Source organism: Helianthus annuus, chromosome 16 (assembly GCF_002127325.2).
Source record: "Helianthus annuus cultivar XRQ/B chromosome 16, HanXRQr2.0-SUNRISE, whole genome shotgun sequence".
Classification (NCBI taxonomy): Eukaryota; Viridiplantae; Streptophyta; class Magnoliopsida; order Asterales; family Asteraceae; genus Helianthus; species Helianthus annuus.
This window is the reverse complement of record NC_035448.2, coordinates 146,542,959-146,687,137: the sequence shown is the minus strand read 5'-3', so window position 1 is coordinate 146,687,137 and position 144,179 is coordinate 146,542,959. Positions and strand designations below refer to the sequence as shown.

Sequence of the window (144,179 nt, the reverse complement as noted above, 5' to 3'; positions counted from 1 at the left end):
GAAATGACTTATTTTAATCAAATTAAAGAAATATTGTTTTATTAAATAAAATTTATCTTTATTAAAGTTACCATTTTAAAATAGGGAGTTATCCCATCTATTTAAATCAAATCCGGTGTTTTCTAAACTCTGATATTTTTCCTAACTCACGGTCCTGATGAAAATTCCGCTGCAATGTTTTTTAAAAAAAAATAATCACCGGTACCACGGGACTGCTCACGGCACCCGATTCCGTCCAGGGTGGGTCGGGGGTCGTGACAGGTGTATCCATGAAGAAAATGGTAGATGGACCTTTCTCACTCTGAGCAGTCTTTTGTATGCTAGCTTTTATAGCCTTGATGTCTGCTTGAGTGTCTTTGAACCAAGATTCCACCATGTTGGTCAGCATTTGTACTTGATTAGCATGCTTTTTAGCAGCCATTTGTTGCTGTTGTTCAAGCATGGGCTGGAAGATATTCCAAAGCTCATTTGCAGCAAATGCTTGTGGAGCTGGTGCTTGAGCAGGAGGAACAGTTGATTGGGCTTTTTGAGCTTCTAACAGCTGCTGCACCATATCTTTTATTTCGGCAACAGAAGATTCTAAATTTTCAACTCTGGCCGTCAATTCATTGTATTTTGAATCATCACCTGAATTAACAGGATCATCTGAATCCCCACCAGTAGTGGTTGTATCAATGTGTGACTTAGGAGCTGTAGCCCAAAAGTCATCCATTGATGCCTCTTTTTCTTGGTACTGGGGACTTCTTTCTTCAGCACTCGATAATCCTTTGATGTTACCAGTGGTTAAAGATAACTCACTGGTGGTTACCGATGTTGCCATGGAAGAAATTGCCTTCAAGGGAGTCTTAGTTATGTAACAACTGTCCAATTGAAGATCTGTTGATCCATCAGTTGTAGTTGCTGCTCCACTTGAACTACCACCGAGAGTTACTTGTAACTCAGGGGGTGTAACCTCCTCAGCTGTTGCTGGGTTAGCAGAGGCATGAACATCAGACCCAGTCACTTGTGGAGGTATGCTCTCAGTAATAGGTGACAGAGAGGAACTGGTTTGTGTCTGTGCCATATCAACTGCATGCAACAGGGGTATTATTGATTGTGGTAATATGATTGGTGAGGGTATGGGTGTTGAAAGAGACATGTACTTGGGATCAGGACTGTGGAAGATGGATCCGAGTGGATACAGAGCTTCATAATTTGGTGTCCCTGTGCTTACAACCTGATCCTTTTGTGAGGATGCAGGAGGAGTTTTAGGTTGGGGTTGAGATCTTTCTTCCATCTGCTGTGAGGAAGTAGCAGCAGTGGTTTCTTGTGAATTTTGTGTTGTCACTGGCAATGACTCTAGGATCTCATCTTCCAGAGTTGCCTTTGGTGTGGGTTTGGTGGGTTTTCTGGATGTTTTTCTTTTGGTCTTTTTGGTGGCAGGTGTTGGTTTCAAAGCAGCGGGTGTGCTACTTTGATCACCTGGAGCAGTGGGCTCAGCAGTGGTTGCTTGAGGATCAGTAGCAGTTTCTAAAACCTGCTCAGCCTCCTTTGTTTTTAATTTTATTGGTGCCATCATTGTCGAAAAGGTTTCTATTGTTAAACAGTTTATTTTGAATGAGACACCTTGTTTGGGCAATTCTGCATCTTTCTCAACAAATTTTTGTTCAAAATAGTAGCTTAGAAATCTTGGAAAGAGCAGAAATGCTTTATTATCAACGTTCTTTACCAAGTCATCAAATATTACCTGGGAGTAGTTATAGTTTTTATCATTTAAAATTGCATACCCCAGGCATTGGATTTTCGTTGATATCTCATTAAAAGACGTTGTTTTATTAGAAACACACATGAGCAGTGTGTGGAATAAAAATCTGGGTGCAGAAGGGAAGTAACCCTTTTGTAGGGTATCCCTATTTGGTTGTTCTGCATAGCCCCTGTTCATGAAATCCTTTACCAACTCGTCTTTTGTAAATGAGATTTTTCCATTTAAATCATCGAGTTTAAAGGTTTCAGAGATGGATTTTGGTGAGATGTTTACCTTCTTACCCTGTATCGAGGAGTTGATGGCGGCGATGATGTCTCCTTGTTTTTCAAGGGTGGCATTTTTCCAGAACTCTCTCTGGGTATCAAGGTAAATAGGAGCGTCTGCTGTTATCAAAGTTTTGTACTTTGATGCAGAAAGGATGTCAAGGATGGAGTCGAAAGTGTGGTTATCGGTAGGTTTTGTGAGTATACCTACATAGTTGTGTGGAGCTTTGTAGCGAATCTCCGGTGTTTCAGCGGCCATTTGAGTGGCATCTGCTGTTGTGGAGGAAGATGATGGTTTTGATTTTGATTTAGATTTTGGTTTCGTCATTTTGGATGAAGAAGATCGAAGAGGTTTTTGGAGTTATGAGAGGGAAACTGCTATGAGAAGAGAACTTTTGGAATTCAATTCGACAGTAAAACCCTGTTTGGATTTAATCAGGGTTTTATTTAGGGAAAAGTGATTGCTGATGTGGCAGCGGTTATTTTTGATCTGAAGGCTAAAAACTGACCACGTGTCAAACATCTGAAGGAATGGTAAATAATGGAGGACAGTTGTTTTGACAACTACTGATGGATCAAGTATCAGTAGTTACAACGGTAATAAAATGAAACGGTGGATGTAACAAAGATTTTAAACATCAGTGTTTTGGAAAACAGAGGTTGACACTTTAGCAGTGGACAGACTTTAGTGAGCAGATGTTAAGGCATAACAGCACTTTAGAAACAACAGTGGTAGAAGATAAATTGGTTCAAACAACTGATAGTGCAGCAGTATCTCAACTTTTGACAAACAATGTTAGCATCTACTTGTTCAGATGTAGAAAATGATTTGTTCTTGTAAAAGCACAATCTCTTGTCTATCATTTGTTGAGTACCAGAGATGCTATTCTTAACAAAATACATTTTAGATGTATAATATCAAGATTAAATTGTCAGCTGTTATCTTCAAAAATTTTGTTCAAGGTTTTGCTATCTGTCTATTTTCTAGACAGTGGTTTAGCATTCCAGATGATGAAGACATTTCTACATGAGCTGCTCATTTTGTGTCTAATTACATGAACTAGATCATGAGTATCTCAGTAGTCTAAATCAATTTGCAATCAATTTATGATCTGTGAAAATCAAACTTGATCTTAACATGACCTTGATATGTGTGTCATTTCCTTTTGACCAGATTTAAGAATAGTAATTTCACACAAAAAAATAAGGAAATTACATCCTGACCAGAGATGAACTTTTACTATCAAAAAATGAGTAAAAGTACACAATATATCATATAAAAATGAAATATATCTGGCTTTATTTAGAGAAAAACACCTTAAGAAAAAGGATCTGACGATTTTCCAGTAAATTCATGATCATATTATTCTCAAGTTATTTTGACCATTGTTTTGGGGTCATTTACTTGTCAATTGATTGAAAATTTCTTTTAAGCATAATCACTGGAGATGCCATTGTTACCAGAACAATTTCTGCATTGATGAATGCACACAGTTGCGTGATGATGACCACTGATGATCTAACTTTTAAATCTCAAAATTGTTTTATGCTTATACTCTTTTGCTTTTGATTTCAAAAGTTTTTGAGATAGCTACACTTTGATATTTGTTCATTTTTCTTTTCCCTTTTTACCCTTTTTATTCATATGTTCAGAAATGCTCATTAGGAGATCATATTTTGAACATACTTTGTCCATAATCAGTTAATCACTTTGAAGCAATGTTTTGAGAGATCTGACCATTATTTGATCATGCTTAGATCTCACATTTACCTATGATTAGGACAGTTTTGACACCTTATTTTCTCAATGTGTTTTGAACAAAGTTGATTTGGTCCTTTTGAAGGATACTCAACTTGCCTTTGAGCACATGAGAGATTTTGCCTAAAGTTTTATTTCCCCTTTTTCTATGTCAGCAGTATTCTAGTGTTTCGGATGAACACAAGTTTTGCTGAACAGAGGTACATACTTTAGTGTTTATTGAAAACATCACAAATATCGAAACAACAATTGAAATCAATTTTAAAAACATCGAACAATCCCACAATTTATCAGATATTTTACGGATCTGAAAACTATGAGTGACATATGCATGAAAACACTTGTTGTGTGAGATTTGTGTGTCATATGACATCTTGGTTGATTTACAGAGTTTCTAAATAACCACTTTGACCGTGATTTACTCGTTACTCTGTTTTTTTCAACTGAATGCAACCAACCTATAGTATCAATAACTTTTGAGCTGAACTGTTATGTCAAATTGATTGTTAGATCGAATTTGACTGTCCAAGCTCTGATACCAATTGTTGGGATCTAGGGGCCATCATGATTGTGTTTGTTTGCATAAAACGAATAAGCGCAGCGGAAATGAGTAGCAAACTTTGTAAACATAATCAAAGGAAAATATAGATTGATAGACAATTGCTATTTCATTGAGTCAAAATATTTACAATAGAAGGCAAATGATTACAGCAAGCTTACAATCTAAACTCCCCCTCAGCCTGATACACCAGAGTTGGTTGCACAAGATGAAAGGATGAATTGAGGAGAGGAACTCACTCAAAACGATCAAGTATAACAGTACAGAATACTGTCATATTTATAGGCAAACCAAACTACTGATCTACCTCAGCTGACGTCACCATGATAGTGACATCTAACGACCTAACAAACTACAAATACTGTTCTATACAAACTACTGACATGTACCATCTGATAAGTAATAAAATGTAAAGCTAAGGAAACTACTGCTTCACGTTCCACTGTTGTAGCCTTAGCACAGATGTTGAGTCTTCAGTGCTTTCCTCAAAGGTGATCAGTCTTTGGGAGGGCAGTGCTTAAGTCTTCAGCAGTACTTAAGAAACAGCAGTAGATAGAGCAGCAGAGTTTGTCTTCAGCAGTTGTTAAGTAACCATCAGAGTTTGGTTTGTCAGTTGTTGTAGTTGAGCAGCACTTTAAGATCCATCAGCTGTTAGATAACCACTGTCAAGGGGAGAGCATAGGATAAACTGCTGCTTATTGATGGTCCACTGATGAGATCCGGTTTTGGCTTTTCATTATCTGTTCCTCTGTTAGGGTTCAATCCCAACATACTTTCATAAAACTATGTTTTCTTGATTTTATCTTGTGCCTACTTGTTCTTGAACCTATCTAAGGATATGAGACTTGTTAGGAGTAGATTCTTATGAGTTTAAGAGGTGCAAACACCTCTAAACTTTCAGGTTTTTGCTCAATGTTCATGTACTTTTGCTTCTTTGCTAAAACTTGGTAGAATCTTGTATCCACCAAGCTCACAATTTAGTCTATAGTAGTGGGTTTGTGTTGAGGTGATTTCATTATGAGTTCAAAACTCTTACTTTAAAAGTTCATACATGTTATAACCCAAGTGTTTAAAGACAATCACGATTCATCATCTTTCATATGTTGAACTTATAACTTGTAAAGGTGTGAACCGTGGGAGCTTTGGCTTTCCAATCTAGTGCCACTACCTCACTTGTAAAAACTTATGTATGAACACTCAAGTGGCTTCATAGTATCAAAGTAATATAACCCCACCTAGCCTCTGACACTTAGTTAACTTTTTCCATGTCGTGGTGGTTCACCCGGGTTAGGATTTACTTGGCCACTTGAGCATGTATTAGTTAGTTATTTGTTCCTTGTTATTCATGACCCTCCGAATCATCCTTGTGATGATTTGTGTAGTGGTGAATCATACAAAGAGGTTAATCCTCCATGCTTGACTTACATGATAATATATGACAATCTATGATGGACTTAGCTTAGATTATTAATATAACTATATAAATATATAAGAACTTGGCCAAGTTTATGATAATAATCGGTTTATGCTTATTCATCATAAACTAGGGCTAACTTATCTACGATTCTAAGTCACTCGTTGTCGATTCTAATGGGCAAATTAGGACCCATGAAATCACATGCAACTTAGTGTCATTACGAGTACTTAGACTAGGTAATACTTTTATGAATACATACTTTTTGTACTTAAATTCTAAATCCCGAATCCAACCACTCCATAAACATCATGTAATCTTACCATTTACTCCTTATTCATAAACAACTCGTCACTCACGGATAATCGGAAGACTTTGCAATATTGTGAGTATACTCGACGCCCTTTCTACCGTTTTTACACTTTTTGGGTGCAACATGTTTACATATACAAAACACACTCAATATACATACTCTTATGCAATCATACAAACAATATGTTATGCTTGATTCGTGTTTCTGGGTGATTCTTATGTGATGAACTTGTCATTAACTTCGTACGAGCCTCCCCTTAACATGTATAGCGCTATAGGAGTAACGCACCGCTCGTGAACGAGAGGTCATGTTATGTTTCTTTATACTTGCGGTAATCAGAGGGTTGACTTGTTAATCGCATGCCACAGCCAGTTTATACGTTAATCTTGATAACTAGGTTTGCCATGTGGATTGTTCATTTTTATACTTATATGCTAGTACTCTAAAACTTGTATACTCGCCAATACTTTTGTATTGAACTATACTTTAAAACATGTTGCAGGATTATGATGATGATGATGATGATGCACGGAACTTAGTAGGATGCTTACAAACGTATTTTAAACTTTAAATACTTGTTGTAATGTAATTCATTTTGTTTCAACCTGTTGTATTCGATTTCAAACAATGTAATTGATTCTTTTAGTAATGAAATGAAATTTACTATTAAAAACTTGTCACAATTTAGTGTTATGAAGTCTCAAGCAATCTCGTTCGTCTCACTCCGATGTTTCCGCCATCAGTTGGGGTGTGACAATAAAGGTAGTCGAAAATGGACTTGTATTCACACATGTATTCGTTTTATCTATTTTGATTGCCATATAGAGTGTCCGTATTAGTAGTAGTAAAGCTGTTGTCGGTTGTTACTATTCATAACCGATATAAATTTAGTCGAAAAGAGAGTTGTATTCGCATATGTATTTATTTTTACCATTTTGGTTGCTATATTGAGGCCCGTATTATACCGGTACCGTAATAAATCTAAATGATACCCACCAAAAACCAGTAGTGAGCGTGAAAAAAACCCACTAGTTAAATATAGAAATTAAAGAGTAAAATGCCCGAGTAGTCCCTATGGTTTGTCAAAATAACATATATAGTCCCCAACTTTTGGAAATTACACTCATGCTCCCGATGGTTTTACACTTTGTTGCTCGGATAGTCCCTGACATGATGGAGGTTAAATTTTCCAATTAAGTCTAAGTAAAATGACAAAAATACCCTTACCATCAATAAATAATAATTAAAAGAAATATAAATTATAAACGCATTTCCTATTAAATGAAAAACAAAACAAAACTAAATAAATGAATAACAAAAACTAATTTAAATACTAACCCCATCCCACCCCTCACCTCCTGCTTCATACCACCTGCACCACCACCACCGTATTACCACCCACCTCCACCATAACCACCATCTGCAACCACCTTTACTTAATCCATCCATCAAAACCCTAAAACTAATGATCCTCTTTCACTCATCTTCACCTTTTTTTCTCAAGCCACAATCAACAACCAACCAACCTTCCATATTTTTCTCGTCTCAAACTCGTCAGAGCTCCACCACCGGCGGAAACCGCCACTAACCCCACACCATATATCCGTCAATTCTCCCCACACAACAACCGTCCTCTCACCCCACACTTCTCCTGAATCCATTTCTAAACCCTAACCCTAACCCTAACCAAACCCTAACAAAATTAATCGTCATCATCACTAGCAAAACAGTAATTGTAACAGATACAGATATGGTATATATGCATGCATATAACTGGAAGATTGAAGATGTTACAGTTATAATTTAGATGTTTTGTACAGGTGCTTCGAAAGAATAGAATTGGAAAAGATGTCGATGAGTGAAAATTGTTTTATATAACACTTTTTTATCTCTTTCTTGCCACTTTTGTTATGGTCATTATTAGCATCTGGTCTCATTCTCAACTGAATATGGGATTTGCATGTGAATAGGGCTGCAAACGAACCAAACGTTCGACGAACAGTTCGTGAACCCTTTGGCGGAAAGTTCGTTTGTGTTCGTTCGTTTATTAAACAAACGAACACAAGCAAGAAATTTTGTTCGTTTAGTTAAATGAACAAACATGAACAGAGGGAGCGTTCGTTCATTTATGTTCGTGAACGTTCGGTAACGTGTCCGATTGTGTTCGATAGTTCATTAGTGTTTTTAAATTTTATATTTTATTTAAATACTTCAAAATTCCGACAAATAAAATATTTAATATGTGTCAATGTATTATATATTTTGTTCATGAACGTTTGTTAGTGTTCGTTTGTTACTATTTGTGTTCATGAACATTAGTTTGTGTTCATCATCGTTCATTTTCATTCGTTGCCTAAAATTAACAAACACAACGAACACGAATAAGTTCATTTCCTTAACAAACAAACACGAACACAAAATCTCATTCGGTAAGTGTTCATGAACAGTTCGTGAACACATATATTTCTTAACAAACGAACATGAACAAGGACTTGTTCGTGTTCGTTCGGTTCATTTGCAGTCCTACATGTGAAATTGGGGAAATTTGAGAAGACAAAAATATTTGTGAAATTGCGTAAATAAGGCTTGGATTTTGTTGATTTTTATAATTTGAGAAGAAGATGAATGGTGGTGACATGGTGGTTGCAGGTGGTGGTTATGGTGGGTGATGTTATGATGGTTGGAGGTGGGTGATGTTATGATGGTTGGAGGAGAGTTTTATTTAAATTTATCTTTTAGTGTTTCAATTTTTAATAGTAAGGGCACTTTAGCCAAATGACATCTACTTAATGTAAAAAAATAACTTGCATCCACGTCAAGGACTATCCGAGTAACAAAGTGTAAAACCATAGGGAGCATGAGTGTAATTTTCAAAAGTTGTGGACTATATGTGTTATTTTACCAAACCACAGAGACTATCCGGGTATTTTACTCAATTAAAAAATGCAATATTTGGACATTCCTTTTAGAAACGCATGAATTTTTTTTTTTATCATTTTAGTAAATCTTTTAATCATATATATATAAAAGAATCAGTTCATATACATGTCACGAGACAAAAAGCGTGACGCATCCTCTGCCCATAGTCATGATTCATGATCCATAATGTTCCTATAGGCATGATCCATCCCGATCCTTGAAAATTATGCTTCTTCTTCTCCTTATATAATAAGGGGCGGACCTATCTTATTAATAGGATAGCACTCGTAGTCGTTACCTTTTAACGTTTTAGTTATAGTGTAAATTTTAGAAAAATTTAATAATTTTTTGATTTCTTACCTCTTCTTTTCTGAAACGTTGCCCCTATAAAGATTTTCTAGATCCGCCACTGTTAATATAACTTTATTGAAAGTTTAAGAGCTAAAATACAAACTAAAGCATTATAAAAAAAATAACAATAAAAATAGAAGTTTAAAAAAACTGAAAGGTTCATAAACTTTTCCATCATAATAACTTAGTTAAAAAAAGTTACAGAATGATACAAAAAGGTTACTAAAAATTCAATAACAGCTCTTATTACCGTTCAAAAAAAAATAGGGTTATTGGATTTTAACAATCCTAAGCTTCACTTGTTGGCTGATAATAATCCTAATTTTAAAAATTCTCTCTAATGATCCCAACTTGTAAGAATTTGGTCTCCATTGATCGTATTCTAACATAGGTGCACTTAAATCAATTAAGTAGTCTACATGTGCACTTGAATCTATTGAGTATGTCAAATTCTTATATGTTAGAAAATGATCTATTGGGGCCAATCTTTTACAAGTTGAGATCGTTACAGGGAATTTTTATAGTTGGATTATTATCGGCCAATAGCTGAAACTTAGAATTATCAAAATCCAGTAACCCTTATTTTTTATTTTATTTTTTTGAAAGGACTATTTACATTTCAATCTATGAATAAATTTAAAACCCAAATAGAATAACGTCAAAGAAAGTATCTTAATTTCTGTACACTTAAATTTATTTGAATTATTAAACAAATCAAACGTCCATAGTTTTCAGTAATGATGCCAATCGAATAGGGTGATAATATTTTTTATGGTCTTATTCCATTTTATTCTTACTAAATTAACTAATATATATGGTTACTAGCTTAAGACCCCGTGTGTTACACGGGTGGCCTAAAAAACTATATTATTTAACGGTGTTTTCATAAATCTTTTAATGAAAGATTTGTTTCGGTATCTATACTATAATTTTAGACCGAAACTTACTTTAAAAACTTCTACAAAAACAAAGGACCAATTGAGAATCAAGCATACCCTTCATTGGCCATTTGGTCATCTCTTGAGCCACTGAGGACCATAAGACGGTCATGGCATTGGGTCTGCTGACATCACCATAGGTGATTGGTGGCTTGACACAACGGGACCCATATGATTGCACCCATCTGTTAGCAGTGGAGGCAAAACTGTACAATTGGTCACCAAAGTACTCAACTATGCCATTCTCTGAAATATTATACTTAATTTTAGAAAATCATTGCAACCAATCATTATTAATTATTAAATGTAATATAAATATACCTTTGGCTTTCCGTGGATAAACACGTCAATATCACGTTTATTCCTGGAGCTGGACAACCTTGTAGATATCCTCTTGATGGCTTTAACATACTCTTCCTCAAAAATCCTATTAAGACATGGTTTTGTGAGAAAATATATTAAATATTATTTTTATGGCATCATCATCAACAACCATAATTAATTACTCACATTTTGCCTTGTACTCAGGACGAACTCTCCTGAGCTCAATGGTTTGAGGAAATGGACCAATAGTGGTGGTTGGGAGAATAGGACGATACATCATGGCAAGTACAAAACCAGAAATTGTAAAATTTGTAATATTGACTCGTACATATCCATCTGAAGTTGTGTAATTAGGCATATCGCGCTACTGAAGCTCCATGTCATCGAGTATCAACTAAAACAAACAAAAAAAAAAGCAATGTAGATGCGTACAATCAATCTGTGTCAAATATGATTAAAGAAGATGCAGTTTCAACAATAATCTATTCTTCTTTATAAAACAACTATAAAAGGTTTTGTAACTTAATTATACAATTTGGACCAGCTTCCTTTTAAGCCCTTCTTTTTCACTTTGACCGCTTGACCCGTCATATATATAAAACAAAACCTAGATCAATCCATTTTAAAGTTAAAAGTGTAAGCTACAATTACCTCTTTAAACCCTTTGCTGAGAAGGAAACTTGAGGCTTTTTCACAAAGAATACCACCTGTAGAATACAATACACTGCAACATGAGGTGGAGATTTTTGTCCCTGATTTTGTTTGCCAGCTCAATCTTTAAATTCCGATTGGGTATCTGATGGCAAAAGTTGAAATTCATCATCCACCCATGATGGATAGAAAAACTCATGAAATAATGAAAAAAACTAAAAAAGGCCATTGTGTGAACCAAAAACAACCTTCATTGATGTCGCGTGGATATAATCATATTAATTATGGCAGATTTGCTTACGAACAACACATTACAGGGCGTTTGGAAGGGTATTTTGAAAGCAAGTCAGTGATATTAAATACTCATAATTAAAATACTCAACCATAAGAAAGCAGGTTGTAGAAGATAATGTGCTTCTTTCATTTGAAAACGTAATATTGTCCGGGGTGTTGGGCAAATTGCGACTATTCAAGGAATTAATAATAGATAAGATGGCTGAAAATGACATTCTTTGTGAAAACGATAGACGTTATGTGAAGTCAGGTCATAAAGTCTCCATCAAATTTTTATATACATTTTCATTTAAGATTAAGAGCATAGAACTTGATACAAACTCACTGTGGCACCACAACCCACTTTTTGTTCTCCACCAATCTCACCATCTTCATAGAAAGATTCGGACATAGTTAAGTACAACACTATCATCCTAATTACTTTTCTATAGTCCATGTTTGTAGTTGTTGTCATTTAGCAACCTGGTTGTTCCTATTTCATGCACATACACATAAAACATTATATTTGATCTACATATAGTTTGAACGATAATGATGAATCAATTTTACCTAATTAATAGAAACCATACCTTGAATCCGAGAAGGCTTGAATGACAAATCGATTTCTACCTAATCAACACAAATAAGAAAAATTAGAAATATAGCAACAATAAATGAAAAAAATGAAATGAACAAATTTTCAACATTAAAAGCAAAATCATTAAAAAATTACAAACTAACTGGTTTATAGCTTGCGTTAACAAAACAAACCTTGAACTCTTAAAGAAAGTTACAAAACTAATTGGTTCTTAGTTTGCCTAAGCATAATAAACTGACACAAAATTTACTGTTTCCTGCAGTCAAAAGTAAGTAAACCATAAAAGTTTTGTCATTATAACAGTTGGATTATGTAGACCGGGAAAAGTTACACGAGTGGCGAAACCATTAAAGCTCCTTATCCAAAGACCAAATAAAATTCCACCCGCCGGATTTAAATGAGGAGCTTCAGTTATTACTTTGTTGTTTAGCAGAGATTCTGCCAACTTCAGATTCTCATCCATCTTCGACAATTCTTTACTTAGCTAAGGTATACAAAAAAGAGATCACTATTTTGTAGATTTAACTAAATAGAGAAATCACTTCCAGCTATGGTCAAGACTATTAAATAAAGGAACATCTTTAAAAAAAATCTGGAATCATAAAATTTAATTGGATACAATAGGTTACTTTGTCATCTCTATGCAGGATAATAGCTGCAACTTTGCCCCTAAACCCAGTATTTTAGTAATGTAAAATGCTATTCACTTTTGAAATTACTGTTTGGAAACTTTCTAAAACTAATACAGATTAACCCATGCCTATCTTTGTTAACTATATCTCAAGGATGCAAGCAAACTTTCAATTTATAAACTTCTTCATGTGCAATGTTACTGTGATAAATTAACAATAGAAAAAAAAAAGGTCAACCATACTTGCAAATCTTAATTTCTATGTAGTTCTATGTACTACAAAGTACAAATCCATAAGAAAGTTATAATCAAAGAACTATATAATCGAGAATAAGAGATGGATATTAGATATTTACTATGAAAGGAGCTTGATTTAAAATGGCACAATCTTAGAGCCAACATCAACCATCACCGCCTCACTTTGTCTTTCCTTTATCTGTTGGACGTTGAAAATTGTAGAATGATGAAGTTATAAAATGAACCAATAACAACATTCACTTTAAGATTCAGATTTTTGGTGTCTAATCAAGATTTATTGCATCATAGTGTAGCAAGATGCCCCACTTTACTTTATTTCTTATTATACCGTGCACAGCCACAAACAACCAAGCATTAGCAGCCGACGCCCCATAACAGAGTATACCAACATTGCTATTCGAAGACATGAAATCTCATCCGTATGCAAGTAAAATAAGCTGTTGAAAACTCTATTTGCTACTTTATAAAATCTTGTATGTAACCCCAAACCTTAAATCTAAGATACATATATAACTAATATGTATAGGCATTTCGAATTATGAATGAAAATACTATATTTTCGTCCCAAAGTATACTGTTATATTATAATCTAACCTTCACCAGAAGCTATTACTTAACTCCATAGATTCTCTTGCTGATTAGAATAGATTATTGCTGAGCTCATCTTGCCTTAATCTAATTTGAGTATCACAAGGTTACACAAAAAAAGCACATTATCCAATGAACTATTGCAATATTATAAAAAATGAAAATTATGAGAAACAACTTTACTCATTAACAAATGCCTTCACGTAGTAGTTCGGAATACTTGACGAATTAAACGCATTCATAAATCACAATACCAATGCAACACAATGGTAAATTTAAAAAAAAAATCTTTAGGCATTTCATCGAACACCACATGTGCACTTTCCTAGTCAGAAGTCTCTTAGCCCCTTCGCATTCCCATTAATCTAATTTCAACAGCATTGTTCTAGTTAAAGAAGCACTTGCTAAAATATTCACGAGCACTACAACCATCATATCAAGAATCGGTCCCACATATCCTAAACGTACAATTAATCAAGTTAAGTACAACAATATCATCCTAGTAATTACCATCCATTAAAAGCGAAAGTACCTGAATATGTATGAAGCTGACAAAAGTCTGGCAACTAAGAAGCTTGTAATGTGGCATGTGGGAATGACAGTGTTCATCTTCAAGAATGCATTCAAGTCCACTTATGGTTAGTATTTGAGCAATATAACATCTACAAAAATTCACAAAATCATTTTTTCACTAACTGAATTTCCAAATTGATCTGGTCATTTTGTCACTATGTAAGCTTAAACTAAAATATTTAACAGTTCATTCAAACACTTAAAAACTGATTATTATGACATCAAATCACAATAATTGAAACATGAGATGATTTTAAGTGTGTCCAACACGACACATAAATATGTGTCGGGTTCGGGTTATCATTAAAAATGTCAACCCGAATCCTTCAATCCACCAACCACAAATCAAGTACTATTATTACTTATAATATAGACAACAATACAGTTATACCTTTTGGTTTAGTGTAGCAAGATCATATGTTTTGCTGTTTGAATTAAAAGTCATACTTAAAAAGAGGTTTAATGTGTGTAAGATGCATAAAGCTTGAGAATTTGATCATTCACCTACTTTTTGATTCAGATGGAATGAAGCTTGTGATGTGGCATGTGGGAATGACAGTGTTCATCTTCAAGAATGCATTCAAGTCCACTTATGGTTAGTATTTGAGCAATATAACATCTACAAAAATTCACAAAATCATTTTTTCACTAACTGAATTTCCAAATTGATCTGGTCATTTTGTCACTATGTAAGCTTAAACAAAAATATTTAACAGTTCATTCAAACACTCAAAATCTGATTATTATGACATCAAATCACAATAATTTAAACATGAGATGATTTTAAGTGTGTCAAACACGACACATAAATATGTGTCGGGTTCGGGTTATCATTAAAAATGTCAACCCGGATCCTTCAATCCACCAACCACAAATCAAGTACTATTATTACTTATAATATAGACAACAATACAGTTATACCTTTTGGTTTTAGCGCCTAAAGTAAAAAACGTGGTGTAAGAAAAGGACACACCTTTTCGTTTTAGCGGCTAATGCAAAAAAAAATGTGGTGTAAGATGTTGAGACCTAGTAAATAAGAAGTTAATTTTCTAGTTAACCTGGTAAATTAGTAATTATTAACTTCTTGACAACATGAAAAATTTGGATCCGGTGACTTTTGGAAACATTATTCAGAAATTGTTGTTGAGACCTGGTAAATAGTAGGTTGATTTTGTAGTTAACATGTTTACGTGGCTTGCTATGTCTACATAGGTTGGATTAATTTCAACTGCTATTTCAAGAATTGTTTCTAGTTGTGGTGATCCTTCATTAAAAAGTATTTTGTGAGCTTTAGTGAAATTTGTATATAGATTAATCAAGTTGAATGCATTCTTCCTAGTCAGAAGTCTCTTAGCCACTTCGCATTCCCATTAATCTAATTTCAACAGAATTATTCTAGCTAAAGAAGCACTTGCTAAAATATTCACGAGCACTACAACCATCATATCAAGAATCGGTCCCACATATCCTAAACGTACAATTAATCAAGTTAAGTACAACAATATCATCCTAATTATTACCATCCATTAAAAGCGAAAGTACCTGAATATGTATGAAGCTGACAAAAGTCTGGCAACTAAAAATGTCAACTCGAATCCTTCAATCCACCAACCACAAATCAAGTACTATTATTACTTATAATATAGACAACAATACAATTATACCTTTTGGTTTAGTGTAGCAAGATCATATGTTTTGCTGTTTGAATTGAAAGTCATACTTAAAAAGAGGTTTAATGTGTGTAAGATGCATCAAGCTTGAGAATTTGATCATTCACCTACTTTTTGATTCAGATGGAATGAAGCTTGTGATGTGGCATGTGGGAATGACAGTGTTCATCTTCAAGAATGCATTCAAGTCCACTTATGGTTAGTATTTGAGCAATATAACATCTACAAAAATTCACAAAATCATTTTTTCACTAACTGAATTTCCAAATTGATCTGGTCATTTTGTCACTATGTAAGCTTAAACTAAAATATTTAACAGTTCATTCAAACACTCAAAAACTGATTATTATGACATCAAATCACAATAATTTAAACATGAGATGATTTTAAGTGTGTCAAACACGACACATAAATATGTGTCGGGTTCGGGTTATCATTAAAAATGTCAACCCGAATCCTTCAATCCACCAACCACAAATCAAGTACTATTATTACTTATAATATAGACAACAATACAGTTATACCTTTTGGTTTTAGCGCCTAAAGTAAAAAACGTGGTGTAAGAAAAGGACACACCTTTTCGTTTTAGCGGCTAATGCAAAAAAAATGTGGTGTAAGATGTTGAGACCTAGTAAATAAGAAGTTAATTTTCTAGTTAACCTGGTAAATTAGTAATTATTAACTTCTTGACAACATGAAAAATTTGGATCCGGTGACTTTTGGAAACATTATTAAGAAATTGTTGAGACCTGGTAAATAGTAGGTTGCTTTTGTAGTTAACATGTTTACGTGGCTTGCTATGTCTACATAGGTTGGATTAATTTCAACTGCTATTTCACGAGTTGTTTCTAGTTGTGGTGATCCTTCATTAAAAAGTATTTTGTGAGCTTTAGTGAAATTTGTATATAGATTAGTAAGTAGCTCACCATATTTAAATCGATTAAGTTGGTAAAATTACCTACCGAATAATGTTAGCCGAACATTTGTGTGCCATAAATAGTTTTACTGTTACCAAATTGATCAATCTCCAAGTTAAATAAAGTGAACACCATTAACTAATTTAATATTGAAATTGAAAAATGATTTATATTGAAAATAAACCAACCTTTGGAATGCTAGGGGAGTCATTTTTCTCAGCAATTGACGGTTGTTTGCTGGTCTCATATTCAGTAACAAAGGATACATATCATCAGCCAAGATCTAAACAAAGCAAACGACATAAACCCAAAATCAAGACCTTTTGATACTGAATGACAATAATGGAACATATGAGCTGCAAATAAAAGATACTACATAAGATTAGTAGGATTCTCCATCACCTGTTGTCATAATTTAAAATATATATATCGTTTAAAGACAATTTGAGACATGTGCATGTGTTATGAACTTAAAACATATATCTTATGCTTTATGTTAAGTCACAAATGAGGCTAGTCATATACAAAATAAATACGACCATTATACTTTAGCATCAAGTATAAACAAATGTCAATAAACATGTACACTATTTCACCCAAAGAAAAAAAAAACTCCAAAGCTTACCAAAAAAGCTTCGATAGTGCCCACCATAAGTGTCTCATAATTGCATAATTGCAATCTGTTGATTGTATATTTGTTACTTACTTCTTGCCTCAAGCGCCTTGTTGTTTGGGTTTTTTTTTATAAAATTTGGCACTTCAAAAAAAAAACTACAACTTTACTTTATTTCTCATTATATCGTGCACAGCCACAAACAACCAAGCATTAGCAGCCGACGCCCCATAACAGAGTATACCAACATTGCTATTCGAAGACATGAAATCTCATCCGTATGCAAGTAAACCAAGCTGTTGAAAACTCTATTTGCTACTTTATAAAATCTTGTATGTAACCCCAAACCTTAAATCTAAGATACATATATAACTAATCTGTATGGGCATTTCGAATTATGAATGAAAATACTATATTTTCATCCCAAAGTCTACTGTTTTATTATAATCTAACCTTCACCAGAAGCTATTACTTAACTCCATAGATTCTGTTGCTGATTAGAATAGATTATTGCTGAGCTCATCTTGCCTTAATCTAATTTGAGAATCACAAGGTTACACAAAAAAAGCACATTATCCAATGAACTATTGCAATATTATAAAAAATTAAAATTATGAGAAACAACTTTACTCATTAACAAATGCCTTCACGTAGTAGTTCGGAATACTTGACGAATTAAACGCATTCATAAATCACAATACCAATGCAACACAATGGTAAATCTAAAAAAATTTCTTTAGGCATTTCATCGAACACCACATGTGCACTTTCCTAGTCAGAAGTCTCTTAGCCCCTTCGCATTCCCATTAATTTAATTTCAACAGAATTGTTCTAGCTAAAGAAGCACATGCTAAAATATTCACGAGCACTACAACCATCATATCAAGAATCGGTCCCACATATCCTAAACGTACAATTAATCAAGTTAATTACAACAATATCATCCTAATTATTACCATCCATTAAAAGCGAAAGTACCTGAATATGTATGAAGCTGACAAAAGTCTGGCAACTAAGAAGCTTGTGATGTGGCATGTGGGAATGACAGTGTTCATCTTCAAGAATGCATTCAAGTCCACTTATGGTCAGTATTTGAGCAATATAACATCTACAAAAATTCACAAAATCATTTTTTCACTAACTGAATTTCCAAATTGATCTGGTCATTTTGTCACTATGTAAGCTTAAACTAAAATATTTTAACAGTTCACTCAAACACTCAAAAACTGATTATTATGACATCAAATCACAATAATTGAAACATGAGATGATTTTAAGTGTGTCCAACACGACACATAAATATGTATCGGGTTCGGGTTATCATTAAAAATGTCAACCCGGATCCTTCAATCCACCAACCACAAATCAAGTACTGTTATTACTTATAATATAGACAACAATACAGTTATACCTTTTAGTTTTAGCGCCTAAAGTAAAAAACGTGGTGTAAGAAAATGACACACCTTTTCGTTTTAGCGGCTAATGCAAAAAAAATGTGGTGTAAGATGTTGAGATCTAGTAAATAAGAAGTTAATTTTCTAGTTAACCTGGTAAATTAGTAATTATTAACTTCTTGACAACATGAAAAATTTGGATCCGGTGACTTTTGGAAACATTATTAAGAAATTGTTGAGACCTGGTAAATAGTAGGTTGCTTTTGTAGTTAACATGTTTACGTGGCTTGCTATGTCTACATAGGTTGGATTAATTTCAACTGCTATTCCACGAGTTGTTTCTAGTTGTGGTGATCCTTTATTAAAAAGTATTTTGTGAGCTTTAGTGAAATTTGTATATAGATTAGTAAGTAGCTCACCATATTTAAATCGATTAAGTTGGTAAAATTACCTACCGAATAATGTTAGCCGAACAATTTGTGTGCCATAAATAGTTTTACTGTTACCAAATTGATCAATCTCCAAGTTAAATAAAGTGAACACCATTAACTAATTTAATATTGAAATTGAAAAATGATTTATATTGAAAATAAACCAACCTTTGGAATGCTAGGGGAGTCATTTTTCTCAGCAATTGATGGTTGTTTGCTGGTCTCATATTCAGTAACAAAGGATACATATTATCAGCCAAGATCTAAACAAAGCAAACGACATAAACCCAAAATCAAGACCTTTTGATACTGAATGACAATAATGGAACATATGAGCTGCAAATAAAAGATACTACATAAGATTAGTAGGATTCTCCATCACCTGTTGTCATAATTTAAAATATATATATCGTTTAAAGACAATTTGAGACATGTGCATGTGTTATGAACTTAAAACATATATCTTATGCTTTATGTTAAGTCACAAATGAGGCTAGTCATATACAAAATAAATACGACCATTATACTTTAGCATCAAGTATAAACAAATGTCAATAAACATGTACACTATTTCACCCAAAGAAAAAAAAACTCCAAAGCTTACCAAAAAAGCTTCGATAGTGCCCACCATAAGTGTCTCATAATTGCATAATTGCAATCTGTTGATTGTATATTTGTTACTTACTTCTTGCCTCAAGCGCCTTGTTGTTTGGTTTTTTTTTTATAAAATTTGGCACTTCAAAAAAAAAAACTACAACTTTACTTTATTTCTCATTATATCGTGCACAGCCACAAACAACCAAGCATTAGCAGCCGACGCCCCATAACAGAGTATACCAACATTGCTATTCGAAGACATGAAATCTCATCCGTATGCAAGTAAACCAAGCTGTTGAAAACTCTATTTGCTACTTTATAAAATCTTGTATGTAACCCCAAACCTTAAATCTAAGATACATATATAACTAATCTGTATAGGCATTTCGAATTATGAATGAAAATACTATATTTTCGTCCCAAAGTCTACTGTTTTATTATAATCTAACCTTCACTAGAAGCTATTACTTAACTCCATAGATTCTGTTGCTGATTAGAATAGATTATTGCTGAGCTCATCTTGCCTTAATCTAATTTGAGAATCACAAGGTTACACAAAAAAAGCACATTATCCAATGAACTATTGCAATATTATAAAAAATTAAAATTATGAGAAACAACTTTACTCATTAACAAATGCCTTCACGTAGTAGTTCGGAATACTTGACGAATTAAACGCATTCATAAATCACAATACCAATGCAACACAATGGTAAATCTAAAAAAATTTCTTTAGGCATTTCATCGAACACCACATGTGCACTTTCCTAGTCAGAAGTCTCTTAGCCCCTTCGCATTCCCATTAATTTAATTTCAACAGAATTGTTCTAGCTAAAGAAGCACTTGCTAAAATATTCACGAGCACTACAACCATCATATCAAGAATCGGTCCCACATATCCTAAACGTACAATTAATCAAGTTAATTACAACAATATCATCCTAATTATTACCATCCATTAAAAGCGAAAGTACCTGAATATGTATGAAGCTGACAAAAGTCTGGCAACTAAGAAGCTTGTGATGTGGCATGTGGGAATGACAGTGTTCATCTTCAAGAATGCATTCAAGTCCACTTATGGTCAGTATTTGAGCAATATAACATCTACAAAAATTCACAAAATCATTTTTTCACTAACTGAATTTCCAAATTGATCTGGTCATTTTGTCACTATGTAAGCTTAAACTAAAATATTTTAACAGTTCACTCAAACACTCAAAAACTGATTATTATGACATCAAATCACAATAATTGAAACATGAGATGATTTTAAGTGTGTCCAACACGACACATAAATATGTGTCGGGTTCGGGTTATCATTAAAAATGTCAACCCGGATCCTTCAATCCACCAACCACAAATCAAGTACTGTTATTACTTATAATATAGACAACAATACAGTTATACCTTTTGGTTTTAGCGCCTAAAGTAAAAAACGTGGTGTAAGAAAATGACACACCTTTTCGTTTTAGCGGCTAATGCAAAAAAAATGTGGTGTAAGATGTTGAGATCTAGTAAATAAGAAGTTAATTTTCTAGTTAACCTGGTAAATTAGTAATTATTAACTTCTTGACAACATGAAAAATTTGGATCCGGTGACTTTTGGAAACATTATTAAGAAATTGTTGAGACCTGGTAAATAGTAGGTTGCTTTTGTAGTTAACATGTTTACGTGGCTTGCTATGTCTACATAGGTTGGATTAATTTCAACTGCTATTCCACGAGTTGTTTCTAGTTGTGGTGATCCTTCATTAAAAAGTATTTTGTGAGCTTTAGTGAAATTTGTATATAGATTAGTAAGTAGCTCACCATATTTAAATCGATTAAGTTGGTAAAATTACCTACCGAATAATGTTAGCCGAACAATTTGTGTGCCATAAATAGTTTTACTGTTACCAAATTGATCAATCTCCAAGTTAAATAAAGTGAACACCATTAACTAATTTAATATTGAAATTGAAAAATGATTTATATTGAAAATAAACCAACCTTTGGAATGCTAGGGGAGTCATTTTTCTCAGCAATTGACGGTTGTTTGCTGGTCTCATATTCAGTAACAAAGGATACATATTATCAGCCAAGATCTAAACAAAGCAAACGACATAAACCCAAAATCAAGACCTTTTGATACTAAATGACAATAATGGAACATATGAGCTGCAAATAAAAGATACTACATAAGATTAGTAGGATTCTCCATCACCTGTTGTCATAATTTAAAATATATATATCGTTTAAAGACAATTTGAGACATGTGCATGTGTTATGAACTTAAAACATATATCTTATGCTTTATGTTAAGTCACAAATGAGGCTAGTCATATACAAAATAAATACGACCATTATACTTTAGCATCAAGTATAAACAAATGTCAATAAACATGTACACTATTTCACCCAAAGAAAAAAAAACTCCAAAGCTTACCAAAAAAGCTTCGATAGTGCCCACCATAAGTGTCTCATAATTGCATAATTGCAATCTGTTGATTGTATATTTGTTACTTCCTTCTTGCCTCAAGCGCCTTGTTGTTTGGTTTTTTTTTATAAAATTTGGCACTTCAAAAAAAAAACTACAACTTTACTTTATTTCTCATTATATCGTGCACAGCCACAAACAACCAAGCATTAGCAGCCGACGCCCCATAACAGAGTATACCAACATTGCTATTCGAAGACATGAAATCTCATCCGTATGCAAGTAAACCAAGCTGTTGAAAACTCTATTTGCTACTTTATAAAATCTTGTATGTAACCCCAAACCTTAAATCTAAGATACATATATAACTAATCTGTATAGGCATTTCGAATTATGAATGAAAATACTATATTTTCGTCCCAAAGTCTACTGTTTTATTATAATCTAACCTTCACTAGAAGCTATTACTTAACTCCATAGATTCTGTTGCTGATTAGAATAGATTATTGCTGAGCTCATCTTGCCTTAATCTAATTTGAGAATCACAAGGTTACACAAAAAAAGCACATTATCCAATGAACTATTGCAATATTATAAAAAATTAAAATTATGAGAAACAACTTTACTCATTAACAAATGCCTTCACGTAGTAGTTCGGAATACTTGACGAATTAAACGCATTCATAAATCACAATACCAATGCAACACAATGGTAAATCTAAAAAAATTTCTTTAGGCATTTCATCGAACACCACATGTGCACTTTCCTAGTCAGAAGTCTCTTAGCCCCTTCGCATTCCCATTAATTTAATTTCAACAGAATTGTTCTAGCTAAAGAAGCACTTGCTAAAATATTCACGAGCACTACAACCATCATATCAAGAATCGGTCCCACATATCCTAAACGTACAATTAATCAAGTTAATTACAGCAATATCATCCTAATTATTACCATCCATTAAAAGCGAAAGTACCTGAATATGTATGAAGCTGACAAAAGTCTGGCAACTAAGAAGCTTGTGATGTGACATGTGGGAATGACAGTGTTCATCTTCACGAATGCATTCAAGTCCACTTATGGTCAGTATTTGAGCAATATAACATCTACAAAAATTCACAAAATCATTTTTTCACTAACTGAATTTCCAAATTGATCTGGTCATTTTGTCATTATGTAAGCTTAAACTAAAATATTTTAACAGTTCACTCAAACACTCAAAAACTGATTATTATGACATCAAATCACAATAATTGAAACATGAGATGATTTTAAGTGTGTCCAACACGACACATAAATATGTGCCGGTTCGGGTTATCATTAAAAATGTCAACCCGAATCCTTCAATCCACCAACCACAAATCAAGTACTGTTATTACTTATAATATAGACAACAATACAGTTATACCTTTTGGTTTTAGCGCCTAAAGTAAAAAACGTGGTGTAAGAAAATGACACACCTTTTCGTTTTAGCGGCTAATGCAAAAAAAATGTGGTGTAAGATGTTGAGATCTAGTAAATAAGAAGTTAATTTTCTAGTTAACCTGGTAAATTAGTAATTATTAACTTCTTGACAACATGAAAAATTTGGATCTGGTGACTTTTGGAAACATTATTCAGAAATTGCTGAGACCTTGTAAATAGTAGGTTGATTTTGTAGTTAACATGTTTACGTGGCTTGCTATGTCTACATAGGTTGGATTAATTTCAACTGCTATCTCACGAGTTGTTTCTAGTTGTGGTGATCCTTCATTAAAAAGTATTTTGTGAGCTTTAGTGAAATTTGTATATAGATTAGTAAGTAGCTCACCATATTTAAATCGATTAAGTTGGTAAAATTACCTATCGAATAATGTTAGTCGAACAATTTGTGTGCCATAAATAGTTTTACTGTTACCAAATTGATCAATCTCCAAGTTAAATAAAGTGAACACCATTAACTAATTTAATATTGAAATTGAAAAATGATTTATTTTGAAAATAAACTAACCTTTGGAATGCTAGGGGAGTCATTTTTCTCAGCAATTGACGGTTGTTTGCTGGTCTCATATTCAGTAACAAAGGATACATATCATCAGCCAAGATCTAAACAAAGCAAACGACATAAACCCAAAATCAAGATCTTTTGATACTGAATGACAATAATGGAACATATGAGCTGCAAATAAAAGATACTACATAAGATTAGTAGGATTCTCCATCACCTGTTGTCATAATTTAAAATATACATATCGTTTAAAGACAATTTGAGACATGTGCATGTGTTATGAACTTAAAACATATATCTTATTCTTTATGTTAAGTCACAAATGAGGCTAGTCATATACAAAATAAATACGACCATTATACTTTAGCATCAAGTATAAACAAATGTCAATAAACATGTACACTATTTCACCCAAAGAAAAAAAAAAAACTCCAAAGCTTACCAAAAAAGCTTCGATAGTGCCCACCATAAGTGTCTCATAATTGCATAATTGCAATCTGTTGATTGTATATTTGTTACTTACTTCTTGCCTCAAGCGCCTTGTTATTTGGGTTTTTTTTTATAAAATTTGGCACTTCAAAAAAAAACCTACAACTTTACTTTATTTCTTATTATATCGTGCACAGCCACAAACAACCAAGCATTAGCAGTCGACGCCCCATAACAGAGTATACCAACATTACTATTCGAAGACATGAAATTTCATCCGTATGCAAGTAAACCAAGCTGTTGAAAACTCTATTTGCTACTTTATAAAATCTTGTATGTAACCCCAAACCTTAAATCTAAGATACATATATAACTAATCTGTATAGGCATTTCGAATTATGAATGAAAATACTATATTTTCGTCCCAAAGTCTACTTTTTATTATAATCTAACCTTCACCAGAAGCTATTACTTAACTCCATAGATTCTCTTGCTGATTAGAATAGATTATTGCTGAGCTCATCTTGCCTTAATTTAATTTGAGTATCACAAGGTTACACAAAAAAGCACATTATCCAATGAACTATTGCAATATTATAAAAAATTAAAATTATGAGAAACAACTTTACTCATTAACAAATGCCTTCACGTAGTAGTTCGGAATACTTGACGATTTAAACGCATTCATAAATCACAATACCAATGCAACACAATGGTAAATCTAAAAAAAATTCTTTAGGCATTTCATCGAACACCACATGTGCACTTTCCTAGTCAGAAGTCTATTAGCCCCTTCGCATTCCCATTAAACTAATTTCAACAGAATTGTTCTAGCTAAAGAAGCACTTGCTAAAATATTCACGAGCACTACAACCATCATATCAAGAATCGGTCCCACATATCCTAAACGTACAATTAATCAAGTTAAGTACAACAATATCATCCTAATTATTACCATCCATTAAAAGCGAAAGTATCTGAATATCTATGAAGCTGACAAATGTCTGGCAACTAAGAACTGGCATTTCATAATCCAGAGGTAGAACTGATTGTTTACCAAAAATAATCAAAATCATATTAGTAATCCACAAAACAACAATATGAGACACTTAATTCAGTCAAAATCAAGCATTGAATTTATTTACCGAGACGTAGAATTGCTACAACATGTTCATATAATTTCCATGAAATTGATGCCCTAATATGATTCTACACAAACTGAATGAATGAAAAACATAACTTAAGTTAAAAGTCTTGTAAATTAAAACCTGCTGTTCAATGACTTGCATCGATGATAGCTTCTTTTGTAGATCCAATATATGTGCCTGAGGACAAATTATTCAATAAATTGTAATATTAGCCATTATAAAACGCACTGAAACATAAAAAAAAATCTAGAAAATAACCGGAGGTGGCAAACATGAATGGGTTGGGTGACATCAAAATAGGATTGGCTCAGACATGTATATTGCACAGGTCCCCAATTTTAATTGTACATTAATAAAGCTCAAGTTATAATATATTCAGTCAAATTAACAAAACTCCATGTCAAAGAAAATAATAACACATAACAAAAGTATATCTGATCGAATGTAAAACCGGTTATCAACGAACACATCAATGGTAAATATGAAAAACCTACCCATATCAGTGTAACACAATGGTAAAATATTAAAAATGTTCTTCAGGCATTTCATCGAACAACATGTATAAACTTTCCTAGTCACAAGATTTACCAAAATCCTCTGTCCCCATCGCATTCCAATCATTTAAAAAAAACCCTAATTTGAACAAAAAAATGATGGAAAAGAAGATAATTGAACAAAAATTGGGGAAACACCTTACACTAATTGACATACCTTGATTTCATGAGCCAGAGAGAGCGATGACCTTAAAATCGACAACTTTGATGGTGCGATGACATCAGTGCTTCAACTTTCAGAGAGGTACTGGGAGATTTGAATACGAAAACAAAATAATTGTGAAAGATTGTAACCTTGAAATTAACTATACCAAGAATAAAGCCGCAAAGGAAGAAGCAAAGGAAGAAACCTAGGGTTTCTGTACGATGAAAAGGGAAACAATAAGGAAAAAGGAAAGATTTATTTGATTGAAGAGAGAGACAGGGTGAAGAAACGTACGTGAGAAGGAGAAGAGAGCATTGAATACGAATTGAAGAGGAAGGAGAATAAAGAAAATTAGATTGGCGCTCATTCTCAATTATCAGCCTTTAGAGCATGTCCACATCATCAAAATGATTGGCTAAGAATAGCCCTTGTGGCCTAAGAGAATTCATTTAGTATAATAGATAGATTGGATTTTAATAATTCGAAATTTCATCCGTTGGTCACTAATATCAACTTCAAAAATTCCCTGTAACAATTCCAACTTGTAAGATTTTGGCCCCTAATGATCCTTTGCTAACTGGGTTAGTTTTTGATGACGTGGATGCTGACATGAACGCTGATGTGTAAAAAAATAAGCTGGTTCATTATGTGGATCGTGATGTGAATATTGATATGAAAAAAAAATATTTTTTTAATTTATATATACACATACACAGACACTCACCATCTTCACCACCACCACTCCACTACCTCACTACCGCCATAACCACCCAACTCCCACCGCACAACCACCATCTTCAACCCCCTCCGACCACCCAGCTCCCACCGCACAACCACCATCTTCAATCTCCTCCGAATACCATCTACCATCCATTCCCACAATCCTTCAATCTCCAATGAAATCAGAACCTCTGCAACAACAACAATGGAATTAACCCTATTTCCGCTCCACCACATCGACATCCGCTCCACCATATCGACCTCTGCTCCAACAACAACAATGGAATTAACCCTATTCCCATGGTTCTGGATCCTTCATCGGTGACGGTTAGGTCAAGTTTGAGAACCGCTGATACGGGGGTGGTTGTCGGTCAGGTGACGAAGGTGGGGATGAATCTGAGATGGCGATGGTAGATGGTGGCGGAAATGGCAGTGGTGGTGGGTGGAGATGACAGCGGTGTTGGTAGAGATGGCAGTGGTGGTGGAGGAAGTAGAGGTGGTGACGGTGGTGGGTGGAGGTGGTCGGAGGTGATGGTGGTGGGTGATGGTGGTAGATGATGGTGGTGGCTGGAGGAGATGGTGGTGGCAGTGGAGGAGGAGGAAGTAGAGGTGGTGATGGGGCCACATAAGCAGCCAAGTCAACAAATAACAAAGTTATGTCCACGTCATCAGCCACGTCAGCAAAAAATTAACTGGGTTATAACCCAGTTAGCAAACTTTGGGGCCAAAATCTTACAAGTTGAGATTGTTACAGAGAATTTTTGAAGTTGAGATTATTAGTGGCCAACGGGTGAAACTTCGGATTATTAAAATCCAATAACCCTAAAATAAATACATATTGTTTACTAAATTAACTAATATATATCTATAAAATAAATACATATTGTTTAAAACTTGATTAAATATTATAATAAATAAATAAATAAGATAAAATAAAGAATATTCCATGCGTAAAAGAACTATAGCTCAATTGACATTGGAAAGGAAGTGAAGATTTGAATTTAAGGCCATAGGTCTCAAGTTTGAATCCAAATTCAATCGGGTTTTATCGCAATGGGCCTTCGGACGACGAGTTTTCCCTGTAACTAGAGATGATGTTCTTAGGCTACTCAACGTTGTCTGCGGTCACAAGCATATAGGGCCGTCTTTTGCTATTAAGCTACCTCAACTAGCCGAGCTTTTATTTCATTGGCCATTAAAAAAAATGACACCCACTTTCACTCTAATTTTTTTAACTAAAGTAAACCAAATTGGAAAGTTTTTTTTCATTGCAATCTGTTTAATTTAACCAATACATATAGAGAGAGACATGTTAACGTATAAAATGGCTTAACTTACATTGCGTATGCGATTGTATTTTCAACGTGCGATTTCATTTATCAACATGTGATTTGTAAACAAAAATATAACATGCGAAATTGATATACACACTCCATTCGATTTCTACATATATCCAACATGCGATTTTCCACTTTTACGTATGCGCTTTTTTCATATAACATGCGATTTCTAATCTTTTACGTAATGTACGATACACTTTTTCTATATATATATATATATATATATATATATATATATATATATATATATATATATATTCTTGGTTATGCTTATGCTTATTAAGGAAATTTTTGTTAGTTAGTTAAAACATTAATTCACTAACAAAAACATATCTTTGGTTATGTGCTCATAAAGCAAATTTTGGTTCGTTAGTTAACAAGTTAAACGAATATATCATATCGGTCGATTACTAATTCTTTAACTAATACTTTTTTTTCTATTTATAATTTTATATCAATGTCTCAAATAAACAATCATATTTTTTATTAGAAAGAAAATTAAGTATATATAAACATGTGTACAAACAAACATAAACGGAACTTATTAATGAACAAAAGTGCAAAACATAAACAAACTTAAATAAATAAACAAAGAGATTGTTTGTGTTTGTTTGTTTTAATTAAACAAAAATATATATTTTTATGTAGAGAAAAACAAAATAAAAAAGTTTGCCGAATGATTCATTGATTCATAAATATCCACGCTCCTTCGTCCACTCTCCATTTATAAAGTCCAACTCTTTTCCAACACTCACTTTCATCGCCGGCGTTACCAACCACCGTCCACCGCCGTCATGGACGTCAAAACCTCCCAACCAACCACCGTCCACCCTTCCAAACCACCCTTCACTGATGACCACATCCTCCCTCTCTCCCACCTCGACACCGATCGCAACATGAACGTCCCATTCCGTTACGTCCGAGCCTACGCCGCCACCAACCACCACCACCCACCCACCGATCCATTTGACGTCATCACCGCCGCCCTATCCACTGCCCTAGTAAAATACTACCCATATACTGGATCCCTCCACCGCCGTGACAGTGACGGCCGGTTTGAGCTCCACTGCACGGTTGGCAGTGGAGTTCCGGTCATTCCAGCCACCGTGGACTTTCCGTTGAGCTCGGTTAACTATCTGGATGATGCTGAAGAGGAGTTCATTGAACAGTTGGTTCCGAATCCGGATCAGGATACGCTTTTGAAAAATCTGTTGATCTTACAGGTTAGGTTACTTAACGGTATTTTAGTCATTTTATATATGTTGTTAGTTCTTATATATCATGCTCCTCCATTGTACAATCTTTATGTCCTCAATGAGACATCCTGTGATTAAGGTGTGTGTCTCACAAGTCACAACTAAAAGTTTAGCGGCGTAACTTATTGTCCGTTTACCATTTATTTCGATGGAAAAAAAAAGTACCTATGAACTTTTGGGTAGAAATGTAATTTATTAAAAAAAAGGTTATTTGGAGTTCAAATCACGCGGAATATAGGTTTTGGTAGGTATGAGCTCGGTACAGGCAAAAAAGTATCGATGATTCTGGAAAACACAAAAAGTGGGTGATGGTATCGAAAATGCTCGGTACGGTACCGGTACAGTAGCATATTCGAAGGTAAATCAAGCTAATATATCGTACCGAACCGAAAGTACCGATCCCGAAAAACACAAAAAGTGTGTACCGAACAAGGTTCAGTACAGCACGGTTCAGTATCGTTACCGGTACTTGATACCAGTTTTGGTGTATCTATCCTAGAAAATCCAGGAATTGCTATTAATAAATACAATCTTTATATTTTCTAATTTCTTTTATAGGTGACCCGGTTTAGTTGTGGCGGGTATACTCTGGGGGCATCGGTGCATCATGTGTTGTGTGATGGGCTCGGGGCGACGTTGTTTTTTAATGCTATGGCTGAGGTGGCTCGAGGGGCGGTTGAGGTTACGGTTGAACCGGTTTGGGAGCGGTCGAAGTTGCTGGGCCCTAGAGAGCCGGCCAGGACGGAGTTTCCGATTGAAGAGTTTTTGTCTTTGAATAAGGACTTTGTACCATACACGGAAGTGGTGGAAAAAGTGGTTAGAGAGTACTTTCATGTGAAGGATGAGTGGTTAGACCGGTTTAAGACTTTTCTACAAGAAAAGTCCGGTTTGAGTTTTACGACTTTTGAAGCATTGGGTGCTGTTCTATGGCAAGCAAGGTAACCTTGTTTGACTAATCTATTAGTTGAAAACAGTGTTTTCATAATAATAGCACATAATAGTAAGCAAAGATTGTTTGAAAGCAGTCAACCAGACCAGTTGTGTGGATGGTTCCAATCCGAAAGGCTAATCCGGTTGTGAGAATAGTGGTTGAAATTTAACTAGTGGTTAGATACTTCAATTAATCTAACGGAAGTCCCTAAAATATTAAAATCTGAATATGTCAAAAAAAAGACACTGTTTATTTGTGATCTAATGATGTTTATAATCATATTTAGTATATAATACGTATAATTTACTTTCATTTTGACAGGGTGAAAGCATCCAAAATTCCAAGAGACGAGGAGGTGAAATTTGCATACGCAGTGAACATAAGAAGGGTAGTAAAGCCACAGCTGCCAGCCGGCTACTGGGGCAACGGCTGCGTTCCAATGTACGTAAAGACCACAGCCGGAGATCTGATCGAAAAACCCATTTGGGAAACTGCTGAACTGATCAAAAAGAGCAAGAGAAATGTGAGTGACGAGTATGTTCACTCGTTTATCGATTACCAAGAACTAAACTACAAGAAAGGGATCAATGCTGGCCGGAGTGTTGGTGCATTTACTGACTGGAGGCACTTGGGCCACTCAACGGTTGACTTCGGTTGGGGTGGTCCGGTCACGGTTCTACCCCTCTCAAGGAACCTTTTAGGAAGTGTTGAACCATGCTTCTTCTTGCCGTATTCGGAGGCTAGCCAGGGGAAGAAAGATGGGTTCAAGGTGTTGTTGTATCTACGCGTGAATGCGGTTGCTAGTTTTCGAGAAGAGATGGAGAAGTTTGGTAATATGGCGTATGTGTAGGCCCTTTTTATTTGTATTTTTTTCTGCTTTTTTTTCCAGCGACTACATGTCGACAATCAATCTTTATGCATTTCATATAAGAGTCTAGTGAATGACAAGTATACCACAACATTCATATTATGATTCTGTCAACATTAAACAATGCTTGTTATGAATTATGAGCATGAATAAAAGTACCTGAAACCTTCATAGCATGACAAATCTTCCACCAAAAGCCACACTCCAGCTGCACAATCACAAAAATCTAATAGCAGCAAATCACAATAGAAACACACCTTTTGAATATTTGACCGGTTATAGAAAGTACCTTATACGACATATTTTGGTTCCTGCGTAACACGTTGAGATATCTCAAGCTACTTGGTGATCAGCAACTCGGCAAATTTCTGAACCATGCTGATGTAACTAATATATCAAGGATTAAAGCAATCATAATTCCATAATCCAAACAGATATATGAAATTAGTTAAGCCTGGCAATAGTCGGGTCCAAAATGTGGTCGGTTTGAAACGCACGTGTTCAGGCCCATTTTTTGAACTAGTGGCTAAATTTATTTTTATAAAAGGATATTTTGTCTTGATAAATTGGATGGTTGAGCATCAGGAGATGATTGTTGTTGACAATAGCACGAACAAGTAAGTCGTTTGCCTCCTCATGTTTCTTTTTCAGCATGTTACAGATCTGCATTGAAGAAACACGCCCGCCATCACTTACGGGTCCTATAGTTCAAATAGTATTTCATAGTATATATACTTACATCTTCAAGTTCCTTTGAACATGCCTCAGCCTTTTCAAAAATACCATCGTTTTCTATTAAAGATATGTCCATTTCCTTTAGAGAAACATCGAGCCTAGGGGACTTAGCATGCGCCACACTTGTATGATTGTAACCCTGTGATTAAGAAACCAAAATATGTATTAGTTATTCATGTCGTCTTGGGAATGATCCACAAATGTTTCTAGAAGAAATACCCGTTCCTCCACAGCTTTTTCCGATGACGCTGTGATCTTGTTGCTGATTATTGATAAAATATTTGTTTTAGACAGAAAGTAAAAAAGAGACAAGTACACATAAAGCTATTTTCAAGGTAGGACCTGCAGGGTGATGCAGAGAGACGTTTTAATGGAGTTAACCGTGGTATGTCAACCTGCATAATTAATCATGATAAAACTTGATTATGAGCTAATTTATGTTTTGTAATCCTTTATCCAAACATATATTATTGGAATACTTTCTATAGATTGACTAACTCAGGTTATATATATTTGTCTAACGGGTGGTAAAAGTGTAAAAAAACAGCTTAAAAGAAACTTGTATTTCTAATGCACAAAAACTTAGGCCTGTATTCAAAAAACCATTTATCACCGAAACAATTTTTGACAACCTAATATCTATAAGAGTAAAATGCCATTTCGCCCCTGAGGTTTGGCGAGTTTTGTGACTTTCGTCCAAAGGTTTGTTTTTCCGCATCTGGATCCAAAAGGGTTTGGAATCTTGCCATTTCATCCGGCTCGTTAACTCCATTCATTTTTCTCCGTTAAGTCAGGGGTGTATCCATTTTTTACCTACTTTGTTTTGTTTTGAATGCTTTTACATTATGCTAAATGGTTGTACATGAAGTGAAAAAGACCGAATTGCCCTTTAAGTTAACAAAAAAGGAGAAAATACCCGACTTAACGGAGAAAAATGGAGTTAATGAGTCGGATGAAAATGGCAAGATTTCAAACCTTTTGGATCCAGATGCAGAAAAACAAACCTTTGGACGAAAGTCGCAAAACTAGACAAACCTCAGGGACGAAAATGGCATTTTACTCATATCTATAGTTTTCAACCAGCTTACCAACCTGCTTGACCGGCACCTTTTTTGACATGTTACCCAACCCAACCTGCTCCACCCACCATAACTTCCAACTCTACTTTTTAGGAAAGAGGTCTAAAAGGGAAGAAAGATGAACCTCAAAAGCTTTACGCTTCAGAGTTGGTGTGGGCGGTGTTTGCTTCTTTGTGTCAACAGAAAGGTTCCTCTTGAACACTGTGTTTCCTTGCAATTCAGGACACTGATCCTTTTTTCCCATGGATGTCAATTTTTTTGGTAACAAGGAATTGAGTGGCTTTGGCTTCAGTTCTGTAGGTCTGCATTTTGAAGATGAATGGTAATTAAAATAATCTATTTTGAGATGTTCAATAGACAAATAGGATATTCGAATTCAAATAACTACCTAGAAACTCTTGAAGTAGGAGCTTCAGATGCCTTCATCTCAGCTTTTGTTGGGGATATCTTATTCTCTTTTACAACAGTTTTCTTCATGTTATGGGTAGATCTCCCGGGATTTATGATATTCAGTGAGATATTTTTTCTCAATGTTTCAATCGAACTAGATGGCTGGACATCAGACCTGTGTGCATTGATTTGGTCATTTCCCTTTGACACAGGCTTCTCCTTCATTGGTAAAACATCACGTGCCACTGTGCTCACTGTTGATTCACTTCTGGGTCTTAAATTATAAGCAGCATTCACAGCCTCCCTGTAATTAACCGAATAGAATTAATACATTTATTTTACTTAAATTTAAAAACCTATGAGATTTATAACAATCAGAAGTTCAAAATAATACCAAATCCTCACCTCGTATTGTCACGGCTCTTTACATGACTTGCTTCTGTTTTTTCAGCCTGAACAGGTATGTCTCTGTTCAGCACTTTGGGTAGTGACCTTGATAAACCAGTAAGCTTGCTACCAGATTCTAAACTTCTTGACCCGACGTCCCTGTAAATGTCTTAAATAGGCTTTTCATGTTCATAATATATATTATAAATTACTTGCGATAAAAAAATGGTTCACCTTTTTTCTAATGCAGGGTTTGGCAAGGTGTTCGTTTTTTTGTTGCTAATGGAGATGAGTTTTGTTGAAGAGGCAGATGCCTGCTGCAACTCGGATTCACTTCCGTTTTGTTTTATGAAATATTTTGACCGGATAGGAATATTCCCTGGATGTTCGGAATCTGAATCTGCATTCCTCTCATCAGCCATTTCTTCATGTACCAAATTCTCTACCCCATGTGTCACATAACTTTCAAGATGTAAATCAGCCTTACTTGTATCACTATTATGTTCAGTGGTTACATTATCGTCGCTCGTCACACACATTTCACCTTTGTCACTTTGTACCTCCATTTGTGCTGAGAAATTTCCAGCGAGAACCAACTCATCAGCCACAGGCCTCGCATCATTTTGCTCATCCCCTGTGCTCGGGCTCACTATTATATCCAACGTTTTAGATTCTTCTTCTTGCACGTCTGAAAATGTACCTTCAGTACAGATATTTGTATCTTCAGAATGAACATATGAATCTCGCACAATTTTCTGAGCAACAGGTTCTGGAGAATATCTCTTTTCTGATGAAGGAGATTCTTGTATAGGTTCTATTGTCCTCTGTATCCCTTGTTCTTCAGAATTTGCAGCTTTTAGAAGAGAGCTTTCGTCTATGACAGATTTCAAGTTGACATCCTCAGTTCTGGGATCAGGATCCTTAAAGTTGTCGGTTTGAGTATCAACCCTTGAATTGGTAACGCCCTGTGTTGCTGGATGCTTTAATGATGTATCATCATCCTCGGATGCATCAACATCTTTGTTAGAGTTTTCATCAGTCTTTGTCTTTTTCGACTCAAAGCCCAAATCGGCAAACCTACAAAAACATAAACCAAATTAGAAGGTGACATATTATTCTTTGGTACAGAATATATCAGGTATGACTATATAAACTTACCCATCAAAATCAAATGAGAATCCAAAGCTGCCTCGTTTTGATTGATTGACTCTACCAGAAGATGCTTCTTTTGACTTTTCCGTCGATTTTCCAGATTTCTTTGTAGCGGATGATATATCAAGACCAGGCATGTCCATCTTGAAAGATGATAACTTGTCAAAATCAGCATCAAGAGAGAAATCCATATCCCTGGAAGAGAAGTTATGTAATGAATGTTTAGAAATAAATATATATGGAAAGCATTACATATATCCTCCATGTAGATAAAGAGTATGATGTCTGTTCAGTTTAGCAAAAAGTAATAGATTCAAAGCTACTATCCACGTAAATATGCAACTACGAGGCATTGCAGTGCTTACATTTTGCCAAATTTGAAAGCCTTTTGCTTGCCTTTGGTAGGTGGTTCAAAATCGAAATCCATTCCATCATCTCCCATGGACGTTGACTTCCATGATCCAAAAAAGTCTTTGTCAATGTCTATATCTGTTATTGGACAAAGAATATTACCGAGAAGTGAGTCCCTCATTTATGCCAACAAGTTGCACACCAACAACAGATTCTTACTAATAGATAAAAAGTGTGGATAAATTAACTTAACTCATATGTTAGCTACATTCAAAAAAATTCTCCTAAATTATCGAACTAATTCAATAAGAAAAGTCAAGGACTTGACGTTACCTAGCGATGAACTTTTCTCCTTTGATTTGACAGGAGCATCTGTTTTTTGTGATTCCGCCATCTGCATATCAGATTGATAGTTCAACACTTCAACATAAGACTAAACAGATGTATGTGTGGTAAGTCTAGAAGAATCTTAGGCAAAATAAGATGATACAATCATACAAACAGTTGGAAAAAAAAATAATGAGATCAAACTTGCACTTTTTAATAAAATTAAAAAAAAAAAAAAAAAAAAAACATTGCATCCAAAACGGTTCTACATATTTGTATTTCTCAACATGCAAAGCAATCAGGCTTTAATGGCAAGTTGCAACAATCAACTACCTAACTATCTTATAACAAAATTAGTCACAAACAATCCAAACATAACAAATCATGATCATCGCACACAATATAACAGATTAATTGAAACCTAACTCTCGAAATCAAACTGGATAAACTCATCAAACACCTAGGGTTTCATGTAATCCTCAAATGTAACAACTGATGTTAATCAGTTACCTACTATCTTATATGGAAGTCAGTCACAAACAATCCGAGAGTAACAAATTATGATCATCGTACACAATATTACAAGATTAATTATAAGTTATAACCTAACTCTAGAAATCAAACTGGATAAACTCATCAAACACCTTGGCCTTGGGCTTCATATTATCTTCAAATGTAGAAATTAATGTTAATCATGAAGTATAACAAGATCTAAACGTGTATACGTGTTGATCATACACCTATTTGTATTTAAGATCTAGTCTATAGTTTGTAATTTTAATGATTTCAACGATCTTAACAGAACCGCAAGACGTAATCAGTCATATTTGAATAGCAACAATCAACCAGATTCAGTGATCACCATACACATTATAACAGATTAATTAAAACCTAACTCTCGAAATCAAACTGAATAAACTCATCAAACACCTAGGGTTTCATATTATCTTCAAATATAGCAATTGATGTTAATCGCGAAGTATAACAAGATCTAAACGTGTACAGTTGTTGCTCATACACCTATTCGCATTCGATCATAGTCAATCTGCCTAAATGTTTCCGAGATCTAGTTCTATATATAACTGTAGCACGAGTAGAGACAGATAGCAACAATCAATCAGATTCAACGATCACCGTACACAATATAACAGATTGATTAAAACCTAACTATCAAAATCAAACTAGATGAACTCATCAAACACCTAGGGTTTCATATAATCTTCAAATGTAGCAATTGATGTTAATCGTGAAGTATAACAAGATCTAAACGTGTATAATTGTGGATCATTCACCTATTTGCATTCTATCACAGTCAATCTGCCTAAATGCTTCCGAAATCTAGTTCTATAGTTTGCGATTTTGATGATTCAACGATCTTAACAGAACCGTTTTGACGTAATTATTCAGAATCGAGTAGCGATATACAGCGATAATCAACATATAATCGATAGATTAGTAACGGTTATTCAGAGAATCGAGAGAAGGAACCTGGATTCTTCGTGTGTCTGTTATGCGTTTGTCAAATTTGGCGCTAGAATGCTTGAACCAGTAGCCTTATATACTGTTGGGCCGTTGGCTGCGAAGGGGAGATTTGAAGAAAATATTTATTGGGTGCGGTTTTTCATATGGAGTATGGAGCTTTATATGTAAGTTCATGGGGTATGGGGCTTGGGTTGGGGCGTGGGTTGGGGGAAAACGCCTAAGGCACCACCCCGGGTGGGCTTGGGTTGGGGCGTGGTCCTTGGGGTTTGGGTTTCAAGCCGGGCGTGGAGCGGGGGAAGCGAGCTGACATGGCGGGCTGTGTATGGCCAAAAGAAAAGAGCCGTTGGGCTAGCCGTTGGCCAACGGCTATATTAAAAAAAAATTAATTTTTTCTTCCATTTTTTCACTATAAAACTCACATTTTTCTTCCATTTTTTACCACATCTTCTATACATCTTCAATTCTCCTTCTACAAAACGAAAAAATGCATCCTTACAACCGTCCTTTTGACCCGAGCAACCCGTATACATTCCAAGAAAATAATCCTAGCTCACCACCCACTCGTCTAATGGCTCGTCCATTTTTCATACACTCTCCTATGCCCGACATGGCGGGTTATGCATCGTATATCGGGAATCGTGTGTTTACTAACTTCCCACACACCGATGATTCGATACCTACCCCGTTTTCACAATCGCCCATCGACCTTTCACCAACCTCCATCGACCTTTCACAAAATGAATCCGTTCCCGAAACTCAACCACCCAATGATGGTCCTTCTGCATCGAAACCCATCAAAAAGAGAAGTTATAAGAAAAAAACCAAGGCGGGTAAAGTAGTTGAAACCGCCAAACGAAAACAACAAAAATGGGTCGTTGCTGAAGAAGTTGCATTGGCGAGGGCTTGGTGTCAACAATCTCAACATTCATGGTTGTTTTTTATATAAGTTTGTAATATATTAATTTTTTTTTATAAAAATAGGAAATTCGCAACATCGAACCGCCCTGTGGGAATCGGTTAGTAGAGTATTCCTTGAAGAAATGGGAAGGGAGGCTTATCGTGAAAACGATAGCTTATCCTCAAAGTGGAGCGAGATAAGCACCCAACTTACAAAATTTAGTGGTTTTTTAAATAAAGCAAAGCAAAACCCTAAAAGTGGTGAAACCGAAGCCGACATTTTGACAAATGCAGTGGTCACATTCAAATCAAATGTGAAGACCGACTTTCGTTTCATGCATTGTTGGGAGATTTGTAAGTTCCATCCAAAGTGGGCGACTATCCCCATTGGTAGCGAAACTAACTCGTCTTCCAAAAGATCAAGGGCCTCGTCCCAAGCCCAATCTGATGCACGAGATCAAGAGTTTGAGGACCTTTTGGATGATTCGCCAAGCCCAAACCGGCCTGAGTATGGAAGAAATGCCTCAAAAATGCGTGGTTAAAAATCTAGATCTGGTACGGCATCGCCTTCAGCTGGGAGTTCTGGCTCGCGTAGGGTAATATACAGCGAGCAGTTGGATGACATTTCATGCAAGTTAGATACATTCAACGTATTCCAACAACAAAGTGCCGAAATACGAAGGAGCAAAGAAGCTAGAGATGCCGCTAGAGATGCCCAGAAACAAAAACAGGATGATTTAAAATTTCTATCCCAGCCCATTGATCACCTACAGGGTGACGAGTTACAACTAGTCTTGGCATTGAGAGAAGAGATAAAAAACAAATATAAAAGTTAGGATTTTTTTTTTTTTTGTGTAATTTTCTGTATTTAAAAATATTAAAAAAATTAAATTTGTTGTTTTAAATAATATTAAAATAGCCCAACGGGTCAGCCCAGAGGGTCAGCCCAGCGAAGCCCACCAAACCCACGCCCCAAACCCCCGCCCCACCATACCGTGTTGAATGTGGGTTTAGCCCATGTCTACCACCCATTCCACGTGTCAACTCAAGCCCCAACCCAAGCCCCATCATACCCCATGGTCTAATGCAGTGGCGAAGCTTGACCCGAATGACGGGGGGTCGAAAACGTATATACCCAAAAATTTCTATAGAACCGGGGGTCGAAAACGTGTATACCCAAAAATTTCTATACGAAAATTACATATATAACACTACTGAGCGAAAAGTTCGGGGGGTTGGGTGCCCCTCCCCGCCCCTTCTATACTTCGCCCCTGGTCTAATGTAAGTGGTGTAAGTTGGAGCCTTTCTATACCTTCGACTTCGAGGATATTTTACTTTTATGCAACAATGTTAGCGGCAATAAATAGAGGAAAAAGATTATCCGTATGATTACGGTTTGGTGCATTTGGAAGACAAGGAATGCAAAAGTTTTTCAACAAAAATCGTCAAAGGTGGGTGAGATGGTAGCCGACGTGAAGTCTCTTTTGTTTCTTTGGATATAGAATAGGTCAAAATTTAACAATGTTTTGTGGAAGGATTGGTTAGAATACCCTTTGTACATTTGTAGTTAGTGTTTGGCGGTCCTCGGTTTGAGGGCTAGCCGGTTGTTTTTAATGAAAGTAATCGCTAAAAAAATTTAAAAAGAGATTATATAACTGTATTATTTGAGGTTTTTAGTTTTATGATTCTGAGTGTTGATTTAAGCTTTTGACATCTTTTCCTTTCAACAATCTAACACACTGTTTTGTTAACATATGTCTTTATGTCAAGAGACTATTGAAATGGGAGGGGATGGGGTATTTTACTCGAAAAACGTTGGAAGGAATGAACTCGTAAAAATCATGACACATAAACCAAATGAGTTAAGTTCTAGTGAAAATAAAATTATCGTACGAAACGTACGAAGTGAAAGAAAGTCAAAAAAGTGGCGGTGGCATTTTGGTAATTATCAGCAACTTCAAAATTACTCTAGTAGAGTAATTTTGAACTTCTGTAGGGTAATTTTGTAAAAGCTCAAGTAGAGTAATTTTGGTCGTGTAGGGTAATTATCAAAATTGTAGGGTAATTATCAAAATTACACTAACCCCCCCCCAAAAAAAAAAAACCTAAAAAAACCTAAACCCCCCCCCCACCCCCAAAAACCTAAAAAAACCTAACCCCCCCCACCCCCAAAAACCTAAAAAAACCTACCCCCCCCCAAAAAAAAAAAAAAAAAAAAAAAAACCTAAAAAAACCTAACCCCCCCCCACCCCCAAAAACCTAAAAAAACCTAACCCCCCCCCCCCCAACCCAAACTAAAAGCTAAAAACTAAACCATAAAGCTAAACCCCATAACTAAATGCTAACAAAATTACTCTACAAGACATTTCCCAAAATTACCCTACAGAAGTCAAAATTACTCTACTAGAGTAATTTGATAATTACCCTACATTTCTCAAAATTACTCTACAGATGCTCAAAATTACCCTATTGATGCTCAAAATTACCCTACAGATGCTCAAAATTACCCTACTAGAGTAATTTTGAAGTTTTTGATAATTACCAGATTGCCACCGCCACTTTTTGCTTTTCCCCAGTACAGTACTTTTGAAATTGCTGATAATTACCATATTGCCACCGCCACTTTTTGACTTTTCTTTCAATTCGTACAGTTCGTACGTTTATTTTATTTTTTTTTTGATCTTTTACCTAAACCAAATATGTAAATTAACCCGAACCACAAGAGCCAAAAAAGTACTTTCCTTTAAATGAGTATGAAAGCATATGTATGTTATGAAAAAAAAAAGTGGGGTGTGTGGTAAGATATGTATTATAATAATGGACGGAAGGCTACATTTACTTCGCTTACTAGTCCTCACTAGCACAACCACGGTTATTACTAAACTTTAGCTTGGGATCATAATTAAACGAGTTAACTTGACTCAAAAACTGTTTATCCAGCTAAAACTGAATTCGAACTTGGCTCGAATAAAACACGAGTCAGCCTGCAACTCGACGAGCTAGCTTAAAATGGAAGACGAATGTAGCCAAAGATAAAAATAAACGACTGGCAACCACCATGTGTGTTCAGATTTAAGATTAAAAGTATCTCGAGAGAAGTTTGCTGGTCCAAAATCGGCCAATGACACATGCACCAAAGAAGAAAACTAGAGATCGTGTCGGTAGTGAACAATATACAGCTAGTGGTTTACATGAACATGCGACTAGTTTAGGGTTGTGGCTCATGATCACCAACAACTTCTGGTCTCACCGGGAAACTTGCATTGTAAAGAGATTCACGGTGAGGGAAAAAGAGTGAGAGAGTGATTGTGAAACCAATGCCTTTTCGTTTTCTAGTCAAAAGCAAATAGGACCAACGGGATTCCAGCCTAGTGGTATTCATGAGTGTAGATAGCGGTGTTTCTTCCTTGGTGGTTAAGGTTCTAGTCCCATAAGGTGTGTTAGTTTGCCGTTATAATAAAAAGCAACTAGGGTAACTTTTTAATATTTATGGTTCATGGGTCACACATTGGTACAACAGGATTTAACATCATATTGGACTAAAATTAGGATAGAATTTAAAATTATTCTATTTGTTTCAGCTCCGCCACCGCCACCACCTTCTATCTCCCTTACCACCACCATTACCGCCTCCAACTCTCCCACCAGACCATTGTTACCACTCACCTCTCTCATCACCACTGTGTCGCCTTCACCTTCCTCCCCACCACCACCATCCACTATAGCAGGTGACCTGTAATGACTGCCCATTTTTATCCGAATCAATTTAACATCTTCTTAAACAACCCGTTTTAACCCAAACTTTTATTTTGATCCGCAAGCCAACCCGGCCAGCTAAATCTTGCCACTAACAACTTTTAGGATATGGTATCATGTATACCTAAGCTCAATGCTTTGCTTTGGCCCTGTGGCTTGTACTTCATACACATATGCATACAAGTAATGATAATACACCTAAAACATGTCGACCCATTCAATGTTGACACATAAGAATAAATATGTGACTACTACCATATTATCATCAATCTCATCATACATTCAAATAATCCCCTAACATTGATTAATAAAATCCGGTATTCTCCAAAATGGTGTAAGAAAACAAAAAAAAAACCAAGACACAACAAAAAAGTCAAAGATGCTTCGTATTTGGATCCAGATCATAACCATGCTCGTCAACTCTGATGTATCCTTTGCTTGGAATCGGATACATGAAACATAAGCTGCAATGGAACAAAGCTTTCTAATTAAATTCTATTTCATAAATCGAATAATATTCTTGCCATGCAGATGAAATGACTAATATACCCTTCCCACAAAGCAAATAGGAATTGGTTGGAAAATCAAATCAACTATTTGGGTTTCCAAGTTGAAACGTGTTACAATACCATATTATGTAAAAACCTTTTTAGTGATTCTTTGGTGATAAAATGGCAATTTGATCTTAAAAGTTTAAAAAGAAGTGAAATTATGGCATTGTACCTTTGTGCCGATATAAAACGTCACAAGCAAGCCAAAAAGTGTAGGCAGTCCTGCAATGTAACGCAGCTTTTGTCAACTGCACGTAGTCACATGTGTGTATAATTTGGATAGTAAAGAGAGATAAACCTTCAGCCTGAAGAAATACGGACTTTAACCAACTTATGCCAGATGGTCCAATGACAAAGCCAACAAGGTTAGCCACCTGCCAAATAGTAAGTCAACAGCTGGTTCAGGTGGAAAGTGGTCATCACCAAGTAGATTGATTTTATAGGAAAAAACAAACCATGAGACAAGTGATTGTGATAGCACCGGCAACTGCACTAAGCTCACGGAAAATAAACTCTTTAAAAACGTTATCAACCTGCAAAATCAATTTTCAAATCAACCGTTGCAATACTCGTCAGACATATGTTGCAAAGATCAGTTTCTCAGTATGATGAAAATTTAATTTCAAATTTGAAACAATACAAAACTCAGTAGGTCACCTTAATAGAGGTTGCTGCTGATTTCACAATCATTTCAGGAATAAAGAATATGCACGTCAACCAAGCCCATGAAAGAAGTTTCCTGTACATAAAATAAACAGTTAGAAGTCGGGCCCAAAAGGAGGAATATAAGAAACTGGAAAAAAAAATATACCATTCAAGATCATGCCATATGGCAACAAATGTGAAGACAACCCACACGTTTAAAAGCTTCCTTCGAGATCCCCCTAACGGAATATACATGTACCTATACTCATTTGTAATATAAAATTATAAAGTATGTCCTTCAAGACTTTAAACAAAAAATAAATAAATAAGCAAAAGATGGCAATATAAAACTTGTACCTCACAAGCCATTTATTAAAGGAAGCATGCCAATTTTTCCAAAAGCTTTCTAAATTGTAGCAGTTGTTTATACAACGTGGCATATTCTCAGGGGCTTCAATACCACTTACCTACGTTTCGTTTTCGTTAAACCAAGAATGGGATTAGCATATAAAGGATCGAGTCAAACGAATCGAAAATCAGGTGTGTATTTCTCCTAAATCATTTTTTTATAATAAAAAATAGATAATCCATGAAATAATATAACTTTTGAGTGGATTTACCAGTGCCCAAAACCGGAAGTAGCGCCAAATGAGGAAAAACTTGAGCCACATGAAGTTTAGGACCTGTTAACAGTAAAATGGAGTTTTAAAGCTTAAAAGGTAGAAACAAAACAGTTATAAATGATACATATAAAAGTACTTTAAGTGAGATGGTGAAATTAAGTACCATGAGCTCTCACCCCATATCCAACAATAAAGACCTCCATAGGTGATAATTGTTTCCAGATTCCACTAATTATATCAACACACAGGAACCAATCAAAGACGATATGAATTAATAAAACGGCTAAATACAATATATAGTGACATTTTATTAGTTACAGACTCACCTAATTGCGAATGCATTGTAATAGAAGAAATGTGTCATGATTTCCATAAGAAACAGGCTAAGTATCCAACGAAAACCGTACCAAATCACTTGTTTGAGTGTATAACTCTTCTGAGGTGTGTCCAGCTGCCAGAAAAGATAACATATTGGTGAGACGCTTGTTAAATTACCCAAAGGAACAATATTTTTGACAAAATTACTTTCATGCCCTTGAAGCGGGTTGTCACGACTGCATGATATGTGTCATGGCATGTTGATTTCATAATTAATCAAGAATAGTTGAGCGTCATAGAACCTGTGAGGCAAATGCGTTGAAGCTTATAATGGGTCCGGCAATATAGAGAGGTGCAAATAGCAAATAACATAGGTATACAGTATACGAGAACTTGTCGATCCCCACACTTCTCTCCTGCTTAAAAAAATATTATATTTAGGATAAACTGATACTGATATAAAAGTATAAAACCACAGGTGTCTTAAAAGTTACTTTACTTGCCTGTAACATTCTGTAGCATGTCTTCCCTGAAGAACAGATGGGGCAGTGTCGAATGTGCTTCTGCAAGTCCGAAAAAAAAAGATATTATCCTTTAAAAATGGAAAGAAGGCCCGTTAACTACAGTTTTGGCAACAATGATATACCTCTTGATCAACATAAGCGTTATGATCTGACCAATGGTAGTCATATCCAAAGCTTATCATGCGCAAAACGACTGCCAGTAAAAGAATAAATGTAAACATTGAGAGTATAGAAAGAGAAGCAAAAAAGGTCAACATTTTACAGTAACATGTACTAAAACATCATATGAATGCCTTTAACATCCTCGAAGGCCACCTGCCCGACACAAGTTGCGTTTAACCTGATCTCATTGGCAATGTTGTACAAGGCGCTAGGCGCTAGTCGGGCGGTGAGGTACCGCCTAGGGATTAATCAGGATTAATAGGGATTAATCGGATTGGACTCTTTAAGTATAATTTTACAAATTTATATATATATATATATATATATATATATATATATATATATAAATTTATACTTTTTACTAATAAATTTACAAGTTTAGGAGATAACTTTATACTTTTTATTAATAAATTTAAAAGTTTAGGAACCATATGTAAACTAGTGAAAGATAGAGGGGGTTAAATGTTAAAATACCTAAACTTAAATGTTAAAATAGGTTTATAACTAAAATTTGGGCTTTAAACCATGGGCCAGGTTTCAAAAATTGGGTTTTTTGAGTCAAAAAAACATGGGCCCGAGTAGTCCGATTTTTACCTATTTTTACCGATTTTGACCGATTTTTGCCGATTTTGTCCGACTTTTACCGACTTTGACCGATTTTGACCATAACCGATTTTTTTGACCGACTAGCTTAAATTTAGGCAGTAACCCACCGACTAGCGCCTAGGCCGATTTCTGCAACATTGCTCATTGGTTAGCAGGATGTTGGTAGAAACTAGAAACCCGTGAGTTTAATGGTAACGGGTTCTCATGGTCGACCAAAAAACATCATATGAAACATTAATACAAGTAGAAAGAGACAAGTAATACCAAAGTTAAAGCAGATATGCCATCTGAAGGTACCCCTAAATTTATCCAAGTAAGCCCAATGGTTTCTGTATTTTCAAAGTACATTAACACATCATAAATTCATAATACAGAGTGATCAGAAATTTAGGAACCGACCAAATGAAGGCACTAGCTACAAAAGAGAAACTAACCCGAAACTGGCGAACGAGTATCCCTCATAAACGCGATTACAAAGAAGAAATGATAGGTTGAACACCCAAAGTACAAAAGGAAAGTACTTTGTTCGCCCAAATATCTGCATCACATAGATTAGTAAAGCATTGCAGATCATTTGTTGACATCAAATTGTAGCACCAGTTTCTACAGATAGCGAAAATATTAAATGACGTTATCCAGCTAATTATTAAACTTATTAATTAATAGACTCCTATAGAAATGGTATGTAATGGAATTTGACAGTTACATTATCAAAATTGTATCTGATTGTACCTTAACCAAAAGGAAATTGGCTGATGCAATTGAGAGGATGAAAATGATGCTGCATTGGAATGAAATATGTTAGACACAATAATCATATACAAATCTGAATGATTAAAAAAAAAAAAAAAGAATACCAACTATTAAGCTTTATAATGATTCCATCTAAAAAAATATCCACATTTGACTTTTAAGTGTCAAAATGAGTTACCTTTTTAACTTCAAAAACTGAATATTAGACTATAAATGGTCGTAGATTAAACTTACAGTTTTATAATATTGCAAATAGAAAACAAAAAATATCCCGGTCTGATTTAAACTTGAAAGGAAAATTTTTCAATTTCTAGATCCTTCATTTCGAAATAATAGGAGCATAAAATAGAGGACATACAATGCTCCATGTAGATATGACAAATATGCCAATGAAATCAGAAGCCAAACAATGGACATCCCCTCAGCTTTTAGGTTACAAAATGCCCTCAGACCATTAGCAATCAATGTAAAAAGTCCAAAAACAACGGTTAAAATCGGCAAATTGTTGCGAAAATTTCTCCATTGTGCATCAGAGACATCCTGGAATAGTAAAAAAAATGAGATATGAAGTTGGATTAAGTTAAATCCTCCTCTTGTAGGTGCATAACATGTGTCCAGTTATCACATAAAGAACAATGTATAAGTTAACAAGGATCCGCAGACCAGGGCCAAAGGCAGTCACTTACCTTGTTTAATTTTATCAGGTGCATGTTTATAACTGATTGAGTAAACATTTAATGAATGATTTATGTCAAGTAATAAGATAAACCAAGAGTGTGTTAGGGCAATGACAGGGGCACATGGCCAGAGTTCATAGTTGTCGATAGCGAATAGCGACAAGGCACCTATAGGCTACGTAGAGAATAGTGACGGCTATTTATAAATAGCGATTACACTAGAAAAAGAATTTTGAAAATTTTTATATGTATATTTAACAAAAACCTATAAATCCAGCTATTTTATAGCTATATCTAATTGCTATTTACATAAAAAAAAAAACAATCGCTATCTTCGCTATTTATCGCTATGACCCATATAGCGACACTACGTCACATGGCTACATAGCGCGCTATAGCGGTCGCTATAGCCGCTATTAACAACTATGCCAGAGTTTTTCACAAAGAAGGTTTAATTACTGATATCATACTTTATAACAATGCAAAGGGTTAGAATGTTTATTAACAACGTAACCACTTGTACTTGTGCCAATTTGATTGCTTATAAAAACTGCATCATTTTGTCTCGAATGTAGTAAAGTATTATAATAGATCAACCCGAAAACATACATTAAGCCGACCCGAGAACAATCCAGTCCGTAAACCATAAAGCTTGTTGTAATGATCTGTTATATCAATATGTCAAATCAAAGATGAACTAGAAACAGAAAAAAAAAAAAAAAAAGTAAACTAAAGAATATAGAGTAGGAAAGACTGAGAGAGTACCATGGGAGAGCTGTAAGGAATACCGAATAATGATAATGTAGAAGATAACCGCATAAAGAAGAAGAAATACAAGCTCACGTTGCCTCCATGACTTATCCATGCCTTGTCAAGAGTAAACTATGACCACACTCTGCAGATGTTAACATTTACATGAGAAAAAAAATGCCGACACGACACGACACTATGATGCTAAACCAAATCTACACAATACTCGACAGAAATGACCACTCGCAGTTAATGTGAATCTACAAAACCGCTTGTTCACATATTTCTACCAAGTCAACAGTTGTTATTTTCTAGAATAAGTAACACTCTGGAATTCAGTCAAGTAAGTTGCAATATAGTTATAAAACAAAGTGATCAATTCTGTTATATTGTTATTCGTTTGAGTATCAAAACACATACATCCTACCGAAACATTCAACAGGATTACACGGTTAGGTTTTCGATCGTATAAAAAGTGTTGTATGAATCACCAATTTAGAATTTAGCATTAACACAATATCAGATACTCGAATTACTCAAGTTAATTGCATTTTGATGTGTCATGTTCCCAAACTATAAACAGTTTATGCTAAAACTCCACTAAGTATGCAGATCCGAAGCATTTATCAGACTTGTAATCAACAGTATCACTAAAACCTAGACATAACTTTAACTTGATCATACGAATATTCATAGGTCTACACAGATTCATTCAAATCATAATGTTATTACCTATAGAATAAATTTAGGGTTTGAATAGAAGAAATTACCTTGAGAGAAGACAATCGGTGAGAATAAGCAACAAGCCTGCCTACTGATGATACTGACAAATTTGGGAAAGACCGGGAATAGAGTTTCCAAACCTAAACCCAGTGCTCGAATTTTCGATCTCAAACTATGTACTGGATTTGAGTCGACTCGGATGAGTTGACTCGTGATTTTCCAATTTTGATGATTTTTTTATTTTTTAATATTATTAGTATAACTTCAAATAATATATTTAAACCAATAATATAAGAGTTAGAAAGCATCATAAAGGGTTGTTTGGTAGCCGCTTAATGATTTCATTAAGAGGATACTTTTGAATTGGAATCAGTAAGAGATAAGCGTGTTTGGTTCATAAAAATAACACCCCTTAGTTATTCAGTTGACATCTTAATGATTATAAGTGATAAAATGTTGTTGAATGGTTAAGAGACATATTTATCTTCGCCCTAATAAACTTTCTTGACCCTAAAACTTTAGCCCCACCCAACACCACCAACCTGCCACCCACTACCACCAGCACACATGAAAAACACTACCAACCACCACCATCACCACTTGTCACGGTTAACCACCACTACCCATCACCAACACCGCCAACCACCAACCACCACCCGCCACCACCATTAACCACCCACCAACATCCTCAACCACCACCACCCGCCACTGCTAACCACCACCCATCACCAACACCGCCAACCACCACCATCACCCGTCACCGCAAACCACCACCCGCCACACTTAACAACCATCATCATCACCATCGGCCAACCACCAAATACATTTCATTCGATACAAAATAGCTCAGAGGGGTAAAATAGTCATTTTGCACAGTTATTCAGAGCTTTAGCCAAACAACACTGACTGGCTCAACATTACTGGTTCAGAGCCTCTTACCCAGTCAGACATCTTACTGACAGCTCCTAAGTCGAATCGAGCCGAGCCCGCCCATACTTGACACTACTCAAGCTCAGCTTGGTAAGATTTTTGAAGCTCGAGACCTGAGATGAGCTGAAGATATCCAACTCGTGATACAATGTATAGGATCAAGCTCGGATCGAGAAATGAAATGGGTTGTCGATTGAGCAAAATTGGCGTAAAAGATAAAGTAAACAGGCATTAAGATACGATCTGAAAAGGTATGTCGGTGTTGGGTTCGGTGGTGTTTTAATCGTGATTAGGAATGTCGATTAGAGCCAAATTAGTAGTAGTCTTCATGGGGGTTGGTCAATCGGAGTCGTCTTGGCTCGTTAAATAAACAAGCTTTATAGGAGGTTCAAGCTCGTTTAAGTGTGGCTTGTTTTACGCATTTACTGATCTGGTATCGAGTAGCTCACGAGCGGCTTGACTTTTTACACCCCTAATCCTAACAAAGTAATGATGAGCTAAATTGTCCTATTGGTTTGTAAAACAATATAATTATACGTATTGAATATTATTATATTGGATTTGCAACATAGATGGATTTGTAGTGTGTTCGTGGTGAATACGGCTTAACTCAATACAAAGATTTCTGATGATCTATGTAGCATTTTGGTCATCCGTGGTGAATAGGGCTTAACTCGATACTAAGATTTCTGATGATCTGTGTAGCATTTTGGTCAAAGCCAAGAAAACCCTAGCAACGAAATACTAATGGACTTGTCAGGTGAGCCGAATCCAGAACAACCAAATCCACTAGGATTTGAGTTACACTCCTCTATATAAAGAGAGGTTGCTCCCTCATTTGAGAAGACTACACTGGCCTGGAACTATTCCATGGCATTTCATCCATTCTCTTACTTGAGAACTAAGTTCTCTTTCTCTTTAATGCTGAGGAAGCATCCTTCAAGTTACTAAGGCAACTACCTGCCGAGGAAAGTCGCTTCATGTTGTGGAGGCAGCAGAACAACTGCTTACAAGTTACAACTATGTTGGTTCTTAGCAACAACTGGGTCCCACGGAAGGCACCGAACCTAAAAAAAATTCTATGTTCGGGTCGGACGTCGGTGTTACGATTCGGGTCGGGTCAAACATTAATATCAAATAAAATACGTTCTCAAACATTAAAACGTAATCTCATTGTTTTGTCATTAACCGGTTCATTATTCGCTTCATTAACTGGTTCGCTTGTTGAAGCTTTTTGACGTTCAGTCTCATTGTTTCCATCAACTTGTTCTTCATTCTTTCTTTTAAAAAAAAAGAAGTTATGATTTTATTCTTCCCCATAACGTAATCTAACAACACAAGTTAACAAAACAAATCACCCTAAATTTCAAACTCTAGTAGTTACAAGGAGATTCAACAAGTTTAGGGCAAAAAATCGAAACAATTTCACCCCTAATTTCAACCTAAATCACATAAATTGAAGCCCCTAATTTAAACCTACAGATAAAAAAACACATACCTTGAAGTCGATTAGAGCAGCCCAGCCGGTTGTCCTCGTCTCCTCGAAGTCGATTAGTCGAACAACAGCCCTGCGTGTTCTTCTCTTCTGTTTGTTCTCGTCTCCAGTTAGCAGCAGCGTATGTTTAATTTTTTTTTTTTTACTGGTCCCCTCCCAATTCCAAACACAGCGTTTAACTCCATCTAATTGACATTGGGTTTTTTGTTTTGGGATAATCATTAATGGGCTACACAAATAATAAACATACATTCCAAGTTCTAAATATAATGGGCTATATAAATAATTTTTTTATAAAACTGGGGGTCGAAAACGTATATATCTAAATTTTTTTTTTAAACCGGGGGTCAAAAACGTATATACCTATTTTTTTTAAACCGGGGTCGAAAAAGTATATACCTATTTTTTTAAACCAGGGGGCGAAAACGTATAAACCTAACAATTTCTATATGAAAAGTAGATACGTAACACTACTGAGCAAAAAGTTCGGGGGGTCGGGCGCCCCCACCCCCCCCGGCCCCATCAATCTTGCGCCCCTGTATGTACTTACATTTTTACATTTATACGTGTATTGAATAAATTGCTACTGTTCAGCGTTGGAGGGTGGTTCAAAGACTTAGGTCTTTGACCCCTTCTAACGAGCCCTTTCATTTTAGCATGGCTAAACGAAAAAGGTGACGAGGCTTGGACCTCTCTCCTGACCCTAATCTTGTTGTAGCACAAGCAACTCACCCTAAAGGATGTTCATACCATCATCCAACCTTGGTCATGTTGTAGCAACAATTTCAATTCTTTCATAGGTTAACAATTTTATAGGAGGGATTGGAATATCGAACAAATCCATCATTTTGAGAAATCCGCTCTGATTCACTGTTGTATGCAAGTTTTAGGTAATTGGTCATGTGATATTTCATTATTCTATAATCTTGTTAATGTTTGAGCCTCACTGTGGAAACAATAAAAAATGTTAAATAGTCATGTGACGAGAATATTAAATATTTTAATAGTCATGGTTAGAATTGAATGAGTTAGATGTGCAAATTCACAACTACTGAATAAATTGTAAAATTAAATATTTTAATAGTCATGCGACGAGAATAAAACATGGTTATCTTTCACGATAATCTTTTGAAAGGTAACAATATATCTTTATGAATTATAAAACATCACTAGTCTGACTACACAAACCACATGAAAAATCATCATTCGATAATTGTTGTCGCAACCGATAAAACTAACATGATTTCAACAATCAAAAGAGGAACTATGTTTATTTTGTTTCACCATCAATCTTATGTGTGTGTGACTGCGTGAGAATGTGTTTGGAAAATGTTTTTCAGGGAGGGGGAGCCGTCCAAGCTTGCAAAAACTTTGAAGGCTACTGGGTGTGGGGTGCGTCCCCTGGCCGTCGAGGGCCGACATGGACCGGCAACAACGCCCCCTTAGCCTTGTCGCGTCGCAAACGTCGGTCCAAAGACGATTGTGACGAGCCTCTCTTCCTCACACACACACACACACACACATACATATGTATATATAAAGGGGCTCATCACCACACCTTTGGCACATTCCTTGTGGCTCATCCCCACACTCGATGATGTGTCATCCTACTTGACGGATCATCCTTAAAGGACTACCCTCCTCCACACCCACCAGCCTAAGGGGTTGTTTGTTTAGCTCTTAATTGTTCATCATTTAATGATTCAAACTGTTTGTTTCGCAAGCAAATGTCTGAATGGTTCAGACATTTGCCTCTGAATGGTTAAGCATTATACTTAGTATGAATGGTTAAGACCTGTAATCTGAATTGGTCAGACATTTGCCTCTGAACGATTAAGCATTATACTGGCTCTTAATGGTTTAGACATCATCTTACTGATTCAGCACCTAACCATTTAGAAGTTAACAAGCAGCCCCTAAATGTAATGTCATAGACGAATGCTCGTTACAAATATTTTGAGCTCTAGGTTATTTCATTGTATCGGTTTTGATGCCACGCCTAATTATCCAAGGGTAGATCCCAATCATCAAAACTTCTATACACATATAAAAACCAGGTACCGGTCAAATGACCCAAATTACATAAATTAAGAACATGATCCAAGGGTCAGAAACCGTTTGTGCCACAAAAAGGAGCCACGAAGCCAAAATCAGAAAGTTATAATTTAGGCCAACGAAATGAAATCTATCTTCTTATCCACTTCAAACCCTAAAAACCAGTAGACTCATTACTTCCCCAATGCCATTACAACTCATTTGAGTAACAACAATGGCTGGTTTACTCGGAACTTCTTCTTCTTCTTCTGCAACCTCACTGCTTACCTGTCGTCGATCCATCTCTTCTTCTTCCTCCTCCTCAAAGCCGTCAATTCGTGCTCTCTCTTTTCATCCAGGTTCTCTTCATGTTTACCCCTTTTGTTTTTTTGTTTAATTTAATCTCATGTTCGTTTAAAATGCGGAATGCGAAGAGAAACTATTGTTGTTTTCTGATGAAATGCGGAGAAACATATAGGAAGTGATCTGTCAACAACATTTGGGTTTGGGGTCTGGTAGAAATTAGGTGATACATGCCCGATTACCCGAACCTGTTTACCCGCTTCAAGACCCAACATATATATGATATTAGAAATTTTTAATAGGTAGCATGTCGAAGCTACTGGCAACTTAAAATTATCATAATGGTTACAAATTGGTTGTTGAGCTGAGTTTAAGATCAGGTTTTGGGTAATGGGCAATGTTTTATATTTACCATAAACAAGTATGTGCGACACGTGTGAACCCGATGGAAATGAGTAACAAGTACCCATCACTATCAGGGTATAAGACTGGGATTACCAAAACCCATCCCATACCCGGCTCGTTTCCATCCCATTGCGATGGATGGGTTTGCCATTTCATAGTCATTACAATTCCCCGAAATTGTTCTTATTTGCTATTCTACTTTTTGATTTTTAGATTACAACAAGTCTCGTAATCATTTTTAGATTACAACAAGTCGATACAATTCCCCGAAATTGTTCTTTAATTTATAATTGTTTCTTTCATTCAACATATTCATTTTATGCGCCCCATTGTATGTATAAGCCAAAACAAAGATGTGATTTTGATGTCTATGCAGGGCAGAATCAGTGTAGGAGGCTTTATGGAGGCATTGGAGTTCCAGTAAAGAAAGGAAGGTCTCATTTTGCAGTATCAAATGTTGCCACTGAAATCACCCCTGCTCAAGAACAGGTACAACTGTTCACCAATAGTTACAATGTGAAATGAGTCGAAATTTCCACCTCTTTTATTGTTTTGCTAACAGTATACCATTGAATACCAGGCTCAGAAACTGTCAAAGGAAAACCAGAGGCCCGTTTATCCATTTGCAGCGATAGTCGGGCAAGACGAGATGAAACTATGCCTTCTATTAAACGTCATTGATCCAAAAATCGGTGGTGTCATGATCATGGGGGACAGAGGAACCGGTAAATCCACAACCGTTCGATCGCTTGTGGATTTACTTCCCGAAATCACAGTCGTTGCTGCTGACCCGTTCAACTCAGACCCGGAAGACCCAGAATCAATGGGGATGGAAGTACGAGAGAAGTTAATAAAAGGCGAAACACTTCCAACCGTAAAAACCAAAATCAACATGGTTGACCTCCCGTTAGGAGCCACCGAAGACCGCGTTTGCGGAACGATTGATATCGAAAAAGCTCTTACGGAAGGAGTCAAAGCGTTTGAACCCGGCCTTCTTGCTAAAGCAAACCGAGGGATTTTATATGTCGATGAAGTTAATCTTTTAGATGATCATTTAGTCGATGTTCTTCTTGATTCAGCTGCATCCGGATGGAACACGGTTGAACGAGAAGGTATATCGATATCACACCCGGCCCGTTTCATTCTTATCGGGTCGGGTAACCCGGAAGAAGGTGAACTCAGACCACAACTGCTAGATAGATTTGGTATGCATGCTCAAGTGGGTACAGTTCGTGACGCTGAACTTCGGGTCAAAATCGTCGAGGAACGAGCCCGTTTCGATAAAAACCCAAAAGAGTTTCGCGAAACTTACAACACAGATCAAGGAAAACTTCAAGAACAAATCACGGCTGCTAGAAGTCGTCTCTCTTCCGTGCAAATCGATCACGAACTTCGTGTTAAGATATCAAAAGTTTGCGCGGAACTGAACGTTGACGGGTTACGAGGCGACATCGTTACGAACCGGGCTGCGAAAGCTTTGGCCGCTTTAAAAGGGAGGGATCAAGTGACATCCGAAGATATCGCTGTTGTGATTCCAAACTGTTTAAGACACAGGTTAAGGAAGGATCCATTGGAGTCGATCGATTCAGGGTTACTTGTTATCGAGAAATTTTACGAGGTTTTTAGCTGAGCGATATTGTTTTGACCGTATTTGTGAAACTATGGCTATAACAGGTTAAATTATTTCAATTAATCCTTGATAAATTTATATGAAATTACATTTGAATGGTGCAAATTTATAATCTGCTGTGGTTTTTGTTCCATAATTTCGGCATCCTTGGTTGAAAATCGGGTGGCCGTTGGTAGAACAGGGATGCAGACGTTATCAAGATGGCGGCAGTTATAGCCCATATTGTGTAAACCTTGTTATTTGTTTCGTGATCGAAGTAGTGAAATAAGCATTTTCCTCCTTGAAAGTCTATTTCCTTTTGTCGTCTGTTTTTGTCCTGCGGTCAAAAGTCAAAACAATATGATGTTTAAGCACATAATTTGTAAATGTGGCAAAATTGACGGGTCGGGTTAACTATAAACTGTTAAAACCGATCAGACTGTCCAAACAGAAGCAAGTTGTTCGGTTTGGCTGGTTTGAGATATATGTGGTTTGGCTCACCGTTTATTGTAACCAGTTGTGTAAACCAAACCGTCCATTTAGCCTTTTTTTGGTTTATTTTTCATTTTTGAAACGCGCACCATTATTGTTATTTTATGCTTAAAAATCATTTCAAACCACTAATATCAGTCGAACAGCCCAACCCATCCAGTTTGCTTTGTCGTTTTTGAACCATACATCAAAACTAGCCAAACCGGACCGTGAACAACTGTACTACTAACTAATTAGTAATATCAAAACTGGTGAGGGTCGGGTAAAGTGAACACAATTTCTTCCCAGTAATTAAACATCTAATTTATGAATAAGATGGCTTGACGTGTTTCCTTTAAACAATTTTGTTACTTACATGTGTGACCTCTTAATGATTAAACATAATCTAAATTAACTTGTTCATCGATTTGAATATCTAAAAACATGATTCCAATACAACCAAATAAACTAACCTTGAGAAACATGTCAAAAGGAGCATAAAATATCGACTCTACTTCATCGGCATTCAGAACTGGATTAAATGCTTGCTTATCCCATAGTATACCCATCACAGGAACCACATACACATTCCCCTGCCATCACAATCAAATAGTTACAACCAGGCCAAATGAGAATGGGTACATATTTTGAACCTAAGTTCTATCGTTGAATCCTTACACAACCCGTATAACCCAAACTCAACCCATTTATCCAAACGAGGCAAATGAATTGTAAACATGTAGCAAATACGTCATAAATATGTTGTGATAAATGGGTCGTAAGCGGGTTTGCAATCAACCAGCTTAATTAAACAGGTTGACAACTCAACCTGTTTAATTAGATGGGTTAAACAGAACATGACATGTTTTGTTAAATGGAACAAAACATATCTACCTTGGTAACAAACGGTTCAAGGACAGCAACAACATCAACAACCGCAGGATCTAAACCAATCTCCTCCTGGGCCTCCCTCAACGCCGTATGAACATCATCCTTATCACCTTCATCCGCTCTACCTCCGGGCAAAGACACTTGTCCTGCACAACAAAAACTCATTTCAACTTCATTCATTCAGGCATTTCATCAAACACATAGAGTGCATCACTTTCTTTACCGGAGTAAGACGACATGTTGGATGATCGTTTAGTTAATATAACATATATATCATCTGCTTCCTCGAACAGACAAATCAGAACTGCAGCTTTGTTGGGTCTTTTGAATCTTTGAGATTGTTTAGAATTTGATTGTCGAAACCGTTGAGACAAGTTTAGTAGTGTATGTGAGCTTGTCAAGTTGTTGGAATCCATGAACAAGATTCAATTCAAACTCTAAAAAATCAATTGTATGAAATATTAATGGTGGTGGGATGAGATTTGATTGGGTATTCTTTCTAAAACTAGAATCATGACTTCAGAGTTCAGACGGGTGAACATAACAGTCACATGGGATTAGGATAAAACTAGTATTTTGCCCGCCGCGCGTTGCGGCGGCACGCGACGGGTAGAAACATATAGTAAGATAAAACACGATTTGTAAAACGCAGTGCGTAAAAGACAATTACAAAAAAATGTAAAACACAAAGGTAGACAGAAAGTGTAAAACACAATGCTTAAGATATTTCGTAAAACACAATGCATTGGTATAGTAGAAGTTGTAGTCTAGGGGTTACAATTGCAATTTTTTTAAAGTTGGGAGGGTGTAAAAATGGAGTAATAGTATAAGGGGTAAAAAAAGCAAAGTCTAAAAAAGACAAAGTGTAAAAGTATAGGGGTGGTGACGGAAATGTGTAAAAGATGAGAGGGTGTTGGTGGAAATGTAAAAGAAGAGGGTTGGTGCGTAACTATGTAAGAGCTAAGGGGCGATGGTGGAAAACCAAAGTAGAGGGTTGGTGCTAACAAAGTTTGAAAGATGAGGTTGTGGTTTTGAAAATTCAAAGTAGAAAGTTTAGGGACTAAATTTGTCATTTTATAAAACTTTAAAGGTTACAAAGTCCAGGGGCTAAAATTGTAATATCATAAAAATACAGGGGGCAAGGAGGCAAAGCCGGTGGGGAAGCCCATCGACTTTGTCCTTTAAGACTATAGATAATAAACAATATCGATAAGAAGAATTCTAGTTTATTGATCTTAAATTTGGAGAGTTGAGATTAGTTTTAGTTTGTTATTCATTATGTTTTCATCTGCCCTTCATTGTGTCTTTTGTCTGTTGTCATCGATTGTGTCTTTTATCCGTTGTCATCAATTGCGTTTTTATTTAGTTTGTTACTTATTGTGTTATACGTTATGGCCATTGTGTTATATGTTATGGTCATTGTGTTTTGGTCTGTTGTCCATTGTGTCTTTATCCGTTGTCATTGATTGTGTTTTTGATCTATTTTCCATTGTGTTTTACGTCATGTCTATTGTGTAATACGCAACTGTGTTTTTGAATTTTTCTTTTTTGAAAAAGATAACAATATGGTACTCATATTAAAGATAAAAAGATGCTCGATTTTATGGTATGATTTTTTTTTTAAAACAGATGATGCATAAAAAAGTTACGGACGTTTAAAAAATGGGGGGAAGAGCATGTGACTTGCATGTGCATATTCTTTTTTTCTCTTGTAGACAAAATTACTCTTCTCACTTGATCCTCTTAGGACACTTGTCACTCTCTAGTAGCGTCTTTCACTTCTTATTTTTAAATCCTTTGTATCCTAGTCACATGCTTGATTTAAACTTTTGAAAATCAATTCTAGGGTTGTAATGATCACAAATCAAATATATTAATGTTTCTAGAATGTTATAAAGTTTTCAAACCAAGAAGTAAAACAACGTGTTAGTTATCATAAGGTTGTCCGATATTGGTTCACGTCCCCTGCCACATCACCCTCATAGCCTTCCAAGCATCATTGCGGGAATGGTATGGAGGGGTGCTATGAGTGACTTTGTCGGGAAAAAAACGAGTGCCAAAGGGCTGACTTGGGGGTCACTTGTCCCACGTCAATCAGATTGCTTTTACTTTAATTTTTTTTATATACTTAAAGGGGTTTTATTCCACGCATTCAATGTTCAAGAGGGGTGCCATTGTTGCCCTTAAACCTATATGGTGCTTACATGGCATTAAGGGTGTGCAAAAAACCGAATTAACCGAACCATAACCGAATTAACCGACAAAACCGAACCAAAAAACCGAACCAAATAAAAAACCGGTGGGTTGGTTAATGGTTTTTTTTTTTTTTTTTTTTTTGAAAACCGAAAGTAGCGGGTCGGTTATGGTTATCATTTTTTTCATACCCACCATAACCGAACCGAACCAACATGTAATAAATCTCTGTAGGATTTAGGACTTTTCACCATATTTTAATATTTGATGTTTTTTACTGAAGATTTTTAGTACTTATGTGTTTTTCATATCATTTTGTGGTTTTCGTTGAATGTTTATTTGAATTTATAGAATGTATCATATCACTTTATTTGAATATTCGATAATAATTGGTATTAATATTATAGATTATATGTATTTTTTTAATACTATGTAATATGCTAATATTTACAAATATGCAATAACAATTTATTCTTTGTTAAAAAAATTAAGCTATTTTTAACTAAGCTAGATACACGGTTAACCACCCATAACCGACCTGCTATAACCATCAAAACCGAATAACCATAACCGATCGGTTATGGTTATGGTTATCAAATAACCGACATCGCGGTTATAGTTATGGTTTTTGGTCAAAACCGACCCATGCACACCTCTACATGGCATGAGGGCTTTATCACACACCATGCAGCTTAGGAGCATTTACCTCTGAGTTTTTAATCATATCTAGGGATGGCAATGGGTCGGGTTTGAAACAGGGTAGGTAATCCCAACCCCAAACCCGATTAGATAAGTTTGTCTCAAACCCGTCGGGTATCTGGTATACCTGTGGGTTTTGGGTAAACTCTTTAATTTAAAATAAATTACCCTTGGGTATACCCAACCAAAACGCGTTGGGTATCCATATGATAACTACTAATCAATTAAATTTAACATTATCACTATAAAGATATAATAAATAACTACAATATAATACCAAAATGTTTATAAAAGATATACTAAAATCCATATACGAGAAAAATAGCCTATTGCCAATAATAGATATATCATATATACGGGTTAAGTTCATTTGTGAACAACCCTCTTGAGAGTGAACCGTGTGAACTAATCCTAACCCTTGATTATCAATACACAAGTGTAAATCAATGGCCAAGATTTGATTAGGAATTGATGATGAAAATATACTAGTGTATTTTACGATTTGATGATGTAAATCAATGGTCAGGATTTGTTTACTCAGTTCACAAATACACTAGTGTTCACTCTAGAACCCCACCCATATATACACATACATAAAAAATTAAAAGAAATTATATCGAGTATACAATTGGGTAAATGGGTACACTTTATCGGGTGATCGGTTCGGGTAAATGAATGTGTCACCAAATCCCAAACCTGCGAAAAAAAAAAACAAAAAACCAATCCTAAACTCGGTCCCATACCCGATTACTCGACCCAAACCCGTCCCAAATGTGTTGACTTTACTTTATCAAATTTAAGATTCTTAAAAAACTTCACATTCGATTCCTTATATTTACTATTCAGTTAAATAATACTTTTGTAATCAATTTTTACTTTCCTTACTATTCTCTCTTCATGGTTGTGAAAATCGACGGTAGTTTAGCAATTCCGGCAAAATTATTAACCAAAACTTGTAAATTCCGACAATTAATCATATTTACTTGAAAATATAAGACGAAAATGTTAAAACATGTCTACTTAAAAAATCCATATAAAAATGTGTATATATGAATATAAAACTCAATATTACATATAAATCCCAATCCGATTCATACTATTAATCCTGATTAATCCTTAGTCGGTATCCACCAGCCAACTAACGTCTAACGATTCTTACAACATTGCTCTCTTCCAACTAATTATATGACCTTTTATTTTTAAATTTTATCATAAAGTATAAAGATAAGAGAGAGTTTATCAAATCCAAGTGGAATACTATAAATAATTTAAAAAACCATTACGATACAAAAATGCATTAGTTACAAAGAAGCCGATCATGATGACTTTAAATTCCTTGTAAACGTGGGGTATACATAAAAGGTGATTTATACATAATATGGTTTATTTATGCATAGTAAATTTATACATAAATATAGTTTGTTTATGCATAGTAAAAATAACAATCCCAATTCCAAATATCTTTATTTATTTATTTTAAATATATTCTTTAATACTAACTGTCACACCCCTCCAAGGCCCCACCCCGCCTTGGAGGTGTGACATGCCCAGGATCATAGCCACCAATCATATTGAACAATGTATTTAAGTAAATAAAACCAACTACAATACAATTGGTGTCAAAACATAGTTTGAGTTTACAGCGGAAGCAAAAGATAAGTTTAATATAAGTTTTCCCACAACGACCGCGCCTCCCAGTGCAAGCTCCTTAAGCTAGGGACCTAACGACCTGCAAGGCATATAACAACGAGTCAACAACAAAGTTGAGTGAATTCACAGTTTGTTCACTGGCTTACTAGCCCGTATCGCGGTCTCCCAGACATGTGTGCGAAGGATACTACATCGCAACCCTACAGGCATGTGTGCGAAGATCAGTGGAGTGGCATCCTACCTCTGGAGGATGGCCGTGCCTTGTAGAAAGTTCGTGAACTCACCTTTGCTTTTGCTTTGTTCGGTTTGCTTATCTTCTTTGATTGTAAGGGTATGGGATAGAGTTTTATCCTACTGATAAGCCTAATAATCTAACGCACACGAATTTAGGTAAGTAACCAATACAACATTTACGACAATTCACGAGATTAAACCCTCACAACGATTAACAAAGTGCAATACTTAACAATTCAGCGGATTCACAACGAATAACAGAGCATAGTCCGAAATTGGATAATACTCAAATATTCAAGTCGAAATCACAACGAATAACAAAGTATAAGCTCAATTTGAGCAGCACTTAATCATACGTTGGATAGTTTCAATCGATCGGACGTTGAATCGTAATAGCGATCGAATTAATACCCTGAATCGTAGCAGCACTTCGTGATTGTGTGTGTTAATTGTATTGCTATTGCTCTAATTCGACGTACACAGAGAGTTTGTGCGTCGTTGTAACTTCCTCAGGCAAGTCCCAAGGCCTGCTATTTATAGCCGAATTTTGGTCTTGCTTACGGACCGTATGCCATATCCCTTACGGTCCGTAAGGGACACCTATAATTCTTTTGCTTGCCCTCCACGGGACTAGCCTTGATGAGTCAACAGTTTTGACCAATTAGATTTCTACAACGAGTTATGTGGATAATCATCAAGTAGGAAATACCCCCCTGAGTTTTAGGGGTCCTGATCCTAATTCTGATTGTTCTGGAAATCTTAGGGTTTCTGCAGAATTACTTGGGTTTCTCAATTTGGGTTTCCAATTAGACTACTTAAAATAATAAATAGGATTTTTAGTGAGAGTTGCTACATTCTCCCCTCCTTATAGAAATCTCGTCCTCGAGATTTATTCGAATAAGTAAGGATACTAGTACTAATCTTTTATGCTCGAGAAACTTAACCTGTCTTCTATCTAATGTGGTTTCTCAGCAAATCTTTTAAATTTTTCATTCACTTATATGTCTTGAAGAGGTACTACCAGCTATTCGTCAGATAGATATTTCTTAAAGTTGGATACATGAAATACTTAGGGAAGACTTAACCTTAGCTGTAACACTTAAAATGAATATTATAGAACATCGTAAAGTATTGAGTCTTGCACTTGGAGATAAGCATCGTTGCGGATTACTGTACAGGTTATAGTCCGGTTTTATCAAAAATCTTTTTCCTTTTTAAAACCAAGTTCACTATAACCAATGGCTCTGATACCACTCTGTCACACCCCTCCAAGGCCCCACCCCGCCTTGGAGGCGTGACATGCCAGGATCATAGCCACCAATCATATTGAACAATGTATTTAAGTAAATAAAACAAACTACAATACAATTGGTGTCAAAACATAGTTTGAGTTTATAGCGGAAGCAAAACATAAGTTTAATATAAGTTTTCCCACAACGACCGCGCCTCCCAGTGCAAGCTCCTTAAGCTAGGGACCTAACGACCTGGAAGGCATGTAACAACGAGTCAACAACAAAGTTGAGTGAATTCACAGTTTGTTCACTGGCTTACTAGCCCGTATCGCGGTCTCCCAGACAGTGTGCGAAGGATACTACATCGCAGCCCTACAGGCATGTGTGCGAAGATCAGTGGAGTGGCATCCTACCTCTGGAGGATGGCCGTGCCTTGTAGAAAGTTCGTGAACTCACCTTTGCTTTTGCTTTGCTCGGTTTGCTTATCTTCTTTGATTGTAAGGGTATGGGATAGAGTTTTATCCTACTGATAAGCCTAATAATCTAACGCACACGAATTTAGGTAAGTAACTAATACAACATTTACGACAATTCACGAGATTAAACCCTCACAACGATTAACAAAGTGCAATACTTAACAATTCAGCGGATTCACAACGAATAACAGAGCATAGTCCGAAATTGGATAATACTCAAATATTCAAGTCGAAATCACAATGAATAACAAAGTATAAGCTCAATTTGAGCAGCACTTAATCATACGTTGGATAGTTTCAATCGATCGGACGTTGAATCGTAATAGCGATCGAATTAATACCCTGAATCGTAGCAGCACTTCGTGATTGTGTGTGTTAATTGTATTGCTATTGCTCTAATTCGACGTACACAGAGAGTTTGTGCGTCGTTGTAACTTCCTCAGGCAAGTCCCAAGGCCTGCTATTTATAGCCGAATTTTGGTCTTGCTTACGGACCGTATGCCATATCCCTTACGGTCCGTAAGGGACACCTATAATTCTTTTGCTTGCCCTCCACGAGACCAGCCTTGATGAGTCAACAGTTTTGACCAATTAGATTTCTACAACGAGTTATGTGGATAATCATCAAGTAGGAAATACCCCCCTGAGTTTTAGGGGCCCTGATCCTAATTCTTATTGTTCTGGAAATCTTAGGGTTTCTGCAGAATTACTTGGGTTTCTCAATTTGGGTTTCCAATTAGACTACTTAAAATAATAAATAGGATTTTTAGTGAGAGTTGCTACACTAACACATCTTCAAACTTCTAATATTCTTTATATAAGGTCATATAAATATACCTGTTGAACCAGTAAGATAAGTCTGAACCTTTAAGTGTCAAATCAGTATAAGGGGTTATTTGGTAATTTCTGAATGGGTAAATGTCAAATCAGTAAAATGTCTGACCCCTGTTGAACCAGTAAGATAAGTCTGAACCTTTAAGAATCAGTAATAGGGTTAATCGTTCAGGGACAAATGTCTGACCAATTCAGATAAGAGGTCTTAACCATTCAAAGACAAATGTCTAAATCATTTAGACATATGCTCACGAAACAAAAATCATTAAGTGCTGAACCAGTAAGATATCGTTAAGAGATAAACAAACAAGGGCCCCTAAGTTGGTCATATAAATATACCATAAACATGATTAAAATATTTTTTTCTCATCATCTACCATCTACTTGACTTAATGTTACTTCATTAACTGACAATGGTAGCGAAGGAAGAATTGAGGTGGAGTTGATAGCACTTTCTTGAATAAAGAAAGCAGGTTTTTTGGGAGAAGGAAGTGAGCCCTCACCACCCAACATCGCTACCACAGTCGATGTGTGTAACACCCCGAAAACGGGTTTGGTAATCAAACCACGTTTATACTAAAAGACGGGTAAATTACCTTTAGTGGTAAAAGTAACCCGGCGAATATTAGGATTCTTAAATAAACAAGAACTTACTAACTAGGAATTTTAACCTAGTTAGCTAATATTCTAGAAGTAACTTATGATAGGGTTAAAAACAACCAAAACTATATGTCAAACAAAAGATGAGGGGCCTAAGTTGTAAGAAATTGAAATTATATTACTAATTTTAATAAAAATCAAAACCAAACACCCATTAAGGATGTCTGGTCGTACAGGAAAGGGCAGGGGCGACTCCCCACTCTTCAAAACCCTAGAACTTCACTAATCTTGCAAATTGAAGGTCCAATTCAGTCCAAAATCGAAATTTAAGCATGGATTATTAATCCTCATCACAAGAGGATTAAAACGTATGTAAAATTTAATGAAAAATCTCTAGTTGGATTTCTAGGTAAACTTAGAAATCTAAAATTTATGGTTGCATGTTCGTTATATGATGAAATTAGGAATGATTTTATGTCTAGGAGTAAACCCTAGTCATTTACTTGTTGAATTGATGTTCCTAATTGTGAATTCATGATCACCCGATTATGTGCTAAATGGGTTTTGTAGAAACATGATGAACACTAGGATCATAATGGTTACATTGTGTTAATAGAACTCCCTGAAGTTAGATTTGAAGTTTGATGTTAGTACTTGTTAATTTTGCTAGAATTTAAGGGTTTAGAACACTTAAATGGGCTGGAGAAATTTGATGTTTCGTGTTGCACACAAGGTGCTTGTTAAAATGCTTGAACAAGAAAATATAACAAAGCTGATTGGAAAAAAAAAATTTGTTGGGCTGCAGTTTTTAAAAAAATCATATAAAATCACTGGAACATCCTGTGAGGTTGAGCCTTATATGCTCAGAAAGCTATTAAAACATACTACGTTTTATGTTTGGACATGTTTGTTAAATTCTGATGTTAAACGGGTCAAAACAGTGTCCGAAGTCGGCTGAACTGTTTTGACAGCAAGCTGATTGGAAGCATTTTGACTTCTGAGCTGATTTTTGCGAAAATCATAATTAATTATAGGAAGCTCGGATTGAGCTGATTCTTTTTGGGTTGGAAAGATATTTTAGTATTCTATATTTCATCTTTGATCACCAAGGGCTGAATAAAACCGTAAAGTGGTTAAAAGAGTCGATTCCGCAGCTACATTGTAAAGTTGCTACACATTTTATTGATAAACTTAATCTAAGAAAATTGTATACAAGAAAAGGATGAATTGTGAGAAATGTGATAATGATGGCATTCTAATAAATTAACTTGAGGCAATGTGTCTAACGTGGAAATATAATTTGATTGTAAGACTTGGTAAGAGATATGTCGTAGTAGCTTTTATTCCATACTTGAATGGTGTGGTGTGTACCATGTATTTGCTTCAAACAAATTTTATGAAATTGGGTGTATTAAAGGCATCTAAAATACATACAAATGATATATGCAAGTAATATGTACGTGTATGCCAAACATGTTCTAAGTTAGTGCTCAGTCACATACACAAGGACAGTTTGACTTACGAAAGTCAAACTGACCTAAAACTAATGTCTTGATAAATGAGTATGTGTGAATCCATGAGATGTTGTGGTCATTTTATATAATGACTAATCTAACAAATCTTGTGGGTATTGTGTTAAGTTTGATCTCGTCAAGCTAAGTGGGAGCTGGAAAGGAATGGATCAAACGGATCATGGATGCGAAGAATGTATGCGCGGACGCGAGGTAAGTAGAGCTTACACTTTTTTTTAGGATACGTATTTACTTTATAGATTATAAACACGACCAAGGTTATATCCGAAATATGGGTTCCGACACGAAATGATACGGGTCGGGACGAATAAAAGGATAAAAACCATGTTTAATGGCAAAAAGGGGCGAAATGGGTTAAATAATGAAATGGTAAATAAATACCATTCAAATATAAGTGCAAAATGTTTGGTCGTTTAGACTAAACAGGTCAAATGGTAATGTTAACACCATTTGACGAATAACGACTAACAAGTGCATGTCGAGTCTAATGCTCACAGGGTAAAACGGCTTATGGAATTTACGTGGCTATGAATCAGCAAATTATTAAGGCAAGGTATTAAAACGGGTCAATACTTTGACCCGCGCCAGGTACGCGTACATTTGGTGAAAGATATGTGAATACCTTAATGTAGAAAAATGACATGTGAAAGTAGAGAGTAGGATTTAAACTTAAATGATTAAATCCTCTCTAACGGGTCAAAATAAGAACTTGAACGTAAATGGGTTCTAACTAAGTAAGAAACCCATGATTTATGATTTATTTGATAGGAAATATTGAAATTATGATTTTCATGAGTTTATAGAGCAAGTAAACATGTTTGTTTGATAAAATCGCGAACGGGTTAAAATTTGGTAAAAATGGTAATAAGCCGAAGACTTAAAGGTCTTAAATTTTGTTAATTTGGATGTTGGATTTTGACTCCATATTATGAAGGGTCAAATTACAATCATGTAGGAAGAAACGGTGGGTCAAACGGATAAGCGGTTTGAAAGATACGAAAGTTTTCGTGCCAATAAACGGCAAAATAGGAAAGCTGGAATGCAGGGGCCACCGTAACTTACGGTGTCACCGTAAGTTACGGCGGAGTTGAAGGCTTTACGGCAGCCCCCTACTGATTTACGGTAGGGGCATGTCACACCAGGGGCCACCGTAACTTACGGTGCCACCGTAAGTTACGGTGGAGGCCAGTTGGGAAATCCATGTTTTGAGATCAAGAGTTTAACGTTGGGAATTCTTTTTCCTTCCATTACCATTACCGGATTTGTTTAGATTTATTTCAATCCACGTATGACTAAAGCATTTCATGTTTATGAAATGTAGGTTCATTTTGGATGCCGAGAGACGATCAAGCTCATCGAAGAACCGAACACGATATAGTTACATGCTTCCGCACTTTGCCACGTTGTATATTTTAAACAACGAATTCGATCACGTTTTGTAGAATAACTTATGAATTGTAAAAGTTTTAATTTACTCGAAATTTTCTAAGGATACTTAACCTCAAATACATGTTTGTTTTCGTAAATTATACGAAAACCTTTAAAATAATAACTAGGGTGTTACAAGTTGGTAATCAGAGCTCATGGTTAAAGATTAAAGTGTGTTCGGTTCGAGGCTTGATCGCAAACCCGGTAAGTACATGTATATTAATGGTTTGGTATGTGTTGAAATGTTGTGAACAACACATAGGGTTATCGTGTGATACACGTTACCTCAATTAAATGATAAATATAGTTGAGAAAATTGCGCGCGTTGACGTGTATAGTAGAAAAGCCTTGTATTATAATACGGGCGATTATTGAAGTTGATATTACTAATTCTTGTAAATGTTTTAATTGAAGGACACTCGCATCTGAAGATAGCGGGAGTTTAACAAATTGCGGATATGATGATGGAACGGTCCGAGATGTGACAAGAAGAGCATACTCATCAAGGACCTAAATCGCGTAACGATCGCAAATAAGTAATGGCAAGGAATGCCCGTCGGGGCAAGCATTACCAGGTGCACATTTTAAACTTATAGTACAAACAGTAATATGCAACAAATACATAGTGAATGACAGTTGCATATAGAATATGAAACTTGGAAAAACCTGGATAGGTTACCTATCCAGGATGACGTTTCCAAGAGAAATTCAGTAGAGAATATGTATTATTCACAAATTGTGAATAACAAGACAATAACAGAATTCTGTTTATATAGAAACTTGGACGAGAGTGATCATCCAAGTAAGTATTCTCAATATAAATCCTATTGAGAAAAGTAATGATCACATCAACAAATGTGAATAAATGTTTATAAAAAGGGACATTTTACATGTTCAAGGATAAACGACTAAAACTAATAATTGTTAACTAACAATTAAATAAAGTTTTACCAAATGAAATCATAAATATGGAAATAATTTGAGGAGTTACTTATATGGGACGTGATGTGGTAATTATAATAAGGTCACGCGTACCATGTGTTGATCGCTTACTCTGGCCAAGTAAGTAGTGAACACATGATAGCATGAGCTTCTTATAATGAGCGCAGTTATGTCCGATGTAGTAAGGTCAAGATGAATGAAAATTTAAAGGATCCTTAGGGTCAAGAAATCTTATGGGCATACTCGTATAAATGGTTTTCGCGGGAACCATAAAAACGACGTATGGCGCACATAGAAATAAATGACCCAAGGAAATTCGTGACATAAGTCATTTCAGACGAAACAACCATGGTAGACAAAAAGGGCATTGTAAAACCAAAGTATAAATGACCCGCGGGGTCATAGAAACAAAGGTATTGCCCACATGGGAAAAACGATCAAAAACCATGGTAGACAAAAAGGGCATTGTAAAACCAAAGTATAAATGACCCGCGGGGTCATAGAAACAAAGGTATTGCCCACATGGGAAAAACGATCAAAGTCGTTGACTTTGGTCGTAGTAAAGAAATGATGATGATAATGATAATCATCATTCATAGTTTATAAGACTGTCAAGGATGGTCGAATAAAGAATAAAGGTTTGGTTGAATAAAAGCGATGGATTTCGCTAAGACAACCAAACAAATTAAAACGAAATCTTAATGTATACCGGAATGCTTGCACTAATAATGACTTCGGTAAAGTACCCGGTTGATGGGTAAGGATTTAAACACATGCGTAAACCGAGAAACGGGAACACGAATTTAAAGTCAAAAGACTCGGATTATGAGTTATGACTGAAAGACCATAAAATTTCGCAAACAGAAATTTTGATAATTATATTCAACTATTTTGAGGTTGAACGGGTTGAATAAAGTATAATGCTTGATGGCATAAGTAAGCGCAAGCCGGATAACGGTAAGCTTGAGACAAACTGATGCTTAATTGACGTGAGAAGTCATAGAGTCGGAAGAATTATCCGAAAGAAAACGATTGCAGACACGAACTACAGTCAAAGTTAACGGATTTCAAGCATGAAAACAAATGATTTTCAAACAAAAAAAAAGAGAGTGCTTTGACACCAAATATATATTTTAATAAAGACACGAGTAAAAAGAATGATCTACGGGATCCTCATAACCTTCAGGTTATAAACAGTGTAAAGGTCTACGGGACCAAAATGACCTACGGGTCATGAATAAAAAGGAAAAAGGATCATAAAGGACTCGCCTTAAAGAGGTGAGAGCCTAAAGAAATAGCCTACGAGGCTAAGTGAATGAACCTATGGGTTATCTAGACATAGCGAGGGAACTGGTTGAGAATCCCCGCGTAAAATAAGAATGAAAAAGAATAAATTCTTAATTGTCAATTTCTTGATATGAGTAATTGACGAAAGTTAAAGAGAAGACGTTAAATTAAACTTCAAGTTTTAGTGAGAAACAACGTTTTAACAAATATGAATACTACAAGACGATTTTGGAAATAAAAAAATATCAAAGAGTATGGGTCTTAACATCGATAGGTGCAAGACGATATATTCGAAAAAGTGGTATTTTCGAAAATGAAAGGTTGATATAAATTAAACATGACGACACGATCACGGTTAAGAAATGAAATGTGAAGTGGAATCACATTATCACCAGGCGAGCGGTAAAAAGCAACTGGACTAATAAGTCTAGTTAGTGAGATCGGTTAAGGAAATTTAAGTAAGTTGGTTGCTTGTAAGCGGTGGATTCGGTATAACTGAACCGAATAAATGAATTGGAAAACAAAAGAAATAGTTGCTAAAAGAGAAAGATTTCACTAAAGACCTTTAAACGGGTCAAGGTAACGGATTCACAAAGAGTTCGATAATATATGAAAGCGATGGATATCGCTGAGTTAACTAAACTAGTGGAAATAACAAGATTACGTTATTTCAAGTTGCACTATGTCGTATGAGATATGTAGACAATTAGTGACCAAAAAGATGTTACCATACCTATATGGTAATACGAACAATTGGTTAAAAGTATAAGTAATGTTTAAAAGATATCTCGTAAAAAAAAATACATTGAGTTTAAACTCAATGAGTTATGTAAGAAAATGTTTCGAGGACGAAACCTCTTTAAGGGGGGTAGACTTGTAACACCCCGAAAACGGGTTTGGTAATCAAACCACGTTTATACTAAAAGACGGGTAAATTACCTTTAGTGGTAAAAGTAACCCGGCGAATATTAGGATTCTTAAATAAACAAGAACTTACTAACTAGGAATTTTAACCTAGTTAGCTAATATTCTAGAAGTAACTTATAATAGGGTTAAAAACAACCAAAACTATATGTCAAACAAAAGATGAGGGGCCTAAGTTGTAAGAAATTGAAATTATATTACTAATTTTAATAAAAATCAAAACCAAACACCCATTAAGGATGTCTAGTCGTACAGGAAAGGGCAGGGGCGACTCCCCACTCTTCAAAACCCTAGAACTTCACTAATCTTGCAAATTGAAGGTCCAATTCAGTCCAAAATCGAAATTTAAGCATGGATTATTAATCCTCATCACAAGAGGATTAAAAGGTATGTAAAATTTAATGAAAAATCTCTAGTTGGATTTCTAGGTAAACTTAGAAATCTGAAATTTATGGTTGCATGTTAGTTATATGATGAAATTAGGAATGATTTTATGTCTAGGAGTAAACCCTAGTCATTTACTTGTTGAATTGATGTTCCTAATTGTGAATTCATGATCACCCGATTATGTGCTAAATGGGTTTTGTAGAAACATGATGAACACTAGGATCATAATGGTTAAATTGTGTTAATAGAACTCCCTGAAGTTAGATTTGAAGTTTGATGTTAGTACTTGTTAATTTTGCTAGAATTTAAGGGTTTAGAACACTTAAATGGGCTGGAGAAATTTGATGTTTCGTGTTGCACACAAGGTGCTTGTTAAAATGCTTGAACAAGAAAATATAACAAAGCTGATTGGAAAAAAAAAATTTGTTGGGCTGCAGTTTTTAAAAAAATCATATAAAATCACTGGAACATCCTGTGAGGTTGAGCCTTATATGCTCAGAAAGCTATTAAAACATACTACGTTTTATGTTTGGACATGTTTGTTAAATTCTGATGTTAAACGGGTCAAAACAGTGTCCGAAGTCGGCTGAACTGTTTTGACAGCAAGCTGATTGGAAGCATTTTGACTTCTGAGCTGATTTTTGCGAAAATCATAATTAATTATAGGAAGCTCGGATTGAGCTGATTCTTTTTGGGTTGGAAAGATATTTTAGTATTCTATATTTCATCTTTGATCACCAAGGGCTGAATAAAACCGTAAAGTGGTTAAAAGAGTCGATTCCGCAGCTACATTGTAAAGTTGCTACACATTTTATTGATAAACTTAATCTAAGAAAATTGTATACAAGAAAAGGATGAATTGTGAGAAATGTGATAATGATGGCATTCTAATAAATTAACTTGAGGCAATGTGTCTAACGTGGAAATATAATTTGATTGTAAGACTTGGTAAGAGATATGTCGTAGTAGCTTTTATTCCATACTTGAATGGTGTGGTGTGTACCATGTATTTGCTTCAAACAAATTTTATGAAATTGGGTGTATTAAAGGCATCTAAAATACATACAAATGATATATGCAAGTAATATGTACGTGTATGCCAAACATGTTCTAAGTTAGTGCTCAGTCACATACACAAGGACAGTTTGACTTACGAAAGTCAAACTGACCTAAAACTAATGTCTTGATAAATGAGTATGTGTGAATCCATGAGATGTTGTGGTCATTTTATATAATGACTAATCTAAGAAATCTTGTGGGTATTGTGTTAAGTTTGATCTCGTCAAGCTAAGTGGGAGCTGGAAAGGAATGGATCAAACGGATCATGGATGCGAAGAATGTTTGCGCGGACGCGAGGTAAGTAGAGCTTACACTTTTTTTTTAGGATACGTATTTACTTTATAGATTATAAACACGACCAAGGTTATATCCGAAATATGGGTTCCGACACGAAATGATACGGGTCGGGACGAATAAAAGGATAAAAACCATGTTTAATGGCAAAAAGGGGCGAAATGGGTTAAATAATGAAATGGTAAATAAATACCATTCAAATATAAGTGCAAAATGTTTGGTCGTTTAGACTAAACAGGTCAAATGGTAATGTTAACACCATTTGACGAATAACGACTAACAAGTGCATGTCGAGTCTAATGCTCACAGGGTAAAACGGCTTATGGAATTTACGTGGCTATGAATCAGCAAATTATTAAGGCAAGGTATTAAAACGGGTCAATACTTTGACCCGCGCCAGGTACGCGTAAATTTGGTGAAAGATATGTGAATACCTTAATGTAGAAAAATGACATGTGAAAGTAGAGAGTAGGATTTAAACTTAAATGATTAAATCCTCTCTAACGGGTCAAAATAAGAACTTGAACGTAAATGGGTTCTAACAAAGTAAGAAACCCATGATTTATGATTTATTTGATAGGAAATATTGAAATTATGATTTTCATGAGTTTATAGAGCAAGTAAACATGTTTGTTTGATAAAATCGCGAACGGGTTAAAATTTGGTAAAAATGGTAATAAGCCGAAGACTTAAAGGTCTTAAATTTTGTTAATTCGGATGTTGGATTTTGACTCCATATTATGAAGGGTCAAATTACAATCATGTAGGAAGAAACGGTGGGTCAAACGGATAAGCGGTTTGAAAGATACGAAAGTTTTCGTGCCAATAAACGGCAAAATAGGAAAGCTGGAATGCAGGGGCCACCGTAAGTTACGGTGTCACCGTAAGTTACGATGGAGTTGAAGGCTTTACGGCAGCCCCCTACTGATTTACGGTAGGGGCATGTCACACCAGGGGCCACCGTAACTTACGGTGCCACCGTAAGTTACGGTGGAGGCCAGTTGGGAAATCCATGTTTTGAGATCAAGAGTTTAACGTTGGGAATTCTTTTTCCTTCCATTACCATTACCGGATTTGTTTAGATTTATTTCAATCCACGTATGACTAAAGCATTTCATGTTTATGAAATGTAGGTTCATTTTGGATGCCGAGAGACGATCAAGCTCATCGAAGAACCGAACACGATATAGTTACATGCTTCCGCACTTTGCCACGTTGTATATTTTAAACAACGAATTCGATCACGTTTTGTAGAATAACTTATGAATTGTAAAAGTTTTAATTTACTCGAAATTTTCTAAGGATACTTAACCTTAAATACATGTTTGTTTTCGTAAATTATACGAAAACCTTTAAAATAATAACTAGGGTGTTACAATGTGTCGGGCCGATCTTCTACTCGGTGTTGCACACACAATAGGCCAACATGTATTGATCGCATCACTTCACAAGCAAAATAGGATGTACCCAAACATTCATCAATTAGATCGACATACTTGCCTTCACTGTAAAGTCTCCATGCCTATATAAAACACAAATGTCAGATCATATCAGTAGCTACACCTTCATTATTCATTACACCAAAGTTCATATTACAAATGGGTGGGTGTTTGTAGAGCTTCACTAGCCATATATATAGTACTCATACTTCTCATATGTAGTTAGGGGACCCGGAGTGGAAACACTTTTCCCCGTGATGGAAATTGTTCATGCGTGATGGGGAGAATAATGTTGGTAATCAAGCCCCTTTATTCGAATGTGGATCTGGATTTTAGTGTTGTTTTGGTGAACAAAAAATACACAGAGAGATGTTAACGAATTTGTTGAAGGAAGAAGGGATAATTTATTAAACAAAAGTGCTAGGCTATATATAGCCTTACATGAACACGTGCTTTAAACTACAGCCACAAAAATTGAGGAGGAATTATTCAAAACTAACCACTACCTAGTATGACCTCAACGTTCACAACCCACCAAATTCGGTCAAACTAAAACCACTTCTTAAAGCTCCTCACTCAATGTGACTATTAATAAAACAACCTAGACATACTAATTTATAAAACCAAATAATAAAAACCAAATAATAAAAACCAAATAAAATACTAAATGTCAAGATTAAACCTAACAAATAACACCACCGCCACTCAAAATGAAAACGCGTCAAAATGACAACGCGTTATGGGGTATTGGATGGTGAGGGAAATTGTTGGTTGTGAAGGAAAATTGTTGGGTGTGGTGAGTGATGGGCATTTCCGCTAAAAAAGGTTGTGAGTGATGGAATAATGGTTGATGACATGGCGAAACTTGATTGGATGTTGTGAGTGATGAGTGATCACCACCCCTACCCCTTATGCATATATACACTCATTGTCACACACATACATATATGGAGTGCTCCTTTCAAAAAAAAAACATATATGTAGTGCACACACATATGTACACATACACATACACACTCTCTCTCTCTTTCTCTCTCTCACACACACATATATTTATCATCAAGATTCAACCCACTTACATGTCCAAGAAGGCTATCGTCACGGTCTTCATGAACAAAATCTCTATTTTTCTTCCCGTTCACTATTTCCAACACTAAAACCCCAAAACTGAAATATCTGACTTCACCGAGAAGAGACCTTTCATTGCATACTCTGGAGATATGTAGCCCCTGAATCAATACACACAAGACATATAAATAGTTAAATGTAGGGTGGAATATGAATTAATTCAGGGATTCTTACAAAGTTCCCACGACTCTCTTTGTATTTGCTTCACCCTCATCTTCTTTAAATATTCTGGCCAAACCGAAGTCTGATATCTTTGGACGCATCTGATGATCAAGTAAAATATTCCCTGCTTTCAAGTCTCTATGTACAACTTTAAGCCGGGAATCTTGATGAAGATAGAGAAGACCTCGAGCTATCCCATGAATTATGTGGAAGCGTTGTGGCCAATCAAGTAACGACTTCTTTGATTCATCTGCTAAATTTGCAACAAGGTAGTTTAAATGCATTGTATTCGTTTGTGTTTTTAATAAATCTTTTTTATTGGGATTGTTAGAGAGCCCGACCAAATAAAAAACTGTCAAGACTTTTGTTAGGCATGTATTCATAAATTAACATTTTGTGAACGCCTTGAATGCAATATCCTAAGAGCTTCACAAGATTCCGATGCTGAAGTTTAGCAATGCATATAACTTCATTCTCGAATACAACAAGCCCTTGTTGAGAAGAATTTGATAGTCTCTTCACAGCTATCTCTTGTCCTTCTTCGAGTACACCCTGGTGGATCGAGATTGCCAAATTTGTTTAGTATGCACTTATTCAGATACCAACATCTAATTCTTATCATTTACCTTGTATACTGGTCCAAACCCGCCTTCTCCCAGCTTGTTGTCGATCGAAAAGTCATCGGTAGCCCTGGAAATTTTAGCAAAGCTAAACGACAGAACCTCTGCGCTTCCTATCTGGCTGTCATTACCTTTGTAATCTTTATTAAGGGTCTTTTTAGGTGTACCTAGAAAATACGATAATGTAACACTGATCATAAGGTATTAACTTATATGTTCAACATACAAATAGCAATTCAGATCAATATCACTTGCCTTCTCTCTCTGCATCATATGATCTCTTACATTTTGTGAAATTTTAGCTGCAAGATCTCGAGTTTGCCGTCAGGAGTTAATGCTGATCTTAATGTGGTGGTGTTACTACTAGTAATGAAAGTGATATATATCTCGTTCTGATTCTCAATCACGTAAGAAATGCTAGCCGGACTAGCATCAGGCGCATAGTTTTCCCGACCAGAAAATGTAACGCCATTATATGGCCCGATCCTTGTTGTAATAACAGAGCTTCTCCTAATATATACTTGTCGATATTCACCCTTAACCGCTGAAATACTTAATGTATACTCACCTGGGGAAGGATCATCTGCACTCCTCCATGATGTCTGGTTTGTTTCTCTTCCAGTTATGAAGTTCTTGCCCAACTTCATTCCTGGTATGCAGGTATCTCCAGGGTAATCAAAACTTTGCCAAATAACAATTTCATTTCCATTCTTGATTACCAGATTGCCTGTATCAAGGAGTTGTGCTACAAGATTGATATCTGTACCAGATGTCGAAAACGGAGATTTATTTAGCGTTCATGTAAGGTAAAACTAACAGATTAATAGTTATGGTTGTTTTTAACTTAAGAGCCTCGTTCAAGGTCGTTTGTCTATGTAGAAGTTGTAAGTCTTGCCGTATCAAGTGCTTCTTTCTAACTTGCTTGTGACATATGTGACTTGCCGTACCACAGAGGCACAGAATAAAAATATAATTTGACAACTCAACCAATTTAAATCACATATTTTTGTGGGCTGAATCTTGCCAACAGGCCTTTTCTTTGAACCGGTCAAACGTTAAAGCTTTTACACCTGAGAAGGACAAACTTGAATACCCAGGCATTTCATCAAAGAATTAAAGGTAGTCACATCATAAAAATATATCTGCAATCCAGGCACCAGAGCATGCCTACACATATATAATATAAACATAAAACATACGCTACGCATATAAATGGGCAAAAGCGACCGAAATTTACGACCAACAAAAATGTTGGAAGTTTAGCGACTGAGTTTGCGACCAAATCAAACTCAGTTGCAAACTTAGCGGCCACAACAAAATCGGTCGCAAAAACAACGAACACCCCAAATTGGTCGCAAACTTAGCGACCACAACAAAAGCAGTCGCAAATTCATAGACCAAAACAAAATTTGTGGCAAATTTAGCAACCGAGTTTTTCGGTCGCAAAACAGTTGCAAATGTAGCAACAAATTTTTTTCGGTCATAAATGTAGCGACCAAAAAAGTCGGTCGTATAATATGATCGAAAATGTAGTGACCATATCAAAACGGTCGCAAATTCAGTGACGGAATAAAAACTGGTCGCAAATCTAGCGACCAAAAATTTCAGTTGTAAAATGATCTCAAATTAAGCGACCGAAACAAACTTAGTCGCAAATTTAGCGACCATAACTTGTTGGTTGTAAACAGTCGCATAAGTAGACACCAAAATTGTTTCGGTCGCAAATGTAAACACCGAAATTATTAAAGTCGCAAATGCAGTCGCTATTTGTACAAAATTAATAAAAGCTAATAAAATGAAATTTAATTTGGTTGCAAAAACGAACGCAGATAGAGCGACCAAACTCGTTTCGGTCGCAAATACGAACACTACTTTTTTTTAAAAAAATAAGATATATAAAAGAATTAACTTGGTTGAAAAACGGTCGGAAATAGCAACCGGAATTATAATTGTCACAAACATACTTGCCAATTTTGGAAAATATTATAAAAAAAACCATATAAGTTAAAGTTGCCACAAAAACGGTCGCAAATATAGTTACTTTCGGTCATTCAAAGTCAATATCCAATAATAAGGAGTAATTCATGTTATATTAGTCAATTACGTCTAACTAGTTTATTTTGATCAATTAGGGGCAAATAGAAAAGATTAGGAGAAATTCGTCTTAGATATGATCAAGTAGAGACAATTAGGATCGATTAGATACAATTGGGTTTTAATTAGTGTTGATGAAGGACAATATTGCTCAATGATGGTCGATAATAGTTAACGAAAGTGAACTAGGTGCAATTAGTGTTAGTTAGGACCAATTAGAGAGGGGGGGGGATCGTAGATCACGGGAAATTAGTGCTATTAGTCAGGGGTCATTTGCTTCAACTAGTGTTAATAGGGGCCAATTTTAGTTACTGATGATCGATAATTGTCAATGAAGGCTATTTGGTGTCATTCTTCGTCAATTATGATCAATTAATGCCAATCTGGGTTAACGTGGGCAATTAGGGTTGATTATGTTTCGTGTGGTACACTCGGTTGAACCACCCGATACACCCGCTTAAATCGTTTCCAAGCCAAATCCAATACGGTATAAAAACCGGATTTATTAGGTTTGTGTCTAGACTTGGTCGATTATCAAAAGTGGAACGATTATGAAGCTTGCAAGTTGAAGTAATTATTTTGTTTGTTTGGAAAAGGGTATCGGAATGAACAGACAAATTTGTGATTACTACTAAAACTTTGATTATGAGATTACGAAACAAAACTCAATTGTTGGTTAAAAACTAAGAATTTGGAACAAGGTTCACACCCGATTCGATAATCGCAAGACCTAGGGTTTCTACACGTTTTAACTAGATTTAGTTGGATTAAGTGATTAACGAATTTGGTGTCACGTGGCTTAGGTGCCTATTGTGTCACGTGGCTTAGGTGCCCAAAGCTATCAACGTTACAAGAACGGACCACAGTGCACTTCTTTACCAAGAACACGTAAATCCTAACCTAAGACAAGACATAATTGCACATAACCATTTTGCGAAGTCAAATTTAATATTCACTCGATAATTCACAAATTCGAAACAAATGCAAGACATATCAAATGTTTCAAATGCTTAAACACAACTTGTCACAAAATCAATTCAAGCATAAAAGTTTAAACCCTAGAAAATCTTACAAAAATCTACACCGGGGTGAAACCAGATAAGACTAGTCGCTTATGATTGATTGAACGAAATCACCGGATGAGAAGCATACGCACTTTGACATCTTGATTCTTGAACTTTGATCTTGATGATGATAATGGTGGAATTAGGGTTGAGAATCATTGTGATGATTGATGGATTGGGTAATTGGTGGATGATAATGAGGATCAATGATGATTATGATGATTTGGGATGATATAATTGGCCAATTAATCAGTAGGCGATCAAAAATGGTCACATCCAGTCCCAATTGGCCAAAAATCGACGGTAGTTTAGCAATTCTGGCCAAATTATTGGCCAAAAAGCGACGGTAGTTTAGCAATTCCGGCCAAATTATTGACCAAAACTTGTAAATTTTGACATTTGATCATATTTACTTGAAAATATAGGTTGAAGAAGAAGTTAAAACATGTCTACTTAAAAATTCATATAAAAATGTGTGTATATAAATATGAAACTGAATATTATGTATAAAATCCCAATCCGATTAATCGTTAGTCATTACCCACCGGCCGACTAGCGCCTGACGATTCTTACAACATTGCTCTCTTCCAAAGGAGTAATTATATGATTTTTTTTTTAAAATTTATCATAAAATATAAAAATAAGAGAGTTTATCAAATCCAAGTTGAATAATCTAAATAATTTAAAAAACCATGACGATACAAAAATGTGTTAGTTACAAAGAAGCCGATCATGATGACTTTAAATTCCTTGTAAACGTGGGGTATATAAAAGTGATTTATAGAAAATATAGTTTATTTATGCATAGTAAATTTATACATAATATAATTTATTTATGCATAGTAAAAATAACAATAGTATAATTTCATATGGAGAATTTAGAGAAAAAGTATATGGTTTAAACATTCTTTAAAATTAATTCAAATGGTCACATGACCGTTGCTTCTCTCGGATCATCGGTGATCACATCACCTCCCTTCCCAAACAATTCGGTATGAAATGCAAGGAATAATGTTTCAGTCGATACCATGTGTCACGTTAAATGCAAGGGTGCGTTTGGTTCACCGGAGTTCAATGGAATTAGAATTCCAAGTCTAATGTATTTGGTTCACATAATTGGTTAGAATTTGAATCTCAATTCCATTCTTAATGTGCAAAAAATTGGAATTACCTATGAATTCCTTAAACTAAAGGAATGCAAAGTCCTATCAAAATGTGGAGGAATTCAAGTAAAGCATTGGAATCAATGTTTTATTACACACGCTATATGCAAAAACAAAAACAAAAACAAAAACAAAAACAAAAACAAAAACAAAAGGATGTATTATTAATTTGAGTACAAGTGAAACAAAACTGGCACTAAGCTAACTGTTTATGAAATCCAAACTCACAAATATAAAACAGAATCAGACGGGTAAGAAAGTTGTTTAAAGTATCAATGTATGTTTTACATCTTCATTGTTCTCATGACTCTAGGAATCATTGATCCTTTGATACCCGACTTAAGTCGCTCTTACTTTTACCTCTTTTCATCTTCGCTTTGAACCGTGATTTCAAAACAAGAGTCTGCACTGTGTTTGCGAAATTCCCAACCGCCATAACTATCAAAAGTAGTCCACAAGCAACCACCTGCCAAACACATTTCCTGTCATTCAACTTTACCATCATCACAACACCAAGATTTTATAATTGTGGAGTTTCTTACCTGCCACTCAGAAACAACACCAACCACTGCAGTTTGTAGCAATAACACGCCCACGTATGCTTCAAAAGCCTGTGATAAGTAGATAAACAATTGACGTTTAAGTATATAAGTCAAGAAATTGCATAATTCATAAAAGTAATCAAGAAGTAAATCACCTGCAAGACGAAAAGTATCGGCAACAACAACCATAGTTGACCTTTGACTCCAGCTGTTTCACCCCACACAACATCCATTCTTCTAGCCTACAATCAAAAGTCAAAACAAACGCTTCTTAATAATTCTACAATACAGAAAAGAAGTGCAATTTTAATGACTTTCTATTCGTATATTATTTTGGACTAAAAAGCTTAATTTAAAAAAGCGTGACACACTTTGAAGCGTTTTGGTCCCGAAAGCCAAGGTGCAAGGCAAAAGCATCACGTACGCGAGACGTGGCTCTACGTACAACCAGAATTTACATTAAGTTGTTTTTAGAGTAAAAGTACACGGACAGTCCCTGTGGTTTTCCAAAATTTTAGAGTAAAGTACAAGGATAGTCCTTGTGGTTTTCCAAAATTTTGGATTTGGTCCCTAGCTTTCCAAAAGTACACAGATTGTCCCTGTGGTTTGCACTTTGTAACGCATTTAGTCCCCAACCAACAAATCTAAAGGTTTCCGGAGGTCCGAGTTAGCGACTAAATGCGTTATATAGTGCAAACCACAGGGACCGTCCAGGTACTTTTGGCAAAAGTTGGGGATTAAATGCGTTATAAAGTGCAAAACCACAAAGGAGCATTCGTGTACTTTTGGAAAGCTAGGGGCCAAATCCAAATTTTTGAAAAACCATAAGGACTATCCGTGTACTGTACTCTTGTTTCTACATATCAGCCACCCTTATTTAGATCAAATTTGACCGAGATGTGCATGAAGCGCGAGGTGTTTCTAGATCGACGTGATGCGCGCTTTTTAAAACCATGCTATAAAGGTTTGAGAGATTCTATGAAAAGAACCTTTCCGAGTGCGATGCGCGTATAGAGTCTTTGCCGTTGATATCTGTTTTGTAAAAGCATTGCCACTCCTTGCATGATTGCCCATCTCAAGAACAATTGAATACCTTTCTGCAAATTAGTTGATACACACATGAATATGTGATTCTAAAAGATCTTAAAATAAATGAAAAAAAAAACTAAATATTATAATTTTATAACCTGCTTCAGGGCACAGTCAGGTTGCTTTTCGATCTCCCATGTGAGACTGATGAGTGCCATACCCATAGCACAGTAGTGATGGTATATCCACCTGCACCGTCACGTTCATAAGTAAATGGGTCGAAACTAACATTCATGACATCATTTGCAGAATACAAGTTAACAGATCACGTAGAATTACCATGGACGTATATCGCTACCATTAACTCGCAAAATATTCTCCCTTAAAGCTAATGCTGTGTATAGAAAGAGCAACCATGCCTGTAAGGGCGTTTTAGTTATTCTCACGTATTAAGATTATTCACTGATATGTATATATTTTTTAAAACAAATATAATAATTACATATGAAAAGAAAAATGTCTACCTGGTATATCTGTACAGGTAATGCAGGAAAACATCCACCCCAAAGTTGTGATCTAAGCACCAGTAGTAACGATGGGAAAAACAAAAACAGATATGCGGTTCTATCCTGCCCATAGTAATAGAAAGATACTAAAAGTGTCAGATTAAACCAAACAAGATAAAAGGAGACTTGAACGTGCTTATAGGCAGTGGCACAATCTCTAATTAAGGGAAGAGATCTCTCTCCACCACTCCATAACGCATCCACAACTCCACATCATGAACAAGTTTACATACTATTATAGACGCAAAATCAAGAATTTCTTACCCTGAAACTATAGTATTCCTCTTTCACTTTCAACTGAATGTCCTTCCGGTTAGCACGAACGTTTATGGGACCAAGAAACATCCTCAAGAACCTTCCTGTAATCCAACAAACAGAGCTGAATACTCCACTCTACATTTTGAACAAAGTGATACTAACATATCACATATCTATATTCCTGGAATTATATCATGATGTCACAGAACTAGCCATCATTCATCAACCTAAAAGTCAATCCCCTTGACTTCGGAGCCAAAATACCTTACATTCTATAGTCAAATGGATATAAAATTCACAATTAGCTACACACCAACCCTAGGCTAGATTTTAGAACCAAAATATCAAAGGAAAATTTAACCAACAAAAATCAACACACCATGTGATTTGCAGGGAAGAAAGGTAGCAGCATCTCCTTCACTCAATGCATAACTAGCTCTACTTAGCTCTTCAGACAGCTGCAAACATGATAATATATTCAACCCTAAAATCATACAATTATTAATATTTTCAACCCTAAAATCACACAATTAACGAAATCCTTACTTTCTCTGCACGTTTGGAATCTAAATTGCCTTTCTTAACAGACGAATCAATGAACGATCGGAGCATTTTGATATTCGAATCGAGAGCTAGGGCTCGTTGTCGTAACGACGCATCCTCCTGCGAATTTCTAGAAATTAACGCCGATGCTGATTCCTGCAACTCCTTACTTTGTTCCACAAGCCTGCATACTTCTTCACCAGCGTTTCTCTCCGGTAACCGGTTGTCGCCGCCGTCTGCGGCGGTGGAGTCTCCCATATTGTACAGATCGATTGGTTGATAATCAACGGTTTTCTACTTAACCGAATGCGTGTGTGAGTATGTGTGAATGAAATTATATAATTATGTGTGTGTGTGTGTTTTGGTGTGATTGATTGGATTGGATGAAGAAGAGGATGTGAAGTGTGGAAAAGAAATGGCGGTGAGTTTCCGGCGAGAGACGGTGGCAGGTGGCAGGTGGCGGTGAGTGTAATATCCACGGTGGATATTATTGACCTGTTCAATTTATATATGTATATGAAAACTTGCATCCACGTGCACCTTGGATTCCTTTTAAATAAGTTTTTTCTTTTAACGGGAAGGAACGATATGCCAACCACCATAACATCAGGTGCTGTCGTTAAGGTCGACTACTCGATCGCCGCCAGTCCATTGGCTCTCCCAGATGCATGGAAACCCGACCTTCACCCGCCCGAAAGCACGATGGTGGAATAATCGGTAAAACCTCGCCTCCCATCCAAGACGAACCGACACCATCCATATTCGCCCTTCACCTGGATACCGCAGAAAATAGTGGGGAGAGTGAGAGTCGAACCTGGGTTACAAGGAACACAAAGTCTTTTCCCAACCATTCCACCACTACCTCATTGACTCTCTTTAAATAAGTTATACCTACATGCATGTATGTTGATTTGGACATCCTGATGGGCAATGAAAGGAGATTTAGAGAAATTTGGATTCGATCTTTAAGTCAAACGGATTTTACTAATAATTCACCGTCATGTCTATAGACGGGTGGGTTATCGGGTTTTTCCCGAAATTGGTGGTAGACTCGGGTTACTCTCGGAGTATTTCGTTTGGTCCAGTGAGTGTCCCGAAAATGCTCGGGATTAATTCTGTTATCCTATTCAGAAAAAAGTGCTATAAAAAATAAAATATTTTAATCTTATACAATTTATTATTCTAGCGATATATTAGTCTATAAATACTGTATTTTTCAAGTAGCTATGTATGTTTTTAAGAGAGTCTATCACCACTTTGGTGGGGGTGGGAGCGGATTTGTGCTTCTTGAAGGGAGAGACTAGGGTTTAATTCCTGGTATAGGGTAAACTTGGTATAATTTAGAAGTATGGATTATATAACTTTTTCCGTTCAGAAAGAAAAAAAAAACAGAGGTTAGAATCAAATATACAATCACCTAAAAATAAGAAGTCGTAAGAAGAGTATCAAACGGACTCCGATTGACCTCATTCAAACGATATTGGGACCGTCTCATCAAACTCTACGGTGTGAGATTTTAGGTTTTTATTTTCAGGATATTTAGCTTGTAGATTTTAGAGTTTTTGTTTACATCATTGTGTCTTTTTATTTATCATTATGTCTTTTCTATATTTACGTCATTTTTTTTTTTTTTGATTCATTGTGTCTTTAATCTTCTACATTGTGTTATATTTTTCCATCCATTGTGTCTTTGTATACTTCTTATTTTAAGGAGCTTTTGTAGAATAACTTTACCCGAGTTTTATATACGAGTATGGTTTTTGGAGTTGGGTGTAATTGGAAGTAACATTTCTAATTTCCTATATTTGGATAAAGGCAAGGTTTTCCTATTATCTCTTGCTGTCTCTAGATTTTACTAATAGCATAGTTATATATGTGAGATTTGATTGAATTTGATTGTTGTTATTGTATTGTCTAAAGCTATAATCACGAATTGTTCAAATAAGATTACTATATATTACTTTACAATCTATACTATATAATAAAAGAAACCAACTTTGGGACACTTGTCATTATTCTAGACCATCTACTATTATTTAATTATAAATAATTATTATTTAATTTAAATTATTAAATACGTAACTTTACAACAACATACTCACATTCAAAAAAAAAATTAAAATGGTGCATAATATCCACCGATTTGAAATTTAAAAAATGTATATGGCAAGGTTTTATTATTTTTCATTAAATTCTATACCTACTACTAATCATAATATTCTAAACGATAAGTACAATATTATAAATATTATTTTATTTCCTTGGAAATCAAGCAATATATGTAAAACGTATTGGAGTATAACTTGATTTGAGGATACTTTTAACTCAATTTATATCTATATACTACATAAGAGTATAAGGAGTGGTTAGACACTTTAAGAGTTGTAAACTAAAAAATCAATCAATGAGAGTGTGCTATATCAAAGTGGTAAATTATGCTCAAAATTGTTGGCAAATGTTAGACACTTGGTGAAGTGGTAAACTATTTAAAAAAAAGGAAAAAGATATGATTGGTTGAGATTGGAATGGACCCCACCCCACATTACCCTCTCTCTCTCTCATACCCTCCCTTCACCACTTCGGCAAGCCTACACCGATTTGGCAATGAAACCGAGCGGCAAAGGGTGTCGGCGGCAGTGTTGCCGCGCGGCAAAACCCTTTGCCACTCCCCTTTGTCGCACCACTCCGGACACCCTATTAAAAGAAACCAATAAAAGGACATTTGTTATTATTCTAAACCATTTACTATTACTTAATTGTAGATAATTATTATTTAATTTAAATTATTAAATTTGATATATGTTTCAAACATTTAAGAAATTACGGTTAAAGTTCCATATATTATCTTATTATTTATTTGTATTAATTACTAGGTTATTATTCTAGACCATTTACTATTACTTAATTGTAAATAATTATTATTTAATTTAAATTATTAAATTTAATATTTGTTTCAAACATTTAAGAAATTACGGATAAACTTCCATAAATTATTTTTTATTTATTTATTTATATTAATTACTAGGTTAGAAATTATATCTTAATAATTGAAACAAATATCGAGCATTTTCATAACGAGGGTGGAGGAAACGATTTTCTTGCTTAACAAATAATTTATTTATTTATTTAATATATTTAAAATACACGAAGAATAATAACTACATTTATCATAGTAATAAATTAATCCAAAAAAACCATCCTTTCAAGATGTAACTCAAGTCCATATATATTTAAATTTTAAAGTTATATAATTTAATAATTACCGATAATTTATATTTATCTAATTAATTTAAATATTATTTTGTAGCTATAAGTTTATGTTTATCTAATTTGCTAATTGCTATATGCCTAATATAAACATTTCAATAATATTTTTAGAACTAATAAATTAAGACCACTGTTATTTACATAAAACTTGGGTTCACGTCGTGAGAATGTCGATGATACAATTTGTCTTCTAATCGATGGTTCAAATGCTTTCATACTTATAAACTTGACAAACATCACAAGTTTTGATCATACATGAAACAAAATTTTGTTCGGATATCAGAAAAGTGTCTTAAAACATCGTTTTATAATTATTAAATTTTCGTTATTAACTATTTGATATTTTATTTACTTAACCCGTGTAATACAAGGGGTTATAACCTAGAAACCATGATTTTCGTTATTAAAAGAAACCATGTTGAGGACACTTGTCATCATATTAGACCATGTTTTATAGATAAGTATTATTTTAGTTTAATCTTTTATAATTAATTATAGATAATCCCCTACTAAATATTATTTAGTTTAATTTCTTATAGATAATTATTATTTAGTTTAATCTCCTTCTCATTTATAATATTATTTATTTAACTAATAGAGTAAATTACGATTTTGGCCCCTGTAGTTATATCACTTTTACTCTTTTAGGCCAAAAAGAATTTTTAACATCTGAGCCCTCAACGTCTTTTTTTCTAATCTTTTTGGCCCCAAACGTCTTTTTTCTAACCCTTTAAAAAATTCTTTTTTGGGCTAAAAGAGTAAAAGTGATATAACCACAGAGGCCAAAATCGTAATTTACTCTAACTAATATTATTTATCATTTAAACATTTACGGAGTTTTAAATAATGAGTTAAATTTATTGAGACTTCGTTAACAAAATTTGCTACAACAAATTCCACCCGTGAATACACATGTTTTTTTTTAATATAACTTTTTTATTGTGTGGTATATAAAATTACATTTATTCAATCCGCACAATAAACGAGGTTCTTAAAGATATAATTTTTATTATTTAATATATAAAATTATATTTACTCAACAAGTGTAATAAATGGGGTTTTTAAAAGTATAATGTTTTTTATTTAGTACATATAAAATTACATTTATTCAACCCGTGTAATACACGGGGTCTAACCTAGTATATTAATAAAGAAATTGAAATGAATAGTGATTTTAATATTATAATAATATATAACTTTTTTAATATTTTTATTATTTTAATATTATAATAAAAGCTATTTTCTTTATTTTTTAACTTTAATCCTTTTTTTAATATCAGGGGTTGGGATAAGCTTGGTGTCAACCGGTATCGAACCAGTACTGGTATCGAAAATACCGGTACAGTCATGTTCGGTATCAGTACATGAAAGTAAAAAACGACACTAATACAGAAAACGCCAAAAGTTGGTGCCGAATTGATATTGGAAATCTTTTGGTTTGGGAAATTCAGTGCGGCTACCCGGTACCATTTGCTCATCCTGATCACGGTTACCGTACGAACAACGGTATCGTACAACTTTTTTTGTTGATTTTCTTCAACTTTTATTTTTTTTCTTTTTTAGTTTCAGGAGTAGGGATGAGCTCGGTGCCAACCGATACAGAATCAGTACTGATACCAAAAATACCGGTATATGAAGGTAAAAAACGGTAGTGAACCGGTACCAGGAACGCCAAAAGTCGGTACCGAATTGGTACTTAAGATCTTTCGGTTCGGCAAATTTGGTACCGGTACCCAGAACAATTTGCTCATCTCTGACCATGGGTTTCATACGAACAACATCGTTACCATACAACTTTTTTTGTTGATTTTCTTTCGGTTATATTTTAGGGTTTTTTCTACATTTCCTTTTTATTATTGTCAGCAATTCTGTTCGCAACACGCTCGCAGTGATTTCAAAACACATGTAAACACAAACTAAATAACAAAACAAATTCGCCGCAACGCGGCGAACTTCTTTAAACCTAGTTATAGTAATTTTTCATTGGATCTGCCACGCTTTCTTTGTTTGAATAGAAACATAACAAATGTTTCATTTAAACTTGTGAAAATCAATTTCAGTGTTGTGATGATAAAAGTTATAATCGATCGGTTATAAGACCATACGATGTGGGCATTTACAAGCTGCGTGGAAGTTTGTCAACGCCGTGCACACCGGCCCAGCCACGGCGTGGAGGACGGTGTGGGTCGTTCGGCCATGGAAATTCCACAGGCATTAAGATGAAAATGGCGTTGACGTGACACGTTTCAAGTGGAGTGGATATTAGTCATTTGACACCAACGGTTATTTAAAAAAAAAACTAAAATTTTCCCTTTATAAACCATCCTCTTCTTCCATTTTTTTTAACAAATCTCACCAAAATTTTATAAACTCTCTGCCCATTTCCACTTCACAAAACCGAAGATGTCAACGATTCCTTGAACCGAAGAAGAAGATATCGCATTGTGCGAGTCGTGGTCGAAGCCTTGAGCCACTACACGTCGTGTAATCGCTCGAGCGGTCCGTTTTGGGGAGAATTTTACAACACTTTTGCGGCCATAGAGGTGACAACACCCGAACCGTGGACGCGCTTTCTTCTCATTTTAGGGTTATTCGTTTAGATTGTGAAAGATTCGAGAAGGTGCACACCGTGGTGGAAAACACGGGTGGTGACCTTGGGGAGGACAATATCATACAAGTCATTCTCATCAACTTCAGACACGAACACAACCGTGAATTCCTACACGTTTTGACTTGGCAGATTATTAGATTTTTTATGTAGTAATTTTTATTTTAATTATGTAGTCTCTTTTTATATTATTTAGTGTGTTTTTTTTAATTATGTATTGTTTTTTTATTTTTAAATTATGTAATGTTTAATTATTAATGTTATTTGTTTAATTACTATTATTGTTTTTTATAAATTAAATAGATTTTATATAATTTTTAAATATAATTTAACAATAAAAAAAGTGTGCCACGTGTCAAATAACGCCACTCTTCCACATTCCTACTCACACCTTCCGTTTTTGACGCAAGCTGACGTGTCCTCGTGTCAGATAACGCCGAATTTTCTGTCCACTCCACACCGTATCATCTAAAAATTATTAATGTTGATAAAATATTATGAAGTTGTTGAGGTATTTATTAAAAGCAGTGATAGGCACTAATAGCTTTGTTGTTTTAGCATAGATAATTTTAAAAACCATAACCATACCAAAATGCATTAGTTGAACATAAAAGAAGCCGATAATGATGACTTTGAATTCCTTGTAAATGTGCGTGTACATATTAAAGGTGATTTATACATAATAACACAGTTTATTTATGCATAGAAAAAACAATAATTGTATAATTTCAGGTGAAGGATTTAAAAAAATTAATATATTTTAAACTTTTTTTAAACTAGTTCATATGATCACATGGCCATTGCTTCTCTCGGTATCATCCGGTGCCAAAAAAAACAGAAAATGGTGTTTCAGTCGGTACCACATGTGCCATGTTGGATGTATTCTTAGCGCTAAATTGGATTTTATATTCATACTGTATGTCTGTGTGACCTTATAGATAACACGGAATATTTAAACTATTAGCATTCTCTCTTCTTCGTATTCGGCACTTTAATTATCCAAATTCAAAAAAAGTTATACCACTAGCTACTTAAATTACATTATCTATAAATCAATAATTTAATATTTTACTTAATTAAGTTATACCATAATTTCAATGCTTTTAATTTAATATCATTTTTGATGTATAATATATTGCATACTTGCATTTAAATAACTAAACAGTAAACACTGAAAAAACTCAACAAAAAATATCAAATTAAAGTAACATATATGTACAGTTATGGAATAACTACCAAAATATTGTTTTTATCGAATGCATGTTGTACCGAAAAAACTCAATAAAAAATATCAAACTAAAGTAACATATATGTGTGCACATTGTGCAGTTATGGAACAACTACCAAAGATTTGTTTTTATCTCAACTACCAAAGTAGCAAAAAGTGTGGAAAAAAAAGTTGGTGTAATTTTTAAGCTAAATCTTGACTCCCCTCCCTCTCTAAAAAAAAATCGGTTAAGCCTCCCATTGCCTCCATCTTCTCGAGATAAAACTCTTTCTCTTGAGCCTGTGACTCTTCGATCCAATACGATAACTTCATTCTCGATCACATTCCGCGTTAGGGACGGGGTAGGGGTCCAACAATGCTCGAACAAGAAGTTGCACATTTCTAGTGATTCGTGCATAACTTGCATTTAAACAAATACAACACATGTTAGAAAAACAAAATAAAAAATAAAATACTCTTAAAACAAGTTTAGAGTGTAGAATTTCTATCATATCCTCTTCGGTCATGTCACTTTAATTTAATTCTTTAAAATCGAGTTCTGTTGAAACAAAGGTTAACACAAGGATAACCAAGGGGGTCGTTTCACTTATGGGGATCAACCTCTTCTCTTGCTCGTATCAGTGGCCTGAGATCTGCAAAACAGCAAACACCGTTAGTCTCGTTAAGAGGGGGGAAGGGGGTTTTCCCTCTTAACCAGGCTCCGGCGTGAGAATAAGTACTGCTCTGAGAGAAATAAAACAGTGTGTGTATAGAGTGAGTAAAGAGAGCCCAGATCCCGAACCTGAATGATGAAGGGTCCTATTTATAGCCGGATGGTGAAGAAGGAGGAAGCAGCTGTGCCAGCTGTGGGTGCGCGCCAGCTGTCCGACCAAGGGGAATATCCTCTTGGTCTGCTCTGTCGCGAAGGGTGTAGTGGTACACGTGGCGTCCTTGTATTCGCTTGCGCTGGGTACCTCGTACTGGTCGCGTCAGCCCTGCTCCCTGGATTGTCGCAGGCCTATGTGGCCTTCTCTCAATGGTGACACGTGTTGTCCTTTATGTTGGGCAAAGCATCTTTGCCGCCAGCTGTGAACCGCCTAGATGTCTTCTGGAAGCTTCTAGAAGGTTCTGGTGACATGGATGCCTTGTGTGCACAAAAGTGGTGTGGTCCCTGCCATGTAGGCAGGGAATTGGGACCATACCTCTTCAAGTTCTGAAACAAATATTCTTGATAAACCAGACAGGAAATCGAGTTACAAAACAAAACCTAAAAACAAACAAAATCGCAAACAATTAACACACAGCAAAGGATTTACATGAAACAGAAACAACTAAATGTAATTAAGCAACTAGTAGATCGTAATTTCAAGCAATTTACACAAAAACAACAAAAAGTGTAGTTTTACAAATCCAAAAAACCATGCATTATGCGGCATCAAACATTCTGAATTGGACGTTGGAGCAAATCTAAAAAACGTGTTTAACATTCTGTGCATCAAGTTTACCTCAAAATCAAAATCCATAAGTTAGGGTCATTTTGGAACTATTTTTTTTTTTTTGATGTTTTGTCTCATTTAAAATGTGAATGACAATTAAAAAACGATATGCATTTATCTTTATTACATGTATTCAAGTTTTATATGTATTTATCTGGAATGGTGGCGGGGCGGGTCACCAGCCAGTGGCGAATCTAGAAAAAAACATTAAGGGGTAACGTTTCAAAAAAAAAAGGTTAACGAAATAAAAAAAAGGTCAAATTTTTCAAAAATTTACACTACCACCCGGGCGTCACGGGGTAGCGGGGCTACCCCTATTTAAAGGCTATGTCCGCCCCTGTCACCAACGCCGTTTGCCGTTCGCGGGCATGGGTGTCCTTTAGTCATTGGGTTTACTCGGATGACCGGGCTTTTATTGGTCGTTAAAATAAGAAAGATACAACCTAGTAGCATCGAATATTTGAATAGCTTAAACGATCTTATTATTATAACTGAAGAGCATATCCGGATGCAAACTGAAAATTGTCCATATGTTTTATTGGTTCTAATTTAATTAAGTGTTAATTGCCCAAATGGTCCCTGTGGTTTGCCCAAATGGTCCCTGTGGTTTCACGTTTTTTCACATTTAGTCCCTACCTTTTGAAAATAGCAGGTATGCTTCCTATGATTTGTTACTCGGATAGTCCCCTGAGTAGATGTCATTTAGTTTGGAAATAACATGTATGCTCCATATGGTTTGTCATTTTGTTACTCAGATAGTCCCCTGAGTAAATGTCAGGGGATTGTCCGAATAACAAAATGACAAACCATACGGAACATACCTGCTATTTCCAAAAGGTGGGGACTAAACGTGAAATCACAGGGACCATCCAGGCAATTAACTCTTTAATTAAAAAACATCTTGTATGCCATGAGACCATGTGTAGTGGTTTGGGTGAATAATGCCCCCACCCTTGGACGTTTTCTGCCATGTGGCAGTCCAGTCAGCAAGGGGCATTATTGGGCGTTTTTACAAAAGGGGCGTAGTGGAATAATGCCCAATAACGACCATCCAATCATTACACAATTATTAAATTTTTTTAAATTAAAAACTAAAATACTTCATTAAATAAAAAAAGTTTACAATACTAAAATAAAAGCAAAAAAAAAAACGACCAAACTTTAAAAAAAGGGAAAAAAAACGACTGAACTTAAAAAAAGATGATAATCTAAAGGCCGTATTTATTTTTCCTGAAGTTTTTGGCGGTGCATTTGCGCAACGATCAACGCGTCGCCTTGGAGGTGATTGATCGGTTTGGACAAAAACTCTATGTCCTTTTCCGTTTGCCTTGCCGCTTGCATCTCGTTAAATTTTTTGTTTTCGGCGACTCGTTCTTGCATAGTCTCCCGAAGCTTGTGACCGAGGTCTCGAATGTCTTGGAGACGTCGGTTCATCTCCTCGAAATCTCCCTTCAACTCGAGATTATCGGAAGACGACTCCACGTTAAAAAAACTAATAAATTCGACGTGTATTTTTATAACACTTACCCACTTCGGGGTCCTCTGAAACATTGAGCCACGTCCGAGCTAACGCGTATTCCTCGTCCTTCGTCCGGTGGGATGGTTGCGAAGCGCCCGGTGGGGCAACGATGTAAGGGGTTGGAATGAAGGGATTAGAGCCGCTCAAGTAAGCCGCGTACGAAAAAAAAATCGGGTCCATGTCATGAAAGTTAAAGTTTTGTTGCGGTTGGGTGGTATTTGGGTTCCCGGGTCTTGAGGAACACCAAACGGGGGTCGGAATGGATGCATGGTAAATAAGTTTATAAAACTTGGAAGCACTAGAGAGAAAGGTAGATAGAAAGTGAGATTTTTTTATAAAAAGTTGGGGTATTTATAGGTTTGATGGGAAGTAAAAAAAATTATTTATTATTGTTACCGTTTGACAACGGTCAAAAAATAAAAATTTGTGCAAATTTGGCGTGATTTAAATCACGCGGAGGGCTTTTTTTTTTGAAAAATAACGCCGAAACACGCCTAAAGGGTGGGGGGTTTGGCGTTTTCGGGCGTGATTGGGGGAAAAACCGCCGAATAACGACGAGTACGGGTGGTCTGAGTTTATGAAACAATATACTTGTTGGTTATAATTAACATGGTGAATTATTAATTATAAATTGAAACCACTATTTCTGAATGTAATGAAGGTGAGAGCATTGACCGTTGTAGTAATTTTAATGACATGTTACATGATTTGTAGGATAGTGTTAACCAAGTGAACAATATAAATTTGGTTTACACCCTCAAAAGCCATTATTAAATTTATTTACAACATAAATTACAAATAAGTCAATAGTACAATGCAAAATAATTATAAAAATCCAAAGAGTGTTCTTATTTCCATTTCTTAACAGCAACACTGCTCTGTCACCACACCACACCAAATAAATTCAAAAATATAAACCATTTTGACTAATCTATTGCACCATATTTAACCGATTTAAGTTACATTGTTGTGAGCTTTTCCAGCTTTGTCTTTGCATTCTCACCTTTTGCTGGTGACCCAAATGATAACCTTCGGTTTGGCGATGGTTTCTTACTGACAGGTGAAGTTGTTTTCGGTGAGTTTGACTTTTTCGTTGACGGTGATTTCTTACTTGTTGGACTGTTGACTTTCTTTGGAGTTGACCCAACTAGAGCCCGGCTTTCCCATGGTCGAGCAGCAATCCATCGCTCCATCCAACTCCAGCCCCAATTATATGTTGCGAGATTGGAACCATTTGCGTCTAAATTGGAATTAGAATGCGCCCTCCACTGCAAATATTTGGAAAGTGAACAAAATTCCTACTACTAAGGAAAGTCAACTGAGAGTGGATAAGAGAATGTGATTTGACTTTTGAGTTTACCTGATGAGAGAAGGCGTATGCCATTGCGCGTTCACGCTTTATAGTTGCTTCTTCTCTTTGTTTTTTGCGCGCAAGAGCCTCGGTCATCGTATGATGGCTGCCTTTCCATTCCACCTGCAATCAGTTTTGACCAAATTATTGGTCAAACTCTTGCAAAGACCCTACCAATGACACCTAATGACCTAAATGTATATAATCTTTTCCTTATATTTTCTGAACAATTACTTGAAAATGTAAAAAGATCAAATCTTTACTCTATTTACATCATAAAATCAATTACGCTTTTCCTATACTTCATCGAAAATCAAATAATCTTTGATTTATTAGGTCAAAGAGAACTTTTCCAAATTCAGAGTTACAAACAACATGCAAATTTATAATCTTGTTTTATTTAGTTTTGTATATCCCTGGTGCCAACAGATTGAATCTTCTTTCTTTTTTCAAAGCTTTTGCTCACTCACTAAAATTATTGAAAAAGTCAAAACCTTTGACTTTTTTAGATCACATCGATTTTTTAAGCTTTTCTGCTCACTCGCTACTATTATTGAAAAAGTCAAAACCTTTGATTTTTCTAGGTCAAATAGATTTTTTAAAGCTTTTCTGCTCACTTACCAAAACTATTGAGAAACTCAAACCCTTTGACTTTTTTTGGTCAAATGGATTTTTTTTTTCTAAAGTTAGAATTTGCATTACCTCGAGATCACGGTCCTTAGCATCTTGCCTCAACTGATTTTCAATCTTCTTTTGCTTGATCCTGCTGTCTTCCACCATAGCAAGCCTGCTAGTTCTTATCTGTGCTTGTATCCTGTTCCACGATTGAAGATTTCTTAACGTATTCGACGTTTGCTTTTTGCCGTAATCGCCTTCCATAAGCATCTGCAATCTTACTATTCGTTTCGAATTGCAATAAAACTTTCTTGCCTGAAAAAAAAAATCAAACATCAGTGTAATTAATTAAATATCCAAATATACATGCAAAAAAGAAAAAAGTTGACTTTTAATGTCAAATTGACCAGCTTTCCCATAAAGGGTAATTTAGACTTTTACCAAGCTAACAGTCAAATATTTGTTGAGACATGATAATATTTTGCAATCATAATTACCAAGTGTTACATACCTTAAAACCCCTAAATGCAGTTTGAATCCGTGTCGCTGCTGTATCTTCAGTAAGCGGACCGACAACCTCACGATGCCGATTAATGCTAACAATATTTGTTAGTTTCTCTGTGAAACTGGGTTTTGATATAAATCCATTTGTTTCAGTTAGTGAAAAATCCTGTGAAAGATTACAAGTGTGTTAAAAATAGTCTGTCAATATTAATTTCCAAGATTTAGTATTTAGCTTGATGTGTTGGTTATATAATTCAATAATATATCATTTTTTTTTTCTAAAAGATTATTATCTATTATTTTGCTTCCGCTCTGCGTCACTACCAAGGGCGGACCTAGTAAGAGTCCAGGGTGGGCGGGCGCACCCCCTGAAAAAAAAAATTTAGTGTATTTTATAAGGTAAAATTCTCCCCGCACCCCTTGTAATTTTGTTAAACCCCTTATCCGCACCTCTTGAACCCTTGAAAATTTGGTTAAACCCCTTATCCGCACCCCTTGAAAATTTTTTCTAGGTCCGCCACTGGTCACTACTCACCATGCCTATGAGAAACGTATAACATGAACGGATAAAGCCTGTGAAAACCGGTTATATGTAGGTAAAAACTCGCACATAAATCGATTTGTCGATTTGAGGAATTGCATACCTTTGTTTTGTTTGATTTTAGTTTCCTTGCTTTATTTAAGCTGATTATATTCTTCAACCAATCGCCAGATCCCATCGTCAATGATAATACACTTCGCGTATCCTGCAAATGAAAATACATATGTAAGATGTTCATAGTTTTTACTATGTGTGCTTAAAAAAACTGCAACAAAATTTAAAAAAAAAAAAAAAAACTGCAACAAAATTAGCATACAGTTTGAAAACTACTTAACATCAATGAACCAAATATGCCATCAAGAATAAAACCATAAATAACACTTATTTCAGCAGATACTGCAGACTGGCTGCATCAATAAATCAAGTTTTAAATTATGAAAAACCAAAATCAATATGAGATTAATATGAAATCATAATCTTCAATGAATACCCACATGAATTATAACAATAAATCAAACTAAATTTCACTTAAGTAAAAAAAACCGCCAGAAAACTGAACCCCAAAACAAGTACGATGTACAACAACAAAACTACTAAATTCACAAACAGTTGTGTGATTTCTTAAAAGATAGAGTCAAATAAGTGAAAACAAACAAGTATTGAAGAACAAAGTGACATACCAGATATGAATCCTTTGTTTCAGAGCAAAATCCAGTAGAGTTATTGCAATGATTAAGCGAAGGGGGGTGTTATAATTAATAGGAGCAATCATCAGGGGAAACTGAAAAGGGACAAAAAGGTGGGTGTGTTTGGATATCTTTGTAGTGGGCCCACTATTGTTAACTGTCTCAAAACTTTTTTACTTTTTGTATAAAAGGACAGGTTCCCTTTGTTTCATGGAATTGGTGATTCCTATATTTTTTAGATATTTTGTAATTATGGGTTGGTGGTGTTGTTAGTGGAGATAAGACAAAGGGTTTTAGGTTGGATCGGGAACCGGGTATGTTTTGGAAGGTCGACGATAAACTAGTTGGTTTTTTAGTTGAATTGATATGTTGTTGTGTCGGGTTGAACCTTGATTCAAGAGATTTTGTGGTTGATATCAACTTATTTACGATCTTTAGGTTAGAGGGTGTGGTTTAAAGCCCTATGGGCTTTATTACGCCACATAAACATCACGTATACGACACATAAGCAGATGGTTTTATCGTTAACTTACACGGTGTGCAATAACGCCCATTATAAAGCCTCTTTTAACTATATTAAAAAAAAGATAAATAAAAAAAGTTGATTGGTTGATGAAGGTGGGGCCCCTTGCTTTCTTCCTCTCGTGCGCGCTAACCCTTTGGCGGAAGCCAAGGATAGCGCCCCTTTAGCGGAGGCGGGGTGAGGGTGGGGGTGGGGAGCCAGAGGGCACTATTGAGCTTATGTGGCGGGGTAGCGCGAAGCCATGCCCCCTAGCCTTATAACTGTAATATGTATGTGTGAGTATAATTTGAAACGAATCGTACGTTGATTAGGTTTATAACGACGACAAGCATCTATATATTTTTTATACTTTTAGTTTTCTTTTATTCTAGGTTTTTATTTAATTAAAGTGTATTTTATTAATTTTTTTCAATTAATTATTTATGACGTCAACAATTTCTTACATCGGTAAACTAATAGAACAATTGGTTTGCTAGCTTAGGTCTTGCGTAGTGGGGCGCGGCCAAGGGCCATAGCGCCGCTATGGCGCCGCCCACACCGCCCCCACCGGCGCTATGAACAAAAAAAAAGGATGCAGCGCTATGGATATGGCGCCGCTATGGATGCTTCTTTTCAAAAATGGACCAATCAAATTCAGTTAAGGTTTTTATAATTAATTAATAAAATTGAAAATTAATATTTAGGTAATGATGGGTAGGGGCTTTATGACTACGGGCTCTAGTGATATAACGCCCCATAAAGCCCCCGTGTGACGTGGCACGACACGTGTCGCATAACGCCCCACAAGGGGCTTTATGACTACGGATGGCCTTATCCCGCATTCAAAAACGAAAAACTGCATGAAACACAAGGTTTTTATTATTTTTGACTTAAGTTTTAAATTCTAATTCTAATTCTCTATCTTTTATTTTTAGATATGAGTGGAATTAGAGGGTGTTTGAGAATTCTAATAATCCTTCTCTAGTCAAATTAATAGGTATTTAGGGCATGTTGCTAAGCTTTTTGAAAACAACTTATTGACTTATTGGCTTTTTGGAAAAGTTAGAATGGAGTGACTTTTTGAAAAAGTCACTTTTCCCCTCACATACAATCTCATTACCAAACATCATTTTGAAACTTATGACTTTTCAAAAAGCCAATAAGTCAATAAGTTGTTTCAAAAAGCTTAGCCAAACATGCCCTTAAAATCGTAGTACCTTAGTTTAACCCATCAAATTGTTATGCAGATGCAAAATTAATCATTACGATTATTATTATTTGGGAAGCATTTTCTATTTTTAGATTTAATAAATAAAATAAAATATAAAATGAAGCATGCAAGTCATAATAGAGCGGTGATATGAAACCCAGAAATAAATAATAGGGTAAGTGGTTAACCAACACGAAACAAATTATTGATAATGATTGTGAGACGGGTTTTTAAATTGATCAAAAAGCATTGTGCAAAGAATCTTGATTATGATTAATTGGTGACAATATAATAAAAAACTATAACAAAGCGTAAATGTCTATTTTAATGCAAACTTATTTTTTAGTTAACTAGTGAATGAGACTCACGCATATGTAACACTTGATTTTGACAATTTGTACATTTGTATTAATCTTAAAATTCGGTTTTATCAATTTGTACATTAGTATTCACTCCGTAGGAATAAATCAAGTCGGAACAATCGGTACTGATATTGGTATTGGTTTGGTTCGTCAAAGTATTTGTACAATAGTAGCACTTGTTATAGTTTATGATACCAAAAAATACTCTTATCTATATACAACTCCGTATTCATTTATGTCGGAATGTTGAAAAATAAAAATTAAACATACTTGCCCATTAAAAAAATTAAAAAAGTTAATGAAAGCAAAAATTAAATAGGTTAAAACATATATTATATAAAGTATAAGAGGAAAAAATGAAACCTTATAAAATTTTGGCCACATGTCATAACATGAACGGAGCTAGGATATATAATTGCTATATTTTTCTCGCGGGGTGAATGCTAATTATAAGTCATTGAAGCAGATTTTTTTTTTTCAAAATTAATGACTATGAGATGCAATACATAAAGTTATAGCAATTATATATACTATTAATTTGGATGAGTTATAAAACAATACTATAAGTTCGTTAATTTAACATGAAACTTATAGGCCAACATCATCCACCAACGATATCTACTACCACCTCCTACCACTCGCCATCCATCAACACCATTGTCGCCACCACCGCCATAAGTGTATAGCTATCATGCCACCGCCTACACTGCCGCCACACTCTTGTCATCATCATTGCTACCACCTCCACCTACACGACCAACACAACCAACGTCATTTCCGTCGCCACAACCACCATCAGTATTGCAACAACTGGCACTACAACCTCGCCAATGTTGCCACTAGCCAAAAAAAAATTGTATGTGAACCTATATCAATAATTATAGAAACATGTTTCAATCGGTAATAATTTCGATTAAAACATATCTTGACCCAAACCAACTTTGACCCGTTATCTGATCCGCCATTTTGCTAGGCTTAATTTACATGTTAATCAACTATCTTACATAATAATTATGAAATTGATAATTGTTTACAAGTTTATCTAATTTGCTCACAAGTCACAAATAGGTATTGTAAGTGTCTTTGTTCTTTATTATATTATGTACGATACACAATATTTTTTTGAAAGGAACTGAAATGTAATATGAATATATTACATAAAGAACAAAAAGATTGGTAGATAGATAGGAGGCAGAAGGGTAAGAACAAGAAGGTGGTATTATTTGTGGTTGGTAGGTTTGGGCGACAGCATCTTTTTTGGTGTGTTTTGAATGATTGTAGGAGGGTTATAAGAAATTCAAAAGAATTTGTATATATTAAAGTAAACGGATAACTTAAAAAAAGTATAGATTATATAAGTAGAGTGATTATTGTATAAACTAGTGTTATCAACCCGGCGCGTTGCGCCTATAATTAGCGGGGCTCGATTCGGTTCATTTATGAGTCGTGGCAGTATAGACACTTGTAAAACATACAACCATTCACCTCTCTTCCTCCTGCATCCCTTTGCCATTCAACCCATGCACAATACAAATTCAACCTAAACAATAACAATATCTAAAAACAACTATAAGACGATGTACATACAAAGCTAACTATCTGAGAAAAAAATAAGAAGATATTTTTGGTGCCCCCATTTGATTTCAAAAGAATGAAAGTCTAAAACAACTACTTAAGAATCTACACATAAGTATGTGCTTTTGCTCACATAAAATTGAAAACCAATAAATCAAGATCTATTTTGGGCATGAAGGAGGTGAAAAAGGCGTTGGAGTTGGAGAATATGATGTGGAGATGAATTTTTGAAAACCCCACTACCAGAATACTAAATAATTGCTAGGAATATTATTTCATTTGATAAGTCTTGTAATTATTTATAACATAAATCAAATTCGATTATATACACATGGTCATCAATATATAAATACTTGCACTTTCTTACCAATCACCTTGCTGTAAATCAAGATATCGCAAAAGTATTACTTGACAATCATGATAGCCAACACTTACAACTGCAAACCACAACAAAACAACCAAGATTAAGAAGAATAGCTCAAACCTAGTAACATCATGTGAAACAATTTCAAATAAATGGTTCCGATCTAGAACCAGTTCTTAAATATAATGATGTGAAGAGTTTTGAAACCGGTGATAATCCATTCGGTTCTGTTTTAACAGGTTTCAAAATATATATTCTCAAACCAACTTCATAACAACGAATCAAATCGGTTTGCGAGACTTCAATTATTTACTAGTGTTATACAATCATGATGTTATGGATACTTGTTGGCCATTTTGATTATGATATAATATAGACCTGGCAAACAGGTCGGGTCGGGTCGGGTCATGGGTCAAAATGGGTTTGGGTCAAAACGGGTCAATTATAAAAAGGTTGTTTTGGTTCGGGTTGAAACGGGTCCGGGTCGAAACGGGTCTGGGTCAGAATGGGTTTCGGGTTGGGTCGGGTCGGGTTTTACTTTACTTTAATTTAAATAAACAATAGAAAAAAACAGTTTATTAAAATAAACAGCAAATTACCTGTGAAGCGGGATCTTTAAATCCTCCACTGATAGACATCAAGGGTATGTTTGGCAACAAGCTTTTAGGAGCTTTTTAGAAGCTTCAAGCTTTTAAGAAAAAGCTCCCGACCCAATAAAAGCCTTGTTTGGTTGAAACAGGCTTAAGACTTTTAGATTTGTTGAAAAGCTCATATTTCAACGCTGGTCATAGTAGCGTTCCAAAAACCCACTAGCTTTTAGGGTTTAAATTACCTAAATAACCTACCATCCTCATCATTCCAAATTTTGAAGAACGATCGCAAGTAAAAGCCAGCAGGTATGCATGTTCTTATTTTACTCACTTTTGCAATCGATTCTTCCCCAAATTGCAAATGCAGACATGAATCAGGTCACCAACGGAGCCCTAAAATCCAAAAAAACCTCCAAAAAAACCCGACTGTATGTCAACTTCATCAATTACACATCAAATTTCTCAATTTCACTTAGATTTTCACATGCATTGCATATCAATTCATGTGTATAACCCTTTAAATGTTCATCATCACTGTCATTCTATACTTTCGCTGCTTTAAATGTTCATCATCACTGTCAATTCATGTGTATAACCCTTTAAATGTTCACCATAGATATGTTATTAGACTCTAGAAAGTTAACATTAGCTTCAATAACTTGTATGTTGACCTTTAGTGTTGGCTTTTAGGGTTTAGTGTTACCTAAGCAGAATCATAGAAAGAAAAAACTTTAAAAATAGTACAGGTACAACTCTGTTTTTACCCCCACTGACTTGTTAATCTGTTTGACCTAGGGGTGGCAAAATCAACCCGTACATTCAACTTTGGGTTAGGATGGGTATTATTTTTGTAGTAGATGGGTTAAGTTGGGTAAACAAGAACTGCTAAATGGGTTAAGATGGGTAACTTTAAAAAATAACAAAATAACATGTGGGTTAGGATGGGTTTTCGATTAGTTTCGGTGAAAACAATCGATTTTCAGAATAAGTATTGGTGAATTTCGGACTGAGTCGGTGACTTTTGGTTAAAGTTTCTACAGTTTTGGATTGATTCGATTGAGTTTCGAACTGAATTGGATCGATTTTGGACTGTTTTAATTGATTTTCGATGAATTTCGAATCGTTTCGGTGTGTCGTTTTGAGAATTCTGAACTGATTACAGTGAATACGTGATTGTTTTAGTTAGAGTTTTGAATAGTTTTCATCGAATCTGCATTGTGTTTAGTTCATAAAATCTGCAGCTAAACAACCATTTTTTATTTTCTGTTTCTGAACTGTTTTAGTGAATTGCATTGCTTTCATCACTATCTACAAAACCAAGTGTTGCATCATAAAGTAGATTCGTTGTGGGAAACTAAATGTTGAATTTCTGTTTCTATTTTGTAAGGCTGCATATGTTTTTTTTTTTTATTTTAAAACCCAATTGTCACTTAAGCAACTGTGTTTCACTTCTAATATGTGTTTTTTTTAAAACAATCACTAAATTAAATACATTTTCCTAAATAAACTGTTATGTATACTTTGATATAGAGAGGGTCGTGAAGATAGAGACCACTGTAGTTGGAATAAATGTTAGCGTATACGTTGATAGTTAGTTTAGATTACGGATCTAGATGAACATAAAACTTTTCGATCAATAGAGTATGTCCAAAATTTTAGACTTTGTAGAGTATCTTAACCCTTATATTGTTATTATTTGAAATAATTTGACAAAATTTTGGTTAAAGGTTGAAATGGTTTTTGATATTCATTAATTTATATCTTTTACTGTAATTATTATTATTATTATTTATATAAATAAAACAAGAACGTGTTTTATTCACTTGAGAAATAACTTATATATATATTATATGTGTGTGTGTGTAAGAGTACATTTAATATTATGTTTTTTTTTATTTATGCCCATTTTGGTCATTTTATACATTTTATTAAAAGCTCCAGCTACTCTGCCAAACACTTTAAATATCTAAAAAGCTACAGCTACCAGCTACTAGCTACAGCTACCAACTACCAGCTTCCAGCCACCGGCTACTTTTGCCAAACATACCCCAAATGGGAATTAATTGTTCTTCTTCCCGCATCTGAACTTCTTCCAACACCAGAATTTTGACTGTTGACTGACGACTTTAGCTTTTCAGACTCAGATTTCGACTCTGTCTCCTCATCAGTATCCAACACCTGATCGACCACCTTTTTGATTAATTCAGACTCATGATCAGTATCAGATGAGGTAAACGTCACATCAATGTTTTCTGGTAAGACGTCAGTTGTGTCGGTATTAAGCTTTATATTGACTGCTTTTGCAAGTTGCTCCTCATTTGGTTTCCTAGGTGAATACCCATCCCAAATTGGAGGCAGACACTTGTTATAGCTAACAGTTGTTTTCTTACCACAGTCTTTCTTTTCTTTCGGCTTCTCGTCTTGAAAAGCTTCCATACCTGCAACAGTCGGGTAAACACGATCAATAAGATAATCAGAGGTAGAATAACTCAACAATAACCTCCTAATTCTCTCATTTTCAATCTTTTCAGTTTCCAACTCTTGCTTCCATTTGGCACTCTCTTCAATATAAAAATTAATAGCTTTTTGCTTTGACATCAAAGTTGCATTCATCATTGTCAGTGCCTGTTCTCTTTCTGAGTTTGTTATTTGGAGACCAGTTACTGTTTTGTTCAACACGTCGTACGATTCCTTCACATAATTGAGATTGAACAATAACTGCTCTTTCTTTTTCTCGTACTCAGCTATGATATCATCTTTTGCTGCACACTCTTTGCAGGCTTCCAGACACTTCTCACATGGCTTGACGACTTCAACAATTTTTTCAACTTCGACTGTTTTTACAACTTCAATCACTTTCTCTACTTCAATCACCTTTTCTACTTCAATCACCTTTTCTACTTCTTTCTCTACTTTGATAACCTTCTCATCAACACTTTCAACATTCTGAACATCACCTTCAGATTCAGGTTGTTGTTCTTTTGCAGCTTGTTTTTCCTTCAGTTTCTTCATTCTTTCTGCAAAATAAAAATGAAAATTTTCAGGAGACAAATGAGATTTTGCAATATTTATGTGTTCCTCTTTCTCATCATCACTGCTACTGTTATCAGGTGATTTATCAAAGTGTACAGATTTATCAGAATCACCATCTGACATATCAGAATCAGACGGTGTTTTGTCAAAAACAACTTCCTTTTCTGGAACATTTTCATTTTGCTCAAGTTCATCTAAATTCTGTATGCTATCATCTGAGCTATCTGAAACATCTCCAGAGTGTTCTGAAAGTTTATCAGTACTGTCTGAACTTTCATCAGATGACACAGACTTTTCATCTTCACTTTTAACATTCTCTCCGATAGATCTCATCCAAGTAGCAAACAAGTTTGGTTCTCGGACAATTTTGGCAATGAAGGCTTTGAACTCTCCCTTCTTATCCACAAACATATCCCAACTGAAACCTTCAGGTAGTTTCTCATCATCTTGATCGATAATGCGTGCATCTGTGGCTTCAGATGATATGTAATCACTCCAGCTGAAATCTACCAAACATGCTCTCTTAGGATCTTCAATCTTTCTCCCATGAGCAGTCTGAGGTTCTTGGGATTGTCCAACTTGCTGATAGATAGCTTTGCGATAATAATCATCTTTCCCGAATGGATTCTGTGCTCCGCTAGCTTCTCTTCCTTTGCACTCCCGCTTGAAATGGCCTTTTTCCCTGCATCGAAAACAAGTAACTTTAGATTTATCAAAACCTAAAGTTGAAACATGAGCATCTAAAAAGTCATTTCTCCCGGTAATGGTTTTGAATTTCTCAGCCCGACGAAGAACACTTGCAAGACACCATTTGATATCCATAAGTTCCATTTCCTCAGCGTCTATTTGTGTCACACCCCGATTTCTACGTGTCACCGGTGGGCCCGGTGTGGGGTACAATGACGTAGTTGGCATCGTCATAGACAAACAACACAATATAATAATGCACAGCGGAAGCAGAATAGATACATTTCAACTTTAATTTAAAATGACATAATAACATCATAAGTAGTTGAAACGGATCCACAGGCGGATCAAATGAAATAAGATAAAAAAAATTGTTCAACAGTTATTTGTCGTCCGAGCTTGCGAGACTATAGTGGACGCTCTTAGGAAACAGCCAGCCTATTTCGTATAGTACCTGCACTTAACCTTTTGGGAAAAATACGTCAGTTTACACTGGTAAATACAAATCAACCGACTCATTTTGAAAATGATTGAAAATTGATTTAAATGCACAAGGCATAAATATTTTTATTAACTTGGGATAATTATGCAATATAAACTTGTGAACGAATTACATGCACTCGTATCTTTGGTGGCCCGGGATCTGCTGTCCGGGCTAAAGATTAAATGACACACCACATTAAAGAGTTATACACGCCGAGTGTACGCCTACACCCCGTGCTCTGGTCGTGGCCATCTCGTAAAATAATGCCAAGGATATCCGGGACACGGTCAATAACCCCCCAAAGCCTAAAGTAAGACAAGACTGTTTAAACGAGTCGCACAAGCTATTCAAGACTGTACACCCATAAGATGCAGGACTTGTGCGCCCGATCAAGCGGTATTTTAAATACCGTACCCCAAGCCCGTATAGGGAAAATAAGTCAAAATGTATTTACCTGAGCAAGTATGTAACACAAACGGTAAGTGTCGGTAGCTTTTACTGGGCCTCCTAATCTGGAACAAAGGTTTATAATAACCTATTAGATTTCTAACGGGTCTTTTATTTAAGCCTTAGCTTTGACCGGTTAGTTTAAGGACGATACGGTACAAGCGCACGATTAAGCGAAAGACCGGATAGAATGTAATTTAGACCCGACAAGTTTGAATACTTGTATAATATGGGTATACTAAATACATTCTGGATTTTGAGATAAAAATGATAACGTTTGACCCGTTTCGGTCAATTTACGCAAACTAGTTACGTAAACCGAACCGAACGCAAAAAGGGCGTTACGGGTAGCCAAAAGAGTCAAATGCAAGTTCCCTGAGATAATATGCTTAAATTATGATATAATATCAGTAAGTTATGATCTAGATTGCCCGGAATAATTTCAAACTCGATTTATGCCTTAGAAGGGCATTTTGGTCATTTAAAAGATTATAAAAGAGTCAAATTAGAAATCTGAGTTTTGGGTCTGGTTTATATAGTAAATATACTTCATTTAACATATTATAACAGTAGGGTATGACCCATATACCAAACTTTAACATTTAAAATCAAACTATGCACCGTAGGGGTATTTTAGTAATTTCACAAGGGCTAAAACTGCCAAAACTGGAAACCTGAGTTCATATACTTATACTTACTGTTATTATATGAAAATATACCAATTACATTAGTAGGTATAAGTCTTATATGTTTAAAATGAGTATAACGCTTACTATGCGCTAAAAATGCTTAAAATGCGATTTAACGCCGTTTCCGGGTTTTCAAAATAAATCTGGGATTTTTATATTTCCAGAATACTTAAAATAATTTATTTGACATATAAAATCAGTAGGAAAAGGTTTCGGGTCAAAAGAATGCATAAAACTCATTTTATGGCTTAAACGGTCAAAACCGACATAAACCGAAATAACTAGGCGATCTAAGATACGTTCAGCCAAAAATAAATTAAAAATCATCAAAAATCCCAAAATATTATATAACATCAGTGGGTAAAAAGTTTTATATCAAAACGTGGCCTGAAATGGGTTATACGCGAAAAGGGCCGTTTATGTAACTTTAAGATATAGTTTTACGCTAATGGCCATAACTCAAAATCTGGACCACCAACTGATCCGAAATTTTCGGTGCAAGTTTATATATTAGAAATAAAGATTTCTACTCTTTCACTTTTCCAAAAATCACGTTTTATATCAAAAAGGGCAAAATAGTCAACTTTTAAGCATAATCGGAAACATGCAAATGAATCGGCTAAACATAGACTCAAGCAACAAAAATTCCAGAGAGTTTTACCAAAATAAAAATAGTCAAAAATACTCTCCAATACAGATCTCAAACATGCATGTACGAATCCGAATCGATAGTCTACGAAATAGTCGTTTTACAAGACTTTCGGTTCCGATTCGTATTTATACTAAAGATTGTCGAGTTGATCATGGTAAAACACATTCTTATATTCATTATAAAGCTATTTATGATGATCAAACAGATTGCATGTCCTTTACATTACCATCTAAGCTTATTTTTGCAAAAACCATTTCTGTTGACTTTTTAAGAATGCCTTTGACTCGACAATTAGCATGCAATAAGTGGGAATCAGAGAATACCCTTTAGAGGGTTTGTTTCCCACATAAATACCAACATATATGTGGTTTCAATTTGAGAAATGACTGAGTGAAACTCGTTTAATCAGAAAGTCAAAGTTTATGAACAATCAGTTTGACTTTTACTAATAATCGATGCAAGAACGAATTAAGGACTGAATTAGAAGCTTACAAAGGTCCTATTGATGCTTAGATAACACTAGGAATCGGCCTTGATGCTCAGATTTGCTCCAGAGATGTTTTGAGAGTTCTTGAGAGTAGAGAGCTCTTTGTTCATAATTGCAAGTGCCAAGAAAATGAATGAAAATCTGATTTAAAGCTGAATTCAGATGTTTGGAAGGAGGTTACTGTGGCACTAGGCATGCATGACATTTTATTGGAGCTTGAGGAGGTGATGGCAGCTGGTTAGCACTCAATTTCGGACTCAAACAACCCATTTTCGCGAATTTTGGTACTGGCAGTCCCACGCGGCCCGCTTGGGTCAGTCCAGGCGGGTCGCCTGACCCTCTGATCAGCCAAACAAGTTTCAAACATGGCAGATTTGGTCCCTGGTCTTGCACGCGATGTTTCGGCTACTTTTCTCGACCCGCAAACCCCCAAACTTGGTTTTTAAGAACCTTGGGACATTTACCAACATGGTAATGCCCTCGGATAACTTTGCGCTCAACCGAAAAGCCATGAAATTCGACGTTGACGCTTTTAGTCCCTTAAGTACGGTTTTGGCCATAACTTTCTCATACGTTGACGAAACTTCACGAAATTTTAACCACATATTCTAGTGAGTATATTTTAGCTTCTCAAAGCTTCGGGTCTGCCAAAAGTTCACTCAGAGGTATAAATTAAACATGTTGACACTTTTGGCCCCTATAGTTTGCAATTCCTCACTTTTGTGCAATTTCCGCGTCGTATGATCCATGAACCATCCGTTTAAGGTTATGAACATTATGTAGGGTTATCATAGAGTCTATTTATCCATTGTTGACACTTTGGACCCTTACGTTCCATAGTTTTCATTGTTTGTCAACTTTTAGTCCCTCTAAAGTTTGTTTTCACATACCGGAACCTTATGACACGTGTCAAGACATTATTGGACGAAATTTTTCGAGGTGTTACATCCTCACCCCCTTAAAAGAAATCTCGTCCCCGAGATTTACCGAAACAAATGGGGATATTTCTCTTGCATCGTGGATTCCACTTCCCACGTATATTCGGGTCCTCTACGGGCATCCCATTTGACCTTTACAATAGGCACGTGCTTCCTCCGAAGCTTTTTCACCTGTCGATCCTCAATCGACAAAGGTTTTTCTACGAACTTCAAACTTTCGTCTATGTGTATATCTGTATGCGGTATAACCAGTGATTCGTCAGCGAAACACTTCTTTAAGTTACAAATGTGGAACACATTGTGAATAGCACTAAGCTCTTCAGGCAAGTTCAACTTATAAGCAACTGACACGACACGTTCGATAATCTCGAAAGGTCCTATATATCTCGGGCTTAGCTTGCCTTTCTTTCCAAATCGCATCACACCCTTCCAGGGCGATACTTTAAGCAATACCTTATCACCTACATCAAAGTGAAAGTCTTTGCGCTTAGGATCCGCATAACTTTTCTGCCTATCCCTGGCAGCTTTCAAACGATCGCGAATCTGAACGATCTTGTCTGTCGTCTCAAAGACGATATCTGGTCCTGACAGTTGGACATCTCCAACTTCTGCCCAACAAATGGGCGATCTACACTTTCTACCGTATAAGGCCTCAAAAGGCGCAGCTTTTATGCTGGAATGGTAGCTATTGTTGTAGGAGAATTCAATTAGTGGTAGGTTCTTATCCCAACTACCACCCAAGTCGATCGCACATGCACGAAGCATGTCTTCCAAGGTTTGAATCGTACGCTCACTCTGACCATCGGTCTGAGGATGATAGGCCGTACTAAAATTCAAACGAGTGCCCAATGATTGTTGGAAACTCTTCCAAAAATGCGACGTATATCTAGTATCTCTATCAGAGATAATAGATATAGGTATACCATGTAATGCTACAATCTTATCGACGTATAATTGAGCTAACATATCTGAGCTATACGTCTCTTTGATGGGTAGAAAATGAGCTGACTTAGTCAGTCTATCTACAATGACCCATATGGTATCATTTCCCTTTTTCGTCTTCGGCAACTTGGTGATGAAATCCATTGTCACCATTTCCCATTTCCACTTGGGAATTTCAGGTTGCTGAAGCAAACCTGACGGCTTCTGATGCTCAGCCTTGATTTGCGCACAAGTCAAACACTTAGCTACATGCTCAGCTACTGACTTTTTCAAACCAATCCACCAGTAGTTTGCTTTCAAATCCGGGTACATCTTATCAGCTCCGGGATGAACGGAATATTTAGAGCTGTGGGCTTCCTGGAGGATAACATCCCGAAGTCCTCCATAAACTGGAACCCATATTCGTCCGTTTAGTCGTAGCATCCCATCTTTGTCGTAGGATAACTGCTCCTCAGTTACTCCTAACTTTTCTTCAGGATAGTTAGCTTCCAACACAGCTTCCTTCTGTGCAGCTAACACCCTTTCATTCAAATTATTTCTTATCTCAATGCGCTTGGCATTGATTCTGATCGGTTTCACCCTTTCCTTTCTGCTTAAGGCGTCGGCAACCACATTCGCCTTGCCTGGATGGTATCTTATTTCACAGTCATAATCATTTAAAGTTTCCATCCATCGCCTTTGACGCATGTTCAATTCCTTCTGATTGAACAAGTGCTGAAGACTCTTGTGATCCGAATAAATTATACACTTGGTTCCATACAAGTAATGTCTCCATAGCTTCAAAGCAAACACAACACCCAATTCCAAATCGTGGGTGGTGTAGTTCTTCTCATGCACCTTGAGCTGTCGAGAAGCGTAGGCAATGACTTTGCCTCTCTGCATGAGTACACAGCCCATACCAGTGTGCGATGCATCGCAATACACTATGAAATCTTCTATGCCATCGGGCAGTGTCAACACTGGCGCGTTGCTCAATTTCTTCTTCAGGATGTCGAAGGATTCCTGCTGCCTAGGGCCCCAATCAAACTTAATCTTCTTACGAGTCAACGAAGTTAGGGGCGCAGCAATTCTTGAAAAGTTCTCGATAAATCGCCTATAATATCCTGCCAACCCGAGGAAACTGCGAATCTCGGTAGGAGTCTTCGGCTCCTGCCAGTTCATGACTGCTTCTACTTTAGCGGGATCTACTTGGATACCACGCTCACTTACTATATGTCCAAGGAATTGGACTTCTCGAAGCCAAAATTCACACTTCGAAAATTTGGCATAAAGCTTCTCTTGATACAGAAGTTTGAGAATACAACGAAGGTGTTTCTCATGGTCAGCTTGGCTCTTTGAGTAGATAAGGATGTCGTCAATAAAGACGATGACGAATTTATCTAGATAAGGCTTGCAGACGCGATTCATGAGATCCATGAATGCGGCTGGTGCGTTTGTGAGCCCAAAAGGCATCACTAGGAACTCGTAATGTCCATAACGAGTCCTAAACGCTGTCTTGTGCACATCTTCGTCTTTGACCTTTAACTGATGATAACCTGACCTCAGGTCAATCTTGGAGAAATAGCTTGCTCCTTGCAACTGATCGAACAGATCGTCGATCCTGGGTAACGGGTACCTATTCTTGATAGTGACCTTGTTAAGCTCACGGTAATCGATGCACAGACGCATCGATCCATCCTTCTTTTTAACGAACAAGATTGGCGCTCCCCAAGGAGACGAGCTAGGTCTAATAAAACCTTTAGCTAACAAATCATCCAACTGTGTCCTCAACTCCTTCATCTCCGTTGGTGCCAATCTGTATGGTGCTCTTGCTACAGGTGCTGCGCCTGGAATGATGTCTATTCGAAACTCCACTTGCCTATCCGGCGGCAAACCGGGTAGTTCTTCAGGAAATACTTCAGGATATTCCGAAATAACAGGGATATCCTCAATCTTCGGCTTCGGCTCATCGATGGTAACTTGTGCCATATAAATGACACATCCTTTCTGCATGCATCTGGATGCCTTGAGCATGGACACTTGCTCCGGCAATCCATGCTGGGTGTCTCCTTGAATAGTAAGTGACTCACCAGACGGAGTCTTAACTACTACTTGCTTTCTGTTGCACAGAATCTGGGCTTGGTTACTCGATAACCAATCCATGCCTATCACTATGTCGAATCCAGCTAGCTTAAAGGGAAGCAAGGATAACGGGAAAGAATGATTCCTAATGGATATAACACATCCATCTAAAACAGTCGAGGCGGTTTCTATGGTTCCATCGGCTAATTCCACCTCATATTTCACGCTTAAGGTTTTAACAGGAAGGTTCAACAATTTACAGAACTTATCATCTACAAACGACTTATCAGCTCCTGAATCAAACAAGACTCTAGCAAAAACATCATTTACAAGAAACGTACCTGTAATGACGTTGTCGTCAAGAACTGCTTCCTTGGCATCCATTCTGAAGACTCTCGCATTAGTCTTCTTCCCATCATCTGCTTTCTTCGTATTCTTTGGACAGTTGGGCCTAATGTGCCCTTTCTCGTTGCAACCAAAACAAGTTGCATCCTTTATTTTCTTGCAATCCACAGCTTTATGGTCTGTGGACTTGCAGATTCCACATCGTTTTTCTTGAGACTGGGATTTAGACTCCTGCCTGCATCTCCCAAAATGATGCCTCCTACAAACCTTGCATCTGGGTTTTTCACCCGACTGATCTCCTTTCTTGAACCCCGACCCTTTCCTATGGTCGTTGTTTCCCTTGTGTCGTTTCTCAGATCTTCGTGAGGTGTCATCCTCACGCTTTCTCTTGTTTTCCTCTGAGCTCTTCATAGCTCTCAGTCTGACTACATCTTGAGTGAGGGAGAGGGATAGATCAGCTACGGATCTAAATGTCGTAGGCCTTGAAGCCTTGACACTTGCCTTTATCTCCGGTGCCAGACCCCCAATAAATCGAGCAATCCTTCGCGGCTCCGGGGTCACCAGATAAGGCACTAACCGAGATAAAGTGTTGAACGTAGTAAGATACGCTTGACAATCGAGGTTCTTCATAACCAGAGATACAAAATCTGATTCAATTCTTTCGACCTCATGCTGCGGACAGAAATTCTCCTTGATCAGTGCTACAAACTGATCCCAGGTCATGCTATACAGAGCGGCCTTACCGGCAGCTTGTAGAAGTGACTTCCACCATGCTAACGCATCTCCCTTGAACGACTGGGATACGTACTTCACGACGTCCCTATCAGCACACCCGCTGATATCAACCACAGTATCCATTTCATCGATCCAGGTCATGCAATCAACTGCTCCCTTTTCCCCAGTAAAATCTCTGGGTTTGCAAGATACGAAATATTTGTACGTACAGGACTTGCTGTACGTATCATGCTTCAGCTTGACTTCTTGCTTAGGAATACTGCTGTGGTTGGGGGAGTGATTATCATCCTCATCTTTCTTCGGCTCACTCTTTTTAGAAGGTGGCTTACTATGAGCCTCAGAATGAGTCTTGGGCTTTACGTGAGATACTGTTCGGGTCCTACTCCGAGTACCACTAGATTCTCTGAATTGCCTATCCATAGCTTTGGCAACAGCGTTATCTATCAGTGCTTGCAATTCTTCACCAGTGACGTGAATCCTGGTATTATCTGGGTGTTCTCCAGAATGACTGTTGGTCTCCTCCGATTTGGCCATTGTAGCTTTAAGCTACAATAAAGGACAAGGTCTATTTAGAAACCTAACAGTATGATCGTTCTAGACGATTTATTAGCCATGGTATTAAGAACCATAACAGCTAATTTAATTAATTTCATTCAGCACTTTTAATAGTAACTATATCATGGAATGAAATATATATATTGGCACCATAGGCCTAGTCGCTACGGACAGCTACTAAATTATAAATTTAGATTTTTATAGGATTATAAATTGTATAATTAAACAAATAATCCTTTATTAGACAGAGAGTCATAAACCACAACTGCCACTATATGACATAGTCATAACCCGTAGGTATCAAGTCATAAATAGACTTGTGTACAGATATAATCTGTAGATAATTTATTAAAAAGGGTGGCTTATGTGATTTTTCAGATCACGCTTGGCCAGGAATGTTAACATGTTTACAGATGTTAACAGAGACTTGAATCTTTTCAACCAGGTTTTACCATCATGGCCAGGCCTGTTAATAAGGCATTCAAGCTAGGTTATACCTTACTAAGATTCTTATTAAAATGGCAAATCAAATAAAAATTGACATCTTCCATTTATTTTAATATTATATTCATGCACATAAATAAAATGAGAAATTCAAATTAACCATTTCAAATTTCAAATAAAGTAACTAGTACATCTTTGCCCTAAACGGGACTTTAATTCAAATAACATGAATAACATGCCCGCGTAGGGGCTAAACAAATAACAACAACAATAAATAAAATAAAACAAACCCACGCAGGGGTTAACAGAACAACATACCCACGCAGGGGTAGAATAAGAGAAATATACCCACGCAGGGGTAGAATACAGGAATAAATGTCCACGCAGGGACATGAGTAAAAGAGCTAACAACAAAGGATTTAATAATCCTTCTTACTCTTACCCTTAATCAAGTCAACCATCTTCTTGAACATACCGCGGTTGTGTCGGCGATCATTTTGCAATTCCCGTCGCACGTCGTGTATCCCTTGCAGGATTTCTTGGACTTGCGGCGGCGACATCATTGGCGCCGGCGGCGGTGGCTGACACTGCTGTGGCTGTGGAGGCTGCGGCTGCTGGTATCCCTGTGGTGGGAATCCAAAAGCTGATGGTCCCGTAGCCCAGGGACCTCCAAAAGCACTCTCCTGGTTGAGAGGGTTGTAGCCTGAAGTTAACCAGTAGGGATCTCCCGTATAATCATAACCGGGAGGAAAAGTCGGCTCAAACGGGTTAAACTGCGCTGCGCTAGCATAAGCCGGAATCGGCTCTCCGAAGTTCTGCGGCGGCAGAGGCGGAATCGGCGCAGAAGTGACCTCCGAAACGGGATGCGGAGACTCCCCCATCTCGGACTCCTCATGAAGAGGTGAGTAGCGGTTGCTACCAATGTGCGGAGGGGTACCAATGCGAATCCCTCCTCGCGTAGACATACGCGCATTCCTCCTTGGCCTCTGAGGCGGAGGAGGCAAAACTGGTGGTGGCGGTGGCGACGGAGTGATCACGTCGCGCCAGAGGGCCTCAGATAGGTCCTGCTGCAAGGGCGGCTGCTGAAGCTGCTGCTGCTGAGAGTGGTGCTGCGAGTGCACCGGCGAACCATGGCGAGACTGGAGCATCGGAGAGTTGTGGCGGCTGGGGGTGTAATACCAATCGTGCTGCCGAAACCTCTCCTGAAAGCTGTCCACACCATTGAATGGTGATCCTCTGTATGGCGACCCATCCGATATCTCAATGGGATGGTTAGGCGTACCTGACGGTGGCAGTGAAGGGTCAGTGTCCTCGTCAACCTCCATCTCGTTACCACCAGAGAAGTGGTCTTCCGGTCCTAGTGGGTTATAACCCACTGGTTCGTCCAAGTAAGCATCAGGGTTGTATAGGCCCTGATAAGCTGGTGCTGGGTGGTGGTGAGGTGACTGGTGTAATGGAATAAAAGATCCATGGGAACCATGGGGCCCATTTTCCGAGTGGGGCCCAAATGATTGGGGTAGTGATGGCGAAGTGCTCACAGATACCGAGTGCCTGGCTGGCTCGGCAAATGATCTCCAAAGATCATGGGCTGCAGTGTTGTGCGAAGCTGATGGGGCTCGCCTGTGTGAGGGTCCTGCCTCGTGGTCATGTGATGTGGCAAATCCTCCTCGTCCTCGCATACGTGGCGGCATGATGAACCTGTCAAAAATTAAACAAGTTGCACAACAAAATATATAAGACAAAGCTAATAATAAAAATAAAGATAAAATAAACGAAATGTCGAACATTTCCTAAGTTCTTTGTCTAGACTCGAAAATCGAGGATTGTGAAATTGTGTAACTGAGATTAAACACAAAGAACTAGTGTTTAATTCACTCAGCGTTGGCTCTGATACCAACCTGTCACACCCCGATTTCTACGTGTCACCGGTGGGCCCGGTGTGGGGTACAGTGACGTAGTTGGCATCGTCATAGACAAATAACACAATATAATAATGCACAGCGGAAGCAGAATAGATACATTTCAACTTTAATTTAAAATGACATAATAACATCATAAGTAGTTGAAACGGATCCACAGGCGGATCAAATGAAATAAGATAAAAAAAATTGTTCAACAGTTATTTGTCGTCCGAGCTTGCGAGACTATAGTGGACGCTCTTAGGAAACAGCCAGCCTATTTCGTATAGTACCTGCACTTAACCTTTTGGGAAAAATACGTCAGTTTACACTGGTAAATACAAATCAACCGACTCATTTTGAAAATGATTGAAAATTGATTTAAATGCACAAGGCATAAATATTTTTATTAACTTGGGATAATTATGCAATATAAACTTGTGAACGAATTACATGCACTCGTATCTTTGGTGGCCCGGGATCTGCTGTCCGGGCTAAAGATTAAATGACACACCACATTAAAGAGTTATACACGCCGAGTGTACGCCTACACCCCGTGCTCTGGTCGTGGCCATCTCGTAAAATAATGCCAAGGATATCCGGGACACGGTCAATAACCCCCCAAAGCCTAAAGTAAGACAAGACTGTTTAAACGAGTCGCACAAGCTATTCAAGACTGTACACCCATAAGATGCAGGACTTGTGCGCCCGATCAAGCGGTATTTTAAATACCGTACCCCAAGCCCGTATAGGGAAAATAAGTCAAAATGTATTTACCTGAGCAAGTATGTAACACAAACGGTAAGTGTCGGTAGCTTTTACTGGGCCTCCTAATCTGGAACAAAGGTTTATAATAACCTATTAGATTTCTAACGGGTCTTTTATTTAAGCCTTAGCTTTGACCGGTTAGTTTAAGGACGATACGGTACAAGCGCACGATTAAGCGAAAGACCGGATAGAATGTAATTTAGACCCGACAAGTTTGAATACTTGTATAATATGGGTATACTAAATACATTCTGGATTTTGAGATAAAAATGATAACGTTTGACCCGTTTCGGTCAATTTACGCAAACTAGTTACGTAAACCGAACCGAACGCAAAAAGGGCGTTACGGGTAGCCAAAAGAGTCAAATGCAAGTTCCCTGAGATAATATGCTTAAATTATGATATAATATCAGTAAGTTATGATCTAGATTGCCCGGAATAATTTCAAACTCGATTTATGCCTTAGAAGGGCATTTTGGTCATTTAAAAGATTATAAAAGAGTCAAATTAGAAATCTGAGTTTTGGGTCTGGTTTATATAGTAAATATACTTCATTTAACATATTATAACAGTAGGGTATGACCCATATACCAAACTTTAACATTTAAAATCAAACTATGCACCGTAGGGGTATTTTAGTAATTTCACAAGGGCTAAAACTGCCAAAACTGGAAACCTGAGTTCATATACTTATACTTACTGTTATTATATGAAAATATACCAATTACATTAGTAGGTATAAGTCTTATATGTTTAAAATGAGTATAACGCTTACTATGCGCTAAAAATGCTTAAAATGCGATTTAACGCCGTTTCCGGGTTTTCAAAATAAATCTGGGATTTTTATATTTCCAGAATACTTAAAATAATTTATTTGACATATAAAATCAGTAGGAAAAGGTTTCGGGTCAAAAGAATGCATAAAACTCATTTTATGGCTTAAACGGTCAAAACCGACATAAACCGAAATAACTAGGCGATCTAAGATACGTTCAGCCAAAAATAAATTAAAAATCATCAAAAATCCCAAAATATTATATAACATCAGTGGGTAAAAAGTTTTATATCAAAACGTGGCCTGAAATGGGTTATACGCGAAAAGGGCCGTTTATGTAACTTTAAGATATAGTTTTACGCTAATGGCCATAACTCAAAATCTGGACCACCAACTGATCCGAAATTTTCGGTGCAAGTTTATATATTAGAAATAAAGATTTCTACTCTTTCACTTTTCCAAAAATCACGTTTTATATCAAAAAGGGCAAAATAGTCAACTTTTAAGCATAATCGGAAACATGCAAATGAATCGGCTAAACATAGACTCAAGCAACAAAAATTCCAGAGAGTTTTACCAAAATAAAAATAGTCAAAAATACTCTCCAATACAGATCTCAAACATGCATGTACGAATCCGAATCGATAGTCTACGGAATAGTCGTTTTACAAGACTTTCGGTTCCGATTCGTATTTATACTAAAGATTGTCGAGTTGATCATGGTAAAACACATTCTTATATTCATTATAAAGCTATTTATGATGATCAAACAGATTGCATGTCCTTTACATTACCATCTAAGCTTATTTTTGCAAAAACCATTTCTGTTGACTTTTTAAGAATGCCTTTGACTCGACAATTAGCATGCAATAAGTGGGAATCAGAGAATACCCTTTAGAGGGTTTGTTTCCCACATAAATACCAACATATATGTGGTTTCAATTTGAGAAATGACTGAGTGAAACTCGTTTAATCAGAAAGTCAAAGTTTATGAACAATCAGTTTGACTTTTACTAATAATCGATGCAAGAACGAATTAAGGACTGAATTAGAAGCTTACAAAGGTCCTATTGATGCTTAGATAACACTAGGAATCGGCCTTGATGCTCAGATTTGCTCCAGAGATGTTTTGAGAGTTCTTGAGAGTAGAGAGCTCTTTGTTCACAATTGCAAGTGCCAAGAAAATGAATGAAAATCTGATTTAAAGCTGAATTCAGATGTTTGGAAGGAGGTTACTGTGGCACTAGGCATGCATGACATTTTATTGGAGCTTGAGGAGGTGATGGCAGCTGGTTAGCACTCAATTTCGGACTCAAACAACCCATTTTCGTGAATTTTGGTACTGGCAGTCCCACGCGGCCCGCTTGGGTCAGTCCAGGCGGGTCGCCTGACCCTCTGATCAGCCAAACAAGTTTCAAACATGGCAGATTTGGTCCCTGGTCTTGCACGCGATGTTTCGGCTACTTTTCTCGACCCGTAAACCCCCAAACTTGGTTTTTAAGAACCTTGGGACATTTACCAACATGGTAATGCCCTCGGATAACTTTGCGCTCAACCGAAAAGCCATGAAATTCGACGTTGACGCTTTTAGTCCCTTAAGTACGGTTTTGGCCATAACTTTCTCATACGTTGACGAAACTTCACGAAATTTTAACCACATATTCTAGTGAGTATATTTTAGCTTCTCAAGGTCTGCCAAAAGTTCACTCAGAGGTATAAATTAAACATGTTGACACTTTTGGCCCCTATAGTTTGCAATTCCTCACTTTTGTGCAATTTCCGCGTCGTATGATCCATGAACCATCCGTTTAAGGTTATGAACATTATGTAGGGTTATCATAGAGTCTATTTATCCATTGTTGACACTTTGGACCCTTACGTTCCATAGTTTTCACTGTTTGTCACTTTTAGTCCCTCTAAAGTTTGTTTTCACATACCGGAACCTTATGACACGTGTCAAGACATTATTGGACGAAATTTTTCGAGGTGTTACAATTTGATCGTAATCCTCTTTGGTGAGCATAGGAGTTCCGATCCGACCAGCCACTAGACCTTCATAGGATAACAGAACTGAACCCAGAAGTGCCATATGATTTTTAGCAGTGTCTTCGGAGAAGCTTTGACCTTCTGGAAGGTTGAGAGCTATATTGCATTGAATCACATATCCGTTTCCAGTTTTTGTACTCTGAGACTGAAAACTAGTGTTAGTCTCTTTTGGATTTACACTCGGAAACGATGAAAACCCGCTGCTACTCTTGTTAGAACCCTGATCAGCTTTCTCAGATGAGTCACCAGCACTGAAAGCTGTTTGAATTTTCGGACTTCTTTCAGACTCAGTCGCTGGAATACTACCACGATAATACATCTTCACATTCTGTTGACCACTTGGACTATTCATCCTCGCTATCTTTTGCTGTTCAAGATCTTGACTTTTTATTTTCTCAATGAACTGTGAGATCGTCAACCCATCGTACACACCAGTATTCTTTAAAATCATCAAATACGTTCCCCACTCTTTCTGAGGTAACGCGTCAGCCAATTTATCCACCCATTCCTCTTGACCTTTTTCAACTCCTAACATCGATAACGATCGCACCAGGTGACAATATCTTTCAATCAATTTCTTAGTATCCTCTCCTGGCAAACTACTAAACAGATCGAACTCTTTCTTTAATAATGCTTTCTTGCTTTTAATCATGTTTTCGCTTCCCTCAAACTTGACTTTTAATGCATCCCAAATAGACTTAGCAGTTTTGTCGTGTTGCAACAAAATGAATATATCTTCTTTAATCGCCTGCTGTAACAAACTAATCATCATTTTCTCGGCTCTATACATCGCTCGTTCTTGCTCAGTAAACTCGGATATCTCTTTAATAACTTGCAACTCTGTTCTAGGCAAAGTATACTTCTTCAATATACACTCCCACGATCTAAGATGGTTTGCTTGAACCCAGTTTTCAAACCTATCTTTCCACCCATAGTACTCCTCAATGCTCATCAATCTAGGGGGCTTTTGAGTCATTCCCGTCTCATTTTCTAAGTTCATTGCTTGAGCAATTGCAGCTGGAGTAGTCGATGTTGCAAATGCGTTGTAAAATTCGGAATTCATAATGACTTAACACGATTTTCAAGGCAACTGACAGAAAAGCGATTCAACAGTAATCATATAAGCGAACCAAAAAGATCCTTTGGAGCGATCCAGCACCAATGTCCTAAGAGCGATCCAATATTAGTCAAATGAGCGATCCAAAAATGTTCACACGAGCGGTTCAGGACAGTTCGTTCGAGCGATCTAGGGATAGATTTTCGAGCGAACCAGACTTAAATTTGGACGTATGAGCGATCTAAAAGGTGATCTAAGAGCGAATCACAATGACGTCACTACGAGCGGTCCACATTCCGAACATGTTTTGATCTGTTTTTAAGCTGTATTTCGACCTGAAACTTCCAAGGGTTTGTCTAAGTACTATTGCGCACAATATGTGAGTTTTTGAACGAATTTCAACCGTGAAATCTCTCGGAAATGAGAAAAGAAGGTGTAGAAATGAGAAGAAACAATGAAATCTGGCTATAATCTGCAGAAAACCTCCTCCCAAGCTCTGATACCACTTGTAGGATCGATTGATGACCCGAACGAGTCGTTCAGAGGTTAACTCTTGCAATTCAGATGCGGAATAATAAGAAAAGCAAGTAGATATAGCTTGTTCTTCCTCCTAACTGCTTGTTTTACTGATTTGAAACAATTTACAGCTCGATCTTCACACCGGCAGAGCTTCGGCGTGGAATACAAGAAATCGCTACTGAGGATCGCCCAAAGGACCCCTATATATAGACCTCTGGGACCGCTCATGTGACACATGTCTATAAGAGCGGTCCAGGTATGTCCATATAAGCGGCCCACATGACTAATAAGCGGTCCAAGACTTCTAAGTTCCTATAAGCGACCCTAGCATATAAAACCTATACAAACTCCTGATTTCTCGTAAAACGTGCCCTATGCTATACAATACAATGTAAGATCTGATCCTAGACCCTTAGACGAAATCAACAGATGTAGTGCACCAACAAAATGATAAGCTAGAAACTTGTCATATAATCATGTGAAAAATCTGCCCTTAAGGTGTTTGTAAAAATGCCCCAAAGAAGGCTTATAACAGGAATTTAAAGATTTAACGCATAATTATGATGTTTCGGTGTGCTATGCGAAATAAGGTTAAAGAAGAGTTCTAAACATGTCTTGAATTGAACTCTATAGGAAAGGATACTGGAACGTCAAGTGGGCAAGCTGGTGGTGATTTGCGGTTGAAGGGTTTGCTCTAAAGGTATGTAACTTGACCCGTTACATTAAGTAGATTGGATGATTATTAAATGCGTAATTGGATTTTAGAATAAGGGTTGTTTTGAATTTAAGCAGTGATGTCGCTATATTGAATAGTGGATCAAATTGGTTGGAACTCGTTGGGAGTCGTCACAATGGAGGATTCCTTAGACGAGCCAAACGGGTCGAATAATCAAGTACGGCATGGTTAATGCTCCGGATTAAGATGGATTGAAACTTTGATAATGGATAATATATAACATATTAGAATTGTGAGATTTAATGTATTGGCATCCTAGAAACTGAAATCCGAGAGTTGGGTTTTAGTGTAATGACCAAACCAAACAAAAACATGAATTTCCAGGTACTACCGTAAGTTACGGTGGTACCGTAACTTACGGTAGAGGTCAGGAACTTACGGTGGTTCACTCCTGTTTTACGGTGGACCAAAAGATTTCCAGGACTCACCGTAACTTACGGTGACACCGTAAGTTACGGTGGAACCAGAAAAACTTTTATTTATTTTATTTATCTAATATTTGATGTCGGGTCTCATGTTTATGTGTCGTATAAAAATGTCAAAACTAATATTTTAACGGTTTTGATCCTAGGTGATGAGGTGGATCGTATGGATGACGGTCAAGCAACGTAGAAGAACCGAACACGACTTTTGAAGCTTCCGCAATGTTTTAATCTTACTTAGACTTTGTTCATGGGTTGTAAACTATTTCTTAATCAACTTTTAAAACATTCCAACTTAGTCATTACTTGACTAAAGTTGACGTACTTATGAACTCCATTAAGGAATATTTTGTTACGTAACCAATATTTTAGTTGAAATGGTGTATTTTATTTCTAAAATCAAGAAAAAAAATTAAGGGTGTTACAAGTTGGTATCAGAGCCTAAGGTTGTCAACAAAGTGTTCGGTTCAAGCTTGATCGATCGTCCGGTAAGAATTAACTTTTTGTTAATAAATTATGTATTATGTAAAGAATGAGAAATGAACAAATATGCATAAAAAGAGCGAGTAAGCTCATTCAAATACAAGAAATGCAAAAAGCAAGAACGCTTAAATCAAGTTGTGAACTTGATTGAATCAAAAAGCAAGAACGATTAAATCAAGTTGTGAACTTGATTGAATCAAAGCAAGAACGATTAAATCAAGTTGTGAACTTGATTGAATCAAAGCAAGAACGATTAAATCAAGTTGTGAGCTTGATTGAATCAAAGCAATAACGATTAAATCAAGTTATGAACTTGATTGAATCAAACAAGTAAAGCATGTGTTATAAATGGAATGTTTAACAACCTATGTAAACATTTCAGAAATAGAGATGGCAGATGGAGGTAATGATGATGCGGTGCCAAGAGTCACTGAACAAATAAGGGAAGTGATTGCCGAAGAGGTTGGAAAGGCGATCGAAAACAGTTTGTCAGGCTTTATTGATAAAATTCAAAACACAGTTTTATCAATGGTAGAAGATAGAATCAAGAAATTAGAAGATGATTCAAATTTAGCAAAGGAAAAGCATGGAGGACGAAAGCCTTGTTCATACAAGGAATTCATGGCTTGTAAACCACCAATATATAATGGGGAAGTTGACCCAATAGTGTGCCAAATATGGCTAAGTGATATCGAAGGGGTATTCGAGAGGACCCATTGTGACATAGATGACTACGTAGCCTATGGTACGGGTCAACTAAGAAGTCAAGCGAAAGATTGGTGGGATAACAAAAAGAGAGAGATCCGTATTGAAGCTGCTAAGGTCATGACTTGGGAAGAATTCAAGACGCCATTTCTTAAGCATCATAGCCCCAAAGCGGTTATGAATAAAATCAAGGAAGAGTTCATGCAACTTAGGCACAAGAGTGAGACCATAGACAAGATTACAGCAACGTTTATGGATAAGATGAAATTTTGTGACGATCTAGTGACGAATGAAGAACAAAAGATATACTACTACCATAACATGTTGAGTGCCGAATATAGGGAATTTATCACCCCTTCCAAATACGAGACCCTTACCGAGATCATAATGCTGCTCGGGAAAGGGAGATCGAACTGAAAAAGAGCATCGAAAGGGGTGAACGGAGAGCACAAGATGTAAACCCAAGCCCTACTAAGAAGGCACGAACAAACGAAAGCGCAAAGAAATCTGATACGAAAGGCGGGCCGCCAAGTTGCAGGATCTGCGGGAAGGGTCATAAAGGCGAATGCCGTTACAAGGATAAGCCTTGTCCTATATGCAAGAAAACGGGACATATGGCTATATCGTGCCCGGAGAAAGTGACGGTTTGCTACAATTGTTATCGAACGGGTCACAAGAAGTCGGAATGCCCGGAACTGGTTGGAAAGAAGGATGGGCAGGAACCGAAGGGTGAAGCCCCGAAAGCAAAGGCAAGATCTTTTCAACTAACCGCCGCAGAAGCAAAGGTTGAACCTGACGTGGTCTCAGGTATATTTGCTGTAAATTCAATTCCTGCACACGTGTTGTTTGATACGGGTGCGAATAAATCCTTTGTATCATATGGATTTATTCGACATCCTTCATTTGTTCTAACAAAATTACCTGTACCCTTAGAAGTAGAGATAGGTAATAACAAGAGCTTTATTGTTTGTGATGTATGTAAAAACTGCAAACTGAGCATTGACGACGAAGAATATTTGATAAACCTAATCCCGATGTCAATGGGAGAATTTCAAGTAGTCGTTGGGATGGATTGGCTATCTCAATACCATGCAAAGGTAGTGTGTTTTCGTAAAGAGATAAAACTAACATCTCCGAGCGGGAAACATGTCACCATTTATGGCGAAAAAGGAAGCAACCCTATAGTATGCTCAATGTTGGAAGCTCACAAGCTTATGAAGCGGGGATGTAAAGCATTCATAATATACGCTAATGAGCCCGAAAAAGAATCACGAAAGATTGGAGAGGTACCGGTAGTGCGAGATTATGAAGATGTGTTTCCGGAGGATTTACCGGGGATACCGCCTGAACGGGAAGTAGAGTTCAGGATCGAATTGATTCCGGGCGTGAAACCCGTAGCAAAAGCCCCGTACCGACTCGCACCGTCGGAATTACAAGAGCTGATGTCCCAAATTCAAGACTTGCTTGATAAGGGATTCATAAGGCCGAGTGTGTCACCTTGGGGCGCACCGGTATTGTTCGTGAGAAAGAAAGACGGGAGCATGCGCATGTGTATCGATTACCGGGAGTTAAACAAACTCACGGTAAAGAACCGATACCCGCTCCCGAGGATAGATGATTTATTCGACCAACTACAAGGTGCGAACTGGTTTTCAAAAATTGACCTTAGATCGGGGTATCACCAATTAAAGGTCAAAGAAGAAGATGTGCCGAAGACGGCTTTCCGTACGAGATACGGACATTACGAATTTCTCGTAATGTCATTTGGGCTGACGAATGCACCCGCGGCTTTCATGGACCTCATGAACCGGGTTTGCAAACCAATGTTGGATAAGTCGGTCATCGTGTTTATCGATGACATCTTGGTGTATTTGAAAAGTGAAGAGGAGCATGCACATCATTTACAAGAGGTATTGGAGACACTTAGGAGAGAGAGGTGATACACAAAATTCTCTAAATGTGCCTTTTGGCTTCGAGAGGTACAATTTCTTGGCCATGTCATAAGCGCCGACGGAGTATTGGTGGATCCGTCCAAGATCGTGGCTGTGTCAAAGTGGAATCCCCCGAAGAACGCTTCGGAAATTAGAAGCTTTTTGGGGCTCGCGGGATACTATAGGAGATTCATTAAAGATTTCTCCAAGATTGCGTCACCGCTAACAAAGCTAACGCGAAAGAAAGAAAAGTTCATTTGGGGTGTCGATCAAGAAAAAGCGTTTCAAACGCTAAAAGAAAAGTTAACTCAAGCTCCGGTGTTGACATTGCCGGACGGAGTTGAAGACATGGTGGTTTATTCGGATGCTTCATTATCAGGGCTAGGTTGCGTGTTGATGCAACGGGACAAGGTAATAGCCTATGCCTCGAGACAGTTGAAGATACACGAGAAGAAATATCCCACGCACGATCTCGAGTTGGCAGCGGTGGTATTTGCATTAAAAATATGGAGGCATTACTTGTATGGGGTAAAGTGCACCATATTCACCGACCACAAAAGCTTGAAATACTTCTTCGATCAGAAGGAGTTAAATATGCGACAAAGGCGATGGCTGGAAACGGTGAAAGACTACGATTGTGAAATACATTATCACCCCGAAAGGGCTAATGTGGTGGCGGATGCTCTGAGCAGAAAAGCGGACTATGTCCCAATACGAGTAAGATCGATGCAACTCGTGGTGACCTCGGGTATACTTGAACGTGTTCGAGAGGCGCAATTAGAAGCAATGAAAGAAGAGAATTGGAGGAAAGAAAGAATAATAGGTCAGTTGAAAGATTTGTCGGATGGGAATAACGGGTTGAAGACTCGATCCGGAAGGATATGGGTCCCACATACCTGTGGAGTAAAGGCGCTTCTACTTAATGAAGCTCATAAATCCCGTTATTCAATTCATCCGGGTGCGACCAAGATGTACAATGATTTGAAACAAAACTATTGGTGGCCCGGAATGAAGAGGGACGTGGTGAGGCATGTGGAAAAATGCTTGACATGTTTACAAGTCAAGGCGGAACACCAGAAACCATACGGCAAACTACAACCGTTAGAAATTCCGGTTTGGAAATGGGAACATATTACAATGGACCTATTAACCAAGTTGCCTAAGACGAATCGTGGTTTCGATGCCATATTCGTAGTGGTGGATAGATTGACGAAAAGTGCTCACTTCATTCCGATTCGTGAGACTTATACGTCAGAAAAGATGTCAGAAGTTTACACTAATGAAATAATAGCACGTCATGGAGTGCCGGTATCCATTGTGTCTGATAGGGATACCCGGTTTACTTCAAATTTCTGGCGGGATTTCCAAGAGCAAATGGGAACCAAGTTGTTCATCAGCACTGCGTACCATCCTCAAACGGATGGACAGAGTGAAAGAACAATACAAACGTTAGGAGATATGCTGCGGGCTTGCATTATTGACTTCGGAGGTAGTTGGGATGTCCATCTACCCTTGGTCGAATTTGCATATAACAATAGTTATCACGCGAGCATTAAGATGGCCCTGTATGAACTGTTATATGGCAGAAAATGTCGAACTCCGGTATGTTAGGGAGAAGTGGGTCCACAAGGGTTAGCACCTACTGATATAATCCGAACTACGAATGAGAAAATCGACATAGTTCGGGCACACTTGAAAGCGGCTCAAGACAGGCAAAAGGCATATGCGGATAAAAGGAATAGGCCAATCGAATTTCAAGTTGGCGACATGGTTATGCTAAAAGTTTCCCCATGGAAGGGCATTATTAGATTCAGAAAAAGGGGGAAACTAAGCCCGAGATTTATTGGGCCATTCAGAATCACTGAACGGGTTGGTAAAGTAGCTTATCGTCTTGAATTACCCGAAGAGTTGAGTGGGATTCATAGCACATGCCACGTGTCACATCTCCGAAAATGTTTAGTCGACGAAACTGCTTATATCCACTACGATGATATCGAGGTGGATAACAACCTCAACTATGCAGTAAAACCAATTGCGATTTTAGATCGTAAAGAGAAAAGTTTGAGGAACAAGGTGATTAATCAAGTCAAGGTCAAATGGGAGCACAGGAAGGGTTCGGACACTACGTGGGAGTCCGAAGAGGAGATGCGACGTCTCCACCCTACACTATTTGGTACGTACTTTGGTTTCGGGGACGAAACCCTTTTAAGGGGGGTGGACTTGTAACACCCCGAAACTATAAAAACTTTATATTAGAATTATGAAGTATAAATAAACAAAGAAATTACTAACTAGAAATTTTAACCTAGTTAGTTACAAGTCTAGAAATAACTTAAAGGAGGGTTAAATGCAACTAAACTTAATATTAACCTAAGTGAGGGGCTTAAGTTGAACAAATTGAAACTTAAGCTTAATTAAGTTAGTAAAACAAACCAAACACCCCCAAAAGGAGGTGTCTGGTCGAACAAGCACGCCAGGGGCGATCCCCACTCTCTCAAAACCCTAGTTTCACAAATTTGATCAATTGAAGGTTAATCATTGTCCCAAATTGAAATCTGAACAGAGATTCGTGATCCTCATCACAAGGGGGTTACAAGGTATGTGAAATTTCATGAAATCTCTCAACTTGAATTTCTCATGTAATTGGGAAAATCTGAATTGTTAGTTGCATGTGTGTCTTATGATGATCTAGGAACAACAATAGTGTCTAAAGACAAACCCTAGACAAACACAAGCTGAAATTATGTGAAATTTTAGTGGAAACTATGATCACCATTGTAGGTGATTAGTGAAACTATGTGTAAATTGATAAACACTAGTAAATTGACTATTTTGAAGTGAATTCAGGAATTTAGAAGTTAACCATCTTGTAAAGTGTTGATTGAGATGAAATTAGGGCTAAATGATAAGCTAGAAATTTGTCATATAATCATGTGAAAAATCTACCCTTAAGGTGTTTGTAAAAATGCCCCAAAGAAGGCTTATAACAGGAATTTAAAGATTTAATGCATAATTATGATGTTTCGGTGTGCTATGCGAAGTAAGGTTAAAGAAGAGTTCTAAACATGTCTTGAATTGAACTCTATAGGAAAGGATACCGGAACGTCAAGTGGGCAAGCTGGTGGTGATTTGCGGTTGAAGGGTTTGCTCTAAAGGTATGTAACTTGACCCGTTACATTAAGTAGATTGGATGATTATCAAATGCGTAATTGGATTTTAGAATAAGGGTTGTTTTGAATTTAAGAGGTGATGTCGCTATATTGAATAGTGGATCAAATTGGTTGGAACTCGTTGGTAGTCGTCACAATGGAGGATTCCTTAGACGAGCCAAACGGGTCGAATAATCAAGTACGACATGGTTAATGCTCCGGATTAAGATGGATTGAAACTTTGATAATGGATAATATATAACATATTAGAATTGTGAGATTTAATGTATTGGCATCCTAGAAACTGAAATCCGAGAGTTGGGTTTTAGTGTAATGACCAAACCAAACAAAAACATGAATTTCCAGGTACTACCGTAAGTTACGGTGGTACCGTAACTTACGGTAGAGGTCAGGAACTTACGGTGGTTCACTCCTGTTTTACGGTGGACCAAAAGATTTCCAGGACTCACCGTAACTTACGGTGACACCGTAAGTTACGGTGGAACTAGAAAAACTTTTATTTATTTTATATATCTAATATTTGATGTCGGGTCTCATGTTTATGTGTCGTATAAAAATGTCAAAACTAATATTTTAACGGTTTTGATCCTAGGTGATGAGGTGGATCGTATGGATGACGGTCAAGCAACGTAGAAGAACCGAACACGACTTTTGAAGCTTCCGCAATGTTTTAATCTTACTTAGACTTTGTTCATGGGTTGTAAACTATTTCTTAATCAACTTTTAAAACATTCCAACTTAGTCATTACTTGACTAAAGTTGACGTACTTATGAACTCCATTAAGGAATGTTTTGTTACGTAACCAATATTTTAGTTGAAATGGTGTATTTTATTTCTAAAATCAAGAAAAAAAATTAAGGGTGTTACACCTTTGATAAAACTCGATTCAACCAGCTGGTAACCTGGTTGGAAATGGTTAATTTCCTTGAATGGAAACGAATCTTAGGCTCCAAACTGTCCGTAAATACTCTATCCTTTGTAAAAAAAAAAAAACGTTTGTTGAGAGTAAAACAAGTATCGAAAAACGTCGCCCACCAAAAAGATTTTCTGGTTAAAATTTTATTTTCGGGCAACGGACTCACGAAAATAAAGATTTTAGGGGAGATATTTTCAGAAAATCCAAAAACAGATGCTTATGTTTGACTCCTGCTAGAGGAAATGATAGAAAATTGCTAACACTTTGTCATTTCTTGCAAAAACAGAAAACAAAAAGAAATCGGGGTACCAAGCAACGACGTGTCGGTAGATTCAGCAACACCGACGAGTAAACTGCTGTTAGGGAGCAAAACATAACGTCTACACAATAATTCTGGCTTTTCTCAGCCATTACGCATCTTAGTGGGTAACATGTTGCGGCATATGGCTTAATGGTCTTGAATCTTGCGTTGACAGATTGCCAAAGTCTGAGATCTCGGGTCTTTATATTGGTATTTCATTCGGGGGATATCATAGTTGTTCTTCTGCTGCATCCAAATACATGCTGACCTAGACGCTATGATATCCTTTTATTAATAAGTGCCTTAAAAAAAGGCCAAACCCTTTTCATAATAAGTGCCAAATTTGGCCAAAACCTTAGATAGATTAGTTTGGTCACTCTGCTGTACGGAAGTACTGACCTGCTCACCAAACTATCTGTCTTAGCCCTCGATAGTTCTTGGGATCTCTGTTGTACGAAAGTACAGACCTGATCTCCGCTCTATCGTTGAAGAGAATGAAACCAATATACTCACCCGTTATGAGGAATCTTTGTGCATACCTTGATCGCGGGGGTATCTCCTGATGTGGGACACACGGGTGTAATGTCTCTATTCTCAATAGCTTGTGTGGGGGCCACTGAAGACTTGTCAATATTACCGAAAACATGATAAAAGCGCTCTCTGAAGGCATGTTGAAAGAAGGATGCATGGATTTAAGCGGACAAACATACTGGCAGTTTTTCTTGTGCCCTGGTTAGTAAATAATAATAATAATAATAATAATAAATAAGAAATTGGCAAGTGTCGGCAATATGATCTTCTGCAGGTAAGTCGGCGAGCGTCGAATATTTCAAGAAAATCCGCATCAAATGGAACCTCCTAGAGCTGAAAATTCGAAGTTCGGAGTCAAAATGGCCCAAATTTTATCAAGTTTGTGAATATTACTTATTAAATAATTTTTTAAACAAAACTGGGCACGTTTTACGAGAAAGTTTGTAATCCACGAGCGAAATTAAAAATGTTTTGAAAACAAGCATTGGTGGCGAAATTAAGATACCAGCGAAATTATTATTTCGCTGGATATCCAAATTTCGTTTATGAATATCTTCAACCGATCATTATTTCAAAATTTTCAAACCTTTTCCCCACTCATCTCTCTAAACCGTTTCATACTCAAACTTGTCATTATCTTCATTAGTAAATCCTTGTTCAGATCGTTATTCAAACAAGATCTCAGGTAATGATCATCGACTACATTATCAGCATTCTTTGTTTCAGATCACACTTGAATGATTTAAGTTTCCTTGTTAAAGTTCTTATGTTCTTAGACTTTGAATCATTGAACCAGTGATGATTAGAATATGTTAAGAGTAGACTGAACCGGTGTCGATGACATTCCTTTGTGCATGATCATGTCTAGATTCATCTGTAACCGTGTTAAACATCAATCGGTAAAAACTGTTAAAGGGCTTTTGAAGGGTTTAACAAGAAATAGATGATGTCAGCGAAGTTAACATGAACACAGCGAAGACAGCGAACTTAATGTAGAATCTCAAAAGTCTCGAACGCGAGTTCGAGCAACCAGCGAAATAGTCTATTTCGCTAGTGAAGCGGTCTAGACTATTGTCTTCGCTGGTGGATCGTTTCCGGAAAACAAAAACCCTGATGTTGCTAAATTCGCCAGCGAAATTAATTTGAATCAACTTGCGTGTTGTTGGTGAAATCACTCTTCACCGATCTTTGTCATCGGCGAAAACAATTGATTTGTGCCTTTAGTCGTTGCCGGCGACGGTGTTCATGATCCGACTCTGTTGTCGGTGAAATTACTGGTTATCGGTCACAAGGATCGGCGGAGACAACCACCGGCCCAGCAGCGAATTTATCTATTTTCCTTAATTTTTTTTTTTAATTTTGGTAAATATTTTTTTAACCTAAATATTTGTTTATATATTTCATCTAATATGTGTTTCTATATCGTAAATATCTTTGTAAATCTTGTAAATAATTTTCTATCTCAAAATCTTTCTAACTTGCTTCGTTCTTCATGTCCAAAGCAGGATGGTGAAGAACATTGAATGGGATAAAACGTCAAAGCACAATCAAAGCATCAATCTCGAGCAGGTTCCACAGGATTTTCAAGATGGGTTAGATCAAGCAAAATCGGTTACGCAGTCGAAACTGTTGTTAAAGTATACAAAATTCACATTCGAGAGTTCTGGGAAAATGCGAAGCCTGAAACTATCAATAACGCTAAAGGGATATCTTCAACTGTTCGCAACAAACGAATAGAGGTGACTGAAGAAAGGATTCGCAAAGTTTTAAAGCTGCAAGACAATGCACAAGATCCAATTTCTTTGAGTAAAGATGACATTTTGGATGGATTTCGGGGAATGGGATATGTAGGAGACTTTCGGCAAAAGAAGGAGATTAAAAGAGGTGGTCTCACAAGGGACTGGAGGTTCATCATTCACGTATTTGCTATGTGCTTAGTCCATCACAAAGGTGGGTTTGACGGTTTGAATTTGGAATGGTCGGCAGCTATGTTAAATTTGTGTGTGAATCAAAAGTTCAACATCTCTGGTTTAATCTTCAACTACATGTTAGAGAATGTCGGTGGGCCGACTTGGGCGATGTATCCAAGGTTCATTCAAATGTTAATCAACGACCAATACGAGAATCCTCCAAACGATGGAGATCTCTACACATTTCACGTTCCTACAAGTCGCCAGTACACAGAAATCAAGACAAATGAATGGGTGTTGTTACACGACTGGATGTATGCAGCTGAAAGATTGCTAATAGTGAAAGAAGCATATATGTTGGACAGATTGTATGACCCTAAAAAGTCAGTTAAGGTAGTTCATCTTTGTGTACAAAGGCGGAATCAGTGTAAACAAAGTAACAACAGCTTTTCCTTTCAATTTCCTTCTTTATTAATGCTTTCTGAGTAGATTTTGACAGAGTTTCGACACCTATAGCATGACCTGATTTCGCTCCAATGGTTACAAATGAGAACACATGACTTGGTATTTATAGCATGCCTGATTTCGCTCCAAACAGCATGAGCGAAATCACCATGTGACTCTAAGAGCGAAATCACCAAGTTACCATGAGCGAAATTTCTTATGTACATAAGAGCGAAATAGCAACTTCCTGATTTCGCTCAGAATGACACAAGTGTCATCTGGAGCGAAATTAACATAAGATCCTATTTTCTGATTTTCGTCTTCGTACAACCTATCTAGACCTAAGACTCAATACAAACGTAGTCAACAGACATTCAGTGCACCAACAGACTCCCCCTTGGATGTTGACGAAGTCTTCGGCTCCGAGTCTTCAGTCTTGGTCTTTTTTTCAACTTTGTCTTTTCATTGTAAAAACTCTATCTTCACAGGTTCAGGATCACTTCCTAGCTCCATCTTCAGACTCCCCTTTTACTGTTGATCCAGACTCCCCCTTTCACAGATTCCCCTCTCAATATGCTAGAATCTGAGGTCTTGATCTGGTTCAAGCTTTGACAATTAGCTCCCGTGGGGATAATGAAGTCCAAAACCTGTGTCTCAAACATCAAACATTACAAACTTATCTTTTCACAAAAACACACAGTCTATCAGTTCTAGAAATCCACTTAAGTATTCAGGTCCAAGTTAATGACCCTGATTACTCAATTAATCTACCAAGTCCAATTTAATGACCTTGGTTGATCTTTTGACAATACAGACTGATTTTGTTTAACATTTTCAAACATTTTCTGAAAATATAACAAGCATCAAATTAATGAACTTGTTTTAACTTTTTCAGCAATCCAATCTCTATCAAAGTAAGCTCTCCTCATTCTTCGGCTCAGAACTTTTCCTGCATCTGCTTCAATCTTCGAGAATCCAAGGATTAACTCTCCACTTTGGTTTGTCAAAAATAAAGCAGAAATGAAAAATCTTTTTGGATTTTAATAAAGTGTCCTAAACTAAGAAATGAAATACAGAAACTTAAATTGTAGAAATTAAACTATTTACACACATATTTTTGGTGAGCGTGTCAGGGAATCATATCAGCTTTTCAGACAAATTACTAGTACCGTTAAGCTTCATTACATACTCAGACTTAAACAATTCACCTCGATTGTCGATATACTGATCCATCTTAAATTCTCACACAAATTTCAATTTACTCAGGATACGATTTAGATATCTTATGAACTTAGCTCATTCATGTGTCCCACCTCTTGAATATACTCCCGTATCTAGAATCCCAAATATTCAGTCTTACAGGTGAGTATACCACAGATGATATCTGTTAGGGGTTAAATGCGAGGGCCGTGAGAGCTCAGGTCGATACTTCTGTATACGCAGAGAGATGACGGCTTCGACTTTTTGGTGTGTCCCCTTTAGAGGATCTTTTAGTTACAACAGCACACGATTAGCATTTTACAATGTTTCATCGTTTTTTATTCTGAGGGTGATTGCTATATTTCAAGCAATGCGGAAAGTATTATTCGGGGACTAGGTCAGAACTTCCATTCAGCAGAAGTCCCGGAATAATACCCCAGATATCACTGAGTATAAAGACCTAGTATCTCAGAATAAGGGACCTTTCAAACAAGATTTCAGGGGTTACCTATATATCCAAGTAGTGTTCCCCACGAATTTCGCAAGTTTGAAATTTTAGGTTTATATCCCGAATATATCTACTAAGTGTGCGAAAACCTATCGACACATCATCAGTAAGATTGTTTAACTCATTTTAAACTTTACAATTCTTTAGCATACTGTAATTGTCTAGCCGATGTACTATCATTTTCCCTTTTTACACAAGCTCTTTTTCAGTTTTCTATTGTTTTTGTATTTTTTGAGTTTTTTACTGTTTTTGTATTTTCTGAAAATATATCTATTTACATCTACTCCCCCTAAATACCAAAACAAGTAAAAAATCGACAAACCATTGCAGATTGTTTCTCGTCTTCATCCGCAACAGTACTCTCATCAACGCCAATAATGCCATCCGACACCGAAAGAAGCTTCATACCATTCAGTTTTAACAGATATTTAAACCGTGTTTTATCAAAAGCTTTGGTATGTAAATCAGCTTTCTGTTCGTCAGTGTGGATTTTCTCAATTCGTATCAACGTTTTCTCGAAACAATCGCGAATAAAGTGATTACGAATTTCTATATGTTTAGTTTTAGCGTGATGTACTAGATTCTTTGTTATATTTATTGCGGCCTCATTATCAACAAAAAGAGGTGTGTTAAGAAACTGCAAACCGTAGTCGCGCATCTGTTGCTGTATCCACAGGATCTGAGAGCAGCAACTGCTAGCAGAAACGTACTCCGCTTCACATGTAGATAGCGCTACAGACGTTTGTTTCTTACACTGCCAGGTAACCAATCTAGGTCCAAAGAACTGGCATCCTGCAGTTGTTGATTTTGAATTGACTTTGCAGCATCCGAAATCCGAATCGGAATACCCTTCGAGCGTAAAGTCGCCTGTTCTAGGATACCACAACCCCAATGAAAGAGTTCCTTTCAGGTAGCGTAATATCCTCTTCACAATAATCATGTGCGAAGCTCTCGGGTTAGATTGATATCTTGTTGCGAGGCACGTTGGGTACATGATATCAGGACGTGAAGCAGTTAAGTACGTCAAAGAACCTATCATGGAACGGTAGAACGTTTCATCAGCCCTGTCTCCGGTAAGATCTGGGTGAATCCCATGATTTGTTGCAAGTGGGGTAGCAGCTCGAGTAGAACTTGACATTCCAAATTTCTCTAGAATATCATGCACGTACTTCGTTTGATGAATGAAAATTCCCTCAGGTAGTTGTTCAACTTGTAGACCCAGAAAGAATTTCATCTCCCCCATTGATGACATTTCGAATTTTTGCTTCATTACCTGTTCAAAATCTTTGCACAGATTCTCATTTGTCGACCCAAAGATTATATCATCCACATAAATCTGAACTATCAGAAGATGACCGTCGACCTCTTTAGTGAAGAGAGTGGCATCCACTTTTCCACGTATAAAGCTGTTGGCTAGTAGGTGTTGAGACAAAGTCTCGTACCAAGCTCTCGGGGCCTGGTGTAAACCATACAGCACTTTGTCCAGCAAGTAGACCTTGTTTTTGTGGATTGGATCGGTGAAGCCCGGCGGCTAACCGACATAAACCTCCTCTTTAACCTTCCCATAAAGAAACGCCGATTTTACATCTAACTAATAAACTTTAAAGTTCTTCCAATACGCGGATGCAAGAAAAATTCTGACTGCCTCTAGTCGTGCCACAGGAGCATAGACTTCAGTAAAATCAATCCCCTCCTGTTGACTAAAGCCCTGAACAACAAGTCGAGCTTTGTTCCTTACAACAACTCCTCTGTCGTCTCTCTTACACTTAAATACCCATTTCGTATTGATCTTTCGGTGACCATCCGACAAATCCACTAGCTTCCACACACCCAACTTTTCAAACTAACTCAACTCTTCTTGCATCGCAATGACCCAAGAGTCTTCAGTAGGCGCATCTTTGTAAGTTCTTGGTTCGATCTGCGAGATAAAACAACTTAATGAAAATTCAGTTTGTAAAGGTGCTACTGTAGAATAAAAACATGTAAGGCCCTGGTCAATGTGACGTCTCGTGCGAACGCCTGCTTGCAATTCTCCTATGATCAACTCCTCTGGATGATATGAAAGAGTTCGCGGCATTACTTCGCTTGGAACATCCACGTCGCCTTCCAGATTAGTAACATTTTGATCTGCACCTTGTTCACCAATTTGGTTTGTTTGACTTAAATCCTGAATCTGCTCCCCCTCAGAATCTGAATCTCCATGATCAAAGATCGGCATGTTCTCAGATTCTTGATTATCATTCTGATCCGACTGATTATCTTGAGCAACTTCATCTTGTTGGACATCATCGTGTTCACCAGCATTACTCGGACCTGCTTCATCGTCATTTGAAGTTTCCCGTGGTCTCCTCGAATACTCAGCTGTGAACCTTTGCTGTGACTCGTATTCACGCAAAATATCCAATTCATCAAAGAAATCTTCTTCTTCTCTCATATCAAACGAATCCCACAACTTGTCATAATGGTAACGCCATGAATCTCCAGGATTTTGTGGCGGCATAGCATAACCTTGACATTCAACATTTGCAGCTTCAATAATCCGCTTCTCACTTGGAACGAAGACACGTCGCGAAGGACTTGAATAACCAACAAATATACCCTCAAGGCACTTCAGACCAAACTTTCCATAAGGCTATAAAACAGTACAGGGTGACCCGAACGGTTCAAGATACTTCAAATTAGGTTTGCGGTTATTGATCAACTCAAAGCATGTTTTGTTGAACTTCTTGACAGTGAGAACTCTGTTGAGCGTATAGCATGCGGCGGAAACAGCTTCAGCCCAAAAATTTATTGGTAATTTTGAATCTGCGAGCATAGTTTTAGCCGTCTCGATTAGTGTCCGGTTTTTGCGTTCTGCGACTCCATTCTGCTGCGGAGTGTACAGAGCACTAAACTCATGCAAAATACCTCTTTCATCACAAAATTCTTCCATCTTGCTGTTCTTGAATTCAGTACCATTATCACTTCGAATTCTTTTGATACACCTTTGGTACAGATTCTCAATTCTTTTGATCAACGCCATCAGACTGTCAAACGTTTCGTCTTTCGTCTTCAAGAAAGAAACCCACGAAAATCTGGAATAATCATCAGTAACCACAAGACAATATTTGTCTCCCGTAATACTTTTGACATTCACCAGACCAAACAAATCCATGTAAAGTCTCTCCAGGGGTCTTGAGACTGAATTGACTTGCTTTGTAGGATGTGACTTTTTCTTCTGCTTGCCTTTAACACAGCTAATGCACTCCCCTTCCAGATGAAAACCTTTGACATGAACTCCTGTAACCAAATCATTGTGCACCAAGTGATTCATTTTTCTAAGATGTATATGTCCCATCTTCCGGTGCCACAATCTCGATTCTTTTTCAGTTGCTCTGGACACGAAACAATGAGCCTGACCCGTGTAACACCCCGAAAACGGGTTTGGTAATCAAACTCCGTTAATACTAAAATACGGGTAAAGTACAGTTAGTAGTAAAAAAAAAAATAATAATAACTCGGTAAATATTTGGATTTAAATAAGAAATCCTAAATATTAAATACAAGCTAATCAAAGTTTCAAGGAATTGAGTTTATAAGAGCCCCGAGTTAACGGGACTTAAAATAAGCCTAGTCATAAGTTCCCCGAACCCACTAAGTTAACTAGGAATATCTAACTTAGTTAATTAGTGGGGATAATGTTAAGAACAATTAGGTAGTGATCTAGTTAAAAGTAAACCAAATATATCATGGGGGACTAAAGTTGCCAAGTGGAGAAACTTGTTTTAATTAAAACAAATAATAAAACACAACACACACACTGAGAGTGTGTGTGTGTGTGCGTACGACCAGGAAGGCTCCCATGGAGCAAACCCTAGCTCTTCAACATAATCTTCAAATTGGAGGATCAATTGAAGGCCAAATTCGGATTTGAATACATAGAAAGGATCACCAAGTCAAGGGGATCGTAAGGTATGTCGAATTTCTAACATTTATGAAGTTGTGAAAATTTGTTAAATTTGCATGATGCGAATTATGCAAGAATCATAGAGGCTATGGCCAAATTAATGAAGTATGATTGCTTAGGAACAAACCCTAAGTAGAAATTGGGAGTAAAATTGCTAGGATTTGAGTAATTTGGTGATTTACCACTTTTAGACAAGTGGGTTTTCATTATATAGTGAAGATGATGATGTACACATGTTTAAAAACATCATAGTTGCTAGTTGGGACAAGATACTTGAACAATTTGCAAGTTTGAGTAATTGATCATAAGTGATAATGGTGAATTTTGATGTTAATCTTGGTAAAAACAACTAGTTAGGAACTAGTTAGTAAATATGTAAAATCATGCACATTAGGTGTTTGTTAAAATGCCTAAATGAGAATTAAGTGTTGATAATGTGCCTAATTGAGTCTTGTGAACTTGATAATGCAAGCATATGTGTTAATTGGTGATTTGACTTTTAAATAGTCAAACCGACCATTAATAAGATCGAATGGTAATTGTGATAGAAAATATGTAAGATGGAATAGTCATAATTAATGATGACTAATATAACCGTCTTACGAATTATGATGATAGTTTGACGCTTGACAAGCTAGGTGGAGGCTTGGAAAGGAAGCGGGTCAAACGAAGCAAGAATGGCGGAAAAGCGTAATTCGGATGCAAAGTAAGTATAGCTTACACTAGTCTTAACTTGTGGAATGTTTTCTTATCATATAAATTATGAATGAAATATCTAAACAATTGAAATATGATGTTCCGTCGTGTAGTCGAACGGAACAAGAAAAATCAAAGATGATAGAAACCATAATAATGGTTAAAAAGAAGTAAATCGATAAATTGGTCATAATATGACAAAAGAAATACACGGTTTATATTTAATATTTCCGTACGGTGTTAAAACGGGAAAAGTCATGTAGAGTAGATGATAATAAATATCATTTCGCAAAGATAAATGGTCAATTCGGCCAAACGGGTCAAAAGGTGTAGACAACACCTTTTGACTATATAGACTAATGATTCTTTGGTCAAGTTATATGCTTACAAGAATAGATATCCAATGGATATTCGCATCGTTTTTAATTAGCGAATATAAAGCAAGGTAATAAGATCGGGTCTATTTGTTGACCCGAGCCAGGTACGCTCATTTATGATGTATGTAAAAGTACTAATTTGGTCGAATAATTGGTGAAAGCCCTTCATTGTAAAAGAAGGATCAAAATCGACCAAAACGCCCTTGTAGGCTAAATTGAACAAACAACTCATAGAGGTTGTTTGGAAAGGATTCTTATGATTAAACAAAAGTTTGGAACGAGTACGGGTAGGGAAAGAAGAATATCTTGGGCCAAAAGACTCCATATGAGTCTTTGCCGTAAAATGATATTTCAAGAGGTATAAATTCGGAACACATAGATATCTACTTTAAATCCAACACACATTTAGTTGTGATGGAAGAGTACTAGGTAAGAGATATAGGTTACAACGCTAGATTAGAATGAAAGCGAAATTTAGCTTAAAGGTGCTTAAAATATCCTTAACGGGTCAAAATAAGCATGCTAGTGAAAATGGGTTTAATTTGTATAATAAACCTATGATTAGAACCCAATATGGTATATCACAATTATTGATGAAGTGTATGAAGTATAGGAATCAAATAAATACGTTTATTTGATAAAATGCGTAACCGGGTCAAAATTTGGTATAAAGGGTAATAAGCCGAAGACTTAAAGGTCCCAAATTTTGGTAGTCCAAATATTGGATTTTTACTCCATGTGATGGAGAAATAAATTACGATCGCATAGGAAAAAGAATCGGGTAAAACGGATGCAAAACGAGCAAGTTATGCGAGTTTTAGCATTTATGAATGTTAGTTGATCTGGGCGCCGTGCACGGTCGTGCGCTTGGCCGCATGGTCGTGCGTTTCCGAGTAAATCAATGCACTGGCTTGTGCACTGCCAGTGCCCCCAACATTGTAGGAACTGCATGGCCGTGCGGTTGGGTGCATGGCCGTGCGGTTGGGTGCATGGCCGTGCATCAGCTGCCAGTTCAGTAAAATGTGCAGAATTGTCCAAAACAGTCCCGTAACCGAAAAGGAGTCCCGAATCGTATTCTAAACTTATTATAGAATGTTTATGGGATGCGATGAGCGTGTATGCATTTATATATGGAAAAACTAGATGCAGGGTCCACCGTAAATTACGGTGCCACCGTAATTTACGGTGGAGATGAAAAGCCTTACGGACCCCTACTGGTTTACGGTAGGGGCATGTAAAACCAGTGGCCACCGTAAATTACGGTGCCACCGTAATTTACGGTGGAGGTCAGGTTGAAATTTTCGTTTTCGTTATCATATGTTTCTCGGACTCGTTTAGACACGTATTAAGTCCTGTATGACTAAAGCATTTCATGTTATTGAAATGTAGGTACTTATGGATGCCGGAAGACGATCAAGCTCAGTGAAGCACCGAACACGATAAAGACACACGCTTCCGCACTTTGACACATAGTAAATTTTTAGACAACGAATTTAATCACGTTATGTAGAATAACTTGTGACAACCCGTAAGTTTGAGGTAAGAACCATTCGTTTCGCTTTTACAAAATAAATATACACTTGCCTTATCCGACGAATTAAATTTATATTTATTTAATTTATAGTGTGCAAACGTGTAGTCGAAACCAAATTCATGTTGTGTTGAACCGACCTGAACCGTTTGAACCATGGCATAGCTCGTATAACTCGAAACTTTTGAGGCCCGAACCATAACTTAATTATGGCACTTTATATTAGTTGAGTTGACTAACCATAATTATATAATTAAGTTGTTAGATGTAAAAAAAATGAATAATAATAAAGTTTAATAAACAAATCAATGTAGCAGCAAAAGCAAATTACCATGTTCTCTTTTTCCAAGTCTCGGCCATCACACTCCTACCCGATCTATTTATGGCCCAAAGCAGCCCACTCCTTCATAATTATTGAGTGGCTTCGGCCCATGTACCACAAAACCGCCCACACCCTTTAAAACCTTTTTTTTTGTTATGTATGCATGTTTCATCACAACCCTACAACACCCAGAACCTAACCTGCGATCTTTGTGCCCTTCCTTCGTTCCTCTATCTTGATCGAGCATCAACAGCTAAGGAGCCGGTTGCCGATCACTTGGTTCTTCGACAGTTCAGCCGACAACACTCCACTATCTTTTGCTTTATACCTCCGACAAAACCCGCACCCCTTGTACCCTTGTCTTCCCGGCGGCGACCGTGTTACCTGGCTCCGACAAGTAATCCGGTCAACAATTCAGCAGACGATGGCTCGGTTCAGGCAACTGTGATTCGGGTTACGTTTGGCTAAAGCTGAGGTTCGGTTTGGTTCGAGGGAAGTCCGAGTCTCGGGTCCACACACAACCATCCATTCAAAACCCTTCGGTCAGTTTGCTTATATGTTGTGTTTTTAATCTTGTTGATGGTTGGCTGCTTGTTTCATGTATGTGCTCATAAGGTCTGAAAATTCTTAAAACTATTGGAATAATTGTTACTGGTTGATTGTTTAAAAATATGGAAGTGGTCTGTTAATTTGTAAGGGGTTGTGATAGTTATAATTGTTGAGTTTGTAATATGAATCTTGTGTGTTTATTGTATGAGGTTTTGATTATAGAATGGAACAAGTGTATGATGTTTGGTCAGAAAATATTAATGTGCATAGGTGTTAAGCTATTTGGACTAATATACGCTTTATTTGAAATGTGCACGAACTATCCTGAATATATTGTTGCTGTTTATTTCTACAAAACTTAAGGAATTTAGTTAATCAGTTAGGAGTCGAAATCATACATTCATGCTAATTGTTTATTTGGTGATCAATTAGCCAATCACATATTTTGGTCGAATGGTTGTCATGTTGTGTGAATGATCAGCAAGCTCCCTTTAATTATTGTGTTAAGAGGCATTTGGTATTTTGATTCTTTATCAGGTTATGTCTGGGCTATTAACTAGAATTATGTTGTAGTTTTTTTTTATTGGTATAAAGTTTAAATGATTGAGTGAGTGATTTGTTGTTGTGAATCTTGAACCGCACAATTTACGTACTGTTGTTTCTTGTGCATCGTACACTCTCAAGTCGAACCATTGTATGACCGTACACTTGTCAGAAGTCGCACACTCCCGTGTGGACCGCACACTTACAAGTGGGCCGTACACCTATATGATTTGGGCCATGTGTTAAGTGGGCTGCACACGTCTATACTAGACCGCACGCTTATATAAGCCCCTAGCCTTATCAAAGCCACACAATGGCGTTGATTTGTTGAGCTATTATGATAACCCATGTTAATGTGTTCATGATTGGTAAAATACGTATTACTTGTACTCTACTGATGAATACGTGATTAGATACGTGTAGCTTATACATGATTACTTGTAAACTATTCTAACAAGTGGAAACCATAATAGGGTGTGGTTGACCAACTTAAGACAAATGCTTATCTGCCGAGCAAACCCAGGTGAGTTCACACTTTCTACAAGGCATGGGATTCCCAGGGTGGGAATGGGATTGGATGATTTATTTGTGCAAACTTAGTTGATGGAACCTAATGATATGGTCCTCAGGGTGAGGATGGTAAATGATAAGATACGGCTAGACTAGTATACCAATTGAACTGATCTTCGCATACACGCCAGGGGTTGGCCGCGATATTATGACTGGTCTTCGCACACATGCCTTGGAAAGGCCGCGAACTATATACTAAAACTTCGCACACATGCCAGGGTGGCCGCGATACAAATATACATAGTCTAGAATACTTGGGAACTTTCCCTAATCTTCGCATACATGCCTAGAGGGCCGCGATACGAACTAATATGAACTAATACGAACTCATACGATACATGACTTAACGAACGAACACAAGGCTTACTTTACTAATACTATTACTGAACTGTTTACTGTGAACTCGCTCAACTAGTTGTTGACTCTCTGCTGCATGCCTTGCAGGACCTTAGGTACATATGGAGCATGCACAAGGAGGAGCAGGTCGTTGTGGGCACGGATCGTGAATGTTTCGTTAAACACTTTATGACATTTCATACTTTATTATATTGGGTTTTATTTATACGCTTCCGCTGAAAGTTATAACGTACTTACATTTTGAACACCTTTCATATTGGAGGTTGAATGGCATTTACTTTTACTATTAATTACATGTTCAATATGATTGGTGGCTTGATCCTGGTCACGTCACGCCTCCAAGCGGTGGTGTTCCGCATGTGGGATTTTGGGGGTGTGACAGATTGGTATCAGAGCCATTGGTTATAATGAACTTGGTTTTAAAAAGGGGAAAAACTTTTTTTTTGATAAAACCAGACTATAACCAGTACAGTGCTCAACGATCCACAACGACGCTTCGCTCCACGTGCAAGGCTCAACACACTATGTGGTAAGACTTAAGTTTATATTACCTTCTTGCTAGATTACTTTTGCATGGTGTGATGTTATGGTATGCTTAATTAGGAGAGCAACATGTTGTCTATTAGCCCTACTGTGTTCTTTATGACACATAATTGTTTACTTGAAATTTGACAAGTGGTGGTCAAATTCTTTCCTGATTTCTTGTCACCCCGCTACAACGACTTTATGCATTCTATCTACTCGTACGTTTACCTCGACATGACGTCGCCATCTGACCCTCCGTACAGTCAGTTTGTACGTCAACATTCACGAAGTCCAGACCTGGCTTACACGAACTCGGGCTTAGGAAAACTACACCCACGCATCCCTGTTGACGAACTTCATCACCTTCACCTGTCATCTCCGCCAGAAGCGAAGCAGTTACAGTTACATGCGTTTTTCGTTATGCAACACGAAACCTTACCCACCAAACTCTGTTTTGGACAAGTGATACACTCGCGCGACCACGATACAACGAATTTCCTTTTTTTTTGCTATGCCGCCATGCACCACTACTGGAAATTACTTCTAGACAACAGATTAGCTGGTCAAATCC

The 144,179-nt window shown here is 36.6% G+C and overlaps 8 protein-coding genes and 2 long non-coding RNA genes across 22 annotated transcripts; 4 read left to right on the top strand and 6 right to left on the bottom strand.

Moving 5' to 3' along the window:
- The first annotated feature begins 29,220 nt into the window (after window positions 1–29,220).
- LOC110889545 (taxadien-5-alpha-ol O-acetyltransferase) lies at window positions 29,221–31,746 on the top strand. The gene is made up of 3 exons (XM_022137098.2): window positions 29,221–29,738; window positions 30,330–30,709; window positions 31,024–31,746. Exons 1-3 carry the CDS (start codon window positions 29,310–29,312, stop codon window positions 31,550–31,552), a joined length of 1,338 nt encoding a protein of 445 aa, XP_021992790.1. The 5' UTR covers window positions 29,221–29,309; the 3' UTR covers window positions 31,553–31,746.
- Window positions 31,623–37,606, bottom strand: LOC110889544 (uncharacterized protein At4g18490). Of its 4 annotated transcripts, none has more exons than XM_022137097.2 (14): window positions 37,480–37,606; window positions 35,998–36,058; window positions 35,679–35,802; window positions 35,320–35,508; window positions 34,396–35,238; window positions 34,180–34,320; window positions 33,773–34,078; window positions 33,509–33,686; window positions 32,648–32,700; window positions 32,525–32,567; window positions 32,310–32,444; window positions 32,123–32,233; window positions 31,860–31,953; window positions 31,623–31,796 (listed from the first exon to the last, which is right to left on the bottom strand). In XM_022137097.2, the coding sequence occupies exons 2-13, from the start codon at window positions 36,056–36,058 to the stop codon at window positions 31,909–31,911; spliced, it is 2,229 nt and encodes a 742-aa protein (XP_021992789.1). In that variant the 5' UTR covers window positions 37,480–37,606; the 3' UTR covers window positions 31,623–31,796; window positions 31,860–31,908. The 4 variants fall into 4 exon arrangements, with proteins under 4 accessions (XP_021992789.1, XP_021992788.1, XP_021992786.1 ...); XM_022137096.2 differs by having other exon boundaries at window positions 31,623–31,778; XM_022137094.2 differs by having other exon boundaries at window positions 31,623–31,953.
- Window positions 37,607–42,349: 4,743 nt separating this feature from the next.
- LOC110889546 (putative membrane-bound O-acyltransferase C24H6.01c) lies at window positions 42,350–51,028 on the bottom strand. Of its 4 annotated transcripts, none has more exons than XM_022137099.2 (20): window positions 50,887–51,028; window positions 47,751–47,880; window positions 47,595–47,650; window positions 46,667–46,848; window positions 46,288–46,336; window positions 45,990–46,093; window positions 45,820–45,884; window positions 44,910–44,980; window positions 44,767–44,826; window positions 44,566–44,679; window positions 44,272–44,396; window positions 44,122–44,173; window positions 43,943–44,005; window positions 43,680–43,789; window positions 43,489–43,581; window positions 43,335–43,416; window positions 43,133–43,210; window positions 42,976–43,051; window positions 42,850–42,899; window positions 42,350–42,590 (listed from the first exon to the last, which is right to left on the bottom strand). In XM_022137099.2, the coding sequence occupies exons 2-20, from the start codon at window positions 47,848–47,850 to the stop codon at window positions 42,543–42,545; spliced, it is 1,578 nt and encodes a 525-aa protein (XP_021992791.1). In that variant the 5' UTR covers window positions 47,851–47,880; window positions 50,887–51,028; the 3' UTR covers window positions 42,350–42,542. The 4 variants fall into 4 exon arrangements, with proteins under 4 accessions (XP_021992791.1, XP_021992792.1, XP_021992793.1 ...); XM_022137100.2 differs by lacking the exon at window positions 50,887–51,028 and adding an exon at window positions 48,506–49,140; XM_022137101.2 differs by lacking the exon at window positions 43,943–44,005.
- A 1,940-nt stretch (window positions 51,029–52,968) lies between these two features.
- LOC110889547 (magnesium-chelatase subunit ChlI, chloroplastic) lies at window positions 52,969–55,370 on the top strand. Its single transcript, XM_022137103.2, has 3 exons — window positions 52,969–53,276; window positions 54,002–54,114; window positions 54,206–55,370. The coding sequence occupies exons 1-3, from the start codon at window positions 53,153–53,155 to the stop codon at window positions 55,253–55,255; spliced, it is 1,287 nt and encodes a 428-aa protein (XP_021992795.1). The 5' UTR covers window positions 52,969–53,152; the 3' UTR covers window positions 55,256–55,370.
- LOC110889549 (nudix hydrolase 22, chloroplastic) lies at window positions 54,679–57,153 on the bottom strand. Its single transcript, XM_022137105.2, has 4 exons — window positions 56,820–57,153; window positions 56,600–56,742; window positions 56,179–56,298; window positions 54,679–55,571 (listed from the first exon to the last, which is right to left on the bottom strand). Exons 1-4 carry the CDS (start codon window positions 57,010–57,012, stop codon window positions 55,362–55,364), a joined length of 666 nt encoding a protein of 221 aa, XP_021992797.1. The 5' UTR covers window positions 57,013–57,153; the 3' UTR covers window positions 54,679–55,361.
- Window positions 57,154–64,457: 7,304 nt separating this feature from the next.
- On the top strand, window positions 64,458–73,728 carry LOC110889550. 4 transcript variants are annotated; one of them, XR_004883919.1, is made up of 7 exons: window positions 64,458–64,882; window positions 66,155–66,238; window positions 66,544–66,634; window positions 67,368–68,049; window positions 72,287–72,370; window positions 72,677–72,767; window positions 73,501–73,728. It is a non-coding gene; the product is annotated as an uncharacterized LOC110889550 (long non-coding RNA). The 4 variants fall into 4 exon arrangements; XR_004883917.1 differs by lacking the exons at window positions 64,458–64,882; window positions 66,155–66,238 and having other exon boundaries at window positions 66,246–66,634; XR_002563651.2 differs by lacking the exons at window positions 64,458–64,882; window positions 66,155–66,238; window positions 66,544–66,634; window positions 67,368–68,049 and adding an exon at window positions 70,860–71,014.
- On the bottom strand, window positions 73,430–76,536 carry LOC110887739 (G-type lectin S-receptor-like serine/threonine-protein kinase At1g11330). 2 transcript variants are annotated; one of them, XM_035985290.1, is made up of 5 exons: window positions 75,723–76,536; window positions 75,438–75,648; window positions 75,109–75,346; window positions 74,886–75,035; window positions 73,430–73,889 (listed from the first exon to the last, which is right to left on the bottom strand). In XM_035985290.1, exons 1-4 carry the CDS (start codon window positions 75,912–75,914, stop codon window positions 74,960–74,962), a joined length of 717 nt encoding a protein of 238 aa, XP_035841183.1. In that variant the 5' UTR covers window positions 75,915–76,536; the 3' UTR covers window positions 73,430–73,889; window positions 74,886–74,959. The 2 variants fall into 2 exon arrangements, 1 of the variants encoding a protein (XP_035841183.1); XR_002563654.2 differs by lacking the exons at window positions 74,886–75,035; window positions 75,109–75,346; window positions 75,438–75,648; window positions 75,723–76,536 and adding an exon at window positions 73,964–74,201.
- Window positions 76,537–80,176: 3,640 nt separating this feature from the next.
- LOC110889553 (transmembrane protein 120 homolog) lies at window positions 80,177–83,486 on the bottom strand. The gene is made up of 10 exons (XM_022137107.2): window positions 82,979–83,486; window positions 82,812–82,890; window positions 82,439–82,533; window positions 82,133–82,237; window positions 81,948–82,027; window positions 81,767–81,857; window positions 81,569–81,676; window positions 80,735–80,821; window positions 80,580–80,648; window positions 80,177–80,503 (listed from the first exon to the last, which is right to left on the bottom strand). The coding sequence occupies exons 1-10, from the start codon at window positions 83,231–83,233 to the stop codon at window positions 80,354–80,356; spliced, it is 1,119 nt and encodes a 372-aa protein (XP_021992799.1). The 5' UTR covers window positions 83,234–83,486; the 3' UTR covers window positions 80,177–80,353.
- Window positions 83,487–93,815: 10,329 nt separating this feature from the next.
- Window positions 93,816–96,869, bottom strand: LOC110889554 (protein IQ-DOMAIN 1). The gene is made up of 6 exons (XM_022137108.2): window positions 96,764–96,869; window positions 96,187–96,288; window positions 95,550–95,708; window positions 95,126–95,353; window positions 94,433–94,546; window positions 93,816–94,340 (listed from the first exon to the last, which is right to left on the bottom strand). Exons 2-6 carry the CDS (start codon window positions 96,259–96,261, stop codon window positions 94,032–94,034), a joined length of 885 nt encoding a protein of 294 aa, XP_021992800.1. The 5' UTR covers window positions 96,262–96,288; window positions 96,764–96,869; the 3' UTR covers window positions 93,816–94,031.
- Window positions 96,870–101,488: 4,619 nt separating this feature from the next.
- Window positions 101,489–129,184, top strand: LOC110889555. Of its 3 annotated transcripts, none has more exons than XR_002563656.2 (4): window positions 101,489–101,800; window positions 121,568–121,634; window positions 128,300–128,366; window positions 128,974–129,184. It is a non-coding gene; the product is annotated as an uncharacterized LOC110889555 (long non-coding RNA). The 3 variants fall into 3 exon arrangements; XR_002563655.2 differs by having other exon boundaries at window positions 101,493–101,678; XR_002563657.2 differs by lacking the exons at window positions 128,300–128,366; window positions 128,974–129,184 and adding an exon at window positions 122,242–122,470 and having other exon boundaries at window positions 101,517–101,678.
- The last annotated feature ends 14,995 nt before the right edge of the window (window positions 129,185–144,179 follow it).

Bases quoted from the DNA above. Each gene is read 5' to 3' on its own strand.
- LOC110889545 (XM_022137098.2), top strand. From the start codon at position 29,310: ATGGACGTCAAAACCTCCCAACCAACCACCGTCCACCCTTCCAAACCA. The intron at 29,739-30,329 runs GTTAGGTTACTT...TTTCTTTTATAG, and splicing joins AAAATCTGTTGATCTTACAG to GTGACCCGGTTTAGTTGTGG. The intron at 30,710-31,023 runs GTAACCTTGTTT...TCATTTTGACAG, and splicing joins GCTGTTCTATGGCAAGCAAG to GGTGAAAGCATCCAAAATTC.
- LOC110889544 (XM_022137094.2), bottom strand. From the start codon at position 36,058: ATGGCGGAATCACAAAAAACAGATGCTCCTGTCAAATCAAAGGAGAAA. The intron at 34,321-34,395 runs GTGAACCATTTT...AGACATTTACAG, and splicing joins AACCCTGCATTAGAAAAAAG to GGACGTCGGGTCAAGAAGTT. The intron at 32,568-32,647 runs GTCCTACCTTGA...ATCAATAATCAG, and splicing joins CTCTCTGCATCACCCTGCAG to CAACAAGATCACAGCGTCAT.
- LOC110889546 (XM_022137099.2), bottom strand. From the start codon at position 47,850: ATGGATAAGTCATGGAGGCAACGTGAGCTTGTATTTCTTCTTCTTTAT. The intron at 44,174-44,271 runs GTGAGTCTGTAA...TGATATAATTAG, and splicing joins TACAATGCATTCGCAATTAG to TGGAATCTGGAAACAATTAT. The intron at 43,582-43,679 runs GTACAAGTTTTA...AAATGAGTATAG, and splicing joins TTTAATAAATGGCTTGTGAG to GTACATGTATATTCCGTTAG.
- LOC110889547 (XM_022137103.2), top strand. From the start codon at position 53,153: ATGGCTGGTTTACTCGGAACTTCTTCTTCTTCTTCTGCAACCTCACTG. The intron at 53,277-54,001 runs GTTCTCTTCATG...ATGTCTATGCAG, and splicing joins TGCTCTCTCTTTTCATCCAG to GGCAGAATCAGTGTAGGAGG. The intron at 54,115-54,205 runs GTACAACTGTTC...ATTGAATACCAG, and splicing joins TCACCCCTGCTCAAGAACAG to GCTCAGAAACTGTCAAAGGA.
- LOC110889549 (XM_022137105.2), bottom strand. From the start codon at position 57,012: ATGGATTCCAACAACTTGACAAGCTCACATACACTACTAAACTTGTCT. The intron at 56,743-56,819 runs GTAAAGAAAGTG...TTTGTTGTGCAG, and splicing joins CAACATGTCGTCTTACTCCG to GACAAGTGTCTTTGCCCGGA. The intron at 55,572-56,178 runs GTTAGTTTATTT...TTTTGACCGCAG, and splicing joins CTTTTGACATGTTTCTCAAG to GACAAAAACAGACGACAAAA.
- LOC110887739 (XM_035985290.1), bottom strand. From the start codon at position 75,914: ATGATCAGTGTTACATTATCGTATTTTCTAGGTACACCTAAAAAGACC. The intron at 75,649-75,722 runs GTAAATGATAAG...TCGATCCACCAG, and splicing joins GGTTTGGACCAGTATACAAG to GGTGTACTCGAAGAAGGACA. The intron at 75,347-75,437 runs GTCGGGCTCTCT...CAAATTTAGCAG, and splicing joins TCTTGACAGTTTTTTATTTG to ATGAATCAAAGAAGTCGTTA.
- LOC110889553 (XM_022137107.2), bottom strand. From the start codon at position 83,233: ATGGGAGACTCCACCGCCGCAGACGGCGGCGACAACCGGTTACCGGAG. The intron at 82,534-82,811 runs GTGTGTTGATTT...GTTGGATTACAG, and splicing joins TCTTCCCTGCAAATCACATG to GAAGGTTCTTGAGGATGTTT. The intron at 80,649-80,734 runs GTGATTTACTTC...TACTTATCACAG, and splicing joins CGATACTTTTCGTCTTGCAG to GCTTTTGAAGCATACGTGGG.
- LOC110889554 (XM_022137108.2), bottom strand. From the start codon at position 96,261: ATGGGATCTGGCGATTGGTTGAAGAATATAATCAGCTTAAATAAAGCA. The intron at 95,709-96,186 runs GTATGCAATTCC...AATCTTTCACAG, and splicing joins TAAAATCAAACAAAACAAAG to GATTTTTCACTAACTGAAAC. The intron at 94,547-95,125 runs GTAATGCAAATT...AACTGATTGCAG, and splicing joins CTAAGGACCGTGATCTCGAG to GTGGAATGGAAAGGCAGCCA.